This window comes from Oncorhynchus mykiss, chromosome 30 (genome assembly GCF_013265735.2).
Source record: "Oncorhynchus mykiss isolate Arlee chromosome 30, USDA_OmykA_1.1, whole genome shotgun sequence".
NCBI classification, from domain to species: Eukaryota; Metazoa; Chordata; class Actinopteri; order Salmoniformes; family Salmonidae; genus Oncorhynchus; species Oncorhynchus mykiss.
This window is the reverse complement of record NC_050570.1, coordinates 25,388,960-25,533,138: the sequence shown is the minus strand read 5'-3', so window position 1 is coordinate 25,533,138 and position 144,179 is coordinate 25,388,960. Positions and strand designations below refer to the sequence as shown.

Below are 144,179 nucleotides of genomic sequence, written 5' to 3'. Positions count from 1 at the left end.
TGTATTTATACATAATACATTTTACCAATCTGGGAGGTAAACGCTATAAAGTATTCAATAATTTCACTGTTTATTTCTGATGGAATCAAGGCATTAGAATGTTCCACAGGCCATCAAAATAGAGCGTGTCCTGCAAAAATGTGTTACTACTAGTAAATGACTACTAATCTATGTACTTTGATATTTTTACAACATTACATTTTTTATATGCTTGCATTATTTTGTCACTGGTGTTACCTATATTTTAGATGACAATTTAGGCTTTCCAAAATAGCATTTGACCATTTAATTAGTATATTTAATCAAAGAGAAAATGTTAATGATAATATTAAGAAAATATTTTGATTATTAATAATTTACTTTAAAATAGGCATGTGTAAAGTTATATTGTGTAACACCAGGGACGGTAACAAAATGACAGTAACACCAGTGACCAATAACACTATTAAGAATATTCTATTAACACCAGCGATGGTAACACCTGCGACAAATCTGCAGGCAAGATGGCATAGCTAATATGGCGGACACAGTTGCTCAAACCACACTTGTTAAATTGTAAATAAATCACGGGATTTGATCAATTATTGCAATAACATTTCCCCCTACTATAAACTGTCTAACACCTATGATATCTTAAGGTTACGCATGCAATTACCAAATGAATCATCAAAAAACAGCCCTTTCTCCTTTGAAATGCAACATTCATTGAGGTGTTTATATTTTTACAAAAGGGTAACACCAGTGACATGTAATTGAGGCACAGCTATTCCCTGTAAATTATTTTTTATATTCGTTTTTTAAGTAGTCCACGAAATAAAGCTAATACTTTATTTTGCATTATGATATTTAAAGTGGGAAAAAAATGTTTTATTAAACATGTCAGTAACGTTAAACCTTAACTCATGACCAGAGGGACAAGCGCAATTCATGCTACTGACCGGATTGTACAATATATTACACATTTGTGTTGCCATCTAACGGTCTTACTTATATTTTAGAAAAATAAACATTGTAAAGTTGCCATCTAACGGTCTTACATATATTTTAGAAAAAGAAACATTGTAAAGTTGATCAGACATTTAAGGGTTCTTAGTGGTGGTTACGGCGGGGACTGGAAATACACTATTTTCGGAGATGACCCGACTAAAGAAGTAAATAGAGAACTTTCAAGAATTATGAAGTGGGAACACATGCATGCTAAACGTTCATTACCTTCCGTTTCTCCTGCTTCAGCTTCATGAACATGAGGTGTCTGCGTTGTTTATTTTTTATTTCAGACACACTGAATGTGGGGGGAAACGAGAATTCTGCTGGCGCATCCACATGTTCTGGCTCTGTTTTCTCAATCATGCTATCGTTACCATTTTCATGTGGAGGCTTTGGCTGTTTCTTTGGCTTCTTAGTCTTCTTTTTCGTGGGTTTATCCTGTATATCATGCTCTTCTACGACGTCCATGTTGTCAGCTAAATGTATATTCTTTCACGTGTTCTGTCCAGTACTTCCGCCTTGCTTCCTTATGTAAAAGGAAGTTACGTTCAGTAGAAAAAAACCAAACGTACTGCCCTTTCTTCTTCTTTTGTATAATGGGGTTCGCAACAAATATATGTGCATTCCGCCACCTACTGTACAGGTGGATAATTTTTATATATGTTTTAATTTATTTAACCTTTATTTAACCAGGTAGGCCAGTTGAGAACAGGTTATCATTTACAACTGCGACCTGGATAATAAGGATCCAAAAATGAAAACATTTGTGGTAAATAAATGAATAAAAAATATCATACAAACTATCAGTAACAAAATGTTAATTAAAGTAAATCAGCCTCCTTTTCTGGCTCAGAAGGATCCTGTGATGACGGGACATTTCTCCTGGCGACAGTCCTTGCAGTGCTTCTGCTGTTAAGTCTTGGAGGCCCAAAAACTTCTCGGCTGCAGAGATGTCCAGCTTCTTGGACACTTGTACAATTAATAACTGTGGCTATACATGCTACAAAATCCACCTTCTTAACAATAACTGTATCCAGATCACTTGATTGGCGTATAACACTGGCAACTGGAAGTGGTGCATCCACCACCATATCTTCTTCAGAACTGTGGCCTCTTGCCCCTTCAACACTCTTCACCACCTCCACATGAGATTTGCTGTACAGCCCTGATCCTTGACACCTCAACCTCTTTCACCCTAACAGGACACTCAGGGAATTCGGAAATATAATCCCCACCACAGTTGCAACATTTTACATTCATACTCTTCAATAACAATTCCTTCTGTCTGCAAACACTTGACACATGGACAAAGTTTTTACACTTCTTGCATTGCATCAGGTTTTGCACAAACAGTATCTTATATATCCCAACTTTACTTCGGGTGGTAAATACACAAACGTCAATAATTGTCACGACTTCCACCAAAGTCGGCTCCTCTCCTTGTTCGGGGGGCATTCGGTGGTCGACGTGACCGGCTTTCAAGCCATCGCCGCTACATTTTTCATGTATCCATTTGTTTTGTCTTGTTTCCTGCACACCTGGCTTTCATTCCCCAATCAATCTACATGTATTTATTCCTCTGTTCCCCATCATGTCTTTGTGTAAGATTGTTTGTGTCACGTGTGTATTGTTGACGCACCAGAATGGCTTGTTTTTTCCGAAGATGTTTATTGTTAATCATAATTATTGTGACTGTTGTGCGCGTTTTGCACTTTTGCCTAAATAAAGTGTGCGCCTGTTCACAAATCTATGCGCCCCTGCACCTGACTTCGCTACCAGTACGCACACATTCTGACAATAATAGAGATAAACTTAGCTCCCTTTCCCAATTCTCCATACGGTCAAGTGACGTGCATTAACTACGCCTGGATTTTTTTGCCTAAGATATTATCACTGTCCAGAGATAACAGCTTTTACCGGTGCCCTGCTCCGAAAATCAAAGCTGTCCACTTCATGCGTCGATAATTCCGCGAACCACAATGCGCGCTCCTGTTGCTCTTTAGACACACGATATAAACATCATGCCACTCCTGTTTACTTTGACTGCATTCACGTTTACCAAAGCTTTCTTCCCCATCCTCGTGACTTCACAAGGGTTTCCCGAATAAACATCCTTATCAAAAAAACAACGTACTCCAACAAGCAACGAGTCATCAGACTAAAAATGTTGGGCTCAAAACAGGTGGGGCTCTTTTGTACAATCAGTGTACTGTACATGCAAGGACTAACAATCCATGACATCCAACAGATAGTTAATCACATGACATTGACGTTTACATAATTGATGTTTATAAACAATTGAGAAATAAAACCTTATATTTGGGAATATGATGGAGACATACAGACGGGAGCTTTTTTCATTGATAATATTTCACGTTCTATTTTATTCACGGAAAATTGCCTACTGTGACAACTAGGCAGTTGAGAATGATAGGGCTCTGGAAGTTAGTGCAATTGCTTACATATAACAATACAAATTACTGTTTACAAGTATTGTGACATGATGGTTGGTAAGTGAGAAACAAAACAAATGATTGATACAATGAAGAAAGTTATGCATGTCCTGTCTATAAATCCATAGAAATTCTACATTTTAGTGTCTGATTTCCTGAGAGCATTAGTACTGTGCTTCTACACCTAACCAACTAAACATAGAGACTGCTAAGGGTAAAATAGTTTCTTATTTAATGACACAATACAGGAGAGATTGACATGCAACTCTTATAAAGGCATGACTCTTGACTACCAACAACATTGTTAAAAGTCTTCCACACAGCTTGGTTCTCTTTGCACATGGCCCCTCCACCTCTGCTCTCCTGGCTAACCTCTCTGTTCATGTCAGCAAAACAGGTCCAGTGATACTTGGCACCCGCCGTTGTCACACACACCACTTGCAGTGATCCACGGTGATGCTATACAACTTAACCGAGGGGAGCTGCAGCATTATCACAACGTACACATTGTGGGCAATGGTGCATCCTGCCCCAGCACTTGGCCTAGAGGGGACTCACCAAATGTTTATACAGAAGACCAAAGATCTACAGGAACAAAAGAGGCACAAAAAAGATGGACATAATTGGACTAGCACAAAATGTCAGAAAACAATTCCTTCAGAATTTTACATAAATCTGGACAAAGAACAAATATCAAGGTACTCTTTTTAGGCTCATATCCCCCAAAAATGTCTTACCGTAATCAAATTTGCTGTACTTCATTGGCTAGAAACAAACTTGTTTCTAGCCTATGATGTCATATTCAGCTGTCGGTACCTGTGCCCTTTCTTGGGATAACCTCGGTGGGCCACACACTAGAGCTTGGGGTAAAATGAGTTGGGGATGCTGAAGTCATACTGCATGAGTATACATGAATGTACTGGAGCTGAATAGCTGTGAATACACAAAATAGTGGGCAAAGATATTATATTTCTTCCTCCAATTTAGCACACTGTCACCTTGCTGTAAAATAAATTATCTTTAACCTGGAACCAAAACAGAAGGAATTATTCTGTTAGGAACTAACAGAAGGAAAAATTTGAAGGAACCAAATAGGCAGTGGTGTTCAAATAACATTGTCAGGAGTCAAACTTGTAAAATCTAGATTATGCTGTTTCAATCATCTACTCAATATTGGTTATGTATTTGGAAATATTACCAATATTTCTGAATTCGCTGTATTTGTAGGTCACACAGATGAATGTTCGACTAAAGCCAGTTTGCGCTGTTCTGTGAAGGGAGTAGTACACAGCATTGTACGAGATATTCAGTTTCTTGGCAATTTCTCGCATGGAATAGCCTTCATTTCTCAGAACAAGAATAGACTGACGAGTTTCAGAAGAGAGGTCTTTGTTTCTGGCCATTTTAAGCATATAATCGAACCCACAAATGTTGATGCCCCAGATTCTCAACTAGTCTAAAGAAGGCCAGTTTTCTTGCTTCTTTAATCAGAACTACAGTTTTCAGCTGTGCTAACATAATTGCAAAAGGGTTTTCTAATGATCAATTAGCCTTTTAAAATGATAACCTTGGATTAGCTAACACAACATGCCATTGGAACACAGGAGTGATGGTTGCTGATAAATGGGCTTCTGTACGCCTATGTAGATATTCCATTAAAAATCAGCCGTTTCCAGCTACAATAGTCATTTACAACATTAACAATGTCTACACTGTATTTCTGATCAATTTGATGTTATTAAAATTGATTTTTTTTGTGCTTTTCTTTCAAATACAAGGGTATTTCTAAGTGACCCCAGACTTTTGAATGGTAGTGTACATCAAATACGTCATGAGTGATGTATTGTAACAGGCCAACAATGTGGGGTTGACTTCCATACGAGCAGTATACTCATATTTTTATGAAATACACATTTAAAAAATATTAAATGTCTTCACATTTTACTGGGGGCAATGAGGAGATTCAGGATCCTTCCCCCAAGCATTTCCATATCAATTCTATTGTTTTGGTCAGGTTTGATTTACCCATTTACCCATGGCATATGGTTTACAGCAAATTGTTTCCATGCTCATCAAACCATAGACGCGGTAGAGAGGTCAATGGAACGCAGACCATGGGGGATAGAAGAAAGACGGCGGATTGGCGCACATTCAACAAATCTAATCTGACAAAGTGGATATTTATCAAATCCGTCATGTATTGCAGGGATAGGCAACCCTGGTCCTGAAGCCCCGCAGGCACTTCATGTTTTTTGATTTAACCAAGATGGAAGACCAGGTGTGTTGAATTTAGGGAATCATAAAACTGTTCAGATAGATCAGTTGGTCAGGTATGGTGTATAGTTGGAACAAAATCCTGCAGTACCTGCGGCACTCTAGGAACAAGGTTGCCTACCCCTGATGTATTGTAACAGGCCCACGATGTCGTTACTAAAGTCCGATTTGATTATGCAGTATTGGCTGTTTTCGCTGCACAACATTTAGACATAGCCCCATTTCAGGTTTAAAAGAAGTGACTGCTAAATGCTAACACATTCGTATAAGTTGAAGTCTTAAATTTACATACACCTTAGCCAAATACATTTAAACTCAGTTTTTCACAATTCATGACATTTAATCCTAGTAAATATTCCCTGTCTTAGGTCAGTTAGGATCACCACTTTATTTTTAGAATGTGAAATGTCAGAATAATAGTAGATTTTTTTTTTTTTTTCAGCTTTAATTTCTTTCATCACATTCCCAGTAGGTCAGAAGTTTGCATACACTCAATTAGTATTTGGTAGCATTGCCTTTAAATTGTTTAACTTGGGTCAAACGTTTCGGGTTGCCTTCCACAAGCTTCCCACAATAAGTTGGGTGAATTTTGGCCCATTCCTCCTGACAGAGCTGGTGTAACTGAGTCAGGTTTGTAGGCCTCCTTGCTCACACACGCTTTTTCAGTTCTGCCCACAATTTTTCTATAGGATTGAGGTCAGGGCTTTGTCATGGCCACTCCAATACTTTGACGTTGTTGTCCTTAAGCCATTTTGCCACAACTTGCTTGGGGTCATTGTCCATTTGGAAGACACATTTGCGACCACGCTTTAACTTCCTGACTGATGTCTTGAGATGTTGCTTCAATATATCCACATCATTTTCCTTTCCTTATGATGTCATCTATTTTGTGAAGTGCACCAGTCCCTTCTGCAGCAAAGCACCCCCACAACATGATGCTGCCACACCGTGCTTCACGGATGGGATGGTGTTCTTTGGCTTCAAGCCTCCCCCTTTGTCCTATGTCCCCAAATTCTTTGAAAATGTGGGCACATATATGAATACATGAGAGTGCAGTGATTTAGATGGACAGTTTGAGCATAGCATGAACCAGAGAGCCTCCTGACTTCAGAGTCTGGAATGGCTCTTTGATGATGTCAAATGCGTCACTACTGTAGGAGGCTGTCCTTTTACTGGTTGTCTCCTCTGTCTTTCTCATTCAAACACCCACAAGCACAGCCAAACACCATCCCAGAGAGCTGCCCCTTTCCATTAAAAGGGTTGCATTTTTTTTATCCAAACAACGAGGTCTCAATAACCAAGGGGAAATAAATATGAGAGAGCCAATCAAAACCGGCGCACAATTTCTGAGCAAAATATTGCTTGACAAACATCATCCTTTCTAGACCAGTGTGTTCACAGCTCTCCCTGCCCTGTGAGTCACATGAGCCAGGCTACCATAGAGCCTGGAGCTAGAGGATAAGTGCACTAACTCCTGTGCCATAAAGGCTCGGACCTCTTGGTACCATTGTCCTATGGTTTGTGTAGAGCAGCCATGAGATGAACTGGGACAACCAGCTGAGTTCCATTCTCTCAGCAGCTGATGGCAGCATGGCCAAGATGAGGGTGAGTAACCAGTAGATGGCACTATAACATAATTATACATACTGTACTTGGCATTATACATCTCTCGTCTCCCCCATCCCTCCACCTCTGTTCTCACCCTCCGTGATGCAGTGGGCAGACCTGGCAGCCGTCCAATCACAACTTCAGATCCAGGTCCGTGTGTGTGTGTTGTGTGTGCATGCGAGTGTATATGTTTACATAAAATAATAATTTGTATTACATACTTAAAAGGTGCCTAAATAGCAATACATTTTAAGTAATTTCTTCTTCCTCTTCTTCCTGTTGTAATGGTTTCCATGCCCTAGAGTCTCTGACTCAAGAGTCTTCATCACATGGACAGAGACACTCAGCAGTGCCACATACAGGCCTTACAAGGTACCTACCTATAAATGACAACACTAACAGTTATTGCTCACAGGAATATAGCAACCAATATTAATAGATTTATTGAATGAATATTGTAGATGTGTTATTCTTTTATCTCTCACAGACGAGATTCACTGGCTGTGAGAGCAGGCGACGGAGAAAGAGCAGGATGGAGAGAGGAGACGGACGGGGCCGGTTAGTTCGGGAGTGGAGAGAAGGAGGAGAGAGCAATGGAGGAGAGAGGTGGGCCGTGAGCTCAGCACTTTGAGAAGGCATATCACCAGTGCCCACTAGGTAACCTGGAAGAGAGGTGATATGTACCCTGACCCAATCCTAAATCAACCATTAGCCCTTAGTGTGGAACCATACCAGTTTGGAGCAGTTTGGTGAAAGCTGTCCTTTTCGTTGATCGTTGTCATTTACAGTTTCAGCTCTTTTTATTTTATTTATTTTACCAGGTAAGTTGACTGAGAACACTTTCTCATTGACAGCAATGACCTGGGGAACAGTTACAGGGGAGAGGAGGGGGGATGAATCAGCCAATTGTAAGCTGGGGATGATTAGGTGGCCATGACGGTACAGTATGAAGACCATATTGGGAACTTAGCCAGGACACCGGGTTTAACACCGCTACTCTTATGATAAGTGCCATGGAATCTTTAGTGACCACAGAGAGTCAGGACATCTGTTTAACGTCCCATCCGAAAGACAGCACCCTACACAGGGCAATGTCCACAATCACTGCCCTGGGGCATTGGGGATTTTTTTTTTTTATTGACCAGAGGAAAGGGGGCCTCCTACTGGCCCTCCAACACCACATCTAAACTGCAAAGGGAGTAGTTGGATCATCTGAGGAGAGAGGTGGACACACTCAAACTCTGTTCTCAGGTTGTTTCTGCAGGACTACACATCTCAGACTCAGCGCTGGTCTCTGTAAGAAGGGCAAGCACAGTCTTGCTTACACCTACTTCTGTTTCATCTTACAGTATGCGTGTGACAGGGAGGCATGAGGAGGACATGTTTCTTCAGCAGTCGGAGGCCAAAGAGATGAGGGGCCAGTATGAATGCAGCTGCAAGGTATGAAGGAATGAACAAATTAATAATAAAAGAATGGATGAAGGTAATTTGAGTGACTCCCGACCCCTAACCTCTAAAAAGTATCTTTCCCCAGACACTAGAGGAACTGACAGAGCTACAGAAACCACAGCTTTGACCTGACCAACTGTCTTTCAATATACACACTCTGAGCAGATCAGGTGTGTGTGCGTGTGTAATAATGCTATCTCTGTGTGTCCTGCAGGGCATCTGTATCAGAGCTGAAGGATGAGATCAGGAGTCTGATTCTCAAGGAGAGACAACACACCTACTTTTACAACACGCACAGCAGGCAAAATACAAACACACAAACTCATCTGAGTGGTTTAACCCTCTGTTTCTCTTTAACCTGCTTTTTGGCACTTCATATATGGAGCTACTAATACATGGGGTGCAAATGAACTATCATTCAACTCAAATAGAACCACTTGGTTTCAACTATGACTTTAGTCCCGTTGATACAGATGAGTGGCACGACAACAAACCCCTTGACTTGTTGGTCTGCAACCAACAAATCTGTCAACTACAGGGCGGTATCCCAAGCAGGAACTCTAAGTTAGCTAACTTTGATAAACATTCAGAAATAGAAATAACTATAGCTAATTCGTTTTAAAAAAGATCAACTTGTATGTGCTGTTGTGAGTGTTGAGTCAGTTAAACCATGTCTATTTCTATCTATCAGTATCCACCTGTCCACAGTCTATCTACCAGTATCTTTATGAAGTCCGAAATATGAAGTTATTTCAGAATATTTAGGAGAGTATTCTGGCTCTCTTTGATCCTGCTTTGTGACACACACAGCTAGTCTCCCCAATAAGGTGGGGGTAGGGAAGGAAGGAATGTGTGGGGGTGTTCTTCTTTCCTTTGTGTCTAACACACACACACACACACACACACACACACACACACACACACACACACACACACACACACACACACACACACACACACACACACACACACACACACACACACACACACACACACACACACACACACACACACACACACACACTATTATCTTCACATTAATAGAGCCTTATCCTCATAAAAGCTTTACATAAGAGTTTCTCTCTGAACTTGTGTGATACATTTACCATGTCTGTGTTCATGGAGTTCCCTTCCCTTGAGACAGTAAATGGACTACTAATGGTAGTGGCTAGCACTGACTGACTTAACATATTGGGCAACAAGTTACCCTCGTGCGATGTAGTTACATGATTAAAACAAGGAGTGAATTGTATTGAAAGACAACTGCTCAAATTCAGCTGGAAACAGTCATGTCACCAGTGAAGTCTCTTCTGTTGAATCTTCCCAAAGCTCTTCCTGACTAAGACCCAGACATGTAAGAGCATAGATCTGGGTCTGGGCCTGGCTGTGAGAACTACAGTGATGGACAACCCAGTCTCAGAGTTAAGAACGCTTGCTTTGAAATGTAGAATTTTAACTAGCATGAAATGTTTTGAGCTGACATGGAGTTTCCTCTGTATTGACTTGCACTCTGTCTATATCTCTGGTGGCGATGAAGAGAGTCCATTAAAGCTCTATAAAAGGTACTAAAGATACTCAGACAAAGACCCCTCCCCCTTTTACAAGTGTGACTGACCAGGTTTGAACCCAGGCTGTCTGCACGCCACAAGGCTGGGTTAGCCCACTGAGCTAAAAGCACCAGAGACATGTCTCCCAATAAATAAACAAGAGAAGATTTAAAAAATGAACAATAACAAGCAGGACCTTTAGAGAGGAACTCGTTTTCAATTCGTAAAGTGCAACCGTACTGTACGACACTATAGCCAGCCACAAGGAGCCTACCAGGCTCTAACTGGTGTTGAGAGATGATCCTTCGTTACTGACCACTCAACCAAACCACAGCTGACTGAAAGTGCACCCTAGAATGTAGAATGTAAAAGTGGGAGTGCTGCTGATGAAACCTGGGATCCACACAGATCAAGAGGAGAGCTGTTCACACTCAGAACCCTACTGTTTCGCACGGATACAAAGGTGGAGAAGGAACTTCAAGGTTGCATCTCAATGGTCTAAAATGGCGCCTCCCTCTACCCCATTCTCCATCTGCACTGATCTGAAATCACAGGCTCAATATAAGCAATATGGAGGATGCCTACCAGGGACTGGCTTTCACCAGTCTATTTCTCTCATGTCAGTGCAGATAAAGGAAAGGAGACGAGGACAGGGGAGAAGGAGAATAGATCAGGTTGGACTATAGATACACAGCCCCAGTTCAGAAAGAGAGGGTCTGTGGGGTTCTAGCTGTTCCACCTGGTCAGAGACAGAGGGTCTGGGGGGGTCCGTTTGGCTGAACCATCAGGTCAGACTGTGTCCTCTCCATCTCCATCAGAGGCTGCACATGGACAGGGGAGTATCCTCCATCATATCATCTTAAACAGGGGAAAACGCAACAGGATATCAGTAGGAACACGAGTAAACGCTGAACGGTTAGCACTGGTCCAGGAGACAGGCGGTGAGTGAAGTAAATACTAACAATGCCTACTTATTGTAATAGCTCACAAAACAAGACTAAAGCAATCACAAGTCTTCAGGTCTCTTTACTGTTAAGCGTTACACTAGCTCTTCACCTAACCACTTGTGTTCTACTGTCTCACCATAGGCAGGTCCTGGAGCGTGTGGAACTCAGGCTGCAGGTCCCGTCATTGCAGTTTAATGAAAAGGAGCAGGGTGATGATGGCTGCAGTGACGATGAAGGCTGACACTAGTCCAGCTAGGAGAGGGTCCAGGGCAGGTGCGCCATTATGGAACACTGGCTCCCCTGCTGGGGTTAGTGGAACATATACTATATATACACACACACACATATACACTATAACATACATTGGGTGTATAAAACATTAGGAACACCTGCTCTTTTCACGACAGACTGACAAGGTGAAGGATTTCTCGAGACTACAAAGCCGACAAAATCAGCTACCATATACCAGTGCGCTATCAGAGACCTTTTATGCCCAATCCATGATGAATCCATGCACTGTATTGAAAGTAATTGAATAAAGGGTTGAACTTCTTACGTTCCCTTTCTCTATTTTAGCTCGCCACTGACTACACTTTAGCTAGCTAGTGAGCAGAGCAGTAGATCAAAAAAGTATTTTGTTATACTTAGCCTAGTTAATTGTTTGTAAAGTATGTCAACTTTGGTGTCTATTTCAAACCTTATGACATTTTTCAAGGATGAGCATAAGAGTCCCTGTCCTCTCTGGATCGTGGTATTGAACGCATTAGCAAGATTCTTTCTCTTCACGGCTGGCTACGTGATTATTTCAGCTCAATGGGTGTAACTTTTGTTGACAATTTCGATACCTTTTGGAAACAAAACATGTTTCATAAGGAGGGTGGGATCCACCAAAATCACTTGGGCTCCTGGATCCTTTCACAGCATTATAAGGCTGCTTTGAGACAATGACTTATCAATGACCCAAGCCCAGCTCAGTTAATACCTACCATTGTGACACATTGTAGTCATAATGCTTCAGCAAATGTACATTACACCAAGGGCGTTGGTAGACACAACATATGTCCCTCTAACTGTCCTGAATGCCTCACACTGCACTAACATAAATAATATGAGCATATCTACTTCTGTTTAATGTTCCCAGTAAAGCAATAAAAATAAGCATCCAAAAGTTAACATATGTAGCTTAAGAAACAAGGTCCATGAAATCAATAACTTGCTAGTAACCGATGACATTCCTATTCTGATCTCTGGAACTCACTTAGATAATACCTTTGACGATACAGTTGTAGCAATACAAGGTTATAACATTTACAGAAAATATAGATATGCCAATGTTGGAGGTGTTGCTGTTTATATTCAGAACTATATTCCTGTAAAGATTAGAGAGGATCTCATGTTAAATACTGTTGAAGTAATATGGCTACAGGCTCGTCTGTCTCACCTAAAGCACATTCTGGTTAGGAAGCTGCTATAGACCGCCAAGTGCTAACAATCAGTATCTGGATAATATGTGTGAAATGCTTGATAATATATTTGATATCAACAGAGATATATTTTCTGGGTGATTTAAATAATGACTGCCTTTCATCAAGCTGCCCACTCAAGAAAAAGCTTCAAACTGTAACCAGTGGCTGCAAACTGTAACCGTTCAGGTTATCAGTCAACCTACCAGGGTAGTTAAACAGCACAGGAATAAACAGCCTAGGAATTGTGAGAGCAAGATTATGTTATAATACTTTTATTGCATCAAATGGTTGTTTTATTTCAACAGAATAGACTATTCTTAACTATTGTGTGTGTGTTCTACTGAGGATAACACTGACAGGAGATTTACGATGTCGTTTGGGTGATAACACCTAAAGAGCATTCCAGAGCATGGGTTAATGTTTTCTGTTTATACCGTACCAGGGAGAGATGGTTCCAGTTTGGAGTCGGAGGGCCAGACACTGGTCTATACAATGAAAACTGTTGACATAGCAGATACTGTCTGCTATGTATTATAGGTATCTTTCATACAGATCTTAACCTTGTGACCCATTCTATATATCTGTTGTTCATCATGTAGGTTGAAAGGGGTGTATCTTGGCTATAAAAGACCTTTGCACTTTTGTCTCGCTCTCAACAAATCATCGCTACTGCAAAGCTCTCACTAATAAAGATTCAGTTTAAGTATAACTGTCACACCCTGGTCGAAGTATTTTGTGTTTATCTTTATTTATTTGGTCAGGCCAGGGTGTGGCATGGGTTTTTGTAGGTGGTGTGTATGTATGGGGATTGTAGCTAGTGGGGTGTTCTAGCTAAGTCTATGGCTGTCTGAAGTGGTTCTCAATCAGAGGCAGGTGTTTATCGTTGTCTCTGATTGGGAACCATATTTAGGCAGCCATATTCTTTGAGTTTGTCGTGGGTGATTGTCCTTAGTGTCATTGTTCTGTGTTAGGTTACACAAGTATAGGCTGTTTCGGTTTTCGTTAAGTTTATTGTTTTGGTAGTGTTTGTGTTTAGTGTGTTACTTCATTAAACATGGATTGCAATAGACACGCCGCATTTTGGTCCGACTCTCCTTCTCATCAAGAAAACCGTTACAGAATCACCCACCACAAAGGGACCAAGCAGCGTGTCAACAGGCAGGAGCAGCGCGAGGAGATGCGCAATAAGGATTTCTGGACATGGGAGGAAATCCTCGACGGGAGAGGACCCTGGGCTAAACCAGGGGAGTGTAGCCGCCCAAAGGTGCAGCGGGAGAAGAAACAACAGGAGCAGCCCAAAGAGGAGTACAGTATGGAGTATACGACTTGGGAGGAGATCGACAGGTGGGCGGCCGACCCAGGGAGAGTGCCGGAGCCCGCCTGGGATTCGATGGAGCAGTGTGCGGAAGGATATAGGAGAATGGAGTTTGCGAAGCAAGCAAGGCGGCGCGGACGGAGGCCCCATAGTCACCCCCAAAAATTTCTTGGGGGGGGGCTCAGGGAGAGTGTGGCAGAGTCAGGAGCCAGACCTGAGCCAACTCTTCCTGTTTATCGTGAGGAGCCAAGGAGGAGACCAGAACCAGAGCCGGTGTTGGAGGTGAGCGAAACAGAGACTGTGAAGGAGTTAATGGGGAAATTGGAGGAGAGAGAAATGAGAGAGTTGCTGTGTTGGTGCATTTTGCATAGAATTCGCCTGACGGAACGTGTCAGGGATTTGATGGCACCTGGGTTAGCGCTCCATACTCGTCCTGAGGTCCGTTTTAGTCGGCTGGTGAAGTTGGTTCCAGTCTCACACATCAGGCCTCCTGTGCCCATCCCTAGCCTTGCACGTCCTGTGCCAGCACTACGCATCAGGCCTACAGTGCGCCTTGCCTGTTCAGCGCAGCCAGAGCCTCTCTCCTCTCATGCGCTATCGGAGTCTCCCGCCTGTTCAGCGCAGCCAGAGCCTTTCTCCTCTCCTGCGCTGTCGGAGTCTCCCGCCTGTTCAGCGCAGCCAGAGCCTTTCTCCTCTCCTGCGCTGCCGGAGTCTCCCGCCTGTTCAGCGCAGCCAGAGCCTCTCTTCTCTACTGCGCTATCGGAGTCTCCCGACTGTTCAGCGCAGCCAGAGCCTCTCTCCTCTCCTGCGCTATCGGAGTCTTCCGCCTGTTCAGCGCAGCCAGAGCCTTTCTCCTCTCCTGCGCTGTCGGAGTCTCCCGCCTGTTCAGCGCAGCCAGAGCCTTTCTCCTCTCCTGCGCTGCCGGAGTCTCCCGCCTGTTCAGCGCAGCCAGAGCCTTTCTGCTCTCCTGCGCTGCCGGAATCTCCCGCCTGTTCAGCGCAGCCGGAGCCTCTCTCCTCTCCTGCGCTGCCGGAGTCTCCCGCCTGTTCAGCGCAGCCAGAACTGCCAGTCTGCATGAAGCAGCCCGAGCTGCCAGTCTGCAAGGAGCTGCCAGTCTGCAAGGAGCTGCCAGCCTGCAAGGAGCTGTCAGTCTGCATGGAGCAGCCTGAGATGTCAGTCTGCATGAAGCAGCCAGAGCTGCCAGTCTGCAAGGAGCTGCCAGTCTGCAAGGAGCTGCCAGTCTGCAAGGAGCTGCCAGTCTGCAAGGAGCTGCCAGTCTGCAAGGAGCTGCCAGTCTGCATGGAGCTGCCAGTCTGCATGGAGCCGCCAGAGCTGCCTGTCTGCAGGATGCCGCTAAAGCTGCCAGTCTGCAAGGAGCCGCCAGAGCTGCCAGTTAGCATGGAGCAGCCAGGGCCGCCAGTCAGTATGGAGCAGCCAGGGCCGCCAGTCAGCATGGAGCAGCCAGGGCCGCCAGTCAGCATGGAGCAGCCAGTCAGCATGGAGCAGCCAGTCAGCATGGAGCAGCCAGAGCAGCCAGTCAGCATGGAGCAGCCAGAGCAGCCAGTCAGCATGGAGCAGCCAGAGCCGCCAGTCAGCATGGAGCAGCCAGTCAGCATGGAGCAGCCAGAGCTGCCAGTCAGCATGGAGCTGCCAGTCAGCATGGAGCTGCCAGTCATCATGGAGCAGCCAGTCAGCATGGAGCAGCCAGAGCTGCCAGTCGACCAGACTCTCCCAGAGCTGCCAGTCGACCAGACTCTCCCAGAGCTGCCAGTCGACCAGACTCTCCCAGATCTGCCAGTCGACCAGACTCTCCCAGATCTGCCAGTCGACCAGACTCTCCCAGATCTGCCAGTCGACCAGACTCTTCCAGATCTGCCAGTCGACCAGACTCTTCCAGATCTGCCAGTCGACCAGACTCTCCCAGATCTGCCAGTCGACCAGACTCTCCCAGATCTGCCAGTCGACCAGACTCTCCCAGATCTGCCAGTCGACCAGACTCTCCCAGATCTGCCAGTCGACCAGACTCTCCCAGATCTGCCAGTCGACCAGACTCTCCCAGATCTGCCAGTCGACCAGACTCTCCCAGATCTGCCAGTCGACCAGACTCTCCCAGATCTGCCAGTCGACCAGACTCTCCCAGATCTGCCAGTCGACCAGACTCTCCCAGATCTGCCAGTCGACCAGACTCTCCCAGATCTGCCAGTCGGCCAGGATCTGCCAGCCAGCCAGGATCTGGTAGATTCATCAACCTGCCTGAGCTTCCCCTCAGTCCCGAGCTGCCTCAGTCCCGAGCTGCCCCTCAGTCCCGAGCTGCTCCTCAGTCCAGTGGGGTTCTGGGTGAGGACTACTAGGCCATGGTCGGCGGCGAGGGTGGACTATCCAGGGACGCGAGGAGAGGGGACTAAGACATTGAGTGGGGTCCACATCCCGCGCCGGAGCCGCCACCATGGACAGACGCCCACCCGGACCCTCCCTATTGTTTTGAGGTGCGTTCGGGAGTCCGCACCTTAGGGGGGGGGTTCTGTCACACCCTGGTCGAAGTATTTTGTGTTTATCTTTATTTATTTGGTCAGGCCAGGGTGTGGCATGGGTTTTTGTAGGTGGTGTGTATGTATGGGGATTGTAGCTAGTGGGGTGTTCTAGCTAAGTCTATGGCTGTCTGAAGTGGTTCTCAATCAGAGGCAGGTGTTTATCGTTGTCTCTGATTGGGAACCATATTTAGGCAGCCATATTCTTTGAGTTTGTCGTGGGTGATTGTCCTTAGTGTCATTGTTCTGTGTTAGGTTACACAAGTATAGGCTGTTTCGGTTTTCGTTAAGTTTATTGTTTTGGTAGTGTTTGTTTAGTGTGTTACTTCATTAAACATGGATTGCAATAGACACGCCGCATTTTGGTCCGACTCTCCTTCTCATCAAGAAAACCGTTACAATAACTCTGACTTGTGTGATAAGTTTGTCTCTCCTCATTTGATAATACAAATTAACCACCACAGAATAAAATCAACAACATGTAATGATCACATCTTTACTAATGCTGCAGAAATTTGCTTGAAAGCAGTATCCACATCCATCGGATGTTGTGATCACAACATAGTAGCCATATTTAGGAAAATTAAAGTTCCAAAGGCTGGGTCTAATATAGTGTGTAAGAGGTCATACAATTAATTGTGTAGTGATTCCTATGTTGTTGATGTAAATAATATTTGTTTGTTGATGGTGTGTAATGAGGAGCAAACAGACACTGCCTGAAATTTATGAAATGTCTTATTACAGTTACTAATAAGCATGCACCTTAAGAAAATGACTGTAAAAAGTGTTACATCCCCATGGAATGATGAGGAATTGAAAAGTTGTATGGTTGAGAGGGATGAGGCAAAAGGAAAAGGAAAGGCAAATAAGTCTGGCTGCACAACCGATTGGCAAACATATTTCAAATTGAGAAATCACGTGACTAAATTGAATAAAAAGAAGAAACTACACAATGAAACCAAGATAAATGACAAAGAATGATAGTAAAAAGCTTTGGAGCACCTTAAAATGACATTTTGTGGAAAAAAAGCTAATTCAGCTCCATCATTCATTAAATCAGATTCATCACAAAACCAACTGATATTGCCAACTACTTTAATGATTTTTTTCATTGACTAGATTAGCAAACTTAGGCATGACATGCCAGCAACAAACACTGACACTACACATCCAAGTAAATCTGCCCAAATTTTGAAAGACAAGCATTGCAATTTTGAATTCTGTAGAGTGTGGAAGAGGTGAAACAATTATTGTTGTCTATCAACAATGACAAACCACCGGGGTCTGACAACTTGTACAGAAAATTACTGAGGATAATAGCAGACAATATTGCCATTTCTATTTGACACATTTTCAATTTAAGCCTACTAGAAAGTGTGTTCCCCGAGGCATGGAGGGAAGCTAAAGTCATTCCGCTCCCTAAGAATAGTAAAGCACCCTTTACTGGCTCAAATAGCCAACCAATCAGCCTGTTACCAACCCTTAGTAAACTTTTGGAAAAAAATGTGTTTGACCAGATACAATGCTATTTTACAGTAAACAAACACATTTTCAGCATGCTTATACTGTAGGGAAGGACATTCAACAAGCACAGCACTTACACTGATGATTGGCTGAGAGAAAATTATGATACAATGATTGTGTGGGCTGTTTTGTTAGACACTGTGGCTTTTGACATTATCGATCATAGTCTGCTACTGGAAAACTTGTGTTATGGCTTTAAACCCCCTGCTATATTGTGCATAAAAAGTTACCTGTCTAACAGAACACAGAGGGTGTTCTTTAATGGAAGCCTCCTAACATAAATTGCAGTTAGCTCAGAACAGGGTTATGAGAGGTATTGACATGTTGAATGCACCGAGCTATCTGTTTGAACTACTAGCGCGCAGCTCGGACACCCATGCATACCCCACAAGACATGCCACCAGAGGTCTCTTCACAGAAAATACACCTTATGGAACAGAGGGGACTGTGAAGCAACACAAACATATGCACAGACACATGCATACACACACAATAACATACTGTAGATATGTGGTAGCGGTGGAGTAGGGGCCTGAGGGCACACACACTGGTACAGGATGTCCATGCACCGGATGGCCTGAGGGATGCACTCCTGTTGTACTGGAAAACAAAGACATTTGGTCAGTGGTGGGTCTTTTTCAAAGCCATGTCATCTGGAAATGGACAGGAAATGCCTTGTTTATCATAGTGCAAACCGACCTTGGACAATGTGACAAGTGGTCCCTCAACACCCAATTCTCATGCCTCATTGTTTGTTCTTGTTTCCCAATCAACAGCTACTTCTCTGATGAGTGGGTCTTGGAAGTTTAAAAGTGCACAGCAAGTCTGCACCAGCCCATTACTATAATAACACAGGTAAGGTGGGATGAATCTCAGGATTTTTAAATCTTTTAGTCAAGCATTTGCCCTCGCAACATGGATCCTGTTTCTTGCAATGTCTTTTGTGGCCTTTGTCTGCCAAAATCATGTCTCCAGATCTGAAGATCTTCTCAAACCCCAACTTCTGGACAATGGCTTTGTCCGACACAGATCCTGGATACAGATCACTGCCGTATGTTATCACCACATTAGGTGCAACTCCCAGGAGTAGCTTGAAGGAGTGCATTGAATGGTACACAGAGTAGGTTTGCTTCTGTAGACCCATCTGACTTGGAGTAACAACTTCTATGTCAGTACAGTCAATGACTATCCTGCAGTTTCTGCTGGACCCCTGAAAAGACGTTCGGTTCTTCTTCCGACTTGGAACAGTTTTCATGATGCTACTGAAAAAAAGCTTGTAGATCACGTGAATGAAAGTGATGGTAGCATTGCTGACAGTGCTTGCACTACAACATAATAGTTGAGTCAGGTGCAAGTTGGTGTAGCTGTAACACATCTTGATTAAGCACCAAAAACACTTTACCCTCAAATGACAGCACCTCAACCCTCCAATTGGCAAAGTAGAAAATGCAGTCCTTGTAACCTTCCAACTATTCAACAACAATGTTAAACATGTCTTTGTCTGTAAGCCCTGTTTACATTCTAAGTATTTTATCAGACAGCTGTGATGCTGAATACAGCTGATTCTCCTGTAGAACCTTCAACTGCGCTAATGTTTCCTCAAGATACACCTCAGAGAGAACATTATGCAACAGTGCAGACAGCAACCTCCTACATTCTTCCTCGGCCGAGGAATGTCGTCTGCCATGTGGATATGTCTGGATCTTCCTCTTCTGCCTTGGTGGATGTGTCTGGATCTTCCTCTGTTGCCATGGTGGAAGTGTCTGGATCTTCCTCTGTTGCCATGGTGGATGAGTTACCTTTTCTGGTAAATACTGGGTCAGTTAAGAACAAATTCTTATTTACAATGATGGCCTACTGGGGAACAGTGGGTTAACTGCCTTGTTCAGGGGCAAAACGACAAAACGATTTTTACCTATGTAATGTAAACTCACTCACTTTTGTACATCGCCTTGGTCCGTACATTTGACCTAATTTTAGCGGCCCAAAAACATACTACTTCCAGATCAACTGTAATGTCAATACCATTGTAAAGCACAATTTCTCCCCATTCCAACAAAATCAATTACATGACCCCAAACGCTATCCGTTTCTGCATAATTCAAGAAGACAATGAGCCCCGTCGGGTCTTTAAAAAATGGCGGGTGGGGAAACAAAACTAATGCGTGATAGTGAGAAGGAGAGATGTTGTGTGGGAAAATTGCTTTTTTTCACTCGATCTGTCCAACTTATCACCTATAAAATATAAATAAAACACTACAAAGAGTTTATATAATGTGTCATTACATACCTATTTGAAGGTTTGTGTCGAATTTGAATCAGGTTTTTAGGGTGGTGCTAAAGTGATCTTAGAAGTAAACAGCGGCTTTGAGAATGATGATCGCATGCAATGATGACGCAAAAAATGACTAGGTATCCCCCCTTACCCCCGTCACTGTCCATTTCTTGTTTTTAGAGGATGAGAGAAGTGCTACACCTGGTGGAGAGAGATTGTAAGACAGGAATAGTTGCTTTATGCCTGTTGTACGTTACGACATGACACGTCACGATGTAACGGAGGGTCCGTTTTTTAAACTTTTCTCCAATACTATAGAGCCATTACCATGTCGATCGACGCTTGAATAGAAACCTAGTTCACACCCCCGATTTTGACGTCAACAGTCGCTACAGTCCCATTAGTTTTCTTTGTAGCCTCGTTTGAATGTTGCGGTTGCGCACATTTGTACGGAATGGGATGAGTTTACGTTAGCTAACTAGCCAACCAAGGTACCTAACTAGTTAACCCACCAGGTGAATATTTAACTAGCTAACTAGTTAACATTAGCTCACTGTTCGTGTAGTCAGACTTTTCAAAGTGGTGACATGCTAAACCAATTATCCTTGCCATGGTGCCGGCCTAATGTTAGCTAGAAGGTCTGACTACACGAACGGTGGTAAACATTGGGATAATGCTAGCTAGCATGTCACCACGTGAAAAAGTATGACTACACAAACCGGGAGTTTAAGTTAATTATTTGGCTAGCTCACAAAAAATGTGTCAATAAAAAGGTCACAACAGCCATTATGCTAGCCTGTGCTCGTTTTCTTTTTCCTTGTAAGGTAACATGCATTGTACACGTAATGACAGTCAGTGGTTATCTAGTTAATTTTCACAAGCACCTAGCTAACCACAGATCTTTGGCCTTACCAAAATAGCTTGTTAGCAGCTAGCAAACATGGCTTACCTTGTGACACGGCTCCAGCAATGCCTCTCGCTTACAGAGGTCAGAACACAATCAAATGAACGTGTGCTTATCAGAATAGTGGTTACAATCTTGTACAAAGCACAGAACAATCATTGCTTCTGATCAACGGAGAGACCTAAGGTTAGCTAACAATAGTTAGCTACAAAGGTCAAGGTAATTAAAACAATTCTAGTAATTCAAAAATTCTGAAGGTAGGTCATTTGAAAGATGCTAAACAACAATACACACAAGAAATATAAGATATCAATTATTTAAATTAGAAACTACAAAAAGGCTATATTATTTACTAGTTATTCTATTTGACTTCACTTGTTAGGTTCCTTGCTACTTGTTGCTGAGAGTTTGCGTGGAGGAATGTAGGCTTTTCTCAACCCTGCAACACTACCTTAAGTGATGATGTCAAAGCTTGCAACAGGATGTGTGGTTCTGTATGATAGGCACATTAGGGGCTAATTAGCGTTCCATTTTTGAAGCGCAATTGCAGGCAAATATATTGATAAAAGTGACCTTGTCCGAGAGAGATTTACGTGGTTATCAAAACGTCAAGCAAGGGTAAGCATACAAAAACACAGACCTTATATGAAGTTCTTCTAAAATACCCTGTGGAAAAATGAATGGTGGAAAAACTATTGGAATCATTTCCATGTTTGACCACTAGATTTTATGGGTATTATGACTCATACTGTGGTACTCAATAGGACCGGCACGGGAGAGATGAACAGAGACAGCTGCTGTCTGTGTGTGTTGAATTTTTTTCTCTGAGTTGTAAAAGCAAGCAGAAACTGGTTACTCTTTATTTTACTGATGTAGCTGGCAAGATAAATGTGGTTAGACTTTATAGATAAAAAAGGTATTTATTCCCAGTGCTGAGCTAGTAGTGTAACTGACATGTAACGTTAGCTAATGTTTCATCCCCTCTAGACTAAAGTTCTGTGTGAAGTGAATGGACTAGCTAGCTAGCTAGCACTAGCTACCACAGCCAGTTCAGCTCTAGCCTCTAGCTATCTGTCAGGTAGCAGTATCTAACAGCTGTTGTGTGTATGGAAATGTTTCGTAGCCTTTGTTTTGTCCTGTTCAACAGAAGTAAATTAACTTGGCTAGTCTTTGCCAGTTGATGTAGCATTAGAGATATCCAAAAGTTGTCTAACGTTAGCTAGTTTGCTCACTAACTTTAGATATAATGTTTGCCTCAATCACACTAGAACTGAATCAAATGACGAAACCAGCGGCCAAACAATTGAAGACCAATATTCTGACATTTTTTGACATCGCAATGTGAGTTTTTATTAGCGTCAGTATTGCAATGTAAAGTTATTGATCTGTCAGCTTCTCTAGCTAATTCCCTACTTTTTACACTGGCACGGTATAAACAGCTCTACAAGCTTCACTGTCATGGTGCACAGTCAGCACACAACACTATGCTCATCATGTTTTAGCAGGATAAGATGGTGACAGGTGTCTCAGCAGGGTCAGACAGCCAGGGAAGACCAGTCTTGGGAGCTCAGGTGAATTTTGCAGTATATTATAACAATCAGTGAATGGATACAAAGTTCCATCTTGAGTTGATGGGTAGGCTACAGTCTGGGATCTGGGAATAATGGTAATTTCTATTATTGAACTGTTGATTCTATTATTGGATAATATAATACATAAATGTACACCAAGGTAAGTCTTTGTCATGCCTCATCTTAGCAGGATTAGATAGTGACAGGGGTCTCAGAAGGGTCAGGCAGCCATGATGAACCAGTCTGTGACAGAGCTGAGGGGAACAACACTTTATTCTCTCTGTGCAGCAAACACTAGACAAGCCAGAAGTGTCAAGGATAGAAACTATTTTAAGGCAGTCTGACAAAACCTCTAAAGATGATTTCCAAACTGTATCAGGGGTTGAGAATTTTCCCAATTACACAAAACATGAAACAAAATGTGAGTAAGTCCTGAGAGACACTATTGATGATGAATGAATACAGATATGTTTAAATGCCCAGTCATGGTCATATACTCTCAGTCATAAATGACTGCCGTTTAAGGCCATACATAGAACATACTATATTTCATTACGTTTAATAATGTTTACATACTGCTTTGCTCATCTCATTTGTACTGCAGATCTAGGAGGATGAGATTTAGCTTTGGCAGTGAGGAGAGCCTCCGTGACACAGAGAAGAGCAGTCTCGGTTGAGTAACCCGTCTTGAAGCCTGACTGGTTAGGGTCAAGAAGATCATTTTGAGGAAAATAGCAAGATAGTTAGTTGGTCAGAGACAGCACACTCAACTATTTTAGATTTTTTTTTTAAAGAAGAGATACCAGTAGTTTGACATCAAAGAAGTTAAGTCTTGGTTTCTTGAGGAGGGGAGCGACTTGGGACATTTTGAAGACAGGGAATGCAACCAGTGGTCAGAGATGAGATGAGGGAAGTGAGGAATGGCCTAAGGTCTCCAGAGACAGTCTGGAGAAGGGAGGAGGGGATGAGGTTGAGCAGACAGGTTGTCGGGCAGCCAGACCTCACTAGTCGCAGGATTTCATCTGGAGAGAGAGGGGAGAAAGAGGTCAAGGCATAGGGTAGGTCTGTGGGATCAGTGGACTCAATAGGTTGAGTGAATGAGGAGCAGATGTCGTCAACCTTCTTTTCAAAGTGGTTGACAAAGTCTTCAGTAGAGAGGGAGGAGGAGGGGATGGAAGATTAATGAGGGAGGAGAAGATGGGGTTAGAGGCAGAAGCTTGACATTATGAGTGATAGAAAGTGGCTTTCGCAGTGGATACAGAGGAAGAGAAGTCAGAGAGGAGGGAGTGGAAGAATGATAGGTCCTCGGAAATATTAATTTCCCTCCATTTTTGCTCAGCTGCCCGCAGCCCTGTTCTGTAAGCTCGCAATGAGTCACTCAGCCTTGGAGCAGGAGGAGAGGGCCGAGCAAAGGGGACAGTGCGAGTCATAGGATGCAGAAAGGGAGGAGAGAAGGGTTGAAGAGGCAGGATTCGGTGACAGGAGGGAGAAGAATTTAGCAGAAGAGAGAGATGATAGGATAGAAGAGGAGAGAGTAGTGGGAGAGAGAGAGAGAAAAGATTGCGACAGCACATTACCATCTGGGTAGGGGCTGTGCGCCAAGGGTTGGCGCAATGGGAGACAGAAAAGGAAATTAGTGATCAGAGACCTGGAGAGAAATTGCAGTGAGCTTAGTAGGTGAACAGCCTCTACTAAAGATGAGAGGGGACTGGGAAAGGTCAAAAGGCAAGGAGGGGAAAGAGAGTTGAAAATAAATTAATCGAAGGCAGATGTCAGGAGGTTGAAGTCACCAAGTACGTAGAGTGGTGAGCCATCATGAAGAAATTTGATTATCAAGGTGTCAAGCTCATTGAGTAACTCTCTAAGGTCACCTGGTGGGCGATAGATGACAACAATGTTAAGCTTGAGTGGACAAGTGACAGTGACAGCATGGAATTCAAATGAGGAGATGTACAGGCGAGAGAGGGAGAAAGAGAAAATGTATTTACATTTATTTAACCTTTATTTAACCAGGAAAAGCCCGTTGAGACCCAGAGTCTCTTTTTCAAGGGAGACCTGCTCAAGAAGGCAGCAACAATCAATATATTACATAATTCAAACATACAACACAACAACATGATCCAGCCTAGAAAAAGCATTTACACTCCTCTGTAACAGAGTCTCCCATCTATTTTTTAAAAATTAATTCAGTGGCACTAACATATCTAGATGAAGCATGGATTGTAGGCTATTCCATGCATCTGGTGCACAAGAAGAGAAGGCAGTCTTGCCTAATACTGTGAATGTCCTGGGGACTTTAACTAGAAACCACGTAGCAGACCGGGCATGGTAACGTAGCAACCACCTAGCAGACCAGGTATGGTAACTGCTGGTGGTGAAGGAAACCAGACTACAGAGGTAAAGAGGGAGTTTACCTAAAAGGGCTTTGTGGATGAACACATACAAATGTATCTTTCTGTGCATATAAAGTGAAGTCCAACCTACCATTTGGTACAATGTGCAATGGTGGGTGAGTGATGGTACAATGTGCAATGGTGGGTGAGTGACTTGGCATTTGTAATAATGTGCAAAGATGCATGATAAACAGAGTCCAGTCTCTGTAAGACGGAGGAGGTTGCATGCATATACAACAAGTCACCATAATCAATTACAGAGAGAAAAGTGCCCTGAACAAGCTTCTTTCTAGCCATAAGCGGGAAGCAAGCCTTATTACAAAAATAAAAACCCAATTTCAATGTAAGATTTGTCACAAGATTATCCACATGAACTTTAAAGGACAACTTGCCATCCAACCAAATACCTAGGTATTTGTAGGATGACACTTTTTCAATGGATAAGCTACCATTTCTTTGTATATTCAAGACCAGTTTGAGACCATAAAGGGAGGCCTGCAGTGACTGAAAAGCAGTCTGGAACTCTTCAGCAGCCTGAATCAGAGAAGGAGCAAATCAATATATGACTGTATCATCTGCATATAGATGTAACTTTGCTGGTTGCATCCCATTTCCCAAATCATTAATAAAAATTGAGAACACAGGATTACACCTCTGTTAATCTCAAGAAATCTAGACTTCTGATTGTCAGTATATACACATTGTGTTCTGTCAGAAAGATAGTTCCTAAACCAATGTACTGCCCCTTCACTGAGAACAATGTGTCTGAGTCTAGCTAGCAACAATTAACGTTCAACTGAGTCAAAGGCCTTTGATAAATCCACAAACAGTGCAGCACAATGTTGCTTTTTATCAAGTGCATTAATGATGTTGTTTTCCACTGCCATCGCTGCAGTTGTGGTGCTCTGCCCTGATCTAAAGCCAGACTGAACCTCGCTCAGTATGTTCTTTTCAATTAAGAAGTTTTTTAACTGTGAGTTCACTAGGGATTCATAGACTTTGGCCAGGATAGGGAGTTTAGCGATAGGACGATAGTTATTAGCATCTGAGGGATCTCCACCCTTTAACAGTGGGAGGACATGAGCTGATTTCCAAATGCTGGGTATGGAATTGGTAAAGAGACTCAAGTTGAAAATGTGAGCCACAGATTCAGTAATAATACCAGCTGCTATCTTTAAAACGTAGGGGTCCGGGTTGTCTGGACCTGCAGACTTTTTAGTGTCTCTAGCCTTTTAGTTCTTTATAGACCTCAGTATAAGAAACAGGCTTCAAAGTTAAAATGGTTAACTTAAGCGCCTATATCATAGTTGACAGTAACAGAGCTTACATTAGAGGCCTAGGCACCACCATGATCAAAAACTGAACCAGCAGATATGAAGTGCTTGTTAAAAACCCTGACAATATCGGCTTTATCCTTCACTTCATTAGAATCCATCATTAAATGGCCAGGAAGGCCAGAGGATACATTAGAACCTGACACTGATTTGATTAGCTTCCAGAACTTGGTAGGGTTGTTTAGGTTCTCTGTGACTGCATTTAAATAGTCATCTGATTTGGACTTCCTGATCAATCTTGTGCATTTGTTTCTTAGCGCCCTGACCGAGGCCCAGTCAACAGGAGCATTGTCTAGCTTGAGCCCAAGAGATATTTATTCTTCTAATAAATTCTGCCAAGTTATCTGAAAACCAGGGATTGTCCCTTCCACTGATTCAACATTTCTTCATAGGGGCATGCTTATCACACAAATGTAATATGAAAATAGTCCCAGGCAGTGTCAACATCGGGAATCAGATTTACTCTGTCAATATTATGGTACAGATCATGTAAGAACGCTTGCTCATCAAACTGTCTAAAATGTCTTTAATTAAAATATAACGGTGTTTGGCTTTGGTCATTTTTGTATTTCTAACACAAGCAATTGCACAGTGATCACTGACATCATTACAGAATATCCCAGTCGATGTGTATTTGTGAGGGGTATTCGTTAGAATAATGTCCAATGGCGTTGATTTGTTAGGTGCTCTGTGATTCGGTCTTGTAGGCGCATTAATTAATTGAGCGAGATTCAGAGTCGAGTCACATAGTTCTTCAAAAGAGTCCGATACAGATGTAAGCATGTCCCAGTTCAAATCTCCTAAAACAATTAATTTAGCTTGTGTAGGACATCAGAAAGAGAGTTAAGTGCTTATCCCGAGGCCGAGGGCGGTCTGTAGCAGCCGACTACAGTGATGTGGGAGTCCTTGTCATGTATTGTCATGTTGTGTCTTGTTTCTGTCCTTTCCCTTCACCCTGTCTCCCTCTGCTGGTCGTTATTAGGTTACCTTTTCTCCCCCTCTTTCCCCCAGCTGTTCCTTGTCTCCTCCTAACTACCTCGTCACCCCTTTTCCCACCTGTTCCCTTTTTCCCTCTGATTAGTCCTCTATATCTCTCTCTGTTTTTGTTTCTGTCTTTGTCGGATTCTTGTTTGTGTTATTCATGCCTGAACCAGACTATCGTCATGTTTGCTGCAACCTTGTCCTGTCCTGTCGGAATCTGCCGGTCCATCTGAGCCTACGTTTGTTTTGTTATTAAAGAAGCTCTGTTTACGTTAATTCGCTTTTGGGTCCTCATTCACGCACCGTAACAGAAGAATCCGACCAAGAATGGACCCAGCGACTTCGGATCCTCTCCACTCAGCCGTCGAGATCCAGGGAGCGATGCTAGGCAGACACGAGCAGGAATTGTCTGCTGCTCGACATGCCGTTGAGACCCTGGCCACCCAAGTCTCCAACCTCACAGAACAGGTTCACCATCTCCGCCTCGATCCACCGGCCACTTCCAGGGCTTTCGAATCTCCGGAGCCCAGAATCAATAACCCGCCGTGTTACTCTGGGGAGCCCACTGAATGCCGCTCGTTCCTCACCCAGTGTGATATTGTGTTTTCTCTCCAGCCCAACACTTACTCCAGGAGCACTGCTCGTGTCGCCTACGTCATATCTCTCCTTACTGGACGGGCTCGTGAGTGGGGCACGGCAATCTGGGAGGCAAGGGCTGAGTGTACTAACCAGTATCAGGACTTTAAGGAGGAGATGATACGGGTTTTTGATCGATCTGTTTTTGGGGAGGAGGCTTCCAGGGTCCTGTCTTCCCTATGTCAAGGTAATCGATCCATAACAGACTACTCTATTGAGTTTCGCACTCTTGCTGCCTCCAGTGGCTGGAACGAGCCGGCTTTGCTCGCTCGTTTTCTGGAGGGTCTCCGCGCAGAGGTAAAGGATGAGATTCTCTCCCGGGAGGTTCCTTCCAGCGTGGATTCCTTGATTGAACTCGCTATTCGCATTGAGCGACGGGTTGATCTTCGTCACCGAGCTCGTGGAAAGGAGCTCGCGTTCTCCGTTGCCCCCCTCTCCGCATCACTACCATCTTCCTCTGCTGGCTCGGGTGCTGAGCCTATGCAGCTGGGAGGTATCCGCATCTCGACTAAGGAGAGGGAACGGAGAATCACCAACCGCCTCTGTCTCTATTGTGGTTCTGCTGGTCATTTTGTCACTTCATGTCCAGTAAAAGCCAGAGCTCATCAGTAAGCGGAGGGCTACTGGTGAGCGCTACTACTCCTGTCTCTCCTTCAAGATCCTGCACTACCTTGTCGGTCCATCTACGCTGGACCGGTTCGTCAGCTTCCTGCAGTGCCTTAATAGACTCTGGGGCGGAGGGCTGTTTTATGGACGAGACCTGGGCTCGGGAACATGACATTCCTCTCAGACAGTTAAGGGAGTCCACGGCCTTGTTCGCCCTGGATGGTAGTCCTCTCCCCAGGATTCAGCGTGAGACGCTACCTTTAACCCTCACTGTTTCTGGTAATCATAGCGAAACCATTTCTTTTTTAATTTTTCGTTCACCTTTTACACCTGTTGTTTTGGGCCATCCCTGGCTAGTTTGTCATAATCCTTCCATTAATTGGTCTAGTAATTCTATCCTCTCCTGGAACGTCTCTTGTCATGTGAAATGTTTAATGTCTGCTATCCCTCCTGTTTCCTCTGTCTCTTCTTCACAGGAGGAGCCTGGTGATTTGACAGGGGTGCCGGAGGAATATCACGATCTGCGCACGGTGTTCAGTCGGTCCAGGGCCACCTCTCTTCCTCCACACCGGTCGTATGATTGTAGTATTGATCTCCTTCCGGGAACCACTCCCCCCCGGGGTAGACTATACTCTCTGTCGGCTCCCGAACGTAAGGCTCTCGAAGATTATTTGTCTGTAGCTCTTGCCGCCGGTACCATAGTCCCCTCCTCCTCTCCCGCCGGAGCGGGGTTTTTTTTTGTTAAGAAGAAGGACGGGTCCCTGCGCCCCTGCATAGATTATCGAGGGCTGAATGACATAACAGTGAAGAATCGTTATCCGCTTCCTCTTATGTCTTCAGCCTTCGAGATCCTGCAGGGAGCCAGGTTTTTCACTAAGTTGGACCTTCGTAACGCTTACCATCTCGTGCGCATCAGGGAGGGGGACGAGTGGAAGACGGCGTTTAACACTCCGTTAGGGCACTTTGAATACCGGGTTCTTCCTTTCGGCCTCGCTAACGCTCCAGCTGTCTTTCAGGCATTAGTCAATGATGTCCTGAGAGACATGCTGAACATCTTTGTTTTCGTTTACCTTGACGATATCCTGATTTTTTCACCGTCACTCCAGATTCATGTTCAGCACGTTCGACGTGTCCTCCAGCGCCTTTTAGAGAATTGTCTTTTTGTGAAGGCTGAGAAGTGCTCTTTTCATGCCTCCTCCGTCACATTTCTCGGTTCTGTTATTTCCGCTGAAGGCATTAAGATGGATCCCGCTAAGGTCCAAGCTGTCATTGATTGGCCCGTCCCTAGGTCACGCGTCGAGCTGCAGCGCTTTCTCGGCTTCGCGAACTTCTATCGTCGTTTCATCCGTAATTTCGGTCAGGTGGCAGCCCCTCTCACAGCCCTTACTTCTGTCAAGACGTGCTTTAAGTGGTCCGTTTCCGCCCAGGGAGCTTTTGATCTCCTCAAGAATCGTTTTACATCCGCACCTATCCTTGTTACACCTGACGTCACTAGACAGTTCGTTGTCGAGGTTGACGCGTCAGAGGTGGGCGTGGGAGCCATTCTTTCTCAGCGCTCCCTCTCTGACGACAAGGTCCACCCTTGCGCGTATTTTTCTCATCGCCTGTCGTCGTCGGAACGTAACTATGATGTGGGAAACCGCGAACTGCTCGCCATCCGCTTAGCCCTAGGCGAATGGCGACAGTGGTTGGAGGGGGCGACCGTTCCTTTTGTCGTTTGGACTGACCATAGGAACCTTGAGTACATCCGTTCTGCCAAACGACTTAATGCGCGTCAGGCGCGCTGGGCGCTGTTTTTCGCTCGTTTCGAGTTCGTGATTTCTTATCGTCCGGGCTCTAAGAACACCAAGCCTGATGCTTTATCTCGTCTCTTCAGTTCTTCAGTAGCCTCCACTGACCCCGAGGGGATTCTCCCTGAGGGGCGTGTTGTCGGGTTGACTGTCTGGGGAATTGAGAGGCAGGTAAAGCAAGCACTCACTCAAACTCCGTCGCCGCGCGCTTGTCCCAGGAACCTTCTTTTCGTTCCCGTTCCTACTCGTCTGGCCGTTCTTCAGTGGGCTCACTCTGCCAAGTTAGCCGGCCACCCTGGCGTTCGGGGTACGCTTGCTTCCATTCGCCAGCGTTTTTGGTGGCCCACCCGGGAGCATGACACGCGTCGCTTCGTGGCTGCTTGTTCGGTCTGCGCGCAGACTAAGTCCGGTAACTCCCCTCCTGCCGGCCGTCTCAGGCCGCTTCCCGTTCCCTCTCGACCGTGGTCTCACATCGCCTTAGATTTTGTCACCGGACTGCCTTCGTCAGTGGGGAAGACTGTTATTCTTACGGTTGTCGACAGGTTCTCTAAGGCGGCTCATTTTATTCCCCTTGCTAAGCTTCCTTCTGCTAAAGAGACGGCACAAATCATCATCGAGAATGTTTTCAGAATTCATGGCCTTCCGTCAGACGTCGTTTCGGACAGAGGTCCGCAATTCACGTCTCAATTTTGGAGGGAGTTTTGCCGTTTGATTGGGGCTTCCGTCAGTCTCTCTTCCGGCTTTCACCCCCAGTCTAACGGTCAAGCAGAACGGGCCAATCAGACTATTGGTCGCATCTTACGCAGTCTTTCTTTTCGCAACCCTGCGTCTTGGTCAGAACAGCTCCCCTGGGCAGAATACGCCCACAACTCGCTTCCTTCGTCTGCGACCGGGCTATCTCCTTTTCAGAGTAGCCTCGGGTACCAGCCTCCGCTGTTCTCATCTCAGTTCGCCGAGTCCAGCGTCCCCTCCGCTCAGGCTTTTGTCCAACGTTGCGAGCGCACCTGGAAGAGGGTCAGGTCTGCACTTTGCCGTTATAGGGCGCAGACTGTGAGGGCTGCTAATAAGCGTAGAACTAGGAGTCCTAGATATTGTCGCGGTCAGAGAGTTTGGCTCTCCACTCAGAACCTTCCCCTTAAGACCGCTTCTCGCAAGTTGACCCCGTGGTTCATTGGTCCGTTCCGTATTTCTCAGATCATTAATCCTGTCGCAGTTCGACTTCTTCTTCCGCGATATCTTCGTCGCGTCCACCCGGTCTTCCATGTCTCCTGTGTCAAGCCCGTTCTTCGCGCCCCCGCTCGTCTTCCCCCCCCCCCCCCCCATCCTTGTCGAGGGCGCACCCATCTACAGGGTCCGTAGGATTTTGGACATGCGTCCTCGGGGCCGAGGTCATCAGTACCTAGTAGATTGGGAGGGGTACGGTCCTGAGGAGAGGAGTTGGGTTCCCTCTCGGGACGTGCTGGACCGTGCGCTGATCGATGATTTCCTCCGTTGCCGCCAGGTTTCCTCCTCGAGTGCGCCAGGAGGCGCTCGGTGAGTGGGGGGGTACTGTCATGTATTGTCATGTTGTGTCTTGTTTCTGTCCTTTCCCTTCACCCTGTCTCCCTCTGCTGGTCGTTATTAGGTTACCTTTTCTCCCCCTCTTTCCCCCAGCTGTTCCTTGTCTCCTCCTAACTACCTCGTCACCCCTTTTCCCACCTGTTCCCTTTTTCCCTCTGATTAGTCCTCTATATCTCTCTCTGTTTTTGTTTCTGTCTTTGTCGGATTCTTGTTTGTGTTATTCATGCCTGAACCAGACTATCGTCATGTTTGCTGCAACCTTGTCCTGTCCTGTCGGAATCTGCCGGTCCATCTGAGCCTACGTTTGTTTTGTTATTAAAGAAGCTCTGTTTACGTTAATTCGCTTTTGGGTCCTCATTCACGCACCGTAACTTAGACATTAGACATATTCACTTTAACCGCAAGCAATTCCAAATCTTTGGCTTTGGTAATCTAGAGAATTTCAGAGGTGTTAAACTCAGATTTGACATAACTTGCAACCCCTCCTCCTTTACTCATCTGATCCGCTCTAAAAAACCGTGTACCCATCAATAGAAATCGAGTTATTTGACACAGATTTCTTTAGGCAAGTTTCTGATAAAACATCTACGTCTGCATTTTGTCGTTTCGGGCCATATTCTAATCATGTCTATTTTTGGAAATAGACTTCTGGCATTTACATGCATGAGGCCAAAACCTGCTCTGTTTTAAAAATCATAGGGAGTCGGTAGGGATTACGTGGTATCTACTGGCCCAGGATTTGGTCGCACATTACCAGAGATGAACAATAAAAGCATAACAATATCTCAGTTGCCCAATGCTTGAGGACTTGGTGGAGCCAGCACCATTGTGAATAAAACGAGTCTTTCGACACAGAAAGAAAGTAATTCAATAGTTTGAGATTTTGGTTGTATGCCATCAAGTGCAGGTCCAATTGCGTTTGAGAGTGGTACAAATGTAATTGCAGAGAGAGAGAGACCAAGTTCCTGATGGTATCGACATGATGGTCTCGTCGGAGTGTTTGCAAACTGTAGGGCATAAAGCGAACATAATTAATTCAGCCTATTTAATCCAGGATGGCATGGAGTAAAGATCAGACACAGTAACATATACACATTGCCGGTTTAGAGGTATTTCAGCACAGGTGTGCAACGACCAATAGACGTCGTGTAGAACACGGTAGATGTTCCCACCGCCCACGGTGCATCAGGTTTTCCAATCCGATAACCACTTCTCCGCTCCTAGCCTTCAGTGCGCACCTGCGCTCCCGTAGCAGGCCTTGCGCGCAGACAGACGCTCCTGACACGATGAGCTCCAACTCCAGAAAGGTGTAGAAAAAAATAAAGGCCTTCTCAATCCGAAATCTTTGTACAGGTAAATTTCATAAAACAGAGACTGATATCTAAAAATAATAATTGTTATATACAGCAACCACCTTCACATAAAAAGTATTTGAGCAGCCCCGGACATACCCAGGGTCAGTGCCAGTCTGAATGGGAAAGAGGAAGTAACAGGGAGGTCCTGGCCTGGAAGAGAGAGAATCAGGGAAGGAATTTGGACTTTTAGTTATAACAGGAGAATAGGAGTGTTCTTGCTGAAGCAGTATAAGGAAAGACATGAAACAAAATGTTCACATTCTCTGAAATAAACCCATCTGTGAGTTATGCATTTCTGATGTCAGATGGTCCTCGTTTTCCAGAAGACTGACAGATCCATTAAATCCCTTCAGGACCAGTTAGGATAATTTCCTATGACTCCTCTATTTTTAAAGAAGTGCAGACAGGGATAATTGATGGTCTACTGAAATAGATGGTAAGGGAGAATAGTTGTAACATGTATTATTCAACACAAGTCTATGTCTGCAAAAAAAATTGACATGGGGGACATGCTGATAATAAGATTCAGTTGAATTTTAAAGGAGGACTGCCATCATGGAAAATATTAATATGCATATGGTAATTTCCATGTAAAAGGAACCATGAGCACCAACATGTGAAATTTATAGGAGTGAGTAAATCACAGTTGGTGTCAAAATGTATTTTTATTTTTTTACCTTTATTTAACCAGGCAGTTAAGAACAAATTCTTATTTTCAATGACGGCCTAGGAACAGTGTCGTTCTGCCCCTGCCTTATGCTGCTTCAGCAAGAACACTCCTATTCTCCTGTTATAACTAAAAGTCCAAATTCCTTCCCTGATTCTCTCTCTTCCAGGCCAGGACCTCCCTGTTACTTCCTCTTTCCCATCAGACTGGCACTGACCCTGGGTATGTCCGGGGCTGCTCAAATACTTTTTATGTGAAGGTGGTTGCTGTATATAACAATTATTATTTTTAGATATCAGTCTCTGTTTTATGAAATTTACCTGTACAAAGATTTCGGATTGAGAAGGCCTTTATTTTTTTCTACACCTTTCTGGAGTTGGAGCTCATCGTGTCAGGAGCGTCTGTCTGCGCGCAAGGCCTGCTACGGGAGCGCAGGTGCCTGTTCAGGGGCAGAACGACAGACCTTGTCGGGGGGTTTGAACTCGCAACCTTCCAGTTACTAGTCCAACGCTCTAACCACTACCCTGCCGCCCCATACAGTGCATTCGGAAAGTATTCAGACCCCTTGACTTTTCCACATATTGTTTGTTATATTACAGCCTTTTTCTAAAATTGATTAAATATTTTTTTTCTCATCAATCTACACACAATACTACCTAAAGACAAAGCAAAAACAGGTTTTTAGAAATTTTACATTTACATACATTACCAGTCAAAAGTTTGGACACACCTACTCATTCAAGGGTTTCTCTTGATTTTTTTTATTCTTTTCTACATTGTAGAATAATAAAAGACATCAAAACAATGAAATAACACATATGGAATCATGTAGTAAGCAAAGCATATTTTCAATCTTATATTCTTCAAAGTAGCCACCCTTGCCTTGACAGCTTTGCACACTCTTGGCATTCTCTCAACCAGCTTCACCAGGAATGCTTTTCCAACAGTCTTGAAGGAGTTCCCACAACTGCGGAGCACTTGTTGGCTGCCTTTCTTTCACTCTGCGGTCCAACTCATCCCAAACCATCTCAATTGGGTTGAGGTCGGGTGATTGTGAAGAACAGGTCATCTGATGCAGCCCTCCATCACTTCTTGGTCTAATAGCCCTTCTTGGTCTAATAGCCCTTACACCGCCTGGAGGTGTTGGGTCATTGTCCCATTGGGAAAACAAATTATAGTCCCACTAAGCGTTAACAGGATGGGATGGCATATCGCTACAGAATGCTGTGGTGACCATGCTGGTTAAGTGTGCCTTGAATTCTAAATACATCAGATGGTGTCAACAGCAAAGCACCCCCACACAAACACACCTCCTCCGCCATGCTTCACGGTGGGAACATCTGTTCATCTACTCTGCGTCTCACAAAGACCAAAACATCTCAAATTTGGATTAATCAGACCAAAGGACAGATTTCCACTGTTCTAATGTCCATTGCTCATGTTTCTTGGCCCAAGCAAGTCTCATTCTTATTGGTGTCCTTTAGTAGTGGTTTCTTTGCAGCATTTTGACCAAGAAGACCTGATTCACGCAGTCTCCTCTGAACAGCTGATGTTGAGATGTGTCTGTTACTTGAACTCTGTGAAGCAATTATTTGGGCTGCAATCTGAGGGGCAGTTAACGCTACTGAAATTATCCTTTGCAGCAGAGGTAACTGCGTCTTCCTTTCCTGTGGCGGTCCTCATGAGAGCCAGTTTAATCATAACACTTGATGGTTTTTGCGACTGCATTTTAAGAAACTTTTAAAGTTCTTGAAATGTTCTAAATTGTCTTACCTTCATGACTGTCATTTCACTCTCTACCATTTGAAGTATTTTATTAGGCCCGTGTGGTCTAAAAAGGAACAATACAATCACAAGGATCCACTTTTATAGATAATATACAGATTCACTGACAGCGCATTGCGCAAACAAAACAACAATCGCAATATGAACTGGAATTACATGGGTCTATTACTGAACTTTTTGTTGAATAAAAATATTTGATTTGGAATTGACTGTCACAGGAAAACATGGTTACGAGGAGGGGATACTATAATATCATGATGTTGGGTAACTTACCACCCTCCTTGTGGAGAAATCAGAGCTAATTATAACACACAAACTAAGAAAAACAATTAAATGCATAATTCTAACGTTGCCTAAAATTATGAACAAGACACTAATGAGATAGACTTATATAAGCAATATAACAATGCAGATGTACAAACTATGGCATATATTTGATGATAAGCGGTTTGATTAAGACATGAGCGAGCTGAGATGGATGTAGCCTATATGCCACCTATTTGTTCAGCACTTTTGATATGGACAGTGACATAATTCAGAACATGGGCCGTTCTTACAGTTTTCTCCCTGTACACCAAGTCAGAATCATAGAATAAATAAAGGGGGCAGGTAAGAAGGCAATGAAAACTGTTACAATATTAAATTATTACATTTCTCTAAAACTGGCTATAGGCTAGATGTGCACAACCAATTCCGAACAGTAGGCTCAATTAACAGGGGAACATAAGCAGACAATGAAAGCTCTTAAAATGGGGGCAGGTGAGCAGGCAATGAAAGCTGTTACAATATTAGATTATTACATTTCTCTAAAACTTGCTATAGGCTAGATGTGCACAACCAAGTCCGAACAGTAGGCTATATGCCTATTTGTTCAGCAGTTTTGAAATGGACAGCGACATAATTCAGAACGTGGGCTGTTCTTACAGTATTCTCCCTGTATATCAAGTCCGAACAGTAGGCTATATTAACAGGGGGACAATATTAATAAGCAGACAATGAAAGCTCTTACAATGGGGGCAGGTAAGCAGACAATGAAATCTGTTACAATATTCAAAGATATTTCTTAAACTGGCTATTGGCTAGATGTGTACAACCAAGTCTGAACAGTAGGGTACATAAGTAGACAATGAAAGCTATTACAATATTTGAAGATGTGATTTCTCTAAAACAGGCTATAGGCCACATGTGCACCACCAAGTCAGAACACTAGGCTAAGTTCTAAGGGGGGAAAGGGACCATATTCTTAGGGTGAGGCATATGGGCTACCAACTGCTTTCTACACAACATACACTTAGTATTACTTTCTTAGCTACAGTATACATCTGTCATATTACATCACTTATGCAGCAGCATACTAGACATATTTATGGACTCACCATAGTTGTGCTATGCTCAATTGAACACAAAGTTCGCTCAATTATTTTGACATCAAAGTCTGGCATTCTCTGGATGAAGTCCTCTTGGATTGATAACATGGCCAATGCATTTAACCTTTTCTGGCCCATGGAATTGCGTATGAAGGTTTTTATCCTTTTAAGGGTGGAAAAGTTTCTCTCTGACTCGCCGGTTGTCATCGGAGTGGTGATGTTGATTTTGAGAAGAGAGACTGTCTCAGACAACGCTTCCTGCAGGTTGTTATTGTAGAGTGATTTCAATAAAGAAAGTGCTGTGTTTCCAGTGTGCAGCTCAGGATGCCAGTAGACAGTGAACAGCTCACTTTTCAACATCTCCTGGTTGCCCACAGGCCATAGCTTGGTAGCACACTGGAGTTCTGCGGGTGGTTGGAAAGGAATCGTTCAGTAGCGTTTGGACACCACGTACATTACCACTCATCACCGCTGTCCTGTCGTAGTTTTGAGCAACCAGCATCACCTTGACATTCAGTGGCACTAGAACTTGTTGATGGTGTTGGAGAGGCCGACACCAGTTTTGTCTTTCACCTCAACAAAAAACTCACACACACTGTTGTCTGGTAACATTGTAGCGCAGCACTATTACCATCTGTGATTTACAGGAGACGTCAGTAGTCTCGTCTGCCTGTACAGACGCAAAATGAGTCACACACCTTAGCTATAGCTTCTCTGTATGCTTCATACATACAATCCAATAGTTTGTTTTGGATCGTGCCTGATGTACCCTTAAAAATTGCTTGGTCGTCATAATGCCTTTGTAGCCTGTAATCTCCTTCACGTGTGGTCTCAAAAATACACCTGAAAACACCTGGGTTCAAGGAGTCAACTGACTTGTCATGGCTCTGCCGTTCTGTCTCACAATTGCCACACAAGTTAATGCATGCTATAATTATTATTATTATTATTTTTTTTAACCTTTATTTAACTAGGCAAGTCAGTTAAGAACAATCACTCCGCGACCCACACGCTGCAGGGCTGTGGTTCAAGCTATCATCAAATGGACTCTAATCACAAGTTCTGACTGAGCTCAATTGTCATGAAACGCAAATACAGTGATGATTTTTTGTATCTTTCTTAAAAACTTTGAGAAATAATGAGGAGCGCCCACAATGTGTTTTGTGTGGGGAAGTGCTTAGTAATAAGTCTCTCAAAACGAACACATTTATAAAACGACACGTCCTGATCAAACATCCAGGCACAACATGACCGTACACCCTGAGAGTTCTGTCAGAACAGGGCAGAATGCTTCAGGAAACAGTGCTTCGAAAGTGGAAAAGTAAGTCAAAAAGTAAGTCAACTAGCAAGTCATTGTTTTCATTTTATAACAGATGATAAGCAGAAATAAGGGAATACTATCTCATAGTAGCAACGTTAAATGTGAGTTTCTCTTTCAAACAATCCCTTGGCATTGTAGTTACACAGTTTATAGCTAACGTTAGCCAAAGCAAGCTAACTAGCTACTGATAGTGCAACCCAAAGAAACGGTACAGATGAAGATGAAAAGTGATCAGGTCTACTGTACATGTTACAGTAGAAATTATTGTTGAAAACCAGTCTAGGTTGTAACTGTTGCTGTTACAAGTAATGCTTTTTTTAAATTCTGAACTGGAATAAACTGATTGAAGCAAGATGCTTTTTGAGGCAAATACTCACACAGTTCTGGGTTGCTCATCTGCAGCAGGAAGTTGCCTCCTGCTTGACTGAGAAAGCAGTAGATGTTCTGATCCAGTTTGGCACCACATACCTATCTATGCAAGTCAGGGTTCTCAAGTACAGAAACAGTGTCAATGCTGAGCATGACCTCAGTGTTGCACTGTCAAAAACTGATCAGAGAATAGACATGCAGGTTGAAAACTTCAACCAGCCACACACCTCTCATTAGGACTGTGTGTATGTGTGTGTTTTCTGGTCTACATCTGTGTGATGTGATCAATCAGTGTTTTAATGAGGAAAAATAAACATTAAAATATATTTATGGGTATTTCATTGTTATTTGCTTTTGTCTATATTGCATTTTTTTTTGGCATAAGGGCAATGAAATGTATCGATATTTACGTATAGTTGCATATTTTCCTAAGCTTGGGTCCCAGGAAAACAAAGAATTTCTCATTTTAGCTTGGATCCCAGGCTGAAAAGGTTTAAGAAGCCCTGCTATAGATTGACTGGATGTCACCTCAGTGACAGTATCACTTTAGTGACCTGTTGACAGCATATGCAGCCCACTGCAGGCTTTGCCATTCAACTGCGTTTCCACACTCATGTACCAGCAGCAAACACCACCCTGTGACTCTGCTATTTCCTTGTTCATTTGAATTCCAACTTGAAGAACTTGACAGCATTGTCCCGCAATAAAACATTTTCAAATGTCAAACTGTGCTTTCCTGTTCTTACTTAGCGACTGTAGACTATACACTCTGCTAAATAGAGCTGAGAAAGAGAAAGAGAGAGAATGTAAGATGGCTAAAAGAAGGATGGGTGAGTGAGAAAGATGATAGAGGCAGAGATGTGAGTGAAAGAGAGAAGCATGAGAGGAGAGTCGAGAGCGAGAGGTGGCGACAGCTAGACAAGAGTGCAGCAGCGACATAAATAACTGATTGTTCCTAAGCCTTCTCAGTCCCTCTCCTGCTGAACACATACACACACAGAGAGAGAGAGAGAGAGAGAGAGAGCATGGATGTTGGACACACAACACTGTAGCAATCCTTGGTACAATAGGAGACAGTGCTTGCCTTGCAACCAGAGGCTCTGGTTTGGGCCTGAATTTGCTATGCTTTGGTTAGAAAGCATGCTTGACATCTTGGAGCCATGGCAGACACACGTATGTAGGGAACCTTACGGTCTAGGAACTATGTCTAGGAACTATTTAGGAACTATGAACACACCCAGATGGCCTGCATCTTCCCTTTCTGGTTTGAGGAAACGATACAGTGCCTTGCGAAAGTATTCGGCCCCCTTGAACTTTGCGACCTTTTGCCACATTTCAGGCTTCAAACATAAAGATATAAAACTGTATTTTTTTGTGAAGAATCAACAACAAGTGGGACACAATCATGAAGTGGAACGACATTTATTGGATATTTCAAACTTTTTTAACAAATCAAAAACTGAAAAATTGGGCGTGCAAAATTATTCAGCCCCCTTAAGTTAATACTTTGTAGCGCCACCTTTTGCTGCGATTACAGCTGTAAGTCGCTTGGGGTATGTCTCTATCAGTTTTGCACATCGAGAGACTGACATTTTTTCCCATTCCTCCTTGCAAAACAGCTCGAGCTCAGTGAGGTTGGATGGAGAGCATTTGTGAACAGCAGTTTTCAGTTCTTTCCACAGATTCTCGATTGGATTCAGGTCTGGACTTTGACTTGGCCATTCACCTGGATATGTTTATTTTTGAACCATTCCATTGTAGATTTTGCTTTATGTTTTGGATCATTGTCTTGTTGGAAGACAAATCTCCGTCCCAGTCTCAGGTCTTTTGCAGACTCCATCAGGTTTTCTTCCAGAATGGTCCTGTATTTGGCTCCATCCATCTTCCCATCAATTTTAACCATCTTCCCTGTCCCTGCTGAAGAAAAGCAGGCCCAAACCATGATGCTGCCACCACCATGTTTGACAGTGGGGATGGTGTGTTCAGCTGTGTTGCTTTTACGCCAAACATAACGTTTTGCATTGTTGCCAAAAAGTTCAATTTTGGTTTCATCTGACCAGAGCACCTTCTTCCACATGTTTGGTGTGTCTCCCAGGTGGCTTGTGGCAAACTTTAAACGACACTTTTTATGGATATCTTTAAGAAATGGCTTTCTTCTTGCCACTCTTCCATAAAGGCCAGATTTGTGCAATATACGACTGATTGTTGTCCTATGGACAGAGTCTCCCACCTCAGCTGTAGATCTCTGCAGTTCATCCAGAGTGATCATGGGCCTCTTGGCTGCATCTCTGATCAGTCTTCTCCTTGTATGAGCTGAAAGTTTAGAGGGACGGCCAGGTCTTGGTAGATTTGCAGTGGTCTGATACTCCTTCCATTTCAATATTATCGCTTGCACAGTGCTCCTTGGGATGTTTAAAGCTTGGGAAATCTTTTTATATCCAAATCTGGCTTTAAACTTCTTCACAACAGTATCTCGGACCTGCCTGTTGTGTTCCTTGTTCTTCATGATGCTCTCTGCGCTTTTAACGGACCTCTGAGACTATCACAGTGCAGGTGCATTTATACGGAGACTTGATTACACACAGGTGGATTGTATTTATCATCATTAGTCATTTAGGTCAACATTGGATCATTCAGAGATCCTCACTGAACTTCTGGAGAGAGTTTGCTGCACTGAAAGTAAGGGGGCTGAATAATTTTGCACGCCCAATTTTTCAGTTTTTGATTTGTTAAAAAAGTTTGAAATATCCAATAAATGTCGTTCCACTTCATGATTGTGTCCCACTTGTTGTTGATTCTTCACAGTTTCTTTACATTTTAGTTCCAGCCCAGCACACCTATTTGCTCTTGATTAGTTTAATCAGGTAGGTCCCTTCTGCAGGAGGGGGCAGAGGAACACTGGACAAAGGCAGCTTCCATCCCTCATTTCCTTCATCTGCACCATACAGATAGAACAACACCATGGTAACCAGGGTCCAACCCTACCACACCCCATGTTTGTCCTCAGAAGATGACTGTGTGTGTGTGAACTAGCATCTATGCTGAACTGTCTGTGAATAACATCTCTGTTAATTTCAGCAGACCAACAAGACAGCCTTTTAGTGACTGTTATTGCTCCATAAAATAAAATACAATTGTATTTTTCACATACAACGGATGTAGACTTTGAAGTGCTTGCTTAGAAACACTTAATAAAAATGATGGATTAATAGAGATAACGGATTCAGAAGTAGTTAAAATTATCGTGGTAAGCCTATACCACTTATTAACAGTGTCATAACCTGCATCTCTCACACGCTCCTAAGTCTTTACTATGCCTGTAAGACAGAGAATGAGAGGCAGTGCAGACCTACAAACTAACAGAGAACGAATATAAGACCAGTCGGGATTAGAGAGAAGAGGAGTAATAAACAAATTTAAATAATTGCTAAAGGCAGAACTGTAAAAGCTAATTAGAAACTGATGCACACACATAGACATCGACATACCGTAAATAAATCACACAGACTTTGATATTCAAACAGGGCACAGTTGATCCATGCAGTCTCCGGTCATGCAGTCTCCAGTCCAATTCCTCTCCAATACACAGGAACATGATGTAACAAACGCCAAAATGGATCTGAGAGGACTAAAATGTATTCTGTCTATATGTATTATAACAAACTCTTAAACTGTCACAGAAAGCACAGAAGTGAAAATCACAGAGCTTCTCACCTTTTACATTCCAACTCAAGTTAAGTGTCACTAGAGCACAGACCACGACGTGGATTTTGGTTTCTATCGCTCTCGCCAGTAACTATTAAAAGGCTGTTCGCCGTCTCCTCTGTTCGCTCTTCTGTTCCTGATAGCAACAGAGATCTGTTAGTTCTTTGTGGCCCTCTCAACTATAAATAACTGCATGCATGGCCGATCAGGGGAGAGCCCAACCTTAACCTTGACCACACTTACCTTATGCCTAACTCTAACCTGAAAATCAAAACCTCAAAAGCCAATGTTTTAGTTTCATTAATTTATGATAAAGCTTTGTGGCTGTGGTAACTAGTGGAAACCTTTGTGCCTGTCTTTCACATGCTTATCTGCCCTCACATTGTCTAGAATGGTCCCTATACTATTAGTCTTTGGTCAGAAAGGATGTAATCGCCAGTGCCAGTACGGCGCGTACTACCAGTGCCAATAGAAGGGGCGTGATGGATTAGATTAGACATTTAATAGTCACATGTACATGGCTGCAGATGTAATTACAGTGTACAGTGAAATACAATGAACAATGAAATACACCCCATGCTGTGAAATAAAAACTATAAAGGTATACTGAACAAAAATGTAAATGCAACATGCAACAATTTAAAAGATTTTACTGAGTTACAGTTCATATAAGGAAATCAGTCAATTTAAATAAATAAATTAGGCCCTAATATATGCGGCCATGGTTGGGCTTGTTTGGGCATAGGCCCACCCACTTGGCATCCAGGCCCACCCACTGGAGAGTCAGGCCCACCCATGGCTGCACCCCAGACAAAAATACTCCTTAGCACCCCCTCAGATGATCCCACAGGTGAAAAAGCTGGATGTGGAGGTTCTGGGCTGGCGTGGTTTCACGTGGTCTGTGGTTGTGAGGCCGGTTGGACGTACTGTCAAATTCTCTAAAATTATGTTGGCGGCAGTTTATGGTAGAGGAAATTAACATTCAAGTCTCTGGCAACAGCTCTGGTGGACATTCCTGCAGTTAGCATGCCTTTTGCACGCTCCCTCAAAAAAACTTGAGGCATCTGTGGCATTGTGTTGTGTGACAAAACTGCACGTTTTAAAGTGGCCTTTTATTGTCCCCCAGCACAAGGTGCAGCTGTGTAATGATCATGCTGTTTAATCATCTTCTTGATATGCCACATCTGTCGGGTGGATGGATTATCTTGGCAAAGGAGAAATGCTCACTAACAGGGATATAAACAAATCTGTGCAAAACATTTGAGAGAAATAAGATTTGTGTGCATATAGAACATTTATTGGGATTTTTTATTTCAGCTCATGAAACATGGGGACTAGTGGTGGCTATTCAGAGAGACGGGAGGGAGGAGAAGCAGGGAGGGGCAGAGAGACAGAGATGCCCTGAAATTATAATAACGAATACAGCAGATTTATCATAGTCTGTGACAGAAATAGGGGACATATGATTTGTACAATATTGAGTGCACCCCTTATATGCTATTGCAGAGTTATATGAAATGAGGAGAAGCATGGCAGAGAAGCATTTATCTTCTGCACAATATTCTAACAATCTACAGAATAAGAGAAATTACAGGAAAAAAATACAATATATATTTGGAAAAACATTTATGAACACCTGACATAGACTGACTAGGTGAACCCTTGTTTATCACCTGTTAAATTCCCTTCAATCGGTGTAGATGAAGGGGAGGAGACCGGTTAAAGAAGGATTTTTAAGCCTTGAGACAATTGAGACATGGATTGTGTATGCTTGCCATTCAGAGGGTGAATGGGCAAGACAAAATATTTAAGTGCCTTTGAATGGGGTATGGTAGTAGGTGCCAGGCGCACCGGTTTGAGTGTACCAAGAACTGCAAAGCTGCTGGATTTTTCATGCTCAACAGTTTCCTGTGCGTATTAGGAATGGTTCACCACCCAAAGGACATCTAGCTAACGACAGGCCAGTGGTTGAAAATGGGTCATTGATGAAAGAGGACAAAGGAGGTTGACAAATTGTGCAAAGCAACAGACGGGCTACAGTTAGTCAACTGACAGTCCAGTGCAACAAAGACCAGTGGTGGAAAAAGTACCCAATTGTCCTACTTGAGAAAAAGTACATATACCTTAATAGAATGTTACTCAAGTAAAAGTGAAAGTCACCCAGTAAAATACTAAAACAAGTACATGGTTCTAAATATACTTACAGTGCCTTGCGAAAGTATTCGGCCCCCTTGAACTTTGCGACCTTTTTCCACATTTCAGGCTTCAAACATAAAGATATAAAACTGTATTTTTTTGTGAAGAATCAACAACAAGTGGGACACAATCATGAAGTGGAACGACATTTATTGGATATTTCAAACTTTTTTAACAAATCAAAAACTGAAAAATTGGGCGTGCAAAATTATTCAGCCCCTTTACTTTCAGTGCAGCAAACTCTCTCCAGAAGTTCAGTGAGGATCTCTGAATGATCCAATGTTGACCTAAATGACTAATGATGATAAATACAATCCACCTGTGTGTAATCAAGTCTCCGTATAAATGCACCTGCACTGTGATAGTCTCAGAGGTCCGTCAAAAGCGCAGAGAGCATCATGAAGAACAAGGAACACAACAGGCAGGTCCGAGATACTGTTGTGAAGAAGTTTAAAGCCGGATTTGGATACAAAAAGATTTCCCAAGCTTTAAACATCCCAAGGAGCACTGTGCAAGCGATAATATTGAAATGGAAGGAGTATCAGACCACTGCAAATCTACCAAGACCTGGCCGTCCCTCAACTTTCAGCTCATACAAGGAGAAGACTGATCAGAGATGCAGCCAAGAGGCCCATAATCACTCTGGATGAACTGCAGAGATCTACAGCTGAGGTGGGAGACTCTGTCCATAGGACAACAATCAGTCGTATATTGCACAAATCTGGCCTTTATGGAAGAGTGGCAAGAAGAAAGTAATTTCTTAAAGATATCCATAAAAAGTGTCATTTAAAGTTTGCCACAAGCCACCTGGGAGACACACCAAACATGTGGAAGAAGGTGCTCTGGTCAGATGAAACCAAAATTGAACTTTTTGGCAACAATGCAAAACGTTATGTTTGGCGTAAAAGCAACACAGCTCATCACCCTGAATACACCATCCCCACTGTCAAACATGGTGGTGGCAGCATTATGGTTTGGGCCTGCTTTTCTTCAGCAGGGACAGGGAAGATGGTTAAAATTGATGGGAAGATGGATGGAGCCAAATACAGGACCATTCTGGAAGAAAACCTGATGGAGTCTGCAAAAGACCTGAGACTGGGACGGAGATTTGTCTTCCAACAAGACAATGATCCAAAACATAAAGCAAAATCTACAATGGAATGGTTCAAAAATAAACATATCCAGGTGTTAGAATGGCCAAGTCAAAGTCCAGACCTGAATCCAATCGAGAATCTGTGGAAAGAACTGAAAACTGCTGTTCACAAATGCTCTCCATCCAACCTCACTGAGCTCGAGCTGTTTTGCAAGGAGGAATGGCAAAAAATGTCAGTCTCTCGATGTGCAAAACTGATAGAGACATACCCCAAGCGACTTACAGCTGTAATCACAGCAAAAGGTGGCGCTACAAGTATTAACTTAAGGGGGCTGAATCATTTTGCACGCCCAATTTTTCAGTTTTTGATTTGTTAAAAAAGTTTGAAATATCCAATAAATGTCGTTCCACTTCATGATTGTGTCCCACTTGTTGTTGATTCTTCACAAAAAAATACAGTTTTATATCTTTATGTTTGAAGCCTGAAATGTGGCAAAAGTTCGCAAAGTTCAAGGGGGCCGAATACTTTCGCAAGGCACTGTAAGTATCAAAAGTAAATGTAAATGCTAAAATATACTTAAAAGTATAAATAATTTCAAATTCCTTATATTTGTTAAGCAAAGCAGATGGCACCCTTTTCTTGTTTTTAAAATGGACAGATAGCCAGGGGTACACTCCAACTCATTTACAAACTATGCATTTTTGTGTAGTGAGTCCGCCAGATCAGAGGTAGTAGGGATGACCACGTAGTGTCTGTTCTTTTGCCCATCTTAATCTTTTATTTTTATTGGCCAGTCTGAGATATGGCTTTTTCTTTGCAACTCTGCCTTGAAGGCCAGCATCCCAGAGTTGCCTCTTCACTGTTGACGTTGAGACTGGTGTTTTGCGTGTACTATTTAATGTATCTGCTAGTTGAGGACTTGTGAGGCTTCTGTTTCTCAAACTAGACACTAATGTCCTTTTGCTCAGTTGTGGACCGGGGCGTCCCACTCCTCTTTCTATTCTGGTTAGTGCCTGTTTACGCTGTTCTGTGAAGGGAGTAGTACACAGTGTTGTACGAGATCTTCAGTTTCTTGGCAATTTCTCTCATGGAATAGCCTTAATTTCTCAGAACAAGAATAGACTGACGAGTTTCACAAGAAAGTACTTTGTTTCTGGCCATTTTGAGCCTGTAATCCAGCCCACAAATGCTGATGCTCCAGATATTCAACTAGTCTAAAGAAGTACAGTTTTATTGCTTCTTTAATCAGAACTACAGTTTTCAGCTGTGCTAACATAATTGCAAAATGGTTTTCTAATGATCAATTAGCCTTTTAAAATGATAAACTTGGATTAGCTAACACAACATGCCATTGGAACACAGGAGTGTTGGTTGCTGATAAATGGGCCTCTGTACGCCTATGTACAGTATATCACAAAAGTGAGTACACCCCTCACATTTTTGTAAATATTTGAGTATATCTTTTCATGTGACAACACTGAAGAAATGACACTTTGCTACAATGTAAAGTAGTGAGTGTACAGCTTGTATAACAGTGTAAATTTGCATTTCCCTCAAAATAACTCAACACACAGCCACTAATGTCTAAACCGCTGGCAACAAAAGTGAGTACACCCATAAGTGAAAATGTCCAAATTGGGCCCAAAGTGTCAATATTTTGTGTGGCCACCATCATTTTCCAGCAATGCCTTAACCCTCTTGGGCATGGAGTTCACCAGAGCTTCACAGGTTGCCACTGGAGTCCTCTTCCAATCCTCCATGACGACATCACAGAGCTGGTGGATGTTAGAGACCTTGCACTTCTCCACCTTCCGTTTGAGGATGCCCCACAGATGCTCAATAGGGTTTAGGTCTGGAGACATGCTTGGCCAGTCCATCACCTTTACCCTCAGCTTCTTTAGCAAGGCAGTGGTCATCTTGGAGGTGTGTTTGGGGTCGTTATCATGTTGGAATACTGCCCTGCGGCCCAGTCTCCGAAGGGAGGGGATCATGCTCTGCTTCAGTATGTCACAGTACGTTGGCATTCATGGTTCCCTCAATGAACTGTAGCTCCCCAGTGCCGGCAGCACTCATGCAGCCCCAGACCATGACACTCCCACCACCATGCTTGACTGTAGGCAAGACACACTTGTCTTTGTACTCCTCACCTGGTTGCCGCCACACACGCTTGACACCATCTGAACCAAATAAGTTTATCTTGGTCTCATCAGACCACAGGTGGTTCCAGTAATCCATGTCCTTAGTCTGCTTGTCTTCAGCAAACTGTTTGCGGGCTTTCTTGTGCCTCATCTTTAGAAGAGGCTTCCTTCTGGGACGACAGCCATTCAGACCAATTTGATGCAGTGTACGGCGTATGGTCTGAGCACTGACAGGCTGACCCCCCACCCCTTCAAACTCTGCAGCAATGCTGGCAGCACTCATACTTCTATTTCCCAAAGACAACCTCTGGATATGACGCTGAGCACGTGCACTCAACTTCTTTGGTCGACCATGGTGAGGCCTGTTCTGAGTGGAACCTGTCCAGTTAAACCGCTGTATGGTCTTGGCCACCGTGCTGCAGCTCAGTTTCAGGGTCTTGTCAATCTTCTTTATAGCCCAGGCCATCTTTATGTAGAGCAACAATTCTTTTTTTCAGATCCTCATAGAGTTCTTTGCCATGAGGTGCCATGTTGAACTTCCAGTGACCAGTCAGTACGAGGGAGAGTGAGAGCGATGACACCACATTTAACACACCTGCTTCCCATTCACACCTGAGACCTTGTAACACTAACGAGTCACATGACACCAGGGAGGGAAAATGGCTAAATGGGCCCAATTTGGACATTTTCACTTAGGGGTGTACTCACTTTTGTTGCCAGCGGTTTAGACATTAATGGCTGTGTGTTGAGTTATTTTGAGGGGACAGCAAATTTACACTGTTAAACAAGCTGTACACTCACTACTTTACATTGTAGCAAAGTGTCATTTCTTCAGTGTTGTCACATGAAAAGATATACTCAAATATTTACAAAAATGTGAGGGGTGTACTCACTTTTGTGATATACTGTAGATATTCCATTAAAAATCTGCCGTTTCCAGCTACAATAGTCATTTACAATGTTAACAATGTCTACACTGTATTTCTGGTCAATTTGATGTTATTTTAATGGACAAAAAATGTGATTTTCCTTCAAAAACAAGGACATTGTTAAGTGACCCCACACTTTTGAATGGTAGTATATATATATATATATCCCTCCAGCAGGTGGCAGTTTTTCGTTGAAAGGAGCAAGGAGTTTTTGCATGAAGGTCAGTGAGAGAGTGTCGAATTTGGTCAACCAAAAAATGAATGGCTTATTTGCTACGTGAGGTTTATTTGATCCAATAGAAGATTCGTAATGCTTAAGTTGTTTCGAGTGTACTGACGTTAATAGGACACGTGACATCCCGGCAACTTTGGAGAAAAAAAGTCTGTATCAGAGTTTTCTCGATATGGTATGCATATTCATACTATGAGGCCAGCATAGCATCTCTCTCCATTGAATACAGGTGGATGACGTTAACAACCCTCATCGAATATTCAATATAGTATTACAATAATGAGATGTATCCACCAATCCAAATAAAGCATATGTGGGCGCAAGACAGCCTGCCGTGCCTCGCATTGTTAGGGCGGAGAGACATGTATCTTGTCAGTACATCCATAATTTTTGCGATGACATAGCAGAGCGTTTTACTGTAATAAAAATGTATGCAATGTTTTCAAACAGCCCCAAAGAGGCAATGTTGCACTGTAAACCAGTCTACAAAGCGACGAGAACAAATAGACTAAGAACCCCATCAACCTCTCGGCTTGCCAAATGCAAGCAACGTCGGATAGGTTGAATTGCCAGATATAAATTACCTCTGGTTCGTTCAGCCATCCACATGGGAAAATGATATAGCAGATGGCTATATCAGCCGACAGGGCCACAAAAAAATTCAACTCATGAAGTGTCACAGTTGCCTGCCGGTATGTGCACCCATAATTTTTTTTGTAACGTTTTACAGCACATTTTCTGCAATTCTACACATTTTGCCATAGGGTGAAAGTAAAGGAAAAGGGGAGACATGTTTGCAGTTTTTAAAATGATATCTGAGTGGGACTGACTAATAAAATCAATGGGGACCTCCAGCCAGTAATTCGACCATGATAACACGTTTAGATAGCTGGTCGCTAAAATAACTTAATCTAAAAAATGTTAGCTGACATTGGCTAATTGCTGATGCACAATAACAATTTGAAATTGCACCTTCAGTATTCTACTATTGTAACTTGCAACAAACAGTACGTTGTGTTTTTGTCCTCCGGTGGCTAGCTAGCTAAAATGGTTCCTTTCCTAAATTAGCCATGAATGGAGATAGGGATTTGGACATGTGGTTTTACTTCATTCTCTGTACTGGTCAATGATTATAACGGCGATTCTGATCCAACCATAAATTCATACATTGTGCCCCTGGCCTGAGGATGGAAGTTCAATATGTAGCTAGATGTAGAAGGCTAATGTTAACTAGCTGGCTAATCGTTGGCCCTGAAAAGGAAGTTAGGCTAGCGACTAAGCATTTTAGCCAGGTAGGCTAGGACAACAAAAAATAAAAGCGTGTTTTGTATGACAGTCATAGACCGTTTCGGCAACATGAATGGCATTGGCATTTCTCTACAAGTAGTGTGAGTCAACATGTTTTTTCTACTTACACACACAGAAATTAGTACTATGGACAGTCACATGATATTTAACTTACATGGATGGATTGGACTAAATTGTTTTAGGAACATTTTAGTTGTCACTGTATTAGACTAAGCATAGGTGATTTGATGGTGATGAAATATTGAAGTTGAAATGGTGCTGGAATAGTGGAGTCAGCTCCTGTTTTCTTTGTGACTTGTGGTAACTCTCGGGGCTCTACATCAATAGTTGTTTAGTAGTCCGAAAATATCGGAAACATTAACTTCCTTGACTATTCTGTAGGTCATGTAACTGTTTGTTACATGCAATATGCTTTGTGGACTCCACCAGACAGATGTTGCTCTCCGGTTTTGTGATGAAACAAAGGTGTGGTGGAATTTATGCTGCCACTGTGTCTTCTTATTGTCTCAGCCTTTAGGCCTATATATCATGGTGGCAAGGCATATGAACTAACAGGTTAAAGAGCAAACAATGCAATTATCACAACACATAGGTTGTAATATGGCCGTTCCCCCCTGGCTTGGCTTCCCCAGTGATTTTACCCAAGCACAGCAACTGGTGTGTTAGCTGTTAGCCCATGGTGCTGGAGATCAGAGGTGTCCGGTGAGAGAAAGGCAGGTTAAGGTTGCCAGGATCAGAGTAGTACAGAATGTATTGTATGCTGAGGCAGTGAAGAGAGTAGTAGAGGGAGATCGGTACAGGGTGAGATCCTGAGAGGATCCCTGTCAGTAGGCAGAGGCCAATAGAGAGTGATATGAATAATAATGTGATTCAGTAAGGTGGGTTGCTTCGCATTCATAGCTATGGTTGTCAACTGTACTACTGAAATGGAACATAAGTCACAGAAAATAGAGGTTGTGGTGGCAGTGGCAGTGGCAGAGAAGTACTTGGGATTTTGAGGTTTTACAGTAGAAGAGTTCCAAAGAGTGTTGAGTGGTAGTGTTCTGTCCTCCCAGGCCGTTGGCCTGGTGTAGGATTAAATAGTGGAATGGTGGTAGTGTTTTTTTTAAATGAGGGCTATTAGTTGCCAGGGTAATTTTTCCTTTTTCTCAATTTTGTATCACCAAAGATCTTTTTAAACCATCACCACGGAATATGGATTGCACAGTAGGTGGCAGCATACACCTTTCAAATGTTTTTGCGGACCGCCATAACTATAGAAGAAGAAGAAGATAATTTATACCAGCGTCGTAGCAAAGACACCGCGACTATATACTGGATATCTAGCAACAAATAGCTACCACCAATTTCTTATGCTATCGCATGTTTGGATGTTAATGACTTATATCGTCAGCTAAGGACAGGTTTAGCTAGCTAGGTTGTTTTTACACATTTTCCAATAGGGTATCGAGATGCTAACTAGCTAATGTCATCAAGCCATAAATTGTGACCCCCAGACATACAGAAGAATCGGGGCTCACTGAGGCCGGTCTGTCAGCTTGCTAACAGGGATTTGCTACGGAAGCTAACACAGAATAGCCAGCCATCCAAATCGTGGACAATTGACTAGTACCGCATTCTGTAGCTAGCTAGCTTGAGAGACAGACAGACAGCTAGCTAGCTAGCTAAAGAAGCGCGTCTGTCATTTATTGACAGACCGGCCGGTTGGGCTAACATGGAGACATCGGGGAGAATAGCAACCACGCCAGACGCCCTCGACTTCACAGTGGAAAACGTGGAGAAGGTAAGTATCTTTTTGTATAGACACATTCTCCAATCAAGCATGTAAAATCATACTAATAATCACAATATCAAATGTGTGTGTAGCCTATGTGGGTCTCTAATGTATTTATATGGGGTAACGTTAGCTATGATGGTGGCGGGTCTAGCTACAACATACTGTGTATCCTGACGTGAATTAACAGCTACTAGATAGAAAGCTACTTAACAGTGGTGCCACAAACGCGTTGTATTTTGTCCCTGCAGCTGCAGTCTGCGTTCTGTCTTTGCTTGCTATTACCCTGACTAATCTAAACCAATATGACTGGAGGGCTTAATTGTTGTCTCTCTGTGTAGTTGACTGTAAGGATAATACATTCATCCTCTGTCCTCCTCTCACCCGTCTGTGTGAGACACTACATCATCCAAACCACTCTTGAGTCTTAATAAGGTTGTTGTGATCGAATGTAGGCTAGAAGAGAAGGGTGTTGTGGAGTGTTTTGTGAATATACTGCAGGATATCAAAACAACAGTAGATCTGAAACTGTGGTCTTTGGTTTAGAAGTCTAGAATGGGAATCAGAAGGAGAAGCAAGGCACTCTTCATAGTGTTTGAAATGCCTTTTATTTCTGACATGAGGTGTTTCAGTGTGGTCTTTGTCAGATAATGAGACATGGGAAACCATCACAATGTTTTAAATCAATTAAATGTAATTTCTCTGATAATGTCAATTCTAGTAGCCTATGTTGTGTTACATCTTCCTAACGTCTCATACACACACTATCCATTCCTCTTCATCTGTCACTGACTGACAAGTGGTAGGATTCATCATCAGTAGCCTATTTTTGAAAATCTAAAAGCTGTTTTAATGAATGCAGAGGCTTGTGCGTGTGAGTGGTCCGACTGTATATTCCGCCACAGGGAACACCCGGTTTTGATAGGCACGATTAACAGTAGCTGGCAGGTCCGATTCGCTTGCTTACAGCTGCACTAGTGCCGGACAGGCTTCCTGTGTAGATTAGGACACCGAGTGGCTGGCAAAAGATAATGGCTTGGAAAACGTACCATTAATCCAGGGATGACAAATGTGTTGTACTCAGAATTGTGCTATTATCTCCTTCCTTCACTCAGTTCTTATTTTTTGTGTGATTTATTTTTGTACTTTTAAGTGTAGACAGACCTGCTGCTGTGATTTTCACACAACATTATGCCACCAGCCACCTGTCTGTGTCTCTCTTGTCTGTGTCTAAACTCTGTCCTAATGAGAAATATAAAATGTGTGTGTTACAGTCCATTACTGGCTAACTGCTGTGCAGTGAAAGTCTCAGCTAATGACTAGTCGGCTGGGCTAAGAGTTGTCAGAGGGGGGCGGAGGGGGAAAGAGAAATATGCAGACTATTCTGATACTGGAGGTCATTATAGCCACCAGCCAACTTTCTCCATCTGTCTTCTAAGGTGTGCATGTGTGCGCAAGGGTGGCGTTAGATTTGAGAAATCAGCATTTTCAAAAAGCAGACCATAAAAAAATACGCTTTTTGCACAATATCACCTGCATGTTTTTTGCTGTTAGTGCATTCGGAAAGTATTCAGACCCCTCAACTTTTCCCACATTTGGTTACATTACAGCCTTACTCTAAAATGGATTAAATATATTTTTAAATCTTAATCAATGTACACACAATACCCCATACTGACAAAGTGAAACAGGTTTTTAGAAATTGTCAAATGTATTAAAAATAAAAACAGATGCCTTATTTACATAAGTATTCAGACCCTTTGCTATGAGACTCGAAATTGAGCTCACGTGCATCCTGTTTCCATTGATCATTCTTGAGATGTTTTTACAACTTGATTGGAGTCCACCTGTGTTAAATGCAATTAATTGGACATGATTTTGAAAGGCACACGCCTGTCTATATTAGGTCCCGTAATTGACAGTGCATGTCAGAGCAAAAACCAAGCAATGAGGTCGAAGGAATTGTCTGTAGAGTTCCGAGACAGTATTGGGTCGATGGACAGGTCTGGGGAAGGCTACCAAAAAATGTCTGCAGCATTGAAGTTCCCCAAGAACACAGTGGCCTCCATCATTCTTAAATGGAAGAAGTTTGGAACCACCAAGACTCTTACTAGAGCTGGGCACCCAGCCAAACTGAGAAATCGTGGGAGAAGGGCCTTGGTCAGGGAGGTGACCAAGAACCTGATGGTCACTCTGACAGAGCTCCTCTGTGGAGATGGTTGTCCGTCTGGAAGGTTCTCCCATCTCTGCAGCGCTCCACCAATCAGACCTTTATGGTAGAATGGCCAGACGGAAGCCATTCCTCAGTAAAAGGCACATGACAGCCCGCTTGGAGTTTTCCAAAAGGCACCTAAAGGACTCTGACTATGAGTAACAAGATTCTCAGGTCTGATGAAACCAATATTGAACTATTTGGATTTATCTCGAAGTACTGAGTAAAGGGTCTGAATACTTATGTAAATATGATTCTTAATTTCATTTTTCATTTCTAAAAACTTGTTTTTGCTTTTTCCTTATGCGGCATTGTGTATAGATTGATGAGGGGAAAACCCAAACACTATTTGGCCATCAGCCACACAAGTAAATGAGCTTATAATGAAAAGGCAAGGTATTTTTTGCAAAAGTGATATATGGCAGTCAAATTTCAAATGTTTATCATAGAAAGAATGTCGCAATTTCCCAATTTTTTGCTGGAAGTTAATCTTGTTACCAGAGAAGAGTTGGCTCCACTGAGAAAAGTACAGGAGAAATGTAGCTACAGTCAGAGCGCTGTCTGCTGATAGAATGCTCGTTTGTGAATCAGAGTGAAGAAGTGCAACTGAACACTGTTAGTTTGTTTCTTACATCTGCAAACCGATAGTCTTTTCTTTACAAGTTGGTCCTAAATCTTGTTATCGCTGGCTAGCTAATTAGCTATTCAGGCAGCTAATACCAGTGATGGTGTAGAGCTAAATCAGCATGTTTGTGTAACAGTATCTTCTAAATCAGAGGAATATGCAAATCGTGAATATGTTAGCTACATGAAGTAGCTAAGAGAGAACATTCAATGTAGTCAAAGATTAGTGTCCCACAGGAAACAACATTTTGGTTCCAACCCTGTTACAATAACTCCTCCCTGGCATTTTCATCCATTGTCATGTCAAGCAACACTGTATTCAAAGTGCCCACTATTATATTTGAACTATGAATTAGAATAATCATTCTATTTCTATTATTCCAAGTGTTTTGAGCTAAATCGGAAGTCAAATCGAAATTATAACAACGGTGCCCCATTTCAGGAACTAGGCGTATGTCGCAGGTCACGATTTCACAGGATAGCCGTTTGAACGTAAAAAATGTTTTTATCAAAGCGCGTTTTTTGGGGAGAAATGCTTTCTCGAACATTTGAACTTTCACGTGCCTTTAATAACAAACTTGTATGCCATCTGTAAATACGAATATAATTGTTAAATTACGAGCCTAGTTGGGTTAGCCACAGAAAAATACAGCAACCTTCCCTCTAGCGGTTGGCTGAGATAACGAGTGGGCTGGAAATGCCGACATGAGTTTGGATTGGTCTGCCATATAGCATGCTTCTGTCTATTTGAGCTGGTCAGTATGCCTAGGTAATCCTCTCTAGCTACATTATCAGATATTACATGTTTCTATTGTTGACAAAGAACCATTTACTTGGCTAGCTATAGCCTAATGTTAGTTAGCTAACATTGAACCTAGTTGGTTAGCTACCTGCAGATTTATGCAGGGTAGTAACGTTGTGATTATGGTTCATTGTTTATCTAGCTAGCTACATGTCTTAACAAAAGAGTCTACTATGGAACCATTTCGGGTGCATTCGGAAATTCAGTCTGGCCGTTTCCTCCGATTTCAGGGCACTCTCTTTTGAGTGTGCCAGAGAGCTCAGAATAAATGATGAATTTATGAACTCTCAACACCTGTTGAATATGGCTTGTGTCAGTGAACTCATCGGCCAGGGCGTCCGCTGTGCGCTCTGAATGCAAAACGCTCTGAATTTACGAACAGACAATCTGACAGCACAGTTGCAATCACCAACGCTCTGGATAACATAACAGCCTAACCAGCTCTGCTAGGACGAGTAGTAATCAGTGAGCTGTTCTCTCTCACTTAGATGTCTGGAATAGAGGTTGACTGATTATGATTATTCAACGCCGATACCAATTATTGGAGGACCAAAAAAGCCGATACCGATTAATCGGCCGTTTTTATTTATTTTTTATTTTAATTTATTTGTAATAATGACAATTACAACAATACTGAATGAACACTTATTTTAACCTAATATAATACATCAATTAAATAAATAATGAAACCTGTTCAATTTGATTTAAATAATGTAAAAACAAAGTGTTGGAGAAGAAAGTAAAAGTGCAATATGTGCCATGTAAAAAAGCGAACGTTTAAGTTCCTTGCTCCGAACATGAGAACATATGAAAGCTGGTGGTTCCTTTTAACACGAGACTTCAATATTCCAAGCTAAGAGGTTTTAGGTTGTAGTTAATATAGTATTTATAGGACTATTTCTCTCTATACCATTTGTATTTCATATACCTTTGACTATTGGATGTTCTTATAGGCACCATAGTATTGCCAGTGTAACAGTATAGCTTCCGTCCCCCTCCTTTCCCCTATCTGGGCTCGAACCAGGAACACATCGACAACAGCCACACTCGAAGCATCGTTACCCATCGCTCCACAAAAGCCACGGCCCTTGCAGCGCAAGGGGAATAACTACTCCAAATCTAAAAGTGAGTGACGTTTGAAACAATATTAGCGCACACCCAGCTAACTAGCTAGCCATTTCACATTGGTTACACCAGCCATTAGGCTGATACGCTTGAAGTCATAAACAGTGCTGTGCTTGCGAAGAGCTGCTGGCAAAACGCACGAAAGTGCTGTTTGAATGAATGTTTACGGACCTGCTGCTGCTCAGTCAGACTGCTCTATCAAATCAGACTTAATTGTAACATAATAACACACAGAAATACGAAGCCTTTGGTCATTAATATGGTCGAATCCAGAAACTATCATTTCAAAAACAAAACGTTTATTATTTCAGTGGAATACGGAACCGTTTGGTATTTTATCTAATGGGTGGCATCCCTAAGTCTAAATATTCTTGTTACATTGCACAACCTTCAATGTTATGTCATAATTACGTAAAATTCTGGCAAATTAGTTCGCAATGAGCCAGGCAGCCCAAACTGTTGCATATACCCTGACTCTGCGTGCAATGAACGCAAGAGAAATGACACAATTTCACCTGGTTAATATTGCCGGCTAAACTGGATTAGTAGTTATAACTAGTGATTATGATTGATTGTTTTTTATAAGATGCGTTGAATGTCGTTCTGTCGTTCTGCCCCTGAACAAGGCAGTTAACCCACCGTTCCTAGGCCGTCATTGAAAATAAGAATGTGTTCTTAACTGACTTGCCTAGTTAAATAAAGGTATAAAAAGTGTATATATATATATATATTTTTTTTTTTAAATCGCAAATTGGCGCCCCAAAATTCCGATTTCCGATTGTTATGAAAACTTGAAATCGGCCCTAATTCATCGGCCATTCCGATTAATCGGTCAACCTCTATTCTGGAAGTAGCTAGCAAGTTAGCTTGGGTGCTTGACTGCTGTTAGTACGTTTCGGGTCAACCCTTAAAGAGATGGTTGTGGCTTAAGAGGGTGTGAACGATGCTAAATGGGTGTAGACAAAGGTCTCTCCAATATTAGTACCAAAACATTCATAGGTCATTTTCTCAAAAGTGAGTTTACAAGTTTATCAACATTCTAAGCAAAATTACTTTCCCATTGTTCCTCAACTGTAGTAGTGTATAATATTCAATTTTGTGTCTCTGAGCCTCTACTTTTATCTAATGTAAAAAAAAAAAAAAAAAAAACTTCAAATTTGCTACATAAGACTGATTTTGAGACTTTTTTTTATGCTGTTTAATTAATCTTCAATCAGAATGGAGAAAGACCCATTGAAATCACTTACAATGTATGTCTTGCCACCCTAGGGTCACGCACTACTCCTAAAGCAAATGTAGAACTTATTTTTATTCCGTGATATGGAGTCCATATCGCTCCGCCCTAATCTAGCTAAGTGCTTAGATTCTTGCAAAATCAAGCTTCGCTTGGTAACAGGAGAGAATTCCCTCCTGGATCAAGAGACTTGCTGTGTAATTTTTGTTTGTGCAGGAAACTGTGAGCAGCATTTTGAGTTACTTGTATAACTATGAGTTGGGATGTCTGTCCTGCAAATACTGTAGTTTCAGTGAGAGACCTAACTATTAATTATTAGAATTGCTAACCTTCGGATCTCAGATGCTCAGTGGGGATGGAAAATAGCGCTCCTTATGTTCTATGCCGGTATTACCGAATGTTTCAAGGTCAGTATGAAGGTATGACATTCTGAATACTGCCCAAGCTTAGCCAGTGACCAGCACCAGAGGAGAGGGGGGATGGTGGAGGGGAGATGGGGATGGGTGAGACAGAGAGAAAAAGCTGTTGCTGCATAGAAGCAGAGATGACGTGATGAGCTGGAGGACAGAGGGGGGGTGGGGTTGTAGTGTCTGTGACACTGACGGTAAAGGAGGGAGGATGGGAAGTGCAGGGGAAATGGCTTTTCCCTGATAGCACACAGATGATGAGGGAGGGAGAGGAAGAAAGGTGTGTTTAAATAGATGCTGGTGGCCCCTTATCATTGGTTTTGTCTGTTTCACACTATTTTAAAGCTAGTGTCAATAATTGTTGTAGCTTCCTATATTTGTCTCCTCACCATCCTCTCATTGTCTCCTCTCCTTTATCTGCTCTGAATAGGGATGAATAGAAAGGTGAAAGCGAAGGCATTGTCCCGGAGGGAGAGCTGTTCAGGTATATACCTTGTCCCCCAGTACGTAACTCTATTAGCCGAGTTCAACGCACATGCAAACATCTCTTTAGTGTCCTAAAGCTAAATTGTGCTTCCCGTAAGTGGTTAAGCAGCGTCCGTGTCATGGAGAGGTTGGTCCCTGGCTCTGTCTTGGTACCAGCAGTACAATAGCCTTTTTCCTAACTGTATTTTCCTAGCACAATCCCTTTGTCCTCCTGACTGTGTGTACATCTGGGCACCTGTTGTTATTGTAAAATATATTTTTATATATAAGAGCACTCCAGCCGGCGACAGGCGAGGAGGGTGGTGGAATATGAAACTAAAAGGAGTCGTTGTGTAGAGGAGAGCGAGGAATGAACAATATGCGTCTTCTAGTGATCTATTGATAGGACAGGGTCCTGTCAGTCACAAAGTGAGTGATGACCAGGAAACGTAGTCTGCATTCTGTCCTGCCTCCTGGTACAATTTGTGCGCTGTGGTTGGTTGCAGTCTAATTTCTTTACGTGGTGGAGGGAGAGACCATGATGCTTGTGAATTTTCAGTTCTGTCTGGGGCACTCAAGGACATTCAGAGACTTGACCAGAAGCCACTCCTGTGTTGTGAACCTTCGCCCCCCAGTCTGGAGGTCCTGAGCGCTCTGGAGCAGGTTTTCATCAAGGATCTCTCTGTACTTTGTTCCGTTCATCCATCCTGACTAGTCTCCCAGTCCCTGCCGCTGAAAAACATCCCCAAGGCATGATGCTGCCACCACCATGCTTCACCGTAGGGATGGTATTGGCCAGGTGATGAGCGGTGCCTGGTTTCCTCCAGACGTGATGCTTGGCATTAAGGCCAAAGAGTTACATTTTGGTTTAATCAGACCAGAGAATCTAGCTTCTCATGGTCTGTGAGTCCTTTAGGTGCTTTTTTGGCAAACTCCAAGTGGGCTGTTATGTGCCGTTTTTACTGATGAGTGGCATCTGTCTGGCCACTCTACCATAAAGGTCTGATTGGTGGAGTGCTGCAGAGATGGGAGGACCTTCCAGAATCACAACCATCTCCACAGAGGAGCTCTGTCAGAGTGACCTTCGGGTTCTTGGTCACCTCCCTGACCAAGGCCCTTCTCCCCCGATTGCTCAGTTTGACTGGGCGGCCAGCTCTAGGAAGAGTCTTGGTGGTTCCAAACTTCTTCCATTTAAGAATGATGTAGTCCACTGTGTTCTTGGGGACCTTCAATGCTGCATACATTTTTTGGTAGCCTTCCCCAGACCTATGCCTCAACACAATCCTGTCTCGGAGCTCTACAGACAATTCCTTCGACCTCATGGCTTGGCTTTTGCTCTGACATGCTCTGTCAACTGTGGGACCTTACATAGACAGGTGTGTGCCTTTCCAAATCATGTCCAATCAATTGAATTTACCACAGGTGGACCAACAGCCTATTGACCAAACAGTCGACTAAATGAAGTCAGCCTTAATATAATTTCATCCCTGGCATAACAAGTGCACAGGCCAGTAGGCTTTGCAAGTTCACTGTCACGCAGCATTGCCCGAGAGGAAAGACAGCTTCACGACAGGCAGGCATCCATGCACCTTTACAGAAAACGGTTTGTCTCTACCTCAAATGGTTACAAAAAATCTGAACTATACAAGCTACCTTTTTTCTTCCTGTGGATTTGATATAATTTCACAAACCATGTCGCTGGCTGTTTTTAAACTAATCCCCGGCCGATAATTATGGTTTGATAACAAACTAGGTTGTTCAGTCATGTTACCCATCTAGCTAACAATCTAGTAACTTGACAGTAGGACTAGGGAAATGTGATTGGCACTGGAAGAAAGGAAATGTCTGCTGATATTCTTTTAAAGGTAGGATTCATATAGGCCTAATGTAAGCCTAAACTATATAAAAAATCTCTCTTTCTGGTGCTTCTTACGTTCTGTTTGCTGCCTCATGTTTTGAACGTTGAGCAGTGTGTGTGTTTGTTGGAGAGAGTGGTGTGTGTTTGTGATAGAGGGAGACCGTGGGAGAGTGGTGTTTGTGTGTGTTAGAACTGAAGAGTAAAGGTTTTATACTGTTTTCCCCTTATTGCAACAGTGACATGCCAATCATTATCCATGTATATTCATTCCTCCTATTCATTCCAAATCACAGGTAGGCCTTTGCAAATATAAGCAAATATGGCATACTATGTAGTATTCTATTATAGTGAACAGTGTGAAGGTAAATTCAATGTGTTGAGTCGAAATGTGAAAATCAGTGACAGTTTTTTTTGTGTAGAACATGCGCATAACGTTTAATGTGAAAAAGTGTCGGGGGGGGGGCAAACAGGATGCTAGGCCACTCCCCCGTAGTATCGCAATACCTGGCCTGGTATCGTATCGTTAGTAAAATGTTGGTATCTTGACAACCCTATATGTAACTGTATTGACCCCCCCAAAATTGAGATCTTCAGCAAAAAATGTTGAACCCTTGGGATCTGGCTATTTTTTTCTCAGTGGTGTAAAGTAAAAATACTTGAAAGTACTACTTAGGTTGTTTTTTGGGGTACCTGTACTTTTTATATTTTTGACTACTTTTACTTCTACTCCACTCCATTTCTAAAGACAATAATGTACGTTTTACTCCTTACATTTTCCCTAACACCCAAAAGTACTCGTTACATTTTGAATGCTAATTAGGACAGGAAAATGTTCTAATTCACACAATTATCAAGAGAACATCCCTTGTCATCCCTACTGCCTCTGATCTGGCAGACTCACTAAACATTTGTAAATGTCTGAGTGTTGAACTGTGCCCCTGGCTATCCGTAAATAAATAAATACATAAAAAAAATACAAATAAAATTGTCTGGTTTGCTTAATATGCATAAGACTTTTTTAAATACTTTTGATACTTAACATTTTAAAACCATATACTTTTAGACTTTTACTCAAGTAGTATTTTACTAGGTGACTTAACTTAGATGACTTAGGTCAAAGTATCTTTACTTTTACTCAAGTATGAAAATTGGGTACTTTTTCCACTACTGCTTTTTCTATTTGGTTGACTGCTCTATGTACTTGTGGGAAACACTGGAGAGACTCGAGGCTATTTCAGACATGACTGATATGAGAGGTAGAGCACTTCCAGTTGACAGAATAAGGCATGGCATCAGTTATCTTTCCCTTATCGATTGTTTCTTATTTTAGTGCCTGGGGCTAGTACCTTATCTCATATCTGTCATCAATCTTCTCAATGGCAACCACATAATGATCATTCAGTGTGTGTGTGTGTGTGTGATGACAGGTTGTTTTATTGTTGCTGACGAGAGTGTGAACTGTTGTTGTTTTCTGTCTAAATTGTTAACATGGGATTAGTATTTGTTTTTATATCTCTGCGTAGACAGTCAACAACCACCCACGGCCCTACAAACGACCCTACACACACATGCGCGCACGCACGCACACACACACACACACACTGCCCCCGCTTCATTCATCAAATCTCCTACTTCCTCTGCTAGTTTAATCTACATTTCACATCATGAATATTAATATGAACAGTTATGATATAAGAGGATATGGATCTAATCAATAATGATGTTCAGTCAGTATCCTGTCCTTCAAGAAGAGTCTCTGAGCATGCCTCTCTGTCCCCTACGAGTACAGAAGTGAAAACAGAACACAGACGGTGCATTTATAGTAGCTTCAATGGATACCAAACTCAGATCTGCTGTGTGACTCATGCATATTAGCCTGCTGAGCTAAAGCTTAGTCGCTAGATCTGGGAGCTACCATGAGTCTTCAGGTCTCAGTCAAGGATAGACAACACAGTTTACTGAACCTCCTACATAGCCTATATGTTTATCTGCACCCTCACAGTACCAGAGTTAGGAGCAGATTTACTATGTGGCCGGTTACACCTGCGCAATATTTGCATACTACTCCCCAGAGGGAGTACCCAATGGAAGGCAAACTACTAGGATAAAACTGTGGTTAACAGACAACCTGCATGTGATGGGCTGATAAACATTAATCTGTCTATTTTATTACTCAGAAAATAGCGGGTGCTGTCTCTCTTACTATACTATTTTCTGGGACACTGTGGACTGACCGGCTATTCAATGCAACAACTGCCTACTTACGGAAGACAATTGGACCGAGCTGTCTACCCTAAGCAAATAAATCTGTGTTGCACAATTTGCTGGAGAAACCAGTACGTCCACCTATCTTCTCCTTTTCTACACCTCAGGCTGGATGTCATCCCGATATGGTGAGAGTATCACCGCCCTGTCAGCACTCTTTGACTGACTGGCCAGTGCTTCACCAGGGCCTCTTACCAGGGAAGTCTCCCCTGCCTGTGGAAAATGGGACAGGACCGATGCTTCTAGAGGTCCTTGCAGATGCTACAGTCTCTGATCCCGCAATGGTGACCGCATTAATGCCAAAACAGCAGTCATGAGTCATGACAGCAGTAAAAGTCCATGTGACAGTTGTCATGGTAATCTCCTTTTATGTAGTCTGGACATGAGTCGATAGTACCCAACTATCGAGCAACCATCAGGTCTCTAATGGCCTGGTGCTCAGCGCTCTTTTGTCCCTCTAACGCAGGCCTGCGCAAAGGCTGGCCTGGGAGCCGTATGCTGCCCATGACCTAATTCAATATGGCCCGCGGAATCAGGCTCCGATCACAAAGAATTTACCATAGTAAAGTTATGAAAAATGTATTTGTTATTCAAATGAAAAGCCCAATGAATACTCGCCTTTGTGTAATAATTTGACTCCCACCGCTTGGGGGAGATTTATTTTGAAGGTACGTATAAATAGCAACTGCAAGAGGACAGACCGTGACTGACAGGCTGACACACACACACACACACACACACACGTCACAGTTACAAATGGTAGCTAGCTAGAAATTGCGCAAAAAATTGTTTTTCAAATATTTACAAGAAAGGAAACTGATTTGTAGGGTGTTCCAGCAAGAGTGGAATGTTCGCCAGGTGTATAGTGTTTCTTCCGACACGTTGTGGCTGGCTTCCGGGTTAAGCGGGCATTGTGTCAAGAAGCAATGCGGCTTGGTTGGGTTGTGTTTTGGAGGACGCACAGCTCTCAACCTTAGCCTCTCATGAGGCCGTACGGGAGTTGCAGCGATGAGACGACTGTAACTAGTAATTGGATACCACAAAATAATTTTTCTGCATTGCATTATTCATCAAGAAGTGTTCTGAAAATGAGCCATGTTGTGGATACAGTCACTAAAGTGGTAAACTTCTTCATAAGAGCAAAATCTTTTAACCACCGGCAGTTTGTCTCACTGTTAGACGAGACATTCAGATCATGCAGATCTCCCCTACCACACAAACGTGAGATGGCTGAGTTTGGGGAAGGTGCTTAAAAGGGTGTGGGGCCTGAAGTCAGAGATGGCTGAGTTTTTGCAAATCAAAGGAAAATATGTGGATTTCCCTCAACTGCAAGATAAAGAATGGTTGTCTGATCTTGCCTTCACCGTGGACATCATGGCCCTAATGATTGAACTGAATTACCAACTGCAAGGGAGGGGCCTTTTTGCACATCAGATGTACAGCCTTGTCAAAGCCTTCAAGGGAAAATTACTCCTTGACTTGCCAAGTAGAAGCCAACAATCTCACCCACCTTCCGACGCTACTAGTCTGTTCCCTATCAGATGACCAGTAGGAGAAGTATACATCGCTGCTGCGTGCTTTGAACGGTGAGTTTTCTCGTCGGTTTGAGTATTTCAAAGTGTTGGGAAATGACACTTTCACCTTCAATGTGGACAACGCTCCCACTGACCTGCAACTTGAGCTTATCGATCTTCAGTCTGATGCAGTGATTTGAGAACTATTCAAAACAATGTCACTGAGGTTCTATGCATCTCTCGATTAACAAAACTTTCCAAAGGTTAGGAGTCATGCTCAGAAGATGTTTGTACTGTTTGGGTCAACCTATGTATGTGAACAGACATTTTCAGTGATGAAATATAACAAGTCAAGATACAGATAATCTCTTACTGACTCTCACCTCTCAGCAATCCTGCACATAGCGATGTCAGAAACTATACCTGACTTCACTGCTCTAGACAATGCCAATCAGAGACTTCACTCCTCACACTGATTGAGTAGTTTAAATGTTATGTTGAGCCCTCTCTTTCTTGTTTTTTTTGTGCGTGCCTGTTAAGATTTCTGTACTTTTCCCTCTGTGTAGTTCATTGCATGTTTAATAATGAAAATACCTACCAAAAAGAGAACATGGATGTGGTTTATTTCTGTGCATGTTAAAGTAAAAGAAGTAGCATATCTGGATGTGATTTACAGTCGATATAATCCTGTAATATGATTCTGGCCTGTGATGTCAAATATATATTCTAATGTGGCCCCCCATGGAAAATAATTGCCCAGGCCTGCTCTAACCACTCTGACGTCAATGCAAATTAAATCAAAACTCACATCAAACACTTAAAAGCACAACACTGTTATGATGATAAAACTCATCTCACTCAACAGTTTCCCGTGTGTATCAAAAATGGTCCACCACCCAAAGGACATCCAGCCAACTTGATACAACTTGGTGTATTTTGGGGTAATGTTACTGGACCCCAGGAAGAGGATCTGCTTATGGGGATCCTTAATAAATACAAAATACAATACCAGGTGCTCCAACCTGGTCCACAGCTGCAGGTAGGGAGGTTGTTCAGCTCAGCAGTAGGCTGGCACATTACAGCCACAGCAGTTTCACTAGTTGCCCTGAACAGAAAGGATATCTGATCTCTGGTGGTTAATGAAACAATTGAGCTGTTAGTTGATTTGCATTTGGCTGACTGTAGTGAGATGGGTCTCACACCCCAGGTTTTGCTCAGTCTGGAGTGTGTCTCGGGGAAGAGAAGTCTCCTTCGATCACACGGTGGACAGAGGTAATGACCTGGTTTGAACTCTGGGAAATCATTTTCTTGGAGGGAGACATTTCAGTAAAGACACTTCAGTAAAGACACCACTCCTCAGTAAAAATCACTTTATTGGTCAATTGCACCCTTCGAAAGACACACATGCATACATATACACAAACATATACATACACTGCTCAAAAAAATAAAGGGAACACTAAAATAACACATCCTAGATCTGAATGAATTAAATATTCTTATTAAATACTTTTTTCTTTACATAGTTGAATGTGCTGACAACAAAATCACACAAAAATGATCAATGGAAATCAAATTTAGCAACCCATGGAGGTCTGGATTTGGAGTCACACTAAAAATTAAAGTGGAAAACCACACTTCAGGCTGATCCAAATTTGATGTAATGTCCTTAAAACAAGTCAAAATGATGCTCAGTAGTGTGTGTGGCCTCCACGTGCCTGTATGACCTCCCTACAACGCCTGGGCATGCTCCTGATGAGGTGGCGGATTGTCTCCTGAGGGATCTCCTCCCAGACCTGGACTAAAGCATCCGCCAACTCCTGGACAGTCTGTGGTGCAACGTAGCGTTGGTAGATGGAGTGAGACATGATGTCCCAGATGTGCTCAATTGGATTCAGGTCTGGGGAACGGGCGGGCCAGTCCATAGCATCAATGCCTTCCTCTTGCAGGAACTGCTGACACTCCAGCCACATGAGGTGTAGCATCGTCTTGCATTAGGAGGAACATGGAGGGCTGTGCGGCCCCCCCAAAGAAATGCCACCCCACACCATGACTGACCCACCGCCAAACCGGTCATGCTGGAGGATGTTGCAGGCAGCAGAACGTTCTCCACTGCGTCTCCAGACTCTGTCACGTCTGTCACGTGCTCAGTGTGAACCTGCTTTCATATGTGAAGAGCACACGGCGCCAGTGGCAAATTTGCCAATCTTGGTGTTCTCTGGCAAATGCCAAACGTCCTGCACGGTGTTGGGCTCTAAGCACAACCCCCACCTGTGGACGTCGGGCCCTCATACCACCCTCATGGAGTCTGTTTCTGACCATTTGAGCAGACACATGCACATTTGTGGCCTCCTGGAGGTAATTTTGCAGGGCTCTGGCAGTGCTCCTCCTGCTCCTCCTTGCAGAAAGGCGGAGGTAGCGGTCCTGCTGCTGGGTTGTTGCCTTCCTACGGCCTCCTCCACGTCTCTTGATGTACTGGCCTGTCCCCTGGTAGCGCCTCCATGCTCTGGACACTACGCTGACAGACACAGCAAACCTTCTTGCCACAGCTCACATTGATGTGCCATCCTGGATGAGCTGCACTACCTGAGCCACTTGTATGGGTTGTAGACTCCGTCTCATGCTACCACTAGAGTGAAAGCACCGCCAGCATTCAAAAGTGACCAAAACATCAGCCAGGAAGCATAGGAACTGAGAAGTGGTCTGTGGTCACCACCTGCAGAACCACTCCTTTATTGGGGGTGTCTTGCTAAATGCCTATAATTTCCACCTGTTGTCTATTCCATTTGCACAACAGCATGGGAAATTTGTCAATCAGTGTTGCTTCCTAAGTGGACAGTTTGATTTCACAGAAGTGTGATTTACTTGGAGTTACATTGTGTTGTTTAAGTGTTCCCTTTATTTTTTTGAGCAGTGTATTATGGGGAGGTGCGTGGTGGCTGCCACACTGGGTGCCCAGGGAGCTGTTGTTTCCACTCTAGGAGGTGATTTCAAAAGGAAACAAAGGGACCCTGCACAGACATGTCTTTCCATTAGACAATGTGTCAACCAGCCACCCACCACACTAGCTCTTGGTCAGGGCGCTAGGGTTGATCTACACACCAGCACTGGAGAGCCTCTTGATACTGACTGTCTCTATTGATGGTGTTCTTTAACAGTAGTCAGTCATACAAGAGTCTAGAAACAACATTCCTGTTCTAAATGACATATAATTGCATTGCAAGAATTATACTGACTCTCCCTCCCATCTCTATCTCTCTCTCTCTATCTATAGGGGCTCCACCAGTTGTACTATGACCCTAACATTGAGAATAAGAACCTGGCCCAGAAGTGGTTGATGCAGGCTCAGGTCTCCCCTCAGGCCTGGCAGTTCTGCTGGGCTCTGCTCAGCCCTGACAAGGTATGAAATGCCCACATGCGCTCGCACACACGCAAATGTACACACCTATACATAACCCTCTCTCTCTTCCTAGGTTCCTGAAATCCAGTACTTTGGGGCTAGTGCCCTCCACACTAAGATATCCCGCTACTGGTCTGATATCCCTTCTGACCAGTATGAGACCCTGAAGACTCAACTCTTCTCCCAGATTGCCTGCTTCTCCTCCGGATCCAAGATGGTGGGTAAATGGATGGACAGTTGGATTTATTAGATCAATAAAAATACTAGGGATGCACCGATATTATTATAATTTTGGCCAATACCGATATCAGATATTTTCCTTGCCAAATAACCCTATACCGAAAACCGATTTATTTAACATTTTAGCGGTCTTTTAAGCATTCTAGTGCAGTTAAATATTTAAGTCACATTAAGTCACACGGACGCAGCGGTCTAAGGCACTGCATCTCAGCGCAAGAGGCGTCACTACAGTCCCTGGTTCGAATCGAGGCTGTATCACATCCGGCTGTGATTGGGAGTCCCATAGGGGGGCGCACAATTGGCCCAACGTCGTCCGGGTTTGGCCAGGGTAGGCCGTCATTGTAAATAAGAATTTGTTCTTAACTGACTTGCCAAGTTAAATAAAGCTTACACACCACACTGACCAAAAAGTAATTTTGTTGGCATTTACGCATGTCCCCATTACCAGTAAAACCTAATCAATTTCTTTCACTTACTTGCTGTGCTGTTTCGTTGTTCGTTTGTTCAGTCATTTCAGTCTCAACCAGGATTTCTATGGAACGCCGTTTGGGTCTTTGCGTGTCAAAAAAGATACACGTCAAATAAGCATGTTGACTAATCAGGTCCTGAATATGACTGCACGCCACATAATAAATTAACGCGTTCATACATGTTTTACCGAGTTATTACACTATCACCCGTATTTTGTATGTCACACCGATTTCATCGATACGTTTGCTATGATGCTGATAAAGTTGTCTCACGCACCTACAGTTCTGGTCATTAAAAAAAGCTAGCTAGCTCATGGATGCAAACAATCTATTTCAGTAGCTATCGTTAGCTAGCTAACTATATAGCTAGGTGTCATCTAAAATAACCCTAATTTATAAGAGTTCTTATTTGAATAATAGTGGTCAACCAATCTGTGAAGCTAGCCATGATAAGGATTCGTCAAAAATAGTAGACTTTGCAGTTAGCCTTCAAAATAAAAGTATGTCATTGACAGTGACGCAAATGAATAAAACTAGTAGAGTTATGTCATAATTTAATAGATCATGCTAAATGAGTTTGGAATGTTATATGGAATCAACAAAAGACTAATTTGTCAATTTGACAAATATCTGAAATCACACTGGATGGATATATACACTGCTCAAAAAAATAAAGGGAACACTTAAACAACACAATGTAACTCCAAGTCAACCACACTTTTGTGAAATCAAACTGGCCACTTAGGAAGCAACACTGATTGACAATAAATTTCACATGCTGTTGTGCAAATGGGATAGAGAACAGGTGGAAATTATAGGCAATTAGCAAGACACCCCCAATAAAGGAGTGGCTCTGCAGGTGGTGACCACAGACCACTTCTCAGTTCCTATGCTTCCTGGCTGATGTTTTGGTCACTTTTGAATGCTGCCGGTGCTTTCACTCTAGTGGTGGCATGAGACGGAGTGTACAACCCACACAAGTGGCTCAGGTAGTGCAGCTCATCCAGGATGGCACATCAATGTGAGCTGTGGCAAGAAGGTTTGCTGTGTCTGTCAGCGTAGTGTCCAGAGCATGGAGGCGCTACCAGGAGACAGGCCAGTACATCAGGAGACGTGGAGGAGGCCGTAGGAGGGCTACAACCGAGCAGCAGGACCGCTACCTCCGCCTTTGTGCAAGGAGGAGCAGGAGGAGCACTGCCAGAGCCCTGCAAAATTACCTCCAGCAGGCCACAAATGTGCATGTGTCTGCTCAAACAGTCAGAAACAGACTCCATGAGGGTGGTATGAGGGCCCGACGTCCACAGGTGGGGGTTGTGCTTACAGCCCAACACCGTGCAGGATGTTTGGCATTTGCCAGAGAACACCAAGATTGGCAAATTCCAGTTCCTGCAAGAGGAAGGCATTGATGCTATGGACTGGCCCATCCGTTCCCCAGACCTGAATCCAATTGAGCACATCTGGGACATCCATGTCTCGCTCCATCCACCATTGCACCACAGACTGTCCAGGAGTTGGCGGATGCTTTAGTCCAGGTCTGGGAGGAGATCACTCAGGAGACCATCCGCCACCTCATCAGGAGCATGCCCAGGCGTTGTAGGGAGGTCATACAGGCACGTGGAGGCCACACACACTACTGAGCCTCATTTTGACTTGTTTTAAGGACATTACATCAAAGTTGGATCAGCCTGTAGTGTGGTTTTCCACTTTTTAATTTTGAGTGTGACTCCAAATCCAAACCCCCATGGGTTGATACATTTGATTTCCATTGATAATTTTTGTGATTTTGTTGTCAGCACATTCAACTATGTAAAGAAAAAGTATTTAATAAGAATATTTCATTCATTCAGATCTAGGATGTGTTATTTTAGTGTTCCCTTTATTTTTTTGAGCAGTGTACTTTAGAATTGCATTGGGGGCATACTTATTTCACTGTACAGCCTTAACTATGGATAGTGGATCAATGACATGAGGTATCAGTCTACTCAGTGACACCCAGAGAACATTAGCATTGTTAGGTTCTTATTTTTAAGTAAATAAATCACAGACACTAGAGAAGCGTTAACCAAGTTTAATCATTCCCAAAGGTTCTGTACAGCTGTAATCAGACAGCAAAACATTTTAGACATCAGTTATATACATCCTACTTAAGACACTCCCTCTCTCCATCCTTAGTTTATGCCCAAGAAAAAGAAGGTAACCAGATACTAACCCTGATTACTCCCTTAAGGGGAACTGACCTCACCCCTCACATCCTGACCTCAACCCCTCACATCCTGACCTCAACCCCTCCTTCACCTAATCCACAGATAACCATCTGTCTTCCCTATATCAACACATCGCTCTCCTCTCCTCCATCAAACACTTTCCAAAGCCTTCTGGGTTGCTACAGATTCTTTATATTCAAGGCTTTGTCTCATTTATTTAACATCTCAATGTTCAAAGTTTAGCCGATTCCAACAGCATCATAGCTCTTATTGCAGGACTCTGAAACAGCTGTGAATTGAGCCACATTTATTGTCACCCTGTGTATTGAACACTATTCCAGAGGAAAAACAATACTGCGTGGATGTTTTGGAGTCAACTCTGCGGACGTTGGGAAAAAATATATTGGGTTTTGAGTAGACTGTTACCCCATTTCATTGATCTCCAATTCTTAGGTAAAGCTGTACAGTGGAATATGAATGTCAATACACCCAATAGGCTGGCTGGGGAGGTGATTTCACACAGTCACAGTCACAGTCCCGCGTTAAGAGCTACAATGCTAATTTTTGCGTAATCTCTTCACAGTTGTGTTCTGTGGGTGTCACTGAGTAAACTGATACCCCATCTCATTGCTTCCCATTCCAACCTTGTTTAACATTATCTAGTCTAAATATGGCATGATTCCACCAATTGAAACCATCTGCATCACTTTCAAAGAGGTACTTTTATTTTGAAGGCAAACCGCAAATTCCACTATTGTGCCTAATCCTAATTGTGGCTGACTTCACAACACATAACCCGGTCAGGTCGAGCCTCACTAGCCAGATGAAGCTAGCTGGCTGCTTATAACGTTAACTTTGGCCAACAGGGTTAAGTAGCTGGCTAGCAATTTATTTTCATGAACTGAAGTTAAATTTCAATAGGCGAACAACAAGTGGCTACCTAGCTAATACTTACTCGCAAGGATTCCTAAATCATTGCTAAGAATAGTGAAAATGACTTCAGTTTCTGCTGGTCATTAGTACTAGCTAGGTACCAAGCTAAAGTTAGCTAGCTACCCCCAGAAGATGCGGTCGAAAAATGATTTATTACCAACGCGGTATTGTAAACACACCGTTCAAGGCCGGTGTTTGCAGACATTTTTGTACAGCTTTGACAGTGCGACTGATAATAGTGGTGGTGCTTGGCTTGCACGTGCAAATTCAGAACACACAACATTCTGTAATAGAACTGCGTTATTTGATGCGTCAAATAGTGTTTATTGATGTGTATATTTTTTTTTATGACACCCAAAGGCCCAAACGGCGTTTAATAGTATGTTGTGAAGCTAATAGCAGTGATGCTATTACTGCATAACTCCGGTAGGGCAACATCTGAACAATAGCGCACTTGGTAACGTTAGTATGTACCGGTGCTCGACCAGTCGCAAAAGCCAACATCACCCACGACAGGGAACGGTTGATTGTCAAGGGCGATGGATTTCGCCTTTGAGTTGTCTCGCTGAAATTCTTACTCTTTCAAATGACTGCTCGACTTGTTGACTGCTCGATCCACACTGCAGACATTGTGGGCTAGGTTAGGAATGCTGTGTTGCATGTTTAGCTCTAAATTTTACTTGGCTTCATTACGTCATGTACCTTATGTAGGTATGCATGTCAACTTTGACATTGGTTTTTCACATTGGCGTCAAACTAGACATCGGGCCAATATCAACGGTGGCATTTTTAGCTAATATCGTCCGATTCCGATATGTTCACCGATATATCCTACATCCCTAAAAAACACATATAACTGGCGGTAGCTACGTGCCTTAAAAACCATCAAGCATTAACACAATTGTAAAGTTCTTGACTTACAAGACGTTGTGGTCCTGTTTCCAAGGTGCTAACGCGTCTGTGTGTGGCCCTTGCCTCCTTGGCCCTGAACACCATGCCAGAGGTGTGGCCGGGCGCCGTGCCAGAAATGGTGCGTGTGTTCCAAGAGGAGGGAGGGGGGGTGGATGGCCGGGCCAGATGTCTGGCCCTGCTGGAGCTTCTGACCGTCCTGCCTGAAGAGTTCCAGACCAGCCGCCTGCCGCAGTACCGCAAGGGACAGGTGAGGGGGTGCTGGAGACTGAATAGTGCCAATGGGGACAACAAAAAGGCAGACGGGCACACCAATGCACACACAAAAGGACAAGTGGGGGCCGGGGTTAGTATTTCCTGTAACCTTGTGTCTCTCTGTCTGTAGGTGCGAGGTGCTCTGGGTCGTGAGTGGGGGTCAGTGTGTCCACTGCTGCAGCAGCTGCTGCGTCAAGGGGACAGTCCCGGGGCAGTGAAGGCTCGTGTCCTGCGCTGTCTGTCCTCCTGGGTGCTGCTGGACGTCCCTCTCAGTGAGAGTGAAGGACTGGTGGAGGACTGTTTCACTGCTCTACCAGACCCCGAGCTGTTTGATACCGCCGTGGAGGCTATTGTCAACGCCGTATCACAACCCGACTCCCAGAGGTGTGTCTGGGCCAGGGGGAGATTGAGTGGGTGTGTGAGTGGGTGTGTCATCCAGAGTATGTGAGTGGAGCGGAGTGTGCCCAATGGGAACCTCGCCCCCTCGCTCCAGTCAAAAGGCTGGAGCGTCGGCCTTCTCGCCTGCTCTAATTTCACTCCAGTAGCGCTCACTCCAGCATGCATTTGCATCTACTTGTGTTCTGCTATAGCCCCTTGCTTTATTTCCATAAACTGACCAAGCACACAGGTGCAAAATGAAGGTGAGTAAGAGAGGGAGTGTGGTGATGTAGTGTCCACAACTAAAGAATGATTGTTGAATCTGAAAAGACATGTATCCCGACTGCATGAAGGTGTACTTACTATGTGCACATGCTAGAAGAAAGGAACGAGGTGGGTAGATAACTGTCTCGTTTTTCCCCCTATTACCTGTACAATAGGCCATAATTGATTTTGGCCCAATAGACCTGGCGTATTCCCACGTCCAAGGAGCTTTACGTTTTTATTGGGTTATTTTGCCTAAAAACGTTTAGGCCTACCTAATACAAGAGAGAGAAAAAACAACTCTGCATCTCCCCAGCCTGGCAAAAGTGGCCAAAAGGGTGTTTAGAATTCCCAGTTGCTCTGCGAGTGTGGAGAGGATGTTCTTCGCTGCTGACTTGCTCTCCAGGCAACATCACATGAGCCTGAAGCCACAGACTGGCCAAACTCATGTTTCAAAAGCACGGAGGTAATTTTTAGTTTAATTTGTATTTAATTCTAAGTAAATCACAGCAGATATGTGCATTTATCGACTATAATGATTTTAATACAAAATGTTGTTTAAATGCTGAGTGCTTTATGTTCCTACCAGCCTATTGTTTGTCACTCACAAATGCTTCACATTGTATTTATTTGTAGGCCTTAAAACAATATAGCCTTAATTTTTGTTCATTCTTAGGCTCCTGACCTATTTAGTGTTTATGATGTTTTAATATGTCATGTAGCCTCTTTTTAAATGATCTGGGCTTCTTACATTCACCTTTTAATGTTTATTCAAATACTTTTCATTCAAATCCATACGTTTGGTAGGTCCAGGAAGTCACACAAATAATTGTGTGTTGGTTAAATTGTGATTTTAATGAATGGAGTGAATTTGGAGCAGCAGTTTTTTTATATTTGTGAGCGTGGAGTGGTTTTTAGTGGAGGGGTTGGAAAGGACATGTATACCGGAGCGATGCGCAAGCTCCGCTCCGTGAGCGATTGAGCGGGATTTCCAACCAAAGAGATGGGAAGGGAGCAAGAAAGACATCCAGGGAGAGATGACAGCCAAGAGAACAGTGCGGGTATGGGAAGGGCATCTGAGAGAGGGAAAGAGAGAGGGTAGAGGAAATAGGGATGCAGAGAGAAATACAGGCAAGGGAGAGTTGACAGCTGAGGGGAGGATGAAAGAAAATAGGTTTACTGGGGGAGAGGATGGAGGGAGTACATGGAAAGTTGACTGCCAGGAAGGGAGGGGCATTTCTCGGCTGGCTGGTGTTGCCATGGTTACAAAGCTGGGGAGCGATGTCATCATGCTCCGATTGGCTCCGATGGCAGGCACCCAGTACCCCCTCCCGAGAGACGGGGAGGGAAAGAAAGATGAGCAAGGGAGGAAGAGGTGCAACATCCACCCGGCAGGTTGGAGCAATGATTACTCTGCTGACAGGCCTGTTCTCACACGCACAGCACACATTGCTGCTCTGTTCAACTTCTCAAGTCTCCTCATCATGCATGTTGTTTTTATTGATCTATAAGTAAGGCCAGTATGACTGTAGGAGGAATGAATATGAACCTCGTAATGTCAATCGTAGTGTCATCCAACCTGAGGCAGAAACACTCAACATTTGATGGTTGTGTACATTTTTGTGTGTTTGTCCTTCCTTCCTCTTTCCTTCACGTACAATGTTTCTCTTTCTCTTCCTTTCCTCTGTCATAACCCTTTTCACCCATTTTCCTCCTACTTAATTACTGGACAGGGGAAATTAGTTGCCTGGCAACAAGACCGGTGGACCAATAGCATCCTCCCAAATGACTTCACTGTAATGTGTTTAAACAGAGGGAAAGGGAGGAAAAGAGGGAGGTGAAATTAGGTGCTTTTAAAAGGAAAATCCACCCAAAACCACTCATTCCTTTTCATTTACATTGTTAAATAACACTGAGAACAATAATTTTTCATTTTAGCATTATAATAAGGTTGGTAGCAACATGGGAAATCGTGGAAATCTGTTGCTGCTCATGTCGACAACAAAATCTACAGTGCAATTCTCCCTCGATGGGCTAGGTAGCTATCTAGCAAGCAAACATAGCTCCACACAATAATAACAAAGACATTATCAGCATGTAAAGTAACTAGTTGGCTGTAAAATTGCCTAAACAAACTGCACTATCAATTTAGGAGTCTACAATATCAATATGTTCAACCTGCAGATCAATTTGCCTCAGAGTAGAGTCTGACATTCACAATGGCTGATATACTTTTGAGGGGAGAGCATGGGCAACGTTTCGTATGTCAATGGGCTGCACGGTGCATTCTGGGCGATTTTGGAATGAAAGGGAGTCTATTGGGCGCTAGCTCAGAAATCCAACATTATCACGGATTTCATCAACGAGAAGTAAAACATTACAAATATTTTCCCGATTTATGTGAGGTATAGTTAACGTGCTATCTGTAATATTGTATAGGTTTGGAATCGTCATATTACGTACTTTCGAGGAAAATAGGCACGTTTCTCGACAAAGTGCAATCGGAAAGGATTCAGACCTCCTTGACTTTTACCACATTTTGTTATGTTACAGCCTTATTCTAAAATTGATTCAAATGTTTTTTCCCCCTCATCAATCTACACTGCGATTCCAGCCTCGAGCCTTCTTTGGTATGACACTACAAGCTTAGCACACCTGGATTTGGGGAGTTTCTCCCATTCTTCTCTGCATATTCTCTCAACCTCTGTCAGGTTGGATGGGGAGCATCGCCGCACAGCTATTTTCAGGTCTCTCCAGAGATGTTCGATCGAGTTCAAGTCTGGGCTCTGGCTGGGCCACTCAAGGACATTCAGAGACTTGTCCCGAAGCCATTCCTGCGTTGTCTGGGCTGTGTGCTTAGGGTTGTTATGTTGGAAGGTGAACCTTCACCTCAGTCGGAGGTCCTGAGCGCTCTGGAGCAGGATATCTCTGTACTTTGCTCCGTTCTTCTTTCCCTCGATCCTGACTAGTCTCCCAGTCCCTGCCGCTGAAAAACATCCCCACAGCATGATGCTGCCACCCCCATGCTTCACCATAAGGATGGTGCCAGGTTTCAACCAGATGTGACGCTTGGCATTCAGGCTAAAGAGTTCAATCTTGGTTTCATCAGACCAGAGAATCTTCTTTCTCATGGTCTGAGAGTCCTTTAGGTGCATTTAGGCGAACTCAAAGCGGGCTGTCATGTGCCTTTTACTGAGGAGTGGCTTCCATCTGGCCACTACCGTAAAGGCCTGATTTGGTAGAGTGCTGCAGAGATGGTTGTCCTTCTGGAAGGTTCTCCCATCTCTACAGAGGAACTCTGGAGCTCTGTCAATGACCATCGGGTTCTTGATCACATCCCTGACCAAGACCCTTCTCCCCCGATTGTTCAATTTGGCCATGTGGCCAGCTTTAGTAAGAGTTTTGGTGGTTCCGAACTTCTTCCATTTAAGAATGATGGCGGCTACTGTGTTTTTGGGGACCTTCAAAGCTGCAGAAATGTTTTGGTACCCTTCCTTAGGTCTGTGCCTCAACACGATCCTGTCTCGGAGCTCTACGGACAATTCCTTGGAACTATGGGACCTTACATAGACGTGTGTGCTTTTTCTAAATCATGTCCAATCAATTAAGTTTACCACAGATGGACTCCAATCAAGTTGTAGAAACATCTCAAGGATGATCAATGGAAACAGGTTGCACCTGAGCTCAATTTTGAGTCTAATAGCAAAGGGCCTGAATACTTACAGTTGAAGTCGGAAGTTTACATACACCTTAGCCAAATACATTTAAACTCAGTTTTTCACAATTCCTGAATTTAATCCTTGTAAAAATTCCCTGTCTTAGGACAGTTAGGATCACCACTTTATTTTAAGAATGTGAAATGTCAGAATAATGATTTATTACAGCCTTTCATCACATTCCCAGTGGGTCAGAAGTTGGGTCCCAGTGGGTCACATGCACTCAATTAGTATTTGGTAGCATTGCCTTTAAATTGTTTCACTTGGGTCAAACATTTCAGATGGCCTTCCACAAGCTTCCCACAATAAGTTGGGTGAATTTTGGCCCATTCCTTTTGACAGAGTTGGTGTAACTGAGTCAGTTAACTAGGTCTCCTTGCTTGCACATGCTTTTTCAGTTCAGCCCACAATTTTTCTAGAAGTTTGAGGTCAGAGCTTTGTGATGGCCACTCCAATACCTTGACCTTGTTGTCCTTGCATGCTTAGGGGTCATTGTCCATTTGGAAGACCCATTTGCGACCAAGCTTTAACTTCCTGTCTGATGTCTTGAGTAGAGGTCGACCGATTATGATTTTTCAACGCCGATACCGATTATTGGAGTGCCCAAAAAATCCAATGCCGATTTTTTTAAAAAATAAAAAAATAAAAATAAAATAATGACAATTACTACAATACTGAATGAACACTTATTTTATCTTAATATAATACATCAATAAAATCAATTTAGCTTCAAATAAATAATGAAACATGTTCCATTTGGTTTAAATAATGCAAAAACAAAGTGTTGGAGAAGTAAAAGTGCAATATGTGCCATGTAAAAAAGCTAACGTTTGAATTCCTTGCTCAGAACATGAGAACATATGAAAGTTGGTGGTTCCTTTTAACATGAGACTTCAATATTCCAAGGTAAGAAGTTATAGGTTGTAGTTATTATAGGACATTTTCTCTCTATACGATTTGTATTTCATATACCTTTGATTATTGGATGTTCTTATAGGCACTATAGTATTGCCAGTGTAAAAGTATAGCTTCCGTCCCTCTCCTCGCCCCTACCTGGGCTCGGACCAGGAACACATCGACAACAGCCATACTCGAAGCAGCGTTACCCATCGCTCCACAAAAGCCGCAGCCCTTGCAGAGCAAGGGGAACAACTACTCCAAGTCTCAGAGCGAGTGACATCACCAATTTGAAACGCTATTAGCGTGCAACCCGCTAACCAGCTAGCCATTTCACATTGGTTACACCAGCCTAATCTCGGGAGTTGATAGGCTTGAAGTCATAAACAGCTCAATGCTTGAAGCATTGCGAAGAGCTGCTGGCAAAACACACGAAAGTGCTGTTTGAATGAATGCTTACGAGTCTGCTGGTGCCGACCATTGCTCAGTCAGACTGCTCTATCAAATCATAGACTTAATTATAACATAACATACAGAAATACGAGCTTTAGGTCATTATGGTCGAATCCGGAAACGATCTTTCAGTGAAATACGGAACTGTTCCGTATTTTATCTAAAGGGTGGCATCCATAAGTCTAAATATTCATAATGTCATAATTACGTAAAATTCTGGCAAATTAGTTCGGCCCAAACTGTTGCATATACCCTGACTCTGCGTGCAATGAACGCAAGAGAAGTGACACAATTTCACCTGGTTAATATTGCCAGCTAACTTCTTGACGCTACCCATCCCTGTAGCGGGATCATTTTCGTCAGCAACCGCTGAATAGCATAGCACAACAGTCAAATAATATTACTAACAAATATTCATATTCATAAAATAACAAGTGCAATATTGCGAAACACATGTTAGCCTTTTGTTAATCACCCTGTCGTCTCAGATTTTGAAATTATGCTTTACAGCGAAAGCGATCCAAGCGTTTAAGTTTATCGATAGCCCAGCATAGCATTATGTACACTTAGCATCAGGACGCTTGGTCACGAAAATCTGAAAAGCAATCAAATTAACCGTGTACCTTTTGATCTTCGGATGTTTTCACTGACTAGACTCCCAGTTAGACAGCAAATGTTTCTTTTGTTCCATAAAGATTATTTTTATACCCAAAATACCAACGTTTGTTTGTCGCGTTATGTTCAGAAATCCACAGGAAAGAGCAGTCACCACAACGCAGACGTATATTCCAAATAATATCTAAAATGTCCACAGAAACATGTCAAACGTTTTTTTATGATCAATCTTCAGGTTGTTTTTAAAAATATATATTCGATAATATATCAACCGAGTGTGTAGCTTTTTCCATAACAGCGGGAGGAACAATGGCGGCTTTACTCAATTGCGCACAAACTCACTCCGAGAGCCCCCACCTCTCCACTTAAGCAATGTGATCCTTCACGCTCATTTTTCAAAATAAAAGCCTGAAACTATGTCTAAAGACTGTTGACACCTTAGGGAAGCCAGAGAAAAAGGAATCTGGTTAAATGGAGTCTAGACATTTCTATCCTAATCTGTCAATTATATGCATATTCTAGCATCTGGTCATGAGAAATAGGTTGTTTACTTTGGAAATGTTATTTTTCCAAACATAAAAATAGTGCCCCCTAGCTTCAAGAGGCTAACCTGGATTTCTTTTAGCTAAATTTGCAGGTTTAAAAATATATACTTCTGTGTATTGATTTTAAGAAAGGCATTGATGTTTATGGTTAGGTACAGTCATGCAATGACTGTGCTTTTTTCGCAAATATCTTTGCTAGGTAGTCTTTGTAAGGAAGAAATAGTCTTCACACAGTTTGCAATGAGCTAGGCAGCCCAAACTGCTGCATATACCCTTACTCTGTTGCAAGAGAAGTGACACAATTTTCCTAGTTAAAAGAAATTCATGTTAGCAGGCAATATTAACTAAATATGCAGGTTTAAAAATATATACTTGTGTATTGATTTTAAGAAAGGCATTAATGTTTATGGTTAGGTACATGTTGGCGCAACGACAGTCCTTTTTCGCTAATGCGCACCGCATCGATTATATGCAACGCAGGGCACGCTAGATAAACTAGTAATATCATCAACCATGTGTAGTTAACTAGTGATTATGCTTGATTTTTTTTTATAAGATAAGTTTAATGCCTGCTAGCAACTTACCTTGGCTTCTTACTGCATTCGCGTAACAGCGTAATCAGGTGGTTAGAGCGTTGGACTAGTTAACCGTAAGTTTGCAAGATTGAATCCCCGAGCTGACAAGTTAAAAATCTGTTAACCCACCGTTCCATGGCCGTCATTGAAAATAAAAATGTGTTCTTAACTGACTTGCCTAGTAAAATAAAGGTGTAAAAAAATAAATAATAATTGGTGTCCAAAAATCCAGATTTCCGAATGTAATGAAACTTGAAATCAGCCCTAATTAATCGGCCATTCCGATTTAATCGGTCGACCTGTAATCCACAGGTCCACCTCCAAATGACTCAAATGATGTCAATTAGCTTATCAGAAGTTTCTAAAGCTGTTTAAGCTGTTTAAATGCACAGTCAACTTAGTGTATGTACATTTCTGAGCCACTGGAATTGTGATACAGTGAAATAATCTGTCTGTAAACAATTGTTGGAAAAATTACTTGTAAAGTAGATGTCCTAACTGACTTGCCAAAACTATAGTTTGTTAACAATACATTTGTGGAGTGGTTGAAAAACGAGTTTTAATGACTCCAACCTAAGTGTATGTAAACCTCCGACTTCAACTGTATAAGGTAATAAGGTATTTATTTTATTTATTTGTATCTAATTTGCCAACATTCTAAAATCCTGTTTTCATTTAATCTTTATGGTATATTCTAAGTAGATAAGGGGAAAATCTATTTAATCCAGAATAAGGCTGTAATATAACAAAATGTAGAAAAGGGGTTTGAAGATTTTCCGAATGCACTGTATAGGCTACTTTAGGATATATCATGGGAAATAGCTTTTGATTTCTGTGTGAAAATGTTATGGGAGTTTCTCCAGTGGTTTTATTGGTAGGTCTACATTATGCTCAGATATCCACAATAGCCTATTGGCTACTGTCTAAAACTGTAAGGGTACAGCCTCAGTGTTCACTATAAACACTCGCTGGAAGTTGCACAATTCTCACCGTGTTCAATTTCCACTCACAGGACCTAAAATTTGCTCAGTTACCCCATACAATTATTGGGAACATTGATAGACACTCGCACTCTTTAATGCACAGTCACTCAAATACTCATTACCCCCTGAATAACATGCGTACACACACACAGGGCTGTGTTGTTCTTGGAATTTTGGCTAACGGTAATTGGCCAGCCAAATGACCGCAGTCTCTGTAATAACCGTTTGAATAGCAACCCATTTCATTTTTTTTTACCCACATTTTCTTCTTTCCTCGGCTCCTGACAGCATGTGCTGCCATAGAAATAGAATACATGGAATGGGAGCCCCGTTCAAGTAAATGATAGCATAGTGGTTGGACTGGCATCCAAAGCAGGAAATGTACCCATAAATATGTGCTGTGATTTGATGATTCAACTCAACTGACATAGTCGTGGCCAAAAGTTTTGAGAATGACACACACACTAATTTTCACAAAGTTTGCTGCTTCAGTGTTTCCAGATATGTTTGTCAGATGTTACTATGGAATACTGAAGTATAAATACAAGCATTTCATAAGTGTCAAAGGCTTTTATTGACAATTACATGTTACATTGACCCTTCTTTTTCAAGACCTCTGCAATCCACCCTGGCATGCTGTCAATTCACTTCTGGACCACTGATGGCAGCCCGTTCTTGCATAATCAGTGCTTGGAGTTTGTCAGAATTTGTGGGGTTTTGTTTGTCCACCCGCATCTTGAGGATTGACCACAAGTTCTCAATGGGATTAAGGTCTGGGGAGTTTCCTGGCCATGGACCCAAAATATCGATGTTTTGTTACCCGAGTTTTGTTCCCACTTTTGCCTTATGGCAAGGTGCTCCATCATGCTGGAAAAGGCATTGTTCGTCACCAAACTGTTCCTGGATGGTTGGGAGAAGTTGCTCTCGGAGGATGAGTTGGTACCATTCTTTATTCATGGCTGTGTTCTTAGGCAAAATTGTGAGTGAGCCCACTCCCTTGGCTGAGAAGCAACCCCACACATGAATGGTCTCAGAATGCTTTACTGTTGACATGACACAGGACTGATGGTAGCGCTCACCTTGTCTTCACCGGACAAGCTTTTTTCCGGATGCCCCAGACAATCGGAAAGGGGATTCATCAGAGAAAATGACTTTAAATCAAATCAAATTTTATTTGTCACATACATATGGTTAGCAGATGTTAATGCGAGTGTAGCGAAATGCTTGTGCTTCTAGTTCCGACAATGCAGTAATAACTAACGAGTAATCTAACCTAACAATTTCACACTCAATTTCACACTCAATGTTAGTGGTGGCTGTTTAACAGTCTGATGGCCTTGAAATAGAAGCTGTTTTTCAGTCTCTCGGTCCCTGCTTTGATGCACCTGTACTAACCTCGCCTTCTGGATGATAGCAGGGTGGACAGGCAGTGGCTCGGGTGGTTGTTGTCCTTGATGACCTTTATGGCCTTCCTGTGACATCGGGTGGTGTAGGTGTCCTGGAGGGCAGGTAGTTTGCCCCCTGTGATGTGTTGTGCAGACCTCAGTACCCTCTGGAGAGCCTTACGGTTGTGGCCGGAGCAGTTGCCGTACCAGGCGGTGATACAGCCCGACAGGATACTCTCGATTGTGCATCTGTAAAAGTTTGAGTGCTTTTGGTGACAAGCCAAATTTCTTCAGCCTCCTGATGTTGAAGAGGCGCTGCTGCGCACCATTGTGGGGCCCCAGTGTTGAGGATCAGCGGGGTGGAGATGTTGTTACTTACCCTCACCACCTGGGGGTGGCCTGTCAGGAAGTCCAGTACACAGTTGCACAGGGCGGGGTCGAGACCCAGGGTCTCGAGCTTGATGACGAGTTTGGAGGGCACTATGGTGTTAAATGCTGAGCTGTAGTCAATGAACAGCATTCTCACATAGGTATTCCTCTTGTCCAGATGGGTTAGGGCAGTGTGCAGTGTGGTTGAGATTGCATCGTCTGTGGACCTATTGGGGCGGTAAGCAAATTGGAGTGGGTCTAGGGTGTCAGGTAGTGTGGAGGTGATATGGTCCTTGACTAGTCTCTCAAAGCACTTCATGATGACAGAAGTGAGTGCTATGGGGCGGTAGTCGTTTAGCTCAGTTACCTTAGCTTTCTTGGGAACAGGAACAATGGTGGCCCTCTTGAAGCATGTGGGAACAGCAGACTGGGATAAGGATTGATTATGTCCAGCCAGCTGGTCTGCGCATGCTCTGAGGACGCGGCTGGGGATGCTGTCTGGGCCTGCAGCCTTGCGAGGGTTAACACGTTTAAAAGTCCGCAGGATTTGGTAGCGGGCCGTGGCACTGTATTGTCCTCAAAGCGAGCAAAGAAGTTGTTTAGTGTGTCTGGGAGCAAGACATCCTGGTCCGCGACGGGGCTGGTTTTCTTTTTGTAATCCGTGATTGACTGTAGACCCTGCCACATACCTCTTGTGTCAGAACCGTTGAATTGCGACTCTACTTTGTCTCTATACTGACGCGTAGCTTGTTTGATTGTCTTGCGGAGGGAATAGCTACACTGTTTGTATTCGGTCATGTTTCCGGTCACCTTGCCCTGGTTAAAAGCAGTGGTTCGCGCTTTCAGTTTGGCACGAATGCTGCCACCAATCCACGGTTTCTGGTTTGGGAATGTTTTATTTGTTGCTGTGGGTACGGCATCTCTGAAGCACTTGCTAATAAACTCGCTCACTGAATCAGCGTATTCATCACTGTTGTTTACCCCAGTCCTCAGCAGTCTAATCCCTGTACCTTTTGCAGAATATCAGTATGTCCCTGACGTTTTTCCTGGAGAGAAGTGGCTTCTTTGCTGCCCTTCTTGACACCAGGCCATCCTACAAAAGTCTTCACCTCACTGCGTGTGCAGATGCACTCACACCTACCTGCTGCCATTCCTGAGCAAGCTCTGTACTACTGGTGGTGCCCCGATCCCGCAGCTGAGTCAACTTTTGGAGACAGTCCTGGCTCTTGCTGGACTTTCTTGGGTGCCCTGAAGCAGCCTTCACAACAATTGAACCGCTCTCCTCTAAGTTTTTGATGATCCGATAAATGGTTGATTTAGGTGCAATCTTACTGGCAGCAATATCCTTGCCTGTGAAGCCCTTTTTTTGCAAAGCAATGATGACGGCTCTTGTTTCCTTGCAGGTTACCATGATTAACAAAGGAAGAACAATGATTCCAAGTGGTGGTTGACTGATTAATCGTAATGGCCGATTAATTAGGGCCGATTTTCAAGTTTTCATAACAATTGGAAATCAGTATTTGGACACCGATTTGGACAATTTATTTTTATTTTTTTGAATATATATTTTTAAACCTTTTATTTAACTAGGCAAGTCAGTTAAGAACACATTCATATTTTCAATGACGGCCTAGGAACGGTGGGTTAACTGCCTTGTTCAGGGGCAGAATGACAGATTTTTACCTTGTCAGCTCGGGGATTTGTTTTAGCAACCTTCCGGTTACTAGTCCAACGCTCTAACCACCTGCATTACATTGCACTCCACGAGGAGCCTGCGTGGCAGGCTGACTACCTGTTACGCGAGGGCAGCAAGAAGCCAAGGTCAGTTGCTAGCTAGCATTAAACTTATAAAAAAACAATCAATCTTCACCTAATCACTAGTTAACTACACATGGTTGATGATATTACTAGTTTATCTAGCGTGTCCTGCGTTGCATATAATCGATACCTGTTAATTTCTCATCGAATCACAGCCTACTTCGCCAAACGGGTGATGATGTTGCACCAAACCTGACCATAAATATCAATGCCTTTCTTTAAAATCAATACACAAGTATAGATTTTCAAACCTGCATATTTAGTTAATATTGCCTGCTAACATGAATTTCTTATAATTGGGGAAATTGTGTCATTTCTCTTGCGTTCCGTGCAAGCAGCCAGGGTATATGCAGCAGTTTGGGCCGCCTGGCTCGTTGCGAACTGTGTGAAGTCCATTTATTCCTAACAAAGACCGTAATTAATTTGCCAGAATTTTACATAATTATGACATAACATAACAAGGTTGTACAATGTAACAGCAATATTTAGACCGTTAGATAAAATACGGAACGCTTCTGTATTTCACTGTAAGAATAAACGTTTTGTTTTCAAAAAGATAGTTTCCGGATTCGACCATATTAATGACCTAAGGCTCGTATTTCTGTGTTTTATTATGTTATAATTAAGTCTATGATTTGATATTTGATAGAGCAGTCTGACTGAGTGATGGTAAGCAGCAACAGGCTCGTACGCATTCATTCAAACAGCACTTTTGTGTGTTTTGCCAGCAGCTCTTTGCAATGCTTCAAGCATTGAGCTGTTTATGACTTCAAGCCTATCAACTCCAGGGATTAGGCTGGTGTAACTGATGTGAAATGGCTAGCTAGTTAGCGGGTTGCGCGCTAATAGCGTTTCAATCGGTGATGTCACTCGCTCTGGGACTTGGAGTAGTTGTTCCCCTTGCTCTGCAAGGGCCGTGGCTTTTGTGGAGCGATGGGTAACGATGCTTCAAGGGTGGCTGTTGTCGATGTGTTCCTGGTTCGAGCCCAGGTAGGGGTGAGGAGAGGGACGGAAGCTATACTGTTACACTGGCAATACTAAAGTGCCTATAAGAACATCCAATAGTCAAAAGTATATGAAATGCAAATGCTATAGAGAGAAACAGTCCTATAATTCCTATAATAACTACCACCTAAAACTTCTTACCTGGGAGGATTGAAGATTCATGTTAAAAGGAACCACCAGCTTTCATATGTTCTCATGTTCTGAGCAATGAACTTAAACCTTAGCTTTTTTACATGGCACATATTGCACTTTTACTTTCTTCTCCAACACTTTGTTTTTGCATTATTTAAACCAAATTTAACATGTTTAATTATTTGAGGCTGAATTGATTTTATTGATGTATTATATTAAGTTAAAATAAGTGTTAATTCAGTATTGTTGTAATTGTCATTTATTAAAAATAAATAAAAATGGTCAGATTAATCGGTATCGGCTTTTTCTGGTCCTCCAATAATCGGTATCGGCATTGAAAACTCATAATCGGTCGACCTCTAATTCCCAAGCACCACCCTCCTTTTGAAGCTTCCAGTCTGTTATTCGAACTCAATCAGCATGATGGAGTGATCTCCAGCCTTGTCCTCGTCAACACTCACACCTGTGTTAACGAGAGAATCACTGACATGTCAGCTGGTCCTTTTGTGGCAGGGCTGAAATGCAGTGGAAATGTTATTGGGATTCAGTTCATTTGCATGGCAAAGAGGGACTTGGCAATTATTTGCAATTCATCTGATCACTCTTCATAACATTCTGGAGTATATGCAAATTGCCATCATACAAACTGAGGCAGCAGACTTTGAGAATTAATATTTGTGTAATTCTCAACTTTTGGCCATGACTGTACATTCCATTGCATTTGCCAAATCAGTTAACATCATTTGAATAAACATTCTACATTACCATGGATGTGATTTTGTCACAATGCCAGGCAGCCATTGCAAGTGTACCCATGAGTTATGGCTGGTTTTTACTTCGCCTTGACGCAGAGAGAACAGTCTTTGACTAGGGGGGGCTGTAGTCCTTGGCAATTTTTTGGGGCCTTCCTCTGACACCGCTTGGTATAGAGGTTCTGGGTGGCAGGAAACTTGGCCCCAGTGATGTACTGGGCCGTACGCACTACCCTCTGTAGAGCCTTCCTGTCGGAGGCCGAGCTGTTGCCATACCAGGCGGTGATGCCACCCGGATCTGAGGACCCATGCCAAATCTTTTTGGTCTCCTGAGGGGGAATAGGCTTTGTCGTGCCCTCTTCACGACTGTCTTGGTGTGTTTGGACCATGATAGTTTGTTAGTAATGTGGACACCAAGGAACTTGAAGCTCTCAAGAGCTTCAAGTTCGATGATAATGGGGGCGTGCTCGGTCCTCCTTTTTCTGTAGTCCTGACATACATGCATAATGACCTGCATGTTAGTGTATCACATGAGGTTGGTGCCACCCTATTTGGGGAGGACAGTCACATGGTAATGGCTGGAGCAGAAGATTGGAATGGTATCATACACTTGGTATCATACATGTGTTTGATGCCATTCCATTTGCTTCGTTCCAGCCATTATTAGGAGCCATCCTCCCTTCAGCAGCCTCCTCTGATGTGTATTACTTCCTCCCATTCCTCCAGTCAAAATAACAGGTAGGCCTTTGCAAATACGGGCTAATCATCCGTTCTGTGCAGTATTCTATCAAACACTGAACAGTGTGAAGGTAAATTCAATGTGTTTTATTGAGTAGAAGTATGAATTTCAATGACAGGTTTTCAGAAACTGTGAACAAGCGTCCGGGGAACGGGGCGAACAGGATGCTAGGCCATTGATTTTTTTTTCCCCCCACTGTGGTATCTCGATACTACTCGGTATCATGATACTTGGCCTGGTATTGTTTTTATAATTTTGGTTTCATGACAAGGTGAAATCCCTGAGCAGGTTCGTTCGTCTCCAGCAACTGAGTTAGGAAGGACGCCTGTATCTTTGTAGTGACTGGGTGTATTGATACACCATCCAAAGTGTAATGAATAACTTCACTATGCTCAAAGGGATGTTCACTCTCTCTCTTTTGATTTTTTACTCATCTACCAATCGGTGCCCTTCTTTGCGAGGCTTTGAAAAACCTCTCTGGTCTTTGTGGTTAGATCTGTGCTTGAAATTTACTCCCTGACTGAGGGACCATACAGATAATTGTATGTGTGGGGGTACAGAGATTGGGTAGTTATTCGAAAATCATGTTAACCACAATTATTGAACAATGAATGAGTCCATGCAACTTACTATGCACATTTTTACTCCTGAACTTATTTAGGCTTTGCGTAACAAAACGGTTGAGTCCTCATTGACTCCAGACTTTTCAGCTTTTAATGTTTAATACATTTAAATGTTTTACCAACAAAATTCCACTTTGACATTACGGGGTATTGTGTGTAGATCAGTGACACCAAAATCTGTGGAAAAAGTCAAGTGGTGTGAATACTTTATGAAGGCACTGTAAATATTCAGAAGTCAGAACCAATGATACTGGAAGGTTGTCCGGATCTGGGAACACACACACACACACACCTGCATCATACACAGTGTCAATTGTAGGGTAAGATGACAGAATGGCAGTTTGAGCTTAATCAGAATAGCAGAACAGGAGGACAGGGGTGTGTGTACATGCGTGGGAGTGTTGCTTCTGTATTCTGTTCACGTTGTGTCCGACCTCCAGCCAATCTCTATTTCCCTCTTAGAGGGTAAAATAAAAACATTATTTTATGGACATTACTGTTCCAGTTTCCCAATGAACGACCCTGAAATACCTCAGAGAGATGGAGGTGGAGAGAGAGTGATAGACCCACAGCATGTGTGAACATGCATAATGCAGACAGACGGATAGATGTGGGGCGATATTAAATGGGTCTGTGTGTCTAAACGAGAGATGTATTGGTGCTTCCGGAGAAAAAGCCAATAGATTTATTAGAAAGGACTGAGACGGCAGGAAGAACAGACCAGGGTAATTTCAGCCTTCAAGAGAACTGGAGAAATGAAACAAAGAAACTGAGCGATGAAGCTGGTAAAAAGTGAAAGTTTTCTGTGTGTGCGCGCATGGAGGTTTGAGTAGAGACTTTTCCCCTGGTATGTGAACTAACCCATCTCTTTATGTCTCCCTGTCTGTGTGTGTAGATATGTGAACACGCTACTGAAGCTGGTGCCACAGGTCTTGTCCCTGCAGGAACAACTAAGAGAGGCCGTCCAGAACGGAGACATGGAGACGTCACACGGAATCTGTCGCATCGCTGTCGCGCTGGGCGAAAACCACTCCAGGTGCGTGCGCTGTCCCCACATCAATCAATCAATCCTTTCACTTCCCCGCCTCTCAAAGCTTGGTGACGATATTGATGCTGCTGGGTTCATTCACACAACCAATCAACAAATAATCAGATCAGATGACGTGTTCAGTTTCAAGCTCAGGCCCATCCTGGCAAACCAGCTGTTTGTTATTGTGTGTTTCTGTCTCCGGAGGCGTCGTGTCTCCCTGTGTATGTCAATGGCTCCAGTCTGAACCTTTCAACTGTCACACTCTATCTAGAGAAAAAGCCCTGCCTGTCCCACCTCACCTCACTCTTCCTGCGCACTGACCTAGTTTTCCCGGCTCTGTGTCCCTTTCACTTACTCTCTCCCTTTTCTTTTCTCTCCTTTTCCATCTCTTGATCTCAACCCCCCCAGGGCTCTGCTGGAGCAGGTAGAGCATTGGCAGGGCTTTCTCGCATTGGTCAACATGATTATGTTCTGCACTGGGATACCAGGACACTATCCAGTCAACGAGACGACCAGCTCCCTCACACTCACCTTCTGGTACACACTACAGGTATGCACTCTACACCCTAACACTGTAACCCAGGACACTTAACGTTACACCCTAAACCCAACTACCCTGTTCATAATAACAGCACTTAACAGTACACACTCTCGCTCTCTCTCCAGGATGACATCATGTCGTTTGACTGTGAGAGACAGGCGGTGTATCTGCAGGTTTATAGACCCGTGTATTTCCAGCTGGTGGATGTTCTGCTGCATAAAGCCCAGTTCCCATCTGACCAGGAGTACGCATCATGGTCCTCAGATGAGAAGGAGCAGTTCAGGATTTACAGGTACAAGAGTGTAGTTGGGATTGTGTGGGTGAGCGAGTGAAACGCAGTATGCCGACAGGTCTATTGCTGGGTGTGTTTGTGGTTGTAACAGCCTGTAAGTGAAGTGGCAGCTGAGAGGGCACACATTTTGGATGATAATGTTTGAGTCATCAGATGCTCAGAAGCACATTACTAACAGCACATTATAAAGTGATGCCCTGCTGTTAGTCCCTGCACAGTTAAATGGCGCCTTCTATTTCACTGGTGTAAACACAAAAACTGAACCTTGTGACACACCACTCCCCCCCCCCCCCCCCCCCCCCTCCTGTATTCCAAGACTTAACACATTTGTGTGTTCCAGGGTGGATATCTCAGACACTCTGATGTATGTGTATGAGATGCTAGGAGCTGAGCTTCTCAGTAACCTGTATGAGAAACTAGGACGAATATTGACCAACACAGAACAAGCCTCGTCATGGCAGGTACGGTACACATACATTCAACACACACACACACACACACACACACTGAATACACTGTCTGAAGCCTTTAATTGTCTCCTCCAGCATACAGAAGCATTGCTGTATGGGTTCCAGTCTATAGCGGAGACGATAGATGTCAACTACTCTGATGTCATCCCAGGCCTGATCGGACTCCTCCTCAGAATCAACATCAACAACGTCCAATTGGCCGACACCGTCATGTTCACTATCGGTAGGTACTGATACGCTCATACGTGTTCACGATAGGTATTAATTAGAGGTCGACCGATTAATCGGAATGGCTGATTAATTAGGGCCGATTTCAAGTTTTCATAACTTCATAAAAATCTGTATTTTTGCACGATTTGCCGATTTTTAAAAATACATTTAAAAAATAATGATAATATATATATATATATATATATATATATATATATATATATATATATATATATATATATATATTTATTTACACCTTTATTTAATCTTTATTTAACTAGGCAATTCAGTTAAGAACACATTCTTATTTTCAATGACGGCCTAGGAACGGTGGGTTAACTGCCTCATTCAGGGGCAGAAAGACAGATTTTCACCTTGTCAGCTCGGGGATCCAATCTTGCAACCTTACAGTTAACTAGTCCAATGCAATAACGACCTGCCTCTCTCTCGTTGCACTCCACCAGTTACGCAAATGCAGTAAGCCAAGGTAAGTTGCTAGCTAGCATTAAACTTATCTTATAAAAAACAATCATAATCACCTAGTTAACTACACATGGTTGACGATATTACTAGATATTATCTAGCGTGTCCTGTGTTGCATATAATCCGACTGAGAATACAAGTATCTAAGGATCTGAATGAGTGGTGGTAGGCAGAAGCAGGCACGTAAACATTCATTCAAACAGCACTTTCGTGCGTTTTGCCAGCAGCTCTTCGTTGTGCGTCAAGCATTGCGCTATTTATGACTTCAAACCTATCAACTCCCGAGATGAGGTTGGTGTGACCGAAGTGAAATGGCTGGCTAGTTAGTGCGCTAATAGCGTTTCAAACTTCACTCGCTCTGAGCCTTGGGGTGGTTGTTTCCCTTGCTCTGCATGGGTAACGCTGCTTCGATGTGGTGGCTGTTGTCGTTGTGTTGCTGGTTCGAGCCCAGGGAGGAGCGAGGAGAGGGATGAAATACAAATGGTATAGAGGGAAATAGTCCTATAATAACTACCACCTAAAACTTCTTACCTGGGAATATTGAGGACTCATGTTTAAAAGGAATCACCAGCTTTCATATGTTCTCATGTTCTGAGCAAGGAACTGAAACGTTAGCTTTCTTACATGGCACATATTGCACTTTTACGTTCTTCTCCAACACTTTGTTTTTGCATTATTTTAACCAAATTGAACATGTTTCATTATCTACTTGAGGCTAAATTGATTTTATTGATGTATTATATTAAGTTAAAATAAGTATTCATTCAGTAATTGTTGTAATTGTCATTATTACAAATACTTAAAAAAATTAAATTAAATTAAATCGGCCAATTAATCGGTATCGGCTTTTTTGGTCCTCCAATAATCGGTATCGGCTTTGAAAAATCATAATCGGTCGAATTCTAGTATTAATACAGTGATACCTGTCATTTTGTCGTGCGTTGTTCATCCAGGGAAATAATAAGCTGGAAAAGAAGAGAAACTAATTGGACAAGGGAACAGGAAAAGCACCCGTCTCCTTTGTCTCCTGTAGCATAAAGTGTTCAGTCTTTTCATCCACTGTGTTCTTCTTCTCCCTCCTCCCTGTAGGAGCTCTAGCAGAGTGGTTGGCGGACCACCCGGTGATGTTGAGTAGTGTTTTACCTCTGGTACTCCAGGCCTTGGGGAACCCAGACCTCTCCATCTCCTCAGTCTCCACACTCAAGAAGATCTGCCGAGAGTGCAAATACGACCTGCCACCCTATGCCTCCAATATAGTGGCTGTATCACGTGTACGTACCATATATGTTTTATGTCTAAATTAGTGTTTTCTGAATAAAATTATTACATGTATATTTTATTCTTCTGCTTCTGCTATCCTCTCTCTTCACAGGAGGTGCTGAGCAAACAGATTCACAAGGTCAGTCCCAGTCCTGTCTGGAGATGATGCAAGCCATAACCCCAATGTCCCGACTCACTGGACCCACTCTACTGTTTACAACATCCTGGAGAATAATTTATAGTGAAATTCAGAGACAGAGTCAAACTTCCAAAAACTTTGTTGCCTGTGCATTTGGTACATGCAACAATGAGCATATTCAATACATTCAAATGAACCACAGGGAGTACATCAGACCATAGAATCAGTCAGTCCATTCAGTCACGAAAGCAAGGTAAGAGCTGGTGACAAGACTGGATGAAAGGCCTCCCGGGTGGCGCAGTGGTTAAGGGCGCTGTACTGCAGCGCCAGCTGTGCCATCAGAGTCCCTGGGTTTACGCCCAGGCTCTGTCGTAACCGGCCGCGACCGGGAGGTCCGTGGGGCGACGCACAATTGGCCTAGCGTCGTCCGGGTTAGGGAGGGCTTGGTTGGTAGGGATGTCTCATCGCGCACCAGCGACTCCTGTGGCGGGCCGGGCGCAGTGCACGCTAACCAAGGTTGCCAGGTGCACGGTGTTTCCTCCGACACATTGGTGCGGCTGGCTTCCGGGTTGGATGCGCGCTGTGTTAAGAAGCAGTGCGGCTGGTTGGGTTGTGTATCGGAGGACGCATGACTTTCAACCTTCGTCTCTCCCGAGCCCGTACGGGAGTTGTAGCGATGAGACAAGATAGTAGCTACTACAACAATTGGATACCACGAAATTGGGGATTAAAAAAAATATTATAATAATAACATTTTTAAAAAAGACTGGATGGTAGCTAGCAAAAGACCACTTATCAAATCACATTTTATTGGTCACGTACACATGGTTAGCAGATGTTATTGCGAGTGTAGCGGAATGCTTGTCAGCACAAGGAGTCAACCTTTCAAAAGTCCTGGAAATGTGTAACAATGTTCTCTCCTCTTCCTCTCGCTCTTCTTCCTGATCCCCTCGCTCTCTCTTCCTGCTCCCCTCCCTCCTCTTCCCTTCCTCTCTCTCTCTCCAGACCAGTCAGTGTATGTGGCTGATGCAGGCCTTGGGCTTCCTGCTGTCTGCTCTGCATGTGGAGGAGATACTGAGGAACCTGCACTCTCTCATCACTCCCTACATCCAACAACTTGAGAAACTAGCTGATGAGACGGTACACACACACACACACTGTGGTAACAGTGTTATTACAGTGACATATTTTCCTCTGTTGGACTGCGGCCATATGAACAGACTGTGTGTCTGCATGGATGCGCCACACACTAACACACACGCTTGCGCGCACAGACACACACACTCTTCTTTCTTTCTTTTGTTTCTTCCCCCTCTCACTGTTGGACTGTGTCCATATGAACAGGCGTTGTATCTGTGTGACTCCACTGCAGTTGAACATTTCTCTGTGGGACCAGATTGGCTTCATCACTACACCATTGGTTACTGAATCACAGGGCTATAACACACACACACCACGTTCTTTATTAAATGTCAGGTCTAATGAATCCAAGCTTTATCGGAGCTAAAAATAAGGATTTGACATTTTCTAAAAAAAAAAGAAGCTGACATTAACTACAAATAGGGATGTGACATTATCAGTGTTGAATTAGTCTTTCTCCCCTGATCTACTGTTCTGGAGTCAGCAGAGACCTGAGTGTCTGGGTGAACAGATGTCAGTTCAAATGAAGAGTTTCATCTCTCTTTCTCTCTTGTGCTCACTTTCTCCTTCTCTCTACGTCTCGCACGCTCTGTCTGATGTATAACATCAGCCATAACATCAGACTATGGAATCGGGTTGTCTGTGCAGCCTAACAAACACTGGCACCCTAAGGCAAGAGATGAAACTGCACCTCCACTATGTAATTAGCTACAAGCAATGTCTGTTTTTATGCATTTAGGGTGGTATTCTGACTTAAATACTGTGCTCTTCACTAAAATGTTCACCCATTGATGTCTCTGAATGATTAAGGCATAAATCCAAGTTGAACATACCCATCTCAAATGAGCGTGTGTTCAGTTGCAACATGACCCGTTGCTCGTTAAGAGAAGGGTCGTCAGCCCAGCCACATGACTCCTCCGTTGTACTCCACAGCTCCGTTGTCATGGATACAGAGCGGTGATTAAATGGTTGCTAATGAAGCTTTAATTAGTGTTGTCACCCTAGAGAGAGAGAGAGAGTGTGTGTGAAATCTGCAGAAAAATGAAGCCATCAACTGACTGACGCACCCAAACTCCTGTCTTTCACTGATCCCTCTTTCCCTTCTTCTGTCCTTTTCACTCCATCCCTCCCTTCATTGTCTTTCACTGTCTTTTTGCTTCACTCGTTAACTCGTTCACAAAAACCAACAGATAGAAAATGAGTAATGGCAACTCTTGTTTCAGCCTTTCTTCGTAAAGCTATTGACTTACACTCTCGGTCCCTCTTTCCCTCTCCAGCCCAACCCGTCCAATAAACTAGCGATAATCCACATTCTAGGTCTGCTGTCCAATCTCTTCACTACGCTGGACATTAGCAAACAGGAGGACGAATCAGGAGAGAGCACTGCTCCCCCTGTCAAAACTGCCCCACCCCCACCAGGGCCTAACCCGGTGAGATGCACCTTCATCTTCATCATCATTATTATCATCATCAGAACTCAGCCAGACGCAACCTCTTTTAACGGGAACGTTCATCCAGTTTTCATAATTTGTTCCTCATTTAGCTAGTGTTGTCAAACTAACCTGTGTGTTCTAGGTGGTGGTGGTCCTACAGCAGGTCTTTGCTCTCATTCAGACGGTCCTCAGCAAGTGGCTCAACGACTCTCAGGTGGTGGAGGTGAGACATGAACACACACACACAACAAAAAAAGTGATGCGTTGACTCAACAGTTTCAATAAATGATCTGCACGTTCGTGAAACATTAAAAGAATCTAGCCTGAACCAGCTGAAATTACTCTCATTTCACTCCCTGCTCCCTGCCCTCCCATCTCTCTCCCGCCGTCCTCCCAGGCCGTGTGTGCTATCTTTGAGAAGTCAGTGAAGACTCTCCTCCATGACTTTGCCCCCATGGTGTCTCAGCTCAGTGAGATGCTAGGACAGATGTACAGTACCATACCACAGGCCTCAGCACTGGACCTCACACGACAGGTACACACACACACACACACTCTTGAGAACACTTGCATACACCATACACACTCACATGCATACATTCAGAGGCGCACCGATGTGAAACCGTCTGTGGTTGTGTTTGACAGATGGTCCATATATTTGCCAGAGAGACGGACCACTTCCCTCCCATCAAGGCTCTATTTGAGCTGGTCACCTCAGTAACACTCTCCATCTTCCAGCAAGGTAGGGGGTCCTGCAGGGGAGGGGGAGGGGGGGTAATCTCTGCCTGTTTTTGTTTTGGGTGATTTTGATTGACAGACAAACCTGCACACACTCCTGCTTTCACAGGAAAACGAGGAACATGGAGAATGAACATGGCTTCCATGAGAAATGCTTTTTGTGTGTGTCAACTAATACCTGCATAACACAAGGGGAAACCAGGATGGCTGCAATCTCAATAGTCTAAAGTCCTTGTCTTCTCATATTTCACCTGCCCTGTGTTTTTATATGAGGGCGGATGAAGGGGAGGAGATAAGGAGAGGAAGCCACGTTAGACTATTGAAATGCATCCTCCGTCCTCCTGTGCTGTTATGAAGAATTACACAAGAACGTTTTGTTTTTGAAGCTGATAATATCCAGTGGGTCTTACCTGAATACTGTCTGCCTCTCTTCTCCCCTTTCAGTTCTCCTCTCATACCCTTCTCCCTCTTCTTCTGCTTTGTCTGTGTTTGATTGATAATGGCTGCCTCTCCTTTTTTTTTGTGTTACTTTCTTTCTGAGCAGGTGTCCTTCAATGTTGCTCTGTGGCCAGTATCTTATACAATATGGTGCAATGTTACAAAACACAAGAGAATGTGGTTGCAGAACAACGTTCATGTAGAAATGTATTGTGTAGAAGAGTCTTTTACAGAACGGGGAATTGTGTGGGCTCTATTTGTTGCATTTCTATCTGGGTTGCGCCCCACTGAATAAGCCTGTAAGGTGCGGGTGTGTATGGGGAGTTGAGGGATGGGGTTTTGTTTGAAGTCTAGGAACAGGGAAGGGTTGCCTCGTAAGTGTTCATCTTTTTGGGGGGTGGTTAATGGTCAGTGGTACTATCCCCTAGGTGGTTGTAAGCCACACAGAAAAAAATTACCTTGCCTATCGTATTACACGGTGGAGCTATTAGCAAGCCCCTAGGGTCTAGGAGATGCCTAGGGCTTTGGGTGGCTAGTCCAAGGGGCGAGGGATTGATTTGGGACTTCACGCCCCTTTTCTCTGAAGCATTACAGTAACAGTTGCCTCCTGGGTTCCCCACTCCAAAACCACGTTTTTGTTATTTTTAGGTTTATTTTTCTCTCGTTATTCTTTCGTTTTTTATCTCCAAATGGGACCCATGTCTCCTCTTTCTCTGCCTGTTTTCTGTTCGTTCAACCGCTCACTGTTTTTCCCAAGACTCTTCCAAAGCTTCACATGCCCCTCCTCCCTCTCGCTCCCCCTTTGTTTGTTCTTTACTCACGTGTGACAATTATTTCAATGAGATCTTTTCTGTTCTCTTTTCTTTCCACATGACTGTTGAATCGGTTGAGTTGCTGTTTGTATATTATTATTCTCTTTATTCTTTATGATTTGTTAAGTTTCATCTTTATTATATTTTAGGACCCAGGGATCATCCTGATATTGTTGATTCATTTATGCAACTCCAAGCTCAGGTGTGTTTTTGGTTTCTTATTTCATTCACTTTGGGTTTCTCTCTCGTTCTCTCTCTTTCTCGCTCACACACACTCTCTCAAGCTCTCTCTTTCTCTTTGTTCTTTGTTAAAGGGTCTGAGGGCGACCCATCATAATGGCATGGCAGAGAATAGACAGTAGGTGGTGGTATTGAAGGATGGACTCTGTCTCCTTCAATACTCAGGGCTCTAACCATTCTGATGAGGGAGTAAGGGTCAGCGTTCACCAAGGTCTTGTCCAGTAGGCACAAAACATGACAAAATGCTTTGTAATGAGGAGGGACTACCAGAATGTGTCCAATAATAAACATGTTCATGTTCGGTTGTCTTCTGAACATGACCCTGGGATGTAGTTCCCTGTGACCTCAATGGTTAGAATCCCCTAGCCACGCCCCTTTTCTGATGTCATTCCAACTCATAGCCAATCAAAGCCACAATTAATTAATATTCCATTAATTAATCAATCCAGGCGAATTGGGTGCCCTCTGTTTTTTGTTTGGTTTTGTCTTCCTTCTACATTCTTCCTTTAATTTCTATCTTTGGATAGAGCTGATCTCCATCTCTCCTCTCCTCTTCCCTCGCTCCCTCACTTTTCCTCCATCCTGAATGAGTTCATTACAGTATCAGTTGTATTTATCCGTTCATGTACCTTACTTATGTTGCATATTCAATCCAACCAGGCCAAAAAAGGGAGAAAAAATGGTGTATCAGAATGAAATTGATACAAACAGCAGCTACAGAACCATCATTGCCTTTAGTTTGACTTAAGTTTTAAATCATTTCTGTTTGATTTCCTCTAGTTTGCTTGCTGAGTTTTCATTGGAGCAAAGTTGTGTACTGTATGAGTGATAGTTTATCATAGAGAGAGGGAGTCAGTTAGTCTAGCCTGGTAGCCTCCACTGTTTATCTGCTTGAGATGACTCCTTTAGCCCAGTTCTCATTCACTCCTTCTCAAGAATTTAAAAGCATTGGGATTGGTGTAAGAAACACTTTCTATACCAATCCAATACTGTTAAATCCCCAAAGGGGAGTGAACGAGATCGCACTTCAGGGAGAAGGGGGACAATCAGTATTTGGCTTTTGTTGTCATATCTATGTCCCAGAATTTTGGACATGACAATGACAAAGGAGTTTTCTAATGCAGACACAGTTCTGTCTACGAGGCTAGGAGAGTGGGGGGTTCAAGTATTTTCCGGGGTGGGAGGTAGTAGTTGGGGTGTACCCCTGGAGTAGGGGAATAGACTCCTGCCCTGTGTCATGCCTCTGTCTGCCTCCTACTGTAGGCCCTCAAACGGAAGCCAGATCTCTTCTTGTCTGAGAGTCTTGACGTGAAAGCTATGTTCCATTGTGGTAAGTGTGTGTTGCTTTGCTCCCGCACACACACACTGCTCATTGTATGTGTTGCCGCGTTTCTCTTAACACACGCACACACACACACACACACACTTTGTCAATTGTCGTGCCTCTGAGATCCACAGAGATTGTGCTGGAAACATCTGAAGAGCAAAAGTGTTAGTGTTGAAATAGAAATGTGTATTTGGATGTTTCTAATACCCTCCCCTCTCTCTCCCCTCTGTAGGACTATTGTCACTGAAATTCCCTGAGGCTCCAACAGTCAAGTCTACCTGCTTGTTTTTTGTGAGTGTACACACTAGGGATGTGAAAAATGTACAAATATTCTTAACGTTTAAAATGCTATTTTCTTTAGCGTTTAAATATATATTTATTTTTTCATAAAATGACCTGAAATTAGAATCCTGATATGGTACTGCGTTTGACCGCTAGGGGGGCATTGCAGTTCAATCTACGAGAAACCTGGCTACCAACCTACCTGTCGTCACTAGTTACCACAGCCACAAAGTCATAAAGCCTGCCTATTTCTACAATTTATCTTCTTAAAATGTGATTTTTAAACCCAACCTAAACCCTAACCACACTGCTAACCTTAAATCAAGACCAAAAGATAATTTTTGTTTTCATACATTTCTACAATATATCCCATTTTGACTTTGTGGCTGTGGTAACTAGTGGAAACCCAGCAGACGGCGCTCACCTTACTGCTGTCCCCCACTCACGCAGCAAGGATGGTATTAATGCCATTTTAGGTTCTCTGTTGTGTGCCTCTCCATGTCCTTAGTTGTCAGTGCGTACTTCATCAATGTGAAAGCTCATCGCAGTGATTTAAGACGGCTTGTTCATATACGTCCATCAGGGCCGTCAGGTTTTTTTCACATGGCATCTCGTTGTCTGGTTCTAGATAAGCCAATTGACAATGGCTGCATATCAACTGTAATGATTTCTATAATCAGCTCTGTGATTTTCTCACTCCGTCCCTTATCGCACCGCTGCCCAGCGATGGGTTGGTTCTCACGGTGCCTCCTTTCAGAATTACACCTGTACTGCCGCTGTAGCTCAATTCCACCTCGCAAAGTTTGTATTTCATTATCTCCTCATTTAACTTCTCGAAGTATTGCCATACAGGACTTTGCTGTTTACGCCATTTTTCTAACTGTTAACAACGTTGGCGTGTGGCGCGCTTTATATCCGTGGCAAATATATGAAACAAAAATATAAACGCAACAATTTCAACAATTCTACTGCATTACAGTTCATATAAGTCAATTGAAATGAATTCATTAGGCCCTAATCTATGGATTTTACATGACTGGGCAAAGGTGCAGCCTTGGGGGAGCCAGGGCCAGCCAATCAGAATGAGTTCTTCCCCAGAAAAGGGCTTTATTACCGACAGAAATACTCTTCAGTTTCATCAGCTGTCCAGGTGGCTGGTCTCAGATGATCCTGCAAGTGAAGAAGCCTGATGTTGGGGTGCTAGCCTGGTTTCACTTGGTCTGTGTTTGTGAGGCCGATTGGACGTACTGCCAAATGGACATTCCTGCAGTCAGCAAGCCAATTGCATGCTCCCTCATCTTGAGACATCTGTGGCATTGCATTGTGGGACGAAGCCGCACATTTTAGAGTGGCCTTTTATTGTCCCCAACACAGGAGAAATAAGCTTTTTGTGCGTACGGAATATTTCTGCAATCTTTTATTTCAGCTCATGAAACATTGGACCAACATTTTACATGTTGTTTTTATATTTTTGTTCGGTATATCTCCTACTTACAGCATTGTTGCGTTAGGTATTTGTTTAATTTTTATTTTTGCCTTTATGATGATGATAATGACCGGGACCTGTTAATGGTAGTTTTGTGATAACTGCACTATGATTTATAAAACGTAAAAAATGATCGTTTAAACGTCACATCCTTAGTACACGCACACACATTTTAGGGTAGAAGAGGTGAATCTTGTTGAGATGTGATATTAGTGTTGTGGTTTGTTCTGATAGTCCCTGTGTGTGCCATAGACGGAGTTGTTGCCCCGCTGCTCAGATGTGCCCCCAGTGGCCAGAGTGGTGCAGGAGAACGGAAAACTACTGCTGCAGGCCGTACTAGAGGTAAACCTACATACTCACATCCTCGCTAATGTGTTTTACCTGTCCTACTGTATACTGAAACATATCACCTTACTGACTGGTCTTTGCCCCCTTGCTCTTTCTCGCTCTCTCGCTCTCTCTCGCCCCCCCAGGCAATCGGTGGAGGTTCATCTCGTAGTCTGATGGAACAGTTTGCTGAGGTGCTGTTCAATCTCAATAAGCACTGTTTCCCTTTGCTCACCGTGTGGCTGAAAGAGGCGCTGCAGGCACAAGGCTTCCCCTCTACTAGGGTCACCACAGAACAGAAAGACACCTTCACCCAACAGATACTCAGGTACTACACGCACGTATAGACACGACATGCACACACACATTGGTTTTCTGTCTTTGTCTGACTCTTTCTCGCTCCCTCCTCCCTTTCTCTCTCCTCCCTTTTCTTCCTACTCTAGAGAGCGAGTGACTAAGCGGAGGATGAAGGACATAGTGAAGGAGTTTACACTAGTCTGCAGAGGTCTTCACGGGACCGAGTATGCTGCTGAATACTGCCTCTGACCCCTGACCTTGCCATGACCCCCAGGCAGGACGCCACATTACTACAGTACCCATAAACCCCTCAAAACTGGAGTTTCCATTGGACGATAGAAACAAGACCCTCCCCCTAGAACAGAAAACAGATCCCCATAAAGGTCTGCCAATGATGGAGCTATGTCACACCACACAGCGGTCTGAGGAAGGTTGCTCAAACCCCCCCCCATTTCTGTGACTTCAATTACAAGCATGCCCTCTGTTTGTCTCGCTTTGACTTTTGGTTACGATCTTCCATGGCTCCAAGGCTGTTTCTCTGCTGTTTCCTGGTTGTTTAGCATCTGAGACGATAGTGGTACTGTACCTACCGTACGTAGCTAGCTAGTTGTCCTTTGTATCTTTGGAAAGAGAACCAAAATAAATATATATCTAAACATTATATATATATATATATATATATAAACACACACACACATATAAATACCTAATGTAACGAAACACAGCCAGTCCTGCTGCTGCTAAACAGGAAGAGAGAGGGACCAATGACAGGACAGCATTCTGTGGATAGACACATATTTTCAGCATAATGTATATCGTACAACACTGACTCGCGCACCCCCATGCTCTTACGTTTGCCAAAATTATTGTGGAACGTCATGTGAACTAGTCTTTTATTTTGTGTATTTGATAGTTGCCTTGATGGGGAAATTATGAGGGGATTGATTGAAGATTGAACCAAGATTGAACTAAGTAGAAGATTATAGACTCTGCTCTCCTGCACTTGCCATACACACAGTCACACACACACACACACACACAAACACACACACACACAGTCACTCACACACGGTCACAAAACTGTAGTTTCCTCATGAATCTAGAATGTATTTAGTTCAGGAGAGAGTGATACAGAGGTAGGAGAGATGATGAATGTTGGGAGGGGATCGATGGGGGTGTGTAGGAGAGGGGTATGTTGTCCTAGCTGTGGACTACAGTCACTGTAATCGTGCAACTCTATTAATCATGTTGTGCGTATTAACAGTCATATTACTGGACATTTCCGTGCGTGTGTGTATGGGCGCATGTTTTTGCGCAGGTGTGCAGATGTCTGCCTCCCCACTTATTGAGTGCACTTATATGGGACCTTCATCACTTTCACATACCAACCCCCCCCCCCCCCCCCCCCCCCATGGCCCCGCCCCCTTTAGAAACAGACCCCACCCTCCCATTTGACATTTTCAGTCCTCCCATACATACAGCACATGTCCCGAGTACTCTACTTCAATGTTCTCCGCTTGCCACACAGACCAAAATAATACAACAGTCCACTAACCTCCACATGGCCTGGATTGACTGACCAGTCCTAACCAACGACTAGATGAACGCATCCATATGATCTATAAACCAGTAGAACAAACTGCACACCATACTGCTCTTAACCGGTGCCTGTCAACCAGTGTCTTATCAACCAACCGGTTGCCTGCCTAGACTGAAACCAGAGGGAGGGGGGGGTAGTCACTGATGTCAGAAAGATTATTCAGGAAGTATATTTGCACTGGGCGCCAGATGAAATGGAACTCCTCTCAGTGAATGGAATTGAGACTGTGTCTGAAATGAAACCAACGTGCACTACTTTGAGAATAGATGGAGATCAGAATAGGGTACCATTTAAGACGGATGAAACGATTGGTGCAGCCGGCTCCCTTGTTTATTTCCTGGTTCCTTATTTCCTGGTTCCTCATCAGCTGGGTCCATTCCCTCTTTCTGTCACTCTAGGTGCCTGCAGACATGTAGCATGTGTGTGTTTTTGTGGTAAAGGGGTGGGTGATTGTGAAATACTGTGAGTGTGACACTGTGAGAAAATTCTCTGGATAGAAGTTGGCCTTAGACACAGATCGTGGATCCTCTTAACCATTACTGACTGAAGATGCAAGACTGACTTTAGATCAGTGTCTAGTGTTGACTTCATCCAGCGCCTAAGGGTACATGTTTGTCACTGAGAGAGGAGAGGAGGAGTGGGTGAGGGAAGGGGGGGATCAAATGTACATTATTTCTTTTTTGTACTTTGTTTTAATTTATTAAATATATCTTAAGACGGCACTTCTGGTGTGCGAATGTGTCCATTAAACACTTTCAGGCACTTCCTACTGGCCACTATGTTAGGTCTGTGTTTAATGTAATGTAAATAAAACATGTTAAATAAAACATCTGTTACAGTTATAGGGCACCAATCTGTATTAATTCAACATGTTCATGGTCATCTTATTTTCCAAAGCGAAGAAGAGTAACAATTTCAAGATCACAATTAAAGGTTCTGATTCGGGCATTTAGAAAACCTTGGAATGGATGGGTTTGTGAGCTATGTCATCTTATTTACATCACTGAATAATCGCACACAATTTATCAAACATTTTTTTTCCCATACCAGCAGTGGTTACAGTACAAGTAATGCATGCGCAGTCTTCCTAGTGTTCCTAGTGTCAGTGTGTGATGGAGACTTTTGTGCCAGCGTCCTGTTTTCCAGAATATTTGGGCTGCTTAAACAATGTTGCAGGTGAAAATGTATTGGTTGTGGGTTTTTGGGCTACTTCTAATGCCATGGAGCCCATGGTGGAATGTTATATATTTCAAGATTTAGTACCAGTCAAAAGTTTGGATGTACCTACTCATTCCAGGGTGGTTCTTTATTTTACTCATTTCTATATTGTAGAATAATATTGGACATCAAAACTATGAAATTAAACATATGGAATCATGTAGTAACCAAAAAAGCATTAAACAAATACAAATATATTTGAGATTCTTCAAGGTAGCCACCCTTTGCCTTGATGACAGCTTTGTACACTCTTGGCATTCTCTCCACCAGCATAATGAGGTAGTCACCTGGAATGCATTTCAATTAACCGTTGTGCATTGTTCAAAGTTAATTTGTGAAATTTCTTTCCTCAATGCATATGAGCCAATCAGCTGTGTTGTGACAAGGTAAGGATGGTATACAGAATATAGCCCTATTTGGTAAAAGACTGAATCCATATTATGGCAAGAACTGCTAAAATAAGCAGAGAGAAACAACAGTTCCATCATTACTTTAAGACATGGTCAGTCAATGCTGAAAATGTCAAGAACTTTGAACATTTCTTGAAGTGCAATCGCAAAAACTATAATGAAACTGGCTCAGAGGACCGCCACAGGAAAGGAAGACCCAGAGTTACCTCTGCTGCAGAGGATAAGTTCCTTCCAGTTAACTGCACCTCAGATTGCAGCCCAAATAAATGCTTCACATAGTTCAATTAACAGACACATCTCAACATCAACTTTTCAGAGGAGACTGCGTGAATCATTCTTTCATGGTCGAATTCCTGCAAAGAAGCCACTACTAAAGGACACCAATCTGAAGAAGAGACTTGCTTCGGCCAAGAACCATGAGCAATGGACATTCGACCGGTGGAAATCTGTCCTTTGGTCTTTTGAGTCCAAATTTTAAAAGTTTGGTTCCAACTGCCGTGTCTTTGTGAGACGAGGAGTAGGTGAACGGATGATCTCGGCATAGGTGGTTCCCACCGTGAAGCATGGATGAGGAGGTGTGGGGGTGCTTTGCTGGTGACACTGTTGGTGATTTATTTAGAATTCAAGGCAGAATTAACCAGCATGGCTACCACAGCATTCTGCATTGATACGCCATCCAATCTGGTTTGCGCTGAGTGGGACTATCATTTGTTTTTCAACAGGACAATGACCCAAGACAACTCCAGGCTGTGTAAGGGCTATTTGACCAAGAAGGAGAGCGATGGAGTGCTGCATCAGATGACCTGGCCTTCACAATCACCCGACCTCAACCCAATTGAGATGGTTTGGGATGAGTTGGACCGCAGAGTGAAGGAAAAGCTGCCAACAAGTGCTCAGCATATGTGGGAACTCTTAAGACTTTTGGAAAAGCATTCCAGTTGAAGTTGGTTGAGAGAATGCCAAGAGTGTGCAAAGCTGTCATGAAGGCTACGGGTGGCTGCTTTAAAGAATCTAAAACATATTTAGATTTGTTCCATATGTTATTTTAGCGTTTTGATGTCTTCACTATTATTCTACAGTAGTGTAACATGTAGTGTGGGGCGGGGTAGTAATATGAATGTTTCTTACCATTTCAGAAGTGAAAAAGACATCCAAGCCGAAGTTGGACTCCAGTGTGAGGGAGCTGTATTGTCTAGCTAACTCACTGTTGATGACTACACCAGGCAGCAGTGCTAGTCAACATGCGTAGCCCAGGAGATCACTTGAGCTGTCTTTAACGTTCCAATGTTCACGCAACTACTAACACAGAGTTTGATTGGTCCGCTGTCTATCACTGGTACTGTTCAATTATATTGGAAGATTAGTTATTGTGTAATTTACTGACAAATTGACAAATGGTTTATGAACTGTTCTTTCAAATTGAGAACTAAATAAATACATTTCAATAAATATAACATGGGGAGATGCAATAATTGACACTCAAGGACAAGGAACAAACTTTTAGAACAATAAATACAACATTTATAGAATTATAAGTGTTTTACAAGTATTCACAATGTTAAGGGATAATCAACGTGGGGTTGTTCTATGGACAATAACAAGCTACTTGAAAGGTGTTCTGACCTTCCACGGAGTTGCATTATATTCCAGAGAAAGAGCCCCGAGTTGATTATCCTTTTTATACCATGGCTATAATTGAACATTTACTTTAGACGCTAACAAGTTTACTAGATAACTACAATACTTGCAGTGGTAACCAAACCATCAGTCCTAGCTTGACATTATGAACATCCAGTGGTGGAAGAAGTACTCAATTGTCATACTTGAGTAAAAGTAAAGATAGCTTAATAGAAAATAACTCAAGTAAAAGTGTTAAATCACCTAGTAAAATACTACTTGAGTATACTTTAGTATCAAAAGTAAATTGAATTGCTCAAATATATTAAGTATCAAAAGTCAAAGTATAAACCATTTCAAATTCCTTATATTAAGGAAATCAGACGGCACAATGTTCTTGATTTTTGTTTTACATTGATGGATTGCAAGGGGCACACTCCAACTCTCGGACATAATTTACAAACAAAGCATTTGTGTTCAGTTAGCCTGCCAGATCAGAGGCAGTAGGGATGACCTGGGATGTTCTCTTGATAAGTCTGTGAATTGGACAATTTTGGGTGTCAGGGAAAATGTATGGAGTAAAAAGTACATTATTTTCTTTAGCAATGTAGTGAAGTAAAATATAAATAGTAAAGTAAAGTACAGATACCCAAAAAATCAACTTAAGTAGTACTTTAAATATTTGTACCTAAGTACTTAACACCACTTTGAAAATCGAATTCAACAATCCTTTCAATTTGACATTGGCATTCAATTATTTGTTTATTTTTTAACCTTTGTTTTCTCAGTCAACTTACCTGGTAAAATATTCTCATTTACAGCAACGACCTGGGAAATAGTTACAGGGGGGAGAGGAGGATGAATGAACCAATTGGAAGCTGGGGCTGATTAGGTGGCCATGATGGTATTAGGGCCAGATTAGGAATTTAGCCAGGATACCTTGGTTAACAACACCCCTATTCTTACGATAAGTGCCATGAGATCTTTACTGACCACCGAGAGTCAGGACACCCGTTTAATGTACCATCCGAAAGAACATGTTAAGACTCCAAGAAGGGGGGGAGATACTGATAATCTAATATTGAGAAGAGAATTGTACTGGATTCAACGTTTGTGTACCATGTATCCTAGAGGTCTGAACCAAGAGTTTGATAAATCAAAGTGAATATGTCACTTTGATTTGTCTTGCCTTCCAGGTTACCCACTTGGTCATTTTGTAAATATATATTATTTTCTGGAACTACTACATGTACTCATCTCATTGTTATTCAATTATTAGAGATACACATTGTTTTTGCACCCACCATGCGTCATGTCCACAATGGTCATGTGAGGTGAAATGTGGATATTTTGGGATGTGAGCACTCAGTTTATTTGACCTGACGAAGATTAGTTTCAGATCGAAACGTTGTCAATAAGGCGGTGAATTGGGAGCTTTAACAGTGTTCGGGCCTTCTTGTTCTATACTAGTATTCTTTATTAGCACAGCATCTATGTTTTTAAGGATGTGCGTATGACCACAAACTTTTCTATATGGCCAAACTATCATGGCTAAGGGCTGTTCTTATGCACGACGCATCGCGGAGTAGCTAGATACAGCCCTTAGCCGTGGTACCGTATACTGGCATCATACCACAAACACATGAGGTGCCTTATCGCTATTATAAACTGGTTACCAAAGTAATTAGAGCATTTTCAAATAACTGTTTTGTCATACCCGTGGTATATGGTCTGATATAACACGGCTTTCAGCCAATCAGCATTCAGGGCTCGAACCTCCCAGTTTATAATTCACAAATGACCACAGGCTAAATCTATACCTATTTACTCCATCTGACTGTGCATCTGACTGGATAATCAGTTCAGCCAGGCCATTTATTTACTAGATCTACATTGTAAAAAGCATCTAGACATTATCTCCCATTTCTTTTAGACTAGCATTTGGTTTTCAACAGCGGAGATTTGTAATAACCTTGCTGTCTGTCTCTCCAACATTTAAACATTGTTTCAATATTACAATTCAATCTCCAGCTGTCCTATGGTAATGAACGTCTCGAGAAAGACAGGCTTGCAGATTTTCTCAGCCAGTCGAAATCATGAATCTGCATAATTTCTTTGGACATATGCAAAGAAAAGAAAAACACGAAATGTAGCTTGTTTGCTTTCATTTCAGCTTCAGTTTGAAATGATTGTGTTAGCTGTGTATTTGGCTATCTATTCTGAACAGTGGCCTGGCGAGAGGGCAAATGTTCTATGCCAGGCGAAATCGCACATTAGTAGTTCATTGTTATGGATGAATCCCCATTCAAGGTCTCTAGAAAACAGCTTAAACAAATGCAAATGCAGTTACTTTGGCTGAACTTTTTTGGTGTGAATGTAAGTTGGCCGTAGTTGGCTAGCTAGCAAGCAAGGGATAAGAACGTTGCCAGCCAGTATGGCAATGGAACATTGAGAACAGACTTCGTCTCGGGCCTAACAACACCCATGCCAATATAGCCTCCAAACACTGCCAATATATCCTCCAAATATCCTCCAATGCTTCTCTGGCATTATCACTTAATTATAAACTGTGTGGTTCAAGTCCTGAATGCTGATTGGCTGAGAGCCATAGTATACCAGACCGTATACCACAGATATGATAAAACATTATTTTACCTGCTCTAATTACATTGGTAACCAGTTGGTAACATGGCATCGTGCCTAAGAACAGCCCTTAGCCGTAGTATATTGGCCATATACCGCACCCCTCATGCCTTATTGCCTAAACCATGGAATTGTTGAATAGTCTTTTCTGATTGGCTTGAAGGGCATTCTAGAGTGTGCATTATTTCCCTACAGCGCACAGTATATTTTCACTGTAGAGTTCAATGGCTATAGTGAATTTGTACATGTTTTGTTTGAGCTGCTATGATGGAAATGTTTGTTTGTGCTTTTCAAATAATCGATTTCTGTGTTCTGTTTGTGCTTTTCTGATAACCAAGTTCTGTGTTCATGCAAGTGACTGACTGAATGCCTGGGAGAAATCCTCACTGTAGTATTTGAAATTTGGAAGAACGCACAGACCCCCAGTTTCAAGGTCTCAGCTTGGAGAGAAGAAGCCTCATGAGGTATTGGTCTGCCACATGCATGAACCAGTATTGGTCGGTCACATGAAGGATAGCAATCCGTCACATGAATGATAGCAAATAAATAATGAACAGGCTAAATCATGCAAGTATTACTTTCTGTGTAAGTATATAAGAGAACTAACGGGACTGCCACATTAGAGATCGACATGTGTACTATGGTACATTGAGTTGGTTGGAACCTCTCCAGCAAGCTGACAATAAACAATGATTCATTTTAGATTTACTTTGCTTTTGAAAGCAAAAGTCTAATTGGAAACAGTATTAGTAATGTTGAATTCAAAATTCATAATAGCAAGTTAGGACTGATGGTTTGGTTAGCTAAACTAGCAAGTCTGTTTGTTCGGTTACCACATAAACTACTGTAGCTATCTAGTTAAGTTGCTAGCTAGCTACTTCAGTGTATGTTAAGCACATTTCTCCCAGCAAAGGACATGTGTTAATTTATAGCCATGGTATAAAAGGGATAATCAACCTGCGTTCTCCAGAAAATAATGCAACTCCAAGGAAGGTCAGTTCCACTCCGCTAGTGGTGTGTCGTGGAACACACCTTCCACGTGTTCATCATTTTCCAAAGAAAGCATAGCCCCTCCTTGATTATCCCTTACATAATGCACGTTCTAGAATGCCAATCAGAAGCAATTATTCAACAATGCCTTGGTAAAATATCAAGTATTTACAGTTTAATTTTACAGTAGGGTGCAACACAATAGGCCTACATTTAATCTGCACCCTCCTGAACAGACCCCGGGTCTCACTGAACCACTGAAGGCCGGTGATAACCATAACTGTCTCCAAAATAAAGGCTACAGGTACTGTATATACTGTAGGAGTAGAAATACTACACAAAAAAACACTACACAAAAAAACTAAATAAAATGCTACATCGTAATCCATCAAACATGCCCACTCTCAAATGAGTTGAGTAGGACTCAGTGGAGGCTGGTTGTAATGGCTAGAATGGAATTATGTTAGATACCATTCCATTCCAGCCATTATAATGAGCCTGTCCTTCTATAGCTCCTCCCACCAGCCTCCACTGGTAGGCCTACACCGCATGGTGAAACTAGTTGTGTAGGTTCCACCATGTAGCTTTCACCATCTCACCAGATCACTGGTCATGAAGGAAAGAAAGAAGGCAAGGTGTGAGACAGTTGAGACATGTACGTCAGCATACATTCATCAACACATAAACTGGGCCCCTGGTTAGACTGCCTGCTGTTCGCCTGTAATTAGCTGTAAACCTAAAGGTTGTCTATGCTAGTGCTACAGTGAGTTCAACACCTGGTAACACCAGGATGAAAACCAGCAGACGGACGCTGCTGACATTTTGCCAGGTCTCAATCAAAAAATAGTTTCTTCGCCTTGAGATCTCCTGTTGAAACAAAGGTTAAATCACTGCAGGTTGTCATCTCTGCTGCTACAGCGAGTTACTGAGCAGACCTACTCCCTGTGTGGCTGTGTGTGCTGAGGAGTTCCCCCTCTGGCGCCATTTGCTGGTTGATGTTGTTAACACAGGTGAGCAGCAGGAAGACCACCACCAGGTCATCCAGGAGCCCCAGGAAGCCAGACAGGGAGGATGAAGTGTCCAGGGGGGCAGAGGAGAGGGACACCATGGCCCCAAGACAGCAGAGCACCACTCTGAGAAAGAAGGGGCACACGGCCCCCCCCCCCCCCCCCCCCCCCCATAGCACCCAGGCCGCGAGCTAGCAGCTGCAGGAACAGGGGCGTGTCACACAAGTAGTCTGTCACCTAAGGGACAGAAGACAAGACGGGCACAGGTGTGAGTAGAGGGTGTCAAGGTCACCTCACCTGGCTTCAGGTGGAATAGAGATCTGGCTCGTGTTCACTAGAGTAGAGCATGATGTAGCAACAGGTTTTGTAACGTTTTCTTATTTTAGATCAGTCCAGATGAAGTAGAGAAAATGAGGAGAGGTGGCCACTTTAGAGTATTGAGATGTACCCAACAGTATCAACCACAGGAGTGAGAGAGAATTGTATTCTACTTTAGTGTGATATCCTTCTATTGTCCTTGTACAATACAGTCTCTATGCGGTGGTTGCGTAAGCAGTATTCCAGTTACAAAACCATTCTCAGAGGGATGGGAAAGGAACTTACCTTTATTATCATGTAAATACTGCCATCTTTTCTGCAGCCGCATTCAAGGTCAAAATTAAATCACAGAACCTGATATGTTCATAAAACGCGAGAGACATCAAGCTATCTACAGTATAACAAAGGCTATGAAGCTCTAGTCTAGCGTGCGAAAAATACCTGCAGAAAGACCCTTGAGAATGTGTTGTATGGTTTAATTGGTAAAGATTATCTGAAGGTTTTGTGTGTTACTAGGTTGTAGTGTGGTTGTAGCATGTTTTAATAAACATTGTGTGTGGTACTCCTAGAGATAGAACAATGTAACATATGGTCTATGGTGGTACTGACCCTTCGAGGGGTTCCTGAGTAACATTTGTTGTAGTCTGTAAATTCTCCCAGAACCTCCCTCTCCTTTCTGTCTGACCGACCCTCACCAAAATAGATGACACAGGACACTGACCTGAAAGAGAGAGAGAGAGAGAGAGAATCCATTCAAGTTACAGTCAATCAATTCTGAACCATTATTTATCACTTTTATTCAACACAATTTTGCAATTTTTCTTGTTGGATAACAAGTGTAATATCATGGTAATAATGGATGTTTCTACAGTTGGGTGTCTTTCTTACTCTTTGTCTACACAGAGGGCAGCTGATGGCATCCAGCCAGGACCCAAGTCTCCAGTACGAGATCAGACAGGGAGCTGCAGACAGAGAAACAAGGTAACATAAATAAGTACTCAATCACTACTCTTTCCATTAATAATAGTACCCCAAAAATGATGATTCACCATTAGGGAAACTGTCATATTGCTAGTGTAATGTGTTCATATTAGTGCGGGTGTGAGCAAAATGCTGATGGCAGCATGAGAAGCTTTTGTACAAGTGACATGACCTTGTCTACTGAATGTTAATTAACTAAGTACAGCTCCTCTCTCTCTTAGGGGGAGGCATGGGTAAGAGGGGCAGGTTGGGTGGAGTAGTTATTGCATCACGTGATGATGACACAGACAATGGTGAAGGAGAGGGAGAGGAGATTAACCTGCTGCTGTAGTCAAGATATTGTTGTAATCTTTGAGTCATTCAAATACCACATGAATACATATTAGAAAATGTGCTTTAAAAACTACAAAATGATTTTTGCACGCCGTGATAAAATGTGTAGAATTGCAGGAAATAAGCTTTAAACATGCAAAATTCTATGAACAGTTTGTGTCATGAACACTGCTTGTGCTCATAGAAATAGACGTGGATCCCCAATGCTGGAAGGGGGGGCCCCGATTCAAAAAGTTTGGGAACCGCTGCACTTTTTAATATAACCGCAGGGGTTCCAGGAATATTTCCAGCGTCATTGCAAACTGTTTTAGAGACAGACCGACAGGGTCTGGTAGTGCTCTAGTTCTCCCTGTCAGAATAAGGACAGAGGATTTGGAAAGCATCAACTCCTGTAGAAACGGCTCTAGGGTTATTTTGAGTAACTTCATTTATGTTCCCTTAACTCTGCCTTCTAGTGAGTTTATGCAAACTGTCATCTCCTACCATTCTGATAGATTGGAGATTATCAGAAAATGTGGTTGAAACGTTAATAATTTGGTTGTTATTCCATTGTTACCTTGAGGCAGATGCTCCCAGGGGCAGAGTGGCCCACACTCATTGAACATGGAACTTTTAAATGTTAGAGCAATCACTAGTAAAACCTTTCTCATGAATGACCTCATTACAGAGCTCAAAGTTGATTGCATGTTTCTCACTGAAACATGGCTGTCTTCAGACTGTAGTGCTGCTCTTATTGAAGCCTCCTCCTGGATTACAGTTTTTTATACTCTGTCAGAAAAGGGAAAATGGTGGGGAACAGCCTTTTTCCCTTTTCTGACAGAGTATGAAAAGCTGTAATCCAGGGGGAGGCTTCAATAAGAGCGGCACTACAGTATTTACAGTATTTATCTATTTTAACTACTGCTCTCAGCTGTAAGGGCATTTTGTTTGGCGACTTTGGGTCTTTTGAGCATCATGCCATACTGTTTCAATGTCAGCCACCAGTGCTGTCCACCAAAGCACTGCCCCACTTTCTTCACTGATTTCTCTAAACTATTGGCTATTGTACTTGAGAACAATGATAAAATAATTGTGTTGGTTTTAATATTCATGTTGACAAAGAGACTGACTCCAAAGCCATTGAATTTCTTCATCTTTTGAGCTTTATGGACTTTATCCAACATGTTACTGGGAATACCCATAACAGTGGCCATACTCTGGACCTGTTATTACCAAGGGGCTTTCTATTGACATATCTTCTATAGTTGATGTTGCTTTATCTGATCTCCACTGTGTATTTTGTACTACCTTGTTGCCCATAACACAGGGTAATACTGAACGCATTATTTAGAAACGCCATCTTACCTCTGAAGAGGCTACAGATTTTATTGAGTGTATGAACAATACTCGATCACCTACTCTGCTTTTTTTTTTTTTTTTTTTATTTTACCTTTATTTAACCAGGCAAGTCAGTTAAGAACAAATTCTTATTTTCAATGACGGCCTGGGAACAGTGGGTTAACTGCCTGTTCAGGGGCAGAACGACAGATTTGTACCTTGTCAGCTCGGGGGTTTGAACTTGCAACCTTCCGGTTACTAGTCCAACGCTCTAACCACTAGGCTACCCTGCCGCCCCAGGGCTTTCCTCTTGTGATGATTTAGTTGATCACTTTCGTAGCAAATTAAGTGCAACCATTGATACCATAGCTCCAGTAAGGTTGAAAAAGGCCACATCCAAACAGAGAGCCCCTTGGATGAGTGAGGAAACTAATCAATTCAAGAGAAATTGCAGAAAGGCAGAGCGGAAGTGGAGAAAGTCAGTGGCAGCTCCATTATGATATTCTGAGAGCAACTTGGCACATTCATAGCAATTAGAAATGCCAGATGTGGGCCTCCCGAGTGGTGCAGCGGTCTAAGGCATTGCATCGCAGTGCTAGAGGTGTCACTACAGACCCAGGTTCGATCACGGGCTGTATCACAACCGGCCGTGATCGGGAGTCCCATAGTACGGCGCACAATTGGCACAGCGTACCTGAGGGGTGCCGAAACTGTGGACATACTATATTTAAACCAGATCTTAAAACACACCATTTTAGCTTTGCTTTTCCTTAGCGTGATTTTTAGTCATTCAGTCTTTATTGTTTTTCTTTCGTTTTTTTATCCTCTTACATTTGTTATGTAATAAATATATATATATTTTTTTTCCTGGGAAGCACATTGCGTTGCATTCCATGTCTGAACTGTGCTGGATAAATAAAGCTTGATTGGATTTGATTTGATGCAAATGTTAATATGCTAGCTTCTGGGCCCTGAAGACCTCTTTCTATCTGTACAAGTCTCTCTTGACCCATAGATAAATCCGATCAAATTCTGGTTAGGGGGGTGGTGTGTGGTTCTGTCTTACCACAGTAGAGATGGCCACAGTTGTTCTGTACAGGGAAGCTGGCAGTTTGCAGACACACAGGGCAGAGCCAGTCTCTGTGGCCCGCAGATGGACAGATCTGAGAGGTGTCCTTGAGAAAGAGGAGTACATTGGTACGGTTAGAGATAAATATAACACAGGTTTCTGTTTCTCCTCTGCACTTAATTGATCACAAAAGAGTGATTGGACACTGTGGCCCTCATGAACATGAGATACACCCCCCTGGAATAGCAGGACAATAACAGAAACAAACACCTGAGAAGAGATGAAGCCAAGGTCTTATAAATCACAGTGGACCTTATCATAAGGAAATATCAGCTCTGAAATGATCAAGGTCTAAGTAAGCTTGCCAGCTGGATGGAGCTCTACGATCTCCTCCTTCACTCCAGACTGCCTCTGTTTTCTCAGCATTATTAATAACATTAATGGTTATTAGTAAGAGTTATCAGTTAATTTAGATATTTTTTGGTCCGTTAATATTAGTATTTTCAAAAAGTAAAAATACAAATGACGAAACTTTGATGAAAATGTACGTTTCCGTTAGTTTATCATACTAACGTCATCAAAATGTCATGAATTGTAACCACTTTTAAATGGACATGCACTGAGTGTACAAAAAATTATCAACATCTTATAGTGTCTATTGTACCTTTTGATTGACACTGCTGTGTGATTGTATTGGTTGTCACATTAGGGCTTAGAACCCTTCATGGCATTTGCATAAAACATCTTAAGTGTTATCCTTAAAGGGACACTTAAAAAATCTCCAGCACCACCCCAACATCAACATACAGTTGAAGTTCGAAGTTTACATACACCTTAGCCAAATGCATTTAAACTCAGTTTTCACAATTCCTGACATTTAATCCTAGTAAAAATTCCCTGTCTTAGGTCAGTTAGGATCCCCACTTTTTATAAGAATGTGAAATGTCAGAATAATAGTAGAGAGAATGATTTAATTCAGCTTTTATTTCTTTCATCACATTCCCAGTGGGTCAGAAGTTTACATACAATCAATTAGTATTTGGTAGCATTGACTTTAAATTGTTTAGTCTTAGGTCAGACGGTTCGGTTAGCCTTCCACAAGCTTCCCACAATAAGTTGGGTGAATTTTGGCCCATGCCTCCTGACAGAGCTGGTGTAACTGAGTCAGGTTTATTGCCTCCTTGCTCGCACACGCTTTTTCAGTTCTGCCCACAAATGTTCTATAGGATTAAGGTCGGGGCTTTGTCATGGCCACTCCAACACCTTGACTTTGTTGTCCTTAAGCCATTTTGCCACAACTTTGGAAGTATGCTTGGGGTCATTGTAATGCTCCGGGTGTCGTGGGTGTGGAGTCAAACGCAGGAGACAGAGAGTGCAATGCTGTGCTTCTTTAATTGCACCAACGCACCACAGGGTGCTCACAATAGTAACGGCCCCAAACACAGGGAATGAAAAATGTACCACTGAAAATGCACGACCAGGCACTAACACGTACCTCTACAACAGGGCCGAAGGTTACAATGAATAATCCCGCACAACAACCAGGCGGGGCGGCTGTCTAATAAAGACAAACTAATTATACATAAACAGGTGCTACCAATAAACATACAAGGAGGGGGAGGAAAGACAATCAGTGGCAGCTAATAGGCCGGTGACGACGACCGCCGAGCGCCACCCGCCCGGGAAGGGAAACCACTCTCGGTCGGACTCGTGACAGTCATTGTCCACATGGAAGACCCATTTGCGACCAAGCTTTAACTTCCTTACTGATGTCTTGAGATGTTGCTTCAATACATCCACATCAATTTCCTTTCTCATGATGCCATCTATTTTGTGAAGTGCACCAGTCCCTTCAGGTTATGTCGATATAGGACTCGTTTTACTGTGGATATAGATACTTTTGTACCTGTTTCCTCCAGCATCTTCACAAGGTCCTTTGCTGTTGTTCTGGGATCGTTTTGCACTTTTTGCACCAAAGCACATTCATCTCTAGGATACAGAACACGTCTCCTTCCTGAGCGGTATGACGGCTGCGTGGTCCCATGGTGTTTCTACTTGCGTACTATTGTTTGTACAGATGAACGTGTTACCTTCAGGCGTTTGGAAATTGCTCCCAAGGATGAACCAGACTTGTGGAGGTGTACAATTGTTTTCTGAGGTCTTGGCTAAATTTCTTTTGATTTTCCCATGATGTCAAGCAAAGAAGCACTGAGTTTGAAGGTAGGCCTTGAAATACATCCACAGGTACACCTCCAAATGACTCAAATGATGTCAATTAGCCTATCAGAAGCTTCTAAAGCCATGACATCATTTTCTGGAATTGTCCAAGCTGTTTACATACACTAAGTTGACTGTGCTATGTAAACTTCTGACCGACTGGAATTGTAATACAGTGAATTATAAGTTTATAAATCTGTCTGTAAAAAATTACTTGTGTCATGCAAAAAGTAGATGCCCAACAAGAAATTTGTGGAGAGGTTGAAAAATGAGTTTTAATGACTCCAAGGGGGTGGGGGGGGGTATTGTCTACTAGTTAGTTGGTGATGTCATTGGAAACACTTATCTTCCTCTCTTTTTGACTACAAAACATAGAAACATGTTATTTTCATGTACAGTATGTTGGTGCTGAAGATGATGAATATGAAGTTGAACTTCTTTGACATTTCCCTTTAAGGGTTTACCTTAAGGTGTAATTTCCCCTTCTCAAAGGGAATTGTGTAAGGGTGTTGCATCGAGCCTCTCAAACATTTTCTTAGGTAAGTGCATATTTTAAGGGTTTTATGGTGGTTTGAAGGCATGTATGGCCATGTAATTAGAAATTAGAATACTCGAATAAACATTAACATCCTTCTAATGGTCCAAATGTCAGCCATGTTGGTCAGGGAGTTGGTCTACCACAGTTTGCTAGTGCTGTGATAAGATATTGTGTAAAACAATGAATGTGAAGAATTGATCTGCACTGTACAGTATGTGTGTTAGCTAGCTAGCCAGGCAGTTTTAGAGGAATGATTCCATAAATGTTTTTAATTAACTGACAATGTGTCAACATTACATTCCAACAATGCAGTCAATCCACAGCCATACATGCACTGGCTCAAATCATTTCATGATAGGACTAGTTGTAAATTGTAAATGCAACAAGTACTGATATTGTATCATACAATAGCACTCACAGCTATATATGAAATCAAAAATCTGAGACATTTATGGTCTGTTTACATATATTTACTTATACTTATTTATACCTATTTTCCACCATAATTTGCAAATAAACTCATTAAAAATCCTACAATGTGATTTTCTGGATTTTTTTTCTCATTTTGTCTGTCATAGTTGAAGTGTACCTATGATGAAAATTACAGGCCTCTCTCATCTTTTTAAGTGGGAGAACTTGCACAATTGGTGGCTGACTAAATATTTTTTTGCCCCACTGTATATATATATATTAAATAGCCTACGGTTTTCTTTGACATTTTGTTTTAATTATTGTGATAGGCTCGTGTTTTACTGTTACGGCATACCTCTATTCTCTTTTGACTGAACGCCATACCGGACCGTACCGCCTTACTTTCACCGATTCCTATGCCTCTACTGCCATTCATTCCAATTTGACTGGTTTTAGATTTTCCCTGACCAATATGGGTTTATGTCATAGCCCCTCTAGTAATATAATAGGATCTCTATGTAAATGGCAGAAAGAGTTTTTGGTTGCCATGAAGATAACCTGACTCACTGAAGGAACTACTCATCAAAGAGATGGCATTTATTTTGGGAGATAGCAAAATATAACTTCTAGCTACATTTCAGACAGGAGAAAGATAATTAAACACGTTTATTTTAGTTACTTTTTTCTCAACTTGTTTCGATTACTTTTCTAGCACATCAAGCTCATTTACAAAGTAGCTAGCCATCTAGCTATGTGGCCATGGATTGTGTACCTTCCAATGTTTAGCTAAGTAGCTAAAGTTACCAAACTAGATGGTGGATGTTTTCCTTTTGAAACCAGGGCAGAGGAAAGCAACATTCAACTACACAAATGCTGTTTACATTGATATCCATACTGAATGAAGCACCCTCTGTGTGTGTGTTATATATGTGTGTGTGTGTGTGTGTGTGTGTGTGTGGCCTCACCTTGTTGTAGCTTACACGTTTGAGGGCTGTTCTGTCCTGTGTGTGTTCTGAGGATCTATAGGAGGTGCATTCGGAACTTATTCAGACCCCTTCCCCTTTTCCATTTTTTTTCTCCATTACAGCCTTATTCTAAAATGTATTAAATAATTCTACACACAATACCCTATACGAAAAAACATGTTTTGAGACATTTTTTCAAATGTATTACAAATAAAAAAATGAAATACCTCATTTATATTACTATTCAGACCCTTTGCTATGAGACTCAAAATTGAGCTCAGGTGCATCCTGTTTCCATTGATCATCCTTGAGATGTTTCTACAACTTGATTGGAGTCCACCTGGGGTAAATTAAACTGATTGGGCATGATTTGGAAAGGCGCACATCTGTCTATATAAGGTCCCACAGTTGACCGTGCATGTCAGAGCAAAAACAAAGCCATCGAGATACATATCTGGGGATGGGTACCAAAAAATGTCTGCAACACAGTGGCCTCCATCATTCATAAATGGAAGAAGTTTGGAACCACCCAGACTCTTCTTAGAGCTGGCAGCCCAGCCAAACTGAGAAATCGGGGGAGAAGGGCCTTGATCAGGGAGGTGACCAAGAACCCGATGGTCACTCTGACAGAGCTCCAGAGCTCCACTGTGGAGATGGGAGAACCTTCCAAAAGGACAACCATCTCTGCAGTGCAAGATTCTCAGGTCTGATGAAACCAAGATTGAACTCTTTGGCCTGAATGCCAAGCGTCACGTCTGGAGGAAACCTGGCACTATCCCTACAGTGAAGCATGGTGGTGGTAGCATCATGCTGTGGGGATGTTTTTCAGCGGCAGGGACTAGGAGACTTGTCAGGTTCGAGGGAAAGATGAATGGAGCAAATACAGAGAGATCCTTGATGAAAACCTGGTTCACCTTCCAACAGGACAACAAGCCTAAGCACAGCCAAGACAACGCAGGAGTGGCTTCGGGACAAGTCTCTGAATGTCCTTGAGTTGCACAGCCAGAGCCCGGCTTGAACCCGATCGAACATCTCTGGAGAGACCTGAAAATAGCTTTGCAGCGACACTCCCCATCCAACCTGACAGAGCTTGAGAGGATCTGCAGAGAAGAATGGGAGAAACTCCCCAAATACACGTGCCAAGCTTGTAGCGTCATGCCCAAGAAGACTTGAGGCTGCGAAAGGTGCTTCAACAAGGTACAGAGTAAAAGGTCTGAATACTTTTAAAAAATAAATTTGGAATCATAACTGGGATCTTATGGCTAACTACCCAGTACAAGTTTAGTTAGTTTTGTGTAAAAGCCAGTAACTAGATACAACTGTAGATGCCCCATTATGTTCCCCTATACCAAGTACCCAAACTAGTTAACCGTGAAAATCCTAAAATATCAGACCGTTACAGTCTATGTACCAGGCACCCACATTTTCTGACACCCACACATGAATCACCCAACCACACATCCACTAGCAGTCTCTGCAGTGTGTGAGTGGGTGGTGTGTAGAGGAGAGGGTATAGATCCTCTGTTTATGCACAGAGAAAATAAGACTTACCTGGGATGAGAGCTGTGGGAGGGTTGCATGGTCTGATTCATCTGGCAGCTGTCTGATCTAGAGCTAGAAGTGTAGGTATGGTAGCTGTAGACAGGCAGAGAGCCTGAGAGTGTGTCTGTAGAGTGTGTGTTTCCCGGACAGGCTAGAGAAGGAAATGCTTCCTGACAGCATCACTGTACACAATAAATCTGACTGGTATTGTTAATCATTAACTAGGCCTTTCGATCTGGGAGCTGAGGGCTGCCTGCCTGCCTGGAAATGACCTAGAGAGACCATTGAGTGACAATGTACTAGTATGACATAACATAGAAGCAGATTCTCTCATATGTGATAGATGTGATTGGTAAATTTTATCATAAAATGAAATCAATAAGGGATCAAAACAAAAAAACTGTGACCACTCCCATCTCCACAATTCTATTTTGATCATGTGACCACCCACGCAAGGTCAAAGCTATCCTCTTTGACCCCACCTTTTTAGTTCAACTTGGTCAATGATTTATTATATGTTTACTCAGCCCTGGCCCACATATTTAAAAATATATATATTTTAACCACAAAACACCAGCTCTGAGGTGGTGAAATCGAGTTGTGAAATAGCTTATTGTTGTCTATCCATATGTATTAGACTACTGTTAAATAGCTACACAGTTGAAAGGAAACCCTCTCTAAATTCACTAGGATTGGCATCATAATAGTCTTCATGCATAAGTCTGTCACATTGGGACTGGTAGATACAGATTAGCAATGCCCAAGGTCAAGACTACAACTGAATTCCCACAGTCTGCCATGATAATGAGTAAAAACATTTACACAAACGTTTACCTTACAGTTTTTGGCCAAAAGAAGAAGGTCAAAATGCCTCAGAATGTCTAATTACAACAAGAGTTGATCGATGTCACAGGGGCCACAAACAGTGATTTTGCCTCTGGAGATGGCTAAAGTCCCATGTCACACAAACACACACACTGATTACTAGCGGTTTGTCCCAGATTCCTTACTAACCCATCGTGGCTGGCCAGTAAGTCCAGGTTAAATATATAACATTACAAAATACACTACTGTTCAAATGCTTGGGGTCACTTAGAAATGTCCTTTTTTTTACTGAAAAGCCAGCTGCCTGGAGTCGCCTCTTCACTGTTGACGTTGAGACTGGTGTTTTGCTGGTACTATTTAATGAACCTGCAAGTTGACGACTTGTGAGGCGTCTGTTTCTCAAACTAGACACTCTAATGTACTTGTCCTCTTGCTCAGTTGTGCACCGGGACCTCACACTCCTCTTTCTATTCTGGTTAGGGCCAGTTTGCCCTGTTCTGTCAAGGGAGTAGTACACAGTGTTGTACGAGATCTTCAGTTTCTTGGCAGTTTTCACATGGAATAGCCTTCATCTCTCAGAACAAGAATAGACTGACGAGTTTCAGAAGAAAGTGATTTATTTCTGGTCATTTTGAGCCTGTAATCCAGCCCACAAATGCTGATGCTCCAGATACTCAACTAGTCTGAAGAAGGTCAGTTTTATTGCTTCTTTAATCAGAACTACAGTTTTCAGCTGTGCTAACATAATTGCAAAATGGTTTTCTAATGATCAATTAGCTTTTAAAAATAATAACCTTGGATTAGCTAACACAACGTGCCATTGGAACACAGGAGTTGTGGTTCCTGATAACTGGCCTCTGTACACCTACAGTATGTAGACATTTCATTAAAAATCAGCCGTTTCCAACTACAACAGTCATTTACAAAATTAACAATGTCTTCACTGTATTTCTGATCAATTTCATGTTATTTTAATGGGCAAAAAATTTGCTTTTCTTTCAAAAACAAGGACATATCTAAGTTACCCCAAACTTTGGAACGGTAGTGTATATAGAGTACCAGACAAAAGTTTGGACACACCTACTCATTCAATGTTTTTTCATTATTTTTTACTATTTTCTACATTGTAGAATAATAGTGAAGACATCAAAACTATGAAATAACATATATGGAATCATGTACTAATAAAAAAAAGTGTTAAAACAAATGAAAATATATTATATCATTTATTTTATCTTCAAAATAGCAACCCTTTGCCTTGATAACAGCTTTGCACAATCTTGGTATTCTCTCAACCAGTTTCAGCGGTAATTCTTTTTGAACAGTCTTGAAGGAGTTCCCACATATGTTGAGCACTTGTTGGCTGCTTTTCCTTCACTCTACGGTCCAACTCATCCCAAACCATCTCAATTAGGTTGAGGCCGGGTGATTGTGTAGGCCAGGTCATCTGATGCAGCACTCCATCATTCTCCTTCTTGGTCAAATAGCCCTTACCCAGCCTGGAGGTGTCTTGGGTCATTGTCCTGTTGAAAAACAAATGATAGTCCCACTAAGCGCAAACCAGATTGGATGGCGTATCGATGCAGAATGCTGTGGTAGCCATGCTTGTTAACTGTTCCTTGAATTCTAAATAAATCACCAACAGTGTCACCAGCAAAGCACCCCCACACCATCACACCTCCTCCTTCATGCTTCACGGTGGGAACCACACATGTGGAGATCTTCTGGTCACGTACTCTTTGGCTCACAAAGGCATGGCGGTTGGAACCAAAAATCTCAAATTTGGATTCATCAGACCAAAGGACAGATTTCCATTGGTCTAATGTCCATTGCTCGTGTTTCTTGGCCCAAGCAAGTCTCTTCTTATTATTGGTGTCCTTTAGTAGTGGTTTCTTTGCAGCAATTTAACCATGAAGGCCTGATTCATGCAGTCTCTGAGCTATTGATGTTGAGATGTGTCTGTTAATTGAACTATGTGAAGCATTTATTTGGGCTGCAATGTTTGAGGCTGGTAAATTTAATGAACATATACTTTGCAGCAGAGGTATCTCTGGGTCTTCCTTTCCTGTGGCGGTCCTCATTAGAGCCATTTTCATCATAGCGCTTGATGGTTTTTGCTATAGCACTTGAAGAAACTTTTAAAGTTCCTGAAATGTTCCGCATTGACTGACCGTGTCTTAAAGTAATGATGGAACTGTTGTTTCTCTTTGCTTATTTGAACTGTTCTTAACAAAATATGGACTTGGTCTTTTACCAAATAGGGCTATCTTCTTTATACCACCCCTACCTTGTCACACTGATTGGCTCAAACGCATTAAGGAAAGAAATTCCACAAATGAACTTTTAACAATGCACACCTGTTAATTGCAATGCTTTCCAGGTTTCCACCTCATGAAGCTGGTTGAGAAAATGCCAAGAATGTGCAAAGCTGTCATCAAGGCAAAGGGTGGCTGCTTTGAAGAATCTCAAATATAAAATATATTTTGAGTTGTTTAACACTTTTTTTGGTTACTACATGATTCCATATGTGTTATCTCATAGTTTTGATGTCATCACTATTATTCTACAATGTAGAAGATAGTAAAAATAAAGAAAACCCCTTGAATGAGTAGGTGTGTACAAACTTTTGACTGGTAAGGTATATATTTATTTTTTTACAATACAAAGCATACATGTAACAGTACAAATTTAGACCGTCCCTCGCCCATACCCGGGCGCGAACCAGGGACCTTCTGCACACATCAACAGTCACCCTCGAAGCACCGCGGCCCTTGCAGAGCAAGGGGAACTACTACTTCAAGGTCTCAGAGCAAGTGACGTCACTGATTGAAACGCTATTTAGCGCCCACGCTAACTAAGCTAGCCGTTTCACATCCGTTACACTCACCCCCCTTTTGACCTTCCTCTTTTTTCCGCAGCAACCAGTAATCCGGGTCAACAGCATCAATATAACAGTACAAGTTTAGACCGTCCCCTCGCCCATACCCGGGCGCGAACCAGGGACCTTCTGCACACATCAACAGTCACCCTCGAAGCATCGTTACCCATCGCTCCACAAAAGCCGCGGCCCTTGCAGAGCAAGGGGAACTACTACTTCAAGGTCTCAGAGCAAGTGACGTCACTGATTGAAACGCTATTTAGCGCCCACGCTAACTAAGCTAGCCGTTTCACATCTGTTACACTCACCCCCCTTTTGACCTTCCTCCTTTTTCCGCAGCAACCAGTAATCCGGGTCACGGCACCAATGTAACAGTACAAATTTAGACCGTCCCTCGCCCATACCCGGGCGCGAACCAGGGACCTTCTGCACACATCAACAGTCACCCTCGAAGCATCGTTACCCATCGCTCCACAAAAGCCGCGGCCCTTGCAGAGCAAGGGGAACTACTACTTCAAGGTCTCAGAGCAAGTGACGTCACTGATTGAAACGCTATTTAGCGCCCACGCTAACTAAGCTAGCCGTTTCACATCCGTTACATACACATACAAATAACAACATAAAGACGCTCACAAACATTCACATCACACCTGCCCAGACCCACCTGCTCACACCCTCATCTCCAGCGCCCGCATCACTCTTCGCCACATGGCCTCAAACTGCATAATTTGATTTCTCTCTGTTGCCCACATACTTTCAACACTTAGACAATAAACAATTTGACCATTCCATTGTGTTATCGATTGAGGATGGTTTGATTTCCAGTTTTTAACTATACGTTTTTTCAAGATGAGTATCTCACTGCACCCTCTTATGCCATGTCTTGAAATATTCAGACAGACGGATTAAAAGTACATTTACATTGTAATACTTCTGACAGCCAACTTTCTAACTCCTCCCATAAGTTTTGGACTTTATTGAGTCATTTTTTTCCTTCTCCATTGTTCTGTAGAATTTGTTAATTTTGTCTCTTGTGAAATAAATTCTATGCATAAATGTATATTGGATTAAGCGCACATCTTTTCTCTAACTGTTAGTTATGTTCCAACATTCCCTCCATCTTGTGCCAATATCAGTCATTTATCTATTTATGTATTGATAATATTTTCCCAGACTAAGATTAAGCCTACTCCTGGATAAGATTAAGCCTACTCCTGGACTAAGATTAAGCCTACTCCTGAACTAAGCATGCTTAATAGAAAATCTCAAATGAAAGTGCTTTTTAGTCCAGGATTTCACTCAATCTGGGTCTGCGAACAGTGCCTAATCCGGCCCTGGGTTTGGTAAAGGAGGATGGGGATTTTCTTCTCATGAGACCAGGCACCTGAGTTTCCCTAATTCTATTTGTGTCAAACTAAATTGTAATAAAAAGTCAATTCCTCACATGACTCTTTTTACCATGGTTGAGGTCGAGGAGAAATCTTGAAATAGGGAGAGAAACTATCTCAGATAATTGAGGTTAACAAACATTTGATTTTGCTATGTGACTGACTCCATCGTATCCCCACAGCCCTGTCAGTCAGTTAGTCGGATATTCAATCTGATTGGTCTGTCTGTTACAGTCAGCTCAGTGCCATAGGCGTTTCATTCCTCGTTTTTGCTATTTATCCCGTCAATCCCTGATCCGTCTCAACCGAAAACGTCGAAGCGGCGGCTATTCACGTAGAAACTCACGGGGCTTTTACAGCGTAGTGACCAGGAAACATGCCTACATTACGCAGTTAGCGCTAGAGATCCAACCGCCGCAGGTGAGGTCAAATGCAGAGGGAAGGGAAACCGCGTCGTTGTTGACAGGTGCAGTGAACAATCATGTCTAGCCTTACCCGACGCGGAGAAATGGAGACTGACAAAGTGGTGTTGTGTGAGAGCCTTGCTATATGGGTAAGTATGTCAATGATTTCCGCTGTTCATTCAGACAGAGAGCGCTCTAAAAAGCGTCTGATTGCATGAATGTCTACTGTCTTACCGATGACGGTATCGTTTACCTATGGCAGGTAGGTTAGTGTTTGCCCATTCATAAACGCTAACCTTTAGGCTAGGGAGGGTGCGCTTTAAGAGCCACGACGCTTGCTCTAAACCATGAATGGGCAACTTTGATGGGGGTGGGGGCCACAAAAAATCTGCAGTCATCATGACTGGCCGCAGTGGCTCACTGCTCTGTTTACCCACATCCATACACACATGCAGTCACAGTAGGTCCTAGTTTTTTGGGGGCCCTAAGTGAAATGTTGTTGCAAGCAAAACATTTTAGCAGCCCTCTTGACAGCAGAGAGAAACAATTTTAAGTATTACAGTTAATTACCTGCAGTTCTACACATTTTGCCATGGAATGTAGAGAAAAATGTGCAGTTTTATAGTTCATTTCCTGCAATTCTACACATTTTGCCTTAGGTTGGGGAGAAATGTGTAGTTTTGTATTTGATATCTCAGCGAGGGTGACTAACAAAATCAATGGTAAAAACCAGTCGGTAATTTAACCATGATAACTACAAGTTTACATACCTGGCTAAACTAATTTACCAATCTAAATAATGTTAGGTGACATGGGCTAATTGAGTGACTGTCAGTGACATAACATGAGAAAAAATGCTGATGCACAACCAAATTCCATAATTGTATTCTACTATTCTAACTCGAAACAGATTTTGGGTCAATTGATCTGCTGGTCTAAACATTAACACACATCACTAGCGGTATGGTTTTGGAAATGTATCTTTCATGTCAGTGAGATTTTTTTTTTTTTTTTATAAAACAAAAGGTTCAATAACTACACACCTTTTATAGGGTTATGGTTAGTGTTCCCACACGGCCATATCTCCATGTTACATCGCTTGTTGACAGAAGACAGACCTGTGACCACCTGTGTTAATTAGCTACCTGTGTGTAAGCCTAACTGGGCAGGAAGGGTAGTTTGTCAATTAGAGGCACACAGCATATGGATCGGTGCAAATGTTATTTTTATTTTACCTTTATTTAACTAGGCAAGTCAGTTAAGGACACATTTTTACTTTCAATGACAGCCTAGGAACAGTGGGTTAACTGCCTTCCTGTTCAGGGGCAGAATGACAGATTTTTACCTTGTCCGCTCGGGGATTCCATCTTGCAACCTTTCGGGTACTAGTCCAACGCTCTAACCACTAGGCTAACTGCCGCCCCAAATCTGCTACAGTAAGTGTATTTTTATTTTATTCGAATAATTATTTATTTCTGATATGAAACATGTTTCGAAAACCATTTTTCAAGTGATCATTTTTTACCTTTCTAAACGTTAAAACTAGAGGTCGACCGATTATGATTCTTCAACGCCGATACCGATTATTGGAGGACCAAAAAAACTGATACCGATTAATCGGCCCGATTTTAATAAAAAATACATTTTTATTTGTAATAATGACAATTGCAACAATACTGAATTAACACTTATTTTAACTTAATATAAAACATCAATAAAATCAATTTAGCCTCAAATAAATAATGAAACATGTTCAATTTGGTTTAAATAATGCAAAAACAAAGTGTTGGAGAAGAAAGTAATATGTGCCATGTAAAAATGTGTGCCATTTTGTGGAGCGATGGGTAACGATGCTTCGAGTGTGGCTGTTGTCGATGTGTTCCTGGTTCGAGCCCAGGTAGGGGCGAGGAGAGGGACGGAAGCTATACTGTTACACTGGCAATACTATAGTGCCTGTAAGAACATCCAATAGTCAAAGGTATATGAAATACAAATGGTATAGAGAGAAATAGTCCTATAAATACTATATTAACTACAACCTAAAACCTCTTAGCTTGGAATATTGAAGTCTCATGTTGAAAGGAACCACCAGCTTTCATATGTTCTCATGTTCTGAGCAAGGAACTTAAACGTTAGCTTTTTTACATGGCACATATTACTTTCTCCAACAATTTGTTTTTACATTATATAAACCAAATTGAACATGTTTCATTATTTATTTGAGGCTAAATTGATTGTTTTTGTTTTATATTAAGTTAAAATAAGTGTTAATTCAGTATTGTTGTAATTGTCATTATTACAAATAAAAAAATATAAAAAAATTGTCAGAATAATCGGTTTCTGCTTTTTTGGTCCTCCAATAATCGGTATGGCGTTGAAAAATCATAATCGGTCGACCTCTAGTATTAGCGCACACCCAGCTAACTAGCTAGCCATTTCACATTGGTTACACCAGCCATTAGGCTGATAGGCTTGTGCTAACTTGCCAGCAGTTCTTCACAGCGCTGTGCTTGTGAAGAACTGCTGGCAAAACGCACGAGTGCTAGAGAAGAAAGTAATATGTGCCATGTGAAAAAGCTAACGTTTAAGTTCCTTGCTCAGAACATGAGAACATATGAAAGTTGGTGGTTCCTTTTAACATGAGACTTCAATATTCCAAGCTAAGAGGTTTTAGGTTGTAGTTAATATAGTATTTATAGGACTATTTCTCTCTATACCATTTGTATTTCATATACCTTTGACTATTGGATGTTCTTATAGGCACCATAGTATTGCCAGTGTAACAGTATAGCTTCCGTCCCCCTCCTTGCCCCTATCTGGGCTCGAACCAGGAACACATCGACAACAGCCACACTCGAAGCATCGTTACCCATCGCTCCACAAAAGCCGCGGCCCTTGCAGTGCAAGGAGAATAACTACTCCAAATCTAAACGCGAGTGAAGTTTGAAACAGTAATAGCGCACACCCAGCTAACTAGCTAGCCATTTCACATTGGTTACATTTCACATTAGGCTGATAGGCTTGAAGTCATAAACAGCACGAAAGTGCTGTTTGAATGAATGATTACGGGCCTGCTGCTGCTCAGTCATACTGCTCTATCAAATCAGACTTAATTATAACATAATAACACACAGAAATACGAGCCTTTGGTCATTAATATGATCGAATCCGGAAACTATCATTTCGAAACCAAAACGTTTATTATTTCAGTGAAATACGGAACCGTTCTTAATTTTATCTAACGGGTGGCATCCCTAAGTCTAAATATTCTTGTTACATTGCACAACCTTCAATGTATGTCATAATTACGTAAAATTCTGGCAAATTAGTTCGCGATGAGCCAGGCAGCCCAAACTGTTGCATATACCCTGACTCTGCGTGCAATGAACGCAAGAGAAATGACACAATTTCACCTGGTTAATATTGCCTGCTAAACTGGATCAGTAGTTATAACTAGAGATTTATAATTTACTGTTTTTTCTACGAAAAGTTTAATGCTAGCTAGCAATACCTTGGCTTCTACTACATTCGTGTAACAGGCAGGCTACTCCTGGAGTGCAATGGTTAGAGCGTTGGACTAGTTTTAACTGTGCGGTTGCAAGATTGGAACCCCTGAGCTGACAAGGTGAAAATCTGTCGTTCTGCCCCTGAACAAGGCAGTTAACCCACAGTTTTTAGGCAATCATTGAAAATAAGAATGTGTTCTTAACCGACTTGCCTAGTTAAATAAAAGGTATAAAAAATATATATTTTTTAAAAAAATAATCGGATATCGATATATATATATATATATATATATATATATATATATATATATATATATATTTTTTTTTAAATAATCGGAAATCGGCGCCCAAAAATACCGATTTCCAATTGTTATGAAAACTTGAAATCGGCCAATCCGATTAATCGGTTGACCTCTAGTTGATACCATTCTCTTTTACATTTTACTTTGTAAAAATAAGCTGTTATGGGACTGTTTTATTGACTGACTCTATTATTAACCAAATGTATTGTAACAGAAGCGAAAACATGCTACGTGTTGCAGTAGGCCTTTAGAATAATTGAAAACATATCTTTGACGCTATCCAAGTTTATGAGCAGGAAACAAATGATGCCAGTCAACTTGCACCACTGGCCCATCGAAACTACACCTAAACTATACTGAAACTAATTTCTCACATAATAAGAGTTGGCCTATAGACTATTACTTTTACAATAATCTGATGAGTGATAATATTAGGTTTATCAGTTATCAAATTGTACATGAAGAGAATGGCTCATCTTGTAATTGACAGATGCAGGGAAAGGAGCATCACTTTATCAAATCCTCCTCCAGTCACTTGCAGGTAAAACATTTTCATTTATATAAAGTATCAGAAAGAGCATATTCTGCAGTTTCTATTACACTTACTTTTGTCAAATAACTCAACTGTGACTGAGTTAAATGATGAACTGAATGATGGTGAAGAGGGTGATTGAATTTAGAACAATGTAGTGTAATGATGATGAAGAATTGTGGGCAGTCTAATTATTTTATTATGAATAGAAATGGTATATACTTTCCCCTGGGAGTGTAACATACAATGTGTGTAGTTCACAATGGCAATCCGGACCAAATGAATGCAAAATTTAGATGAGTTGGAGTCTGATGGCGGATCTGATATTGACCTTGAAATCGACGTTGCTGATGAAGAGTCTTCATCTGATTCTGATGTTGACTTTGAGCCTCCGCCTCCGATGCCTGAGCCTCGCCGCAGAAAAACCATAACAGAGCCAACGGAGAGAGGGATCCCAACTGCCACGGCGAGACAGGAGTCTGGGAGGGATGGCACGGTTAGGGTAGAAAAGAGTGACGAGTTTATGTGACATGAAGATGTTGCAGCCCATCAGAGATTGGACTGTTGTTTATGCGCACAGAAAAGGAAACAGTACGTGGGACATATCGCTGGATGAACTCAAAGCATTTATTGCACTCTCGTACTGGATGTCCGCGGTGCCTACGGTGGAAAGAGCATGGATGTGGAGTCATTTTAGTCTGATAGGTATGAGGTGGACTTTCACCATGCCGCGCAAGGCCCATGAAAACTGTGTGCAGAGCAACCGATTTGTTTATGGGTCTTGCGCACGCAAAGCCCAAAACTGTGTGCTGACTGGGCCCGAAGCATAAAGAGAAGACGAGATTGATTAATGCGTTATGGCACGCGTATAAGAGCAAAACACAGTGTTTGATACAATCAACAAATTACTGTTGTATATCTTGTCATGAATATTTTTCTACAAATATTTCTTTATGCAATTCATCCTTTACAATTGTTCATGCACTGGTGCTTTTGTTTAGGAATACGGCAAATCATTTCACCGTGCAGCTGGCTGGTTATATTATTATCTTTTTCGTTTCTACTTTGTCAAAAGAAGCTGTAACTGGACTTTATTATTTACTATAACTCTATTACTAATCATATCTACAAATAAAGTTGATCAAATGGATTACACTGTTTGTATTATATGGGAAACTAAAATAGGCTGGATGCCAAGGGAAGCCAGGCTTCCCCAAAAAATTTACCAATAAAAAAAACTAAAATATTTTCTTTCTTCTCTCTGTGTTTCATAATTTTCTTTCAATTCGCAAGAGGCTGAATGTATCTCACAGTAGAAAGCATCCGAGCCAGTGAAACAGCCCCCCGGTCTCTCTACGTGTAGGCCATCTATCTGATGCTGTCTGGTCCAAACGAGGATGACATTGTTACCGCTCGTAGCATTGAAGGCAAGGGAAGCTGGCGAGCATCTGGCTTCCCTTGACAAAAAAAGTACACAATGTGTCAATCAGCGTTGAACTAAACTGAGCGAGCTCAACTGTGAATGGTCCTGCCGCAACAACAAAAGAAGTGTCATGGGAAGCCAGCTTGGATTTTGGCGTCACTCCTATCAAATCCCATTGAGGACATACAGCAATTCAAGTTTTTCTGTCAATGATGTATCTCGTTGTGTTGTCCTCTGGTGGCTAGCTAGCTCAAATTGGGCCTTTCCATTAGCCATGGATGGAGATAAGGATTTCGACTTATAGTTTTACTTAATTCTCTGTACTGGCCAATGATTATAATCAAACCATCAGAATCGGCTTGGCTTCCCCAGTGATTTTACCCACGCACCGCTACTGAGTGGGTATACGTTGTATACCTGCTGCGTATACCCTCCACTACACAACTGTTAATAACTGAAACCCCCCGAAATGTATGTTAATCACTCAGCACCACTGTTTTCTCAATTCAATTTAAATTCAGCATAAAAAAAGGAGCACATTTTTAAGTTTGTTCCAACTGAGCGAGTCTGACCACACACAATGCGCTTGATGGATACTTTTTGTCTTCTTCTAATGCCTCTTAAGGGGAAAGTAATCCAAAAGTAACTGAAAGTAACGTTACGTTACGTTGCTGAGTTTGGGTAATCCAAAAGTTACATTACTGATTACAATTAGAGGTCTCAACCTTTGTCACAGGCTTTCACCTCGTGAGCGAAGCCTGGGAGCTGAGGCTAGTGGTCATCTGACATCATGGAGAACAGTCCTGGAGGGTGAATTATTCACAAATCCACCGTAGCAGAGCTTAGAAGCATTTCTCTCTGGGGCTGTCTCTCAGTCTCAATACACACAAGCTTTCTCTTTCTGACCAAGGTTTGTCTCTTTTCTATCTGGACACCCATGACATGTGTTTGATGGTTCACGACAGGCTTTGCAACTTGATGCTATACGATGAATGCAAATGGAGATAGATATCAGTGTCTCCAACTGCCTCCCCCTTTTCTCATTCCTGTCCCAGCGTCTCCTCGGTCTCTACTCTAACCTGTGCTATTCTCACCGTTTGTATCACCCTCAGCTCCAGACCTTCAACACTGCAGCACCATGTACGACTGTAGAGGAGCTGACCACTGGAGATGCCATTTCTCAGGCCCTGCATCAGATGTGAAGAACATGCATACACACACACACACACACAATTCACAGTATATGTCCAGGCTGCAGAGACATGAATTTATACTGACAGTCTTACCCTGGCTGAATATTAAACACACTGGAGTCGGGTATAAAGCCCAGTCAGATTCTGGGGTTGGATATTTTCTGATTTGAATACGGTTGTTTAGTAGACATTTTTTTTGTCCAATGCTTATGCATGTGTGTGTGTGTGTTGTGCAATGCAGAGATCCAGCGTGGTTCAGTGAGAGTTGGCTTGGTCACATTAAAGAAGATGTTGGGAATAACTGGAGACTGAAGGTGCTGAACTCCATACATACCTCTTTCTGTCCATCCCTTCTCTCCCCTCCCTCTTCCTCTCTGCTTCCATCCCTCCTTCCCCTCTCCTTCCTTCTTTCCCTCCCCTACTGACCTAAAAGCCAGTGTGACTGCTCTCTGCTGGCCCTGTCAGTATTTTAGCCAGGCATTGGCCTGTCAGATATCCTCTCTAAATGTTTCCATAGCTCACAGTGAGGAGATTCTTTGAGGTGTAAACTTTGTTTTTTTTTGTAGAGTGATGAGTGTGTAACTTCTTTCTCCAGATGAAGAACCTGAAGAAGATCCTTCAGATGATGGTGGATTACTACAATGAGGTCAGTAGAAGCACTGATTTAAAACCCTTTATGTCTGGTTCTATTCTCTTTCTATGTCACCAGGTCCTGAGCCAGCAGATCTCAGACCTGTCCCTCCCAGACCTGGTCCAGGTAATAACTGTTTAATGTCTAGTTATAACGGTTATATTCTCTTTCTATGTGACTAGGTCCTGAGCCAGCAGATCCAGGAGTTTCCCCTGCCAGACCTGGTAAAGGTGGCAGAACACTCAGACCCTATAGAACTGGGACGACTGCTGCAGCTCACACTGGGCTGTGCTGTCAAATGTGAACGCAAGCAAGGTATTACGCTTACACACACACACAGTGTATTCGGTATTTAAAAAAAAATTCCATTTACATAAGTATTCAGACCCTTTACTCAGTACTTTGTTAAGCCATCTTTGGCAGCGATTACAGCCTTGAGTCTTCTTGGGTATAACGCTACAAGTTTGGCACACCTGTAATTGGGGAGTTTCTCCCATTCTTCTCAGCAGATCCTTTCAAACTCTGTCAGATTGGATGGGGAGCGTCACTGCACAGCTATTTATTTTCTACGGACAATTCCTTTGACCTCATGGCTTGGTTTTTGCTCTGACATGCACTGTCAACTCTGGGACCTTAAATCATGTCCAATCAATTGAATTTACCACAGGTGGACTCCACTCAACAGTAATGTGTGTAGATTGATGAAGAAAATGTTTTATTTAATCCATTTTAGAATAAGGCTGTAACGTAACAAAATGTGGAAAAAGTCTGAATACTTTCCGAATGCACTGTATATATATATACACACACACACACACACACACACACCCAAAACAGAAACTATGTGCGCATATTAGTGTGTAATCCTCTCTCTTTCCCTTCCTTCCGCTTTCTCTCTTCCTCTCCAGAGTACATTCAGATCATCATGACTCTGGAGGAGTCCGTACAGCATGTGGTGATGACAGCCCTTCAGGAGGTGAGGCTTAGCCTGACCAGGGCCATTCTCTCTGATTGATTTCAAATAGTTTGTCATGCACGGTAGGATCTTACAATTGCCCATTTGTGTTAAAAAAGCCAGTTACCAATACTGTGATGTTGATAAAGTACATGTCATGACATCTCTTTGGCTTTAGAAAGTCATTTTAGAACACCTGTGGCGTGTGAATGAGTAGGATTGATGTTGGCTCTAACCAAACCTGAATCAAACCATCAGAACCAAAGCTCTCTCTGTCTCTGTCTCTGTCTCTGTCTCTCTCTGTCTCTGTGTTAGCTGATGAGTAAAGAGAACATGGCCCAGTTTGGAGCAGAGCCACCGGGGGACGTAGAATCACAGGTGAGAGGAGGAGATCCACTGTGTTTGGCCTCTAATAGTCTGTTGTGTTGTTGCTGACAGTTCATATCTCTCTAATGTTGACACTGGAGGACTTGGAACAAGAGGTGAGAGGAGATCCACTGTGCTAGGCATCTAATAGAATGCTGCTGTCTTTATTATAGGTGTTTGTTGTTTGCGTATCTCTCAATAGTTGACTGCTTGTCTTAGACTCTTTAATTAGTACTGCGATATTGCTCATCTCTCCTTGGAGCTGCTGAAGTAGGCTTTAGAGCTGTATTGTTAAGTGTGTGTGTGTGTCTAGTTGAAGAAGGCTGTCGAGGACCTGGCAGATCTGATAGCAGAAAAGGAGGAGCTAGCCCAGCGCTGTCAGGAACTCGACGTACAGGTATATTCAGATTTTAAGTACTTTATTTGAATCCACAAATCACATTACCTCATACATTTCAAAGGTTGTTCATACGAGGACACTTAAGGAAACAAAAAGCACCTTCACACAGCTAGGCTGCCCATAACGTCAGGCTTGCAATCTGAAGGTCACATACTGTAAGCCTATGTACGTGGCCGAGGATGCCAAATATCAATGACACACACACACAACCCTGGTACTGTATAAACTGGGTCTGTGTTATGTGCTGTGATGCCAGAGGCTATTGTCTGTGGCTGGTGTAGCAGAAGGGCTGTGGTTTTACAGACTAAGCCACTGCTCTCCCCCTACCTGCTCTCTCTGCCATACCCTGCTCTGCCTGGTTGGGGAAAACTATAGTACAGGACAAATTTCTGCTACTGGTTACTGATTAGGTCAAGTCCATGTTGTATGGTCCTCTCGTGTCTCCAGATCGAGTTGTTACAGTAGATCACCAGTGTCTCTCTTCAAGGACACACAGAGAGGTAAGTCAACATGGCTGCTCGTCGTCAAGGCGGACAAAAAACATCTAATGCCTGGTTGCCGAGGCGGATTAAAATATCTATACCCTGTCGTGCTCTCTGCCGCTAACGTATCACTCATTTAAACTACGTGGTGTGTTCATTTGTAGTGTTTGGGAACAGGTGGAGAGAAGACACTGGGTTGAATAAAAAAAAAAAATTATGCACACACACAAAGCTTCTATTCCCAAGTATCGTCTCTGATATAAAGCATGACTAATGAACAGAGGAGAGGCTGTGTCAGGGAGAATAACTAACCAGCCTTTCAACCTATTAGTCAAGATGTTGATGTTGTTGAAGGTGTTGTGTGGCTTCACTGCACTGTACTTTCAGGGTGTAATAATGATGCTTTGTTTGTTGAACAGTTGGCGAGAACGGGTCTTTCCCACTAGAGATGAATTGATGCTCATCACATCTCTCAAATACTCTTTTAGTTACCTTTCTCCCCATTCTTCAGGCATCTGTGACCATGTGGTCCCTCCTTAATGGATAAACTGTAAAAAAAAAAAAATGGGGGTTGGAGCTTAATGTTCTCGCTACTAATTCATATTTTGGGATTGAGACACAGCCCACCTCTGACCCTAGTTTGACCCTTGTCAGGTGACGGTCCTTCAGGAGGAGAGGAACGGCCTATTAGCTGAGAACGACGTGCTGACGGACCGAGCCAATCAGCTGGACTCGTTTGATGACCCGAGCACGCCCTCCGGACGGAAACACAGCCAGCTACAGATACAGCTAGAGACACTACAGGAGGAGAACTTTAGGTGTGTGTGTGTCATGTGTCCGTGAAAACAAATCGTACTGGAACGACTCTTAGAGTTTCATCACAGCACTTACAGATGTCTCTGTGTGTGTGTGTGTGTGCGTGTGTGTAGGCTAGAGGCAGCTAAGGATGACTACCGTATCCACTGTGAGGAGTTGGAGAAGCAGCTGATCGAGGTTCAGCATCGTAACGACGAACTCACCAGCCTGGCAGAGGAGTCACGAGCACTTAAAGACGAACTCGATATCCTCAGGTGTGTTTGGTGGCATTCTAGGTCCTTTATTTTAGTTGTAATCATCAGATCTTCTGAGATGTTCATCAGTACCTGGAATGTGTATAAGTGGGAGAGAGGAAGTGGTCAGTTTGAGGTAAGGGTATGTAACCTTTATTTAACTAGGCAAGTCAGTTGAGAACAAATTCTTTATTTACAATGACGGCCTACAGTAAGACCAGTAAGAATGTGTTGTTTAGGCCCTTGCTTTAATCGATTTGCCTGTTTTATTTATTTATCTTTATAAATTCAATTAAATGCAACAAATTATAAATGTGTGTAGGAGCTGTTCGGACCATGCTGTGAAGCTGGAGGCGTCAGTGGAGACATACAGGCGTAAACTGGAGGACCTGGGAGATTTGAGAAGACAAGTCAAACTGCTGGAAGAGAAGAACATGACCTACATGCACAACACTGTCAGTCTGGAGGAGGAGCTACGCAAGGCTAACACTGCCCGTGCACAGCTAGAGACATACAAGAGACAGGTGAGACATGCCTGAGAATATACTAGAAACAGAATAATTCCTAAAGGTGTCCCCTCCCTTCTGCCCTGTGGGTCTGACAGAACTGGGTTGGGAAAAGCAATATGCCGGAACTCTGTGACGCTTTTGCCCTTACTTAGCAAATCGTCTCTGAGGAGACATCATTTTGGAATGGCAAACAGCCAATCAGGGGGCTTACTAAATCTACTTCCTGTTTCCTACCAGGTCCAGGAGCTGTACCGGAAGTTGTCAGAGGAGTCTCGGCGGGCAGACAACCTTGCTTACGAAAAGAAGAAGTTTGAAGAGAAACATGACGCCGTGATGAGGGAGAAAGAGGTACAGACTGGATCCTAACACTTTCTATTCCAACCTACCTGGTCCCCCTGACATGCAAACACATTAGGGGAAGGAATGTTTTAACAATAATCTAATGCTGTTGACTTGTCTCCTGATGATGATGGTCATCAGAGGATCATCATTGAGCGAGACTCTCTGAAGGAGACCAATGAGGAGCTGCGATGTAACCAGGCTCAACAGGACCAGCTCCTACAAGCAGGTAGCTCATTGGACCATCACATTGACAATGTAGACTGACTGGTGCTGCATATGATTGGAAAACAGATTTACTGTAGTTGAGGTTTGGTTATCATTGATAAAGTGTTGGCGTGTTCGACATTGCCGACGACTTTAAAGGCTAGTCGAGACTGACTGATCTACAAATCACCATGCTTCATACATTTTGGGGCGGCAGGTTGCAAGTTCAAACCCCGAGCTGACAAGGTACAAATCTGTCATTCTGCCCCTGAACAGGCAGTTAACCCACTGTTCCTAGGCCGTCATTGAAAATAAGAATTTGTTCTTAACTGACTTGCCTAGTTAAATAACTAACTACTCAATGTTATTTTCAGATCAGTCAGTCACAATTTACCCATGATACATCACGGTTTCGAACACCGCCTGTGTCTCTCTGAAGCCTACAGAGACACATGGCTACTGATCTGCTCTCTGTTTATCCACAGGGATGGCAGGGATGCCAGCTGGTAGTCCAACCCATGATAACCTTGCTGCTGAGATCCTACCTGTAGAGTACAGGTAGTAATTTAATAGTTGTTTGTTTTGTGTGTGAGACACTGACTGCACTAACTGTGTGTGTCCTTGTCCATACAGGGAGAAGTTTATCCGGCTCCAGCATGAGAATAAGATGTTGCGTGTGCAGCAGGAGGGATCAGAGAATGACAAGATCTCTGAACTACAGACACTGCTAGAGGTGGCACACAGAACCTGCTCCGAACTGGACACTGACAACAGGTAAGCTGTGTGTGTGTTTTTTACTTCCGGTTTGACTGTGATGTACTTCCTGTGTGTCTGATGTACTTCCAGGTTAAGCAGGGTGAGGGTCACTGAGCTGCAGCAGCAGGTAGAGGATTTACAGAAAGCCCTACAGGGCCAGGGAGCCAAGACTGATGACGTGAGTTCAACCAGACATATAACTTTATAGTATACCACTATATCAAACATCAACCCTAAATATTGCATAATACTGCCTCTCATATGTACAGTAGCAGCTGTGAGGTAACAGTATCTGTGTGTTCGCTATCTGACAACTGCTCTTTGTTTGCAGTCTCACCTGAAGAGGAAACTAGATGCTCATATGTAAGTATGGTCCATACTGCTTTGTGAGACCTCTATGGCTGCGTTTACATAGGCAACCAAATTAAGATATTTTTTCACTAATTGATCTTTTTGACCAGTCAGATCAGCTCTGAAAAAGATCTGGTGTGAGTAGATCTGATATGAGTGGGAAAATTATCAGAATTGGGGTGCCTGTATAAACACAGCCATACTTCCTCCTGACAGAGACATTTAAAAAGTAAGGTGTTTTATTATCCAGGGTGCAACTGAACGAGGCGCAGGATGAGATCATGAAGAAGAAAGAACTCCTGGAGGACTTGCAGCCAGACAACACACAGACCTGTGAGTACAACTATTACACAACCATAACGCGACCATAACACTGGCGGTATAGTACGGAGTAACCCCAGTGAGTGTTGTCCGTCTGTCCCTTAGCTCTGAGACTGGATGAGCTGATGGCTGCTCTGAAGAAGAAGGATGATGACATGAGAGCCATGGAGGAGAGATACAAGATGTACCTGGAGAAAGCACGCAATGTGATTCCTTAATCATTCATTCATTCTTCTCACATCCAACTAGCAGCTGGACAAAAAATAACAAGTGCAGAAAAAGAACATGCCTCTCTTTGCTGCTGCTCCCACCAGTGATATCTCTGTCTCGGTGCTGTAGGTGATCTGTGCATTGGACCCCAAGCTGAACCCAGCCACAGCAGAGATCCAGGCTCTAAAGAACCAGCTGACGGACAGAGACAAGAGGATCCTCAGCCTGGAGGTAACACAGATCTTTAACCCCTGGCCCTGACCTTTGGCACTTAACCATTAGCCATGAGGCACTCATTGACATGGGGATCCATAGTACTTATCTCACAATGCACTCACAACCTCTTGTATTGATCGTCTCTCTCGATCTCTCTGTGTCTCTCTCTGTAGAGGGAGTGTGAGCAGGCAAAGCTGAGAGAGTATGAAGAGAAGCTGGTTGTAACAGCATGGTACAACAAGGTTAGAACATGTAGTCAGAATAGACACGTTGTATTTTCTTTTGAAAATAAAGGACAGGAATGTACCTTTTACAAATGTTACCTATACAGAGCTTTTGTTCCAACTCAATTAAACATTCCTGTTGCATGTCTTCCACCCCCTTCAGAGTCTGAGCTTCCAGAAGCTGGCGATCGAGGCCCGTCTCGGGGGTCGCTCCACCTCCATGGTGCCCCCAGGTCAGTCCTTCCTGACCCAGCAGCGCCAGGTCACCAACGCTGCCCGCAGGAACCTCTCTGTCAGCGTGCCTGCCACCACCACTAAGTAGATCTGGGATGGGTGACTACTGAGGTGGGCCAGCGTGTGTACAGGCTTCTTCTATTAATGTTGAACCATTAGTTCAATCAGGTGTGTTAGTGCTGGTCTGGAACAAAGGCCTGCTGACACTGCGGCCCTCTAGGACTGGGATCTCCTACATCTGACGTAAACAAACAAATGGCTCCTCTCTAACTCCTTTCCAGAAATGTACACTCAAGTGACCTTAAGCACATTAGTTCTCAGTCCCTGGAGAGGGGACAAGCATGCACTGACTGACTTGAACATGAGCACTTACTCTAACCAGGTTCCCTCCTCACTGATACACCAGACGGTAACAGTTATACTCCTCACTACAGTTTAGGATGTTTATTATCTCCGGTAATGAGTTTGGTCTGGCAACCCTACCAACATGCTTTATTAGCTTAGCACATAGCCTAGCACATAACACTGACTGAGCCCTACAATATACCTATGTTAGCCTAGCTAGCAGCAGGCTCTGACTAGCAGTGATTTCCTAACCTTGACATATCCTGACATGTACACTGAGTGTACAAAACATTAAGAACACCTTCCAAATATTGACTCCTATGCCTCCCACAGTTGTGTCAAGTTGATCTGGATGTCCTTTTGGTGGTGGACCATTCTTGATACACATGGGAAACTGTTGAGTGAGAAAAAACCCTGCAGCGTTGCAGTTCTTGACACAAACCTGTGCACCTGGCACCTACTATCATACCCCATTCAAAGGCACTTAAATATTTTGTCTTGCCCATTCACCCTCTGAATGGCACACAAACAATCTATGTTTCAAGGCTTAAAAATCCTTCTTTAACCTGTCTCCTCCCCTTCATCTACACTGATTGAAGTGGATTTATCAATAAGGAATCATAGCTTTCACCTGGATTCACCTGGTCAGTCTACAGTTGTGGCCAAAAGTTTTGAGAATGACACAAATTAATTTTCACAGTTTGCTGCCTCAGTGTCTTTAGATATTTTTGTCAGATGTTACTATGGAATACTGAAGTATAATTACAAGCATTTCATACGTGTCAAAGGCTTTTATTGACAATTACATGAAGTTGATGCAAAGAGTCAATATTTGCAGTGTTGACCCTTCTTTTTCAAGACCTCTGCAATCCACCCTGGCATGCTGTCAATTGACTTCTGGGCAACATCCTGACTGATGGCAGCCCATTCTTGCATAATCAATGCTTGGAGTTTGTCAGAATTTGTGGGGTTTTGTTTGTCCACCTGCCTTTTGAGGATTGACCACAAGTTCTCAATGGGATTAAGGTCTGGGGAGTTTCCTGGCCATGGACCCAAAATATCGATGTTTTGTTCCCCGAGCCACTTAGTTATCACTTTTGCCTTATGGCAAGGTGCTCCATCATGCTGGAAAAGGCATTGTTCGTCACCAAACTGTTCCTGGATGGTTGGAAGAAGTTGCTCTCGGAGGATGAGTTGGTACCATTCTTTATTCATGGCTGTGTTCTTAGGCAAAATTGTGAGTGAGCCCAGGATGCTTTACTGTTGGCATGACACAGGACTGATCGTAGCGCTCACCTTGTCTTCTCCGGACAAGCTTCTTTACGGATGCCCCAAACAATCAGAAAGGGGATTCATCAGAGAAAGTGATTTTTTTCCTAGTCCTCAGTAGTCCAATCCCTGTACCTTTTGCAGAATATCAGTCTGTCCCTGATGTTTTTCCTGGAGAGAAGTGGCTTCTTTGCTGCCCTTCTTGACACCATCCTCAAAGTCTTCGCCTCACTGTGTGTGCAGATGCACTCACACCTGCCTGCTGGCATTCCTGAGCAAGCTCTGTACTGGTGGTGCCCCGATCCCGCAGCTGAATCAACTTTAGGAGATGGTCCTGGCGCTTGCTGGACTTTCTTGGGCGCCCTGAAGTCTTCTTCACAACAATTGAACCGCTCTCCATTAAGTTCTTGATGATCCAATAAATGGTTGATTTAGGTGCAATCTTACTGGCAGCAACATCCTTGCCTGTGAAGACCTTTTTGTGCAAAGCAATGATGACGGCACGTGTTTTCTTGCAGGTAACCATGGTTGACAGAGGAAGAACAATGATTCCAAGCACCACCCTCCTTTTGAAGCTTCCAGTCTGTTATTCGAACTCAATCAGCATGGCAGAGTGATCTCCAGCCTTGTCCTTGTCAACACTCACACCAGTGTTAACGAGAGAATCACTGACATGATGTCAGCTGGTCCTTTTGTGTCATTCTCAAAACTTTTGGCCACGACTGTATGTCATGGGTAGAGCAGGTGTTCCTAATGTTTTGTATGCTCAGTGTGTATTGAGTCAGAGATATGTTAGTTATTCTGTCTATGGATGTGCTAAAACATATGTTCACAATTGGAGCTTATAAGAAAAATGTGGTCTTAATTGGCTTATTTTAATGCTGAATATAGCTGATATTATAAAATGTTTTTATACTACAACAAAATGATGAATGAACCGCACTATGCAGTTAAAGGATGTTGCAGCCATTGGACTACAAAGAGAGTTTTACCTCTGTGATCTTCCTCTTCTGTGTTTCACAATCACCAGAGTGAAAATGGAATACAGGAGAAATGGGTGTATTTGGTGCTGGCAACCAAAAGTTGGTATTGCAGCACAGATCGATCCATTACTAGTTTCTTACACAAAAGCAGTCTATACTGCAGACCTGTGTCAACATCCTGTAATGCCATATTGACACAATCACCTCTAGTGCTGCAACAACTAATCATTCAATCAACTCAGAAATCCAGGACTTTTTAATGGTGTTTATTTTTGATACTGTGATCTGACTACTAGAACTTAGCGCATGCGCTATCGGAACACTGTTGGGCTTTTACAGTGACTTAAGAAAGTATTCACCCCCTTGACTTATTCTACGTTTTGTTGTGTTACAGCCTGAATTCAAAAATGTATTTAAAAAACACACACAAATTACCCATCTACACACAATAGCCCATAATGACAAAGTAAAAAAACATGTTTTTAGAATTTTGTAAATGTATTGAAATTTAATTTACAAATATTACAACGGTGAGTCTTTCTGGGTAAGTCTCTAAGAGCTTTGCACACCTGGATTGTACAATATTTGCTCATTCTTTTTATTTTTTATTCTTCAAGCTTTGTCAAGTTGGTTGTTGATCATTGCTAGACAGTCTTGCCATAGATTTTCAAGCAGATTTAAGTCAAAACTGTAACTAGGCTACTCAGGAACATTCAATGTCGTCTTGGTATGCAACTCCAGTGTATATTTGGCCTTGTGTTTTAGGAAATTGTCCTGCTGAAAGGGGAATTTGTCTCCCAGTGTCTGTTACTGTAACAGGATTTTTCTTATGCTTAGCTCTATTCTTTTTGCCCCAAAAACCTCCCTAGTCCTTGCCCATGACAAGCATGCCTGTAACATGATGCAGCCACTACAATGCTTGAAAATATGAAGTGTGGTACTCAGTGATGTGTTGTATTTGCCCCAAACTTAATGCTTTGTATTCAGGACATTAAGTTAATTTCCTTGCCTCATTTTTTGCAGTTTTACTTAAGTGCCTTATTGCAAACAGGATGCATGTTTTGGAATCTTATTATGTACAAACATCCTACTTTTTAGTCTGTCATTTAGGTTAGTGTTGTGGAGTAGCTACAATGTTGTTAATCCATCCTCAGTTTAATGGCTGTGATAGGAGAAAACTATGTAACTGTTTTAAGTTAACCATTG

General features: G+C 42.7%; 3 protein-coding genes and 1 pseudogene across 9 annotated transcripts in view; 2 read left to right on the top strand and 2 right to left on the bottom strand.

Annotated features, from left to right (window-relative positions):
• The window catches only part of rpf1 (ribosome production factor 1 homolog), a 9,335-nt gene extending 7,845 nt beyond the window's left edge, over positions 1 to 1,490 (bottom strand). Inside the window, 1 exon segment of the mRNA NM_001160528.2 lies at positions 1,213 to 1,490. Coding sequence (NP_001154000.1) covers positions 1,213 to 1,455 — 243 coding nt within the window. The 5' untranslated portion in view covers positions 1,456 to 1,490.
• A 47,787-nt stretch (positions 1,491 to 49,277) lies between these two features.
• LOC110521606 (importin-13) lies at positions 49,278 to 104,051 on the top strand. 5 transcript variants are annotated; one of them, XM_036968622.1, is made up of 24 exons: positions 49,883 to 49,998; positions 52,310 to 52,397; positions 68,169 to 68,294; positions 68,368 to 68,511; positions 73,088 to 73,300; positions 73,436 to 73,689; positions 89,450 to 89,590; positions 89,993 to 90,134; positions 90,251 to 90,417; positions 90,758 to 90,878; positions 90,963 to 91,110; positions 92,670 to 92,851; positions 92,953 to 92,979; positions 93,985 to 94,119; positions 95,397 to 95,549; positions 95,695 to 95,775; positions 95,950 to 96,087; positions 96,198 to 96,294; positions 97,690 to 97,742; positions 99,044 to 99,110; positions 99,340 to 99,398; positions 101,128 to 101,217; positions 101,349 to 101,530; positions 101,646 to 104,051. In XM_036968622.1, the coding sequence occupies exons 2-24, from the start codon at positions 52,329 to 52,331 to the stop codon at positions 101,746 to 101,748; spliced, it is 2,892 nt and encodes a 963-aa protein (XP_036824517.1). In that variant the 5' UTR covers positions 49,883 to 49,998; positions 52,310 to 52,328; the 3' UTR covers positions 101,749 to 104,051. The 5 variants fall into 5 exon arrangements, 4 of the variants coding, with proteins under 4 accessions (XP_036824519.1, XP_036824518.1, XP_036824517.1 ...); XM_036968624.1 differs by lacking the exons at positions 49,883 to 49,998; positions 52,310 to 52,397 and adding an exon at positions 49,278 to 49,295; XM_036968623.1 differs by lacking the exon at positions 52,310 to 52,397 and having other exon boundaries at positions 49,847 to 49,998.
• A 4,909-nt stretch (positions 104,052 to 108,960) lies between these two features.
• Positions 108,961 to 120,826, bottom strand: LOC110521605 (annotated as a pseudogene).
• A 5,152-nt stretch (positions 120,827 to 125,978) lies between these two features.
• LOC110521604 (protein Hook homolog 1) lies at positions 125,979 to 141,113 on the top strand. Of its 3 annotated transcripts, XM_021599274.2 has the most exons (23): positions 125,979 to 126,319; positions 130,469 to 130,519; positions 133,046 to 133,131; positions 133,368 to 133,440; positions 133,722 to 133,772; positions 133,940 to 134,072; positions 134,666 to 134,733; positions 135,028 to 135,090; positions 135,392 to 135,475; positions 136,615 to 136,778; positions 136,890 to 137,030; positions 137,332 to 137,533; positions 137,756 to 137,866; positions 137,999 to 138,086; positions 138,550 to 138,622; positions 138,698 to 138,838; positions 138,911 to 138,998; positions 139,152 to 139,183; positions 139,422 to 139,504; positions 139,598 to 139,698; positions 139,832 to 139,933; positions 140,092 to 140,160; positions 140,306 to 141,113. In XM_021599274.2, exons 1-23 carry the CDS (start codon positions 126,248 to 126,250, stop codon positions 140,462 to 140,464), a joined length of 2,235 nt encoding a protein of 744 aa, XP_021454949.2. In that variant the 5' UTR covers positions 125,979 to 126,247; the 3' UTR covers positions 140,465 to 141,113. The 3 variants fall into 3 exon arrangements, with proteins under 3 accessions (XP_021454949.2, XP_021454951.2, XP_036824372.1); XM_021599276.2 differs by lacking the exon at positions 130,469 to 130,519 and having other exon boundaries at positions 125,983 to 126,319; XM_036968477.1 differs by lacking the exons at positions 125,979 to 126,319; positions 130,469 to 130,519 and adding an exon at positions 132,271 to 132,843.
• The last annotated feature ends 3,066 nt before the right edge of the window (positions 141,114 to 144,179 follow it).

What these genes read in the sequence shown, in the direction of transcription:
- LOC110521604 (XM_021599274.2), top strand. Translation starts at nt 126,248, where the DNA reads ATGTCTAGCCTTACCCGACGCGGAGAAATGGAGACTGACAAAGTGGTG. An exon ending in CGGGGGACGTAGAATCACAG is followed by an intron (nt 135,091 to 135,391) that starts GTGAGAGGAGGA and finishes GTGTGTGTCTAG; the next exon opens with TTGAAGAAGGCTGTCGAGGA. An exon ending in GCCAGACAACACACAGACCT is followed by an intron (nt 139,505 to 139,597) that starts GTGAGTACAACT and finishes TCTGTCCCTTAG; the next exon opens with CTCTGAGACTGGATGAGCTG.
- LOC110521606 (XM_036968622.1), top strand. Translation starts at nt 52,329, where the DNA reads ATGGAGACATCGGGGAGAATAGCAACCACGCCAGACGCCCTCGACTTC. An exon ending in GAAAGCTATGTTCCATTGTG is followed by an intron (nt 99,111 to 99,339) that starts GTAAGTGTGTGT and finishes TCCCCTCTGTAG; the next exon opens with GACTATTGTCACTGAAATTC. An exon ending in TTCACCCAACAGATACTCAG is followed by an intron (nt 101,531 to 101,645) that starts GTACTACACGCA and finishes TTCCTACTCTAG; the next exon opens with AGAGCGAGTGACTAAGCGGA.